The 103,940-nt window shown below is 46.5% G+C and overlaps 11 protein-coding genes across 16 annotated transcripts; 4 read left to right on the forward strand and 7 right to left on the reverse strand.

Annotated features, from left to right (window-relative positions):
• The first annotated feature begins 1,084 nt into the window (after window positions 1–1,084).
• On the forward strand, window positions 1,085–2,048 carry LOC111081689. Its single transcript, XM_022377825.2, has 3 exons — window positions 1,085–1,201; window positions 1,295–1,657; window positions 1,738–2,048. Exons 1-3 carry the CDS (start codon window positions 1,124–1,126, stop codon window positions 1,888–1,890), a joined length of 594 nt encoding a protein of 197 aa, XP_022233517.2. The 5' UTR covers window positions 1,085–1,123; the 3' UTR covers window positions 1,891–2,048.
• Window positions 2,049–20,967: 18,919 nt separating this feature from the next.
• On the forward strand, window positions 20,968–45,365 carry LOC111082360 (UNC93-like protein). Of its 2 annotated transcripts, none has more exons than XM_022378571.2 (6): window positions 20,968–22,227; window positions 37,992–38,128; window positions 42,727–42,861; window positions 42,954–43,359; window positions 43,427–44,280; window positions 44,398–45,365. In XM_022378571.2, exons 2-6 carry the CDS (start codon window positions 38,081–38,083, stop codon window positions 44,563–44,565), a joined length of 1,611 nt encoding a protein of 536 aa, XP_022234263.1. In that variant the 5' UTR covers window positions 20,968–22,227; window positions 37,992–38,080; the 3' UTR covers window positions 44,566–45,365. The 2 variants fall into 2 exon arrangements, with proteins under 2 accessions (XP_022234263.1, XP_022234264.1); XM_022378572.2 differs by lacking the exon at window positions 20,968–22,227 and adding an exon at window positions 32,987–33,114.
• On the reverse strand, window positions 35,246–36,544 carry LOC111082362 (bromodomain testis-specific protein-like). Its single transcript, XM_022378573.2, has 3 exons — window positions 36,416–36,544; window positions 35,814–36,353; window positions 35,246–35,739 (listed from the first exon to the last, which is right to left on the reverse strand). The coding sequence occupies exons 1-3, from the start codon at window positions 36,416–36,418 to the stop codon at window positions 35,290–35,292; spliced, it is 993 nt and encodes a 330-aa protein (XP_022234265.1). The 5' UTR covers window positions 36,419–36,544; the 3' UTR covers window positions 35,246–35,289.
• Window positions 45,366–45,929: 564 nt separating the features above from the next.
• LOC111082358 (dnaJ homolog subfamily C member 22) lies at window positions 45,930–48,019 on the reverse strand. 2 transcript variants are annotated; one of them, XM_022378568.2, is made up of 3 exons: window positions 47,885–48,018; window positions 47,653–47,810; window positions 45,931–47,575 (listed from the first exon to the last, which is right to left on the reverse strand). In XM_022378568.2, the coding sequence occupies exon 3, from the start codon at window positions 47,546–47,548 to the stop codon at window positions 46,286–46,288; it is 1,263 nt and encodes a 420-aa protein (XP_022234260.1). In that variant the 5' UTR covers window positions 47,549–47,575; window positions 47,653–47,810; window positions 47,885–48,018; the 3' UTR covers window positions 45,931–46,285. The 2 variants fall into 2 exon arrangements, with proteins under 2 accessions (XP_022234261.1, XP_022234260.1); XM_022378569.2 differs by having other exon boundaries at window positions 45,930–47,591; window positions 47,653–48,019.
• Window positions 48,020–48,180: 161 nt separating this feature from the next.
• On the reverse strand, window positions 48,181–49,905 carry LOC111082359 (zinc finger C4H2 domain-containing protein). The gene has a single exon (XM_022378570.2). It carries the CDS (start codon window positions 49,649–49,651, stop codon window positions 48,665–48,667), a length of 987 nt encoding a protein of 328 aa, XP_022234262.1. The 5' UTR covers window positions 49,652–49,905; the 3' UTR covers window positions 48,181–48,664.
• A 437-nt stretch (window positions 49,906–50,342) lies between these two features.
• LOC111081588 lies at window positions 50,343–62,859 on the forward strand. Its single transcript, XM_041595621.1, has 10 exons — window positions 50,343–50,914; window positions 55,660–56,407; window positions 58,045–59,651; window positions 59,718–60,505; window positions 60,579–60,705; window positions 60,767–61,407; window positions 61,484–61,579; window positions 61,659–61,793; window positions 61,860–62,383; window positions 62,461–62,859. The coding sequence occupies exons 2-10, from the start codon at window positions 55,671–55,673 to the stop codon at window positions 62,594–62,596; spliced, it is 4,791 nt and encodes a 1,596-aa protein (XP_041451555.1). The 5' UTR covers window positions 50,343–50,914; window positions 55,660–55,670; the 3' UTR covers window positions 62,597–62,859.
• Window positions 55,018–55,368, reverse strand: LOC111082351. Its single transcript, XM_022378560.1, has one exon. It carries the CDS (start codon window positions 55,366–55,368, stop codon window positions 55,018–55,020), a length of 351 nt encoding a protein of 116 aa, XP_022234252.1.
• Window positions 62,860–64,591: 1,732 nt separating the features above from the next.
• On the reverse strand, window positions 64,592–74,710 carry LOC111081573 (E3 ubiquitin-protein ligase UBR1). Its single transcript, XM_022377676.2, has 8 exons — window positions 74,540–74,710; window positions 73,015–73,578; window positions 70,279–70,613; window positions 67,996–70,178; window positions 67,790–67,901; window positions 67,578–67,706; window positions 66,074–67,502; window positions 64,592–66,003 (listed from the first exon to the last, which is right to left on the reverse strand). Exons 2-8 carry the CDS (start codon window positions 73,187–73,189, stop codon window positions 64,874–64,876), a joined length of 5,493 nt encoding a protein of 1,830 aa, XP_022233368.2. The 5' UTR covers window positions 73,190–73,578; window positions 74,540–74,710; the 3' UTR covers window positions 64,592–64,873.
• Window positions 74,711–75,401: 691 nt separating this feature from the next.
• Window positions 75,402–78,808, reverse strand: LOC111081611 (integrator complex subunit 4). The gene is made up of 2 exons (XM_022377721.2): window positions 76,635–78,808; window positions 75,402–76,563 (listed from the first exon to the last, which is right to left on the reverse strand). Exons 1-2 carry the CDS (start codon window positions 78,732–78,734, stop codon window positions 75,580–75,582), a joined length of 3,084 nt encoding a protein of 1,027 aa, XP_022233413.1. The 5' UTR covers window positions 78,735–78,808; the 3' UTR covers window positions 75,402–75,579.
• Window positions 78,809–81,378: 2,570 nt separating this feature from the next.
• Window positions 81,379–83,720, forward strand: LOC111081622 (transferrin). Its single transcript, XM_022377732.2, has 5 exons — window positions 81,379–81,510; window positions 81,590–81,832; window positions 81,924–83,019; window positions 83,092–83,476; window positions 83,541–83,720. The coding sequence occupies exons 1-5, from the start codon at window positions 81,408–81,410 to the stop codon at window positions 83,640–83,642; spliced, it is 1,929 nt and encodes a 642-aa protein (XP_022233424.2). The 5' UTR covers window positions 81,379–81,407; the 3' UTR covers window positions 83,643–83,720.
• An 841-nt stretch (window positions 83,721–84,561) lies between these two features.
• LOC111081631 (cytosolic purine 5'-nucleotidase) lies at window positions 84,562–102,530 on the reverse strand. Of its 4 annotated transcripts, XM_022377763.2 has the most exons (9): window positions 102,051–102,172; window positions 100,945–101,196; window positions 100,494–100,576; window positions 87,002–87,075; window positions 86,671–86,884; window positions 86,433–86,579; window positions 86,171–86,291; window positions 85,145–86,104; window positions 84,562–85,076 (listed from the first exon to the last, which is right to left on the reverse strand). In XM_022377763.2, exons 2-9 carry the CDS (start codon window positions 101,026–101,028, stop codon window positions 84,912–84,914), a joined length of 1,848 nt encoding a protein of 615 aa, XP_022233455.2. In that variant the 5' UTR covers window positions 101,029–101,196; window positions 102,051–102,172; the 3' UTR covers window positions 84,562–84,911. The 4 variants fall into 4 exon arrangements, with proteins under 4 accessions (XP_022233455.2, XP_022233446.2, XP_022233434.2 ...); XM_022377754.2 differs by lacking the exon at window positions 100,945–101,196 and having other exon boundaries at window positions 102,051–102,530; XM_022377742.2 differs by lacking the exon at window positions 102,051–102,172 and having other exon boundaries at window positions 100,945–101,247.
• Window positions 102,531–103,940: the final 1,410 nt, after the last annotated feature.

Below are 103,940 nucleotides of genomic sequence, written 5' to 3' on the forward strand. Positions count from 1 at the left end.
AAAAAGCCCCAAAAGTATGCTCAAATAATCAGCAACTTAATCGTAACTCCAATCACATTTCCATCTCAAAATTTTGGGGTCTTCTCCTCGGCTTCCGGCTTCTCCGGCTCTTGCTCAAACTTCCACCCCCCTTTGCTTGGAGTCTGCTTGGAGTCTGATTGTTTTTGTAAAGAGAATCTTTTGTGAATCTTGTTGTGATTGTTTCCGCTGTGCGATGATCCAGTGGAGATTGTTTATATACCTAAATATATAAAATTTAATTAATAAGCATTCAGATGCTTGGTATTCTTAGATATGCGTGATCGCAGGGATCGCAGATCGATCCAAAGGTCCACGAACAATGATAACAAGCAGAGGAGCTCCCATCACATCACATCACATCCAGGGAATCTTGCCCAGCGCTGCGGCGGCTGCTGGCCAAGCCGTATTCCGTTCTCGCATTGTGAAGAAGCTCCCCCCCTGTTATCGGGCGTCGTGTGTCTGCTCGATTTAATATTTTATAGTCGCCATGGCCTACAAAATAAAAACAAAACAAAACCACAGCCAACAAACCAGCAACAAGCATCCAGTCAGTCAGTCAGTCAGTCAGTTGTCCAGGGTCAAGTGCGTTGGCATTGCCGCCTGTCCCACAGGCGCACACGACACACGCGTGATATACTAACGTGTAGTTGTAGTTGTAGTTGTAGTTGTAGCTTTAGTTGTTGGTTGCATTGAGGTCCGAGCTCAGCCTACTTCCGGTCGAGTGGCGGGTGCCTCTGCTGACCTCACTGACGCCTACGTAGCATGAATGTTGATGCATCTTTATCAGACACCCTGTACCCTCTCGTCGAGCACAAGCTTACCTGCCCCCATTTTGAATGTTGAATTTGAATAGGTGCAGCTGGAGGTGGAGGCTCTTCCCTTCGTTCTGAACAATCCATGAAATTCTACTAAATCGTTTAACGATTGAAATAACTTTGTGTCTGTATCGGAAAGCATCTACACAAAAATAGGTGAACAATTAAAAAATGTACAAGTTAATTTGGCAATTAGTTAAACAATACAAAAGATGATTGCGGCTCCACGGATATATCTACATATAAAGTGTGGAAAGCGTAGCAGGTCTGCGAGTTCGTACTGCGAAATGGAGCAACCACCGCATCCAACGGCCAAGTGGTGCAGCATTTTGCTGGTGCTGATCCTGCGCATTGGAGGCTGCACAGTGAGTTCAAAAATTCTGCTGCAGGATGCAGGATGAGAGAAACCCGTCCGAACAGTTGCATTGCCTGGTGTTATTTATTTATTACGCTTCTAGCCAGTCAACTATGAGATCATTGGTGATGAAAAAACAATGGCCATCGAATGTGATGGTATGGATAACGAGGGTGACATTCAAGTCAGACAGATCTTGGACATGAGCGACGTGCGATTTGTGATTGCCGATGATCTGGAGACCCTCTACTACAGCGGCGATATCAAGGTGCTGATGGACATACCCCAATCGCCCATCACCCTGCAGATGGACGTTTTTCGCTGGGTGCGCAGCGAATGGCTGCCCACACCATTCTCGATAAAGAGGGACGACTTCTGTAAGGCCCTGCTGGATCCGTGGGAGTTTTGGCATCCAGTGGTCAGGGAACTCCCAAAAAGTCAGCTCAATTGTCCCCCAAATAAGTCAGTAAGTTAGCGGCACAAGCATCCTCATCCTGTGCAGGATCATGAATAACATGAAACCCAAAATAATTCCCATTGGCACAGCACGTCTACTCCCTGAGGAATATCAGCAACCATTTGTTCGTGAACAATATGCCTTCTGTGGACATTGCCGGCGACCTGAAGGCGGTGGTCCACTTGAGCACAGATCAGCACAAGACCTGTATGGTGGTCTTTGTCAAGGTGTATGCGAATTGATAACCGTGACACGATATCTGGCTGCGTCTCTTTTATGGCTTGGTCTGCCAGTTGCTGTTGCTGTTGCTGCTGCTGCTGCTGCTGCTGCTCGACTCTGTTTGCTCAGCTTCAATGGCACGGCGCGTTCTCCCTCCGTTTATGATTCTAACTAAATGATTTGCAAATAAAACAAAAATATTTCATATTCATGCACTCGAAAAAAATGCCAGAAATGATTACCTTTTATTATTTTCTGTTCTGTTTTGTTTTGTTTTTTTGTTATATTTCCTTCCCGCTTGTTGGTGGGTGATAAGCCACAACTGAAATGGGAACTTAGCCCAGTAATCCCCCCTGAGGTATTTGCCAGAAGCTCAAAAGCGGCGCCATGCACAGCCCAGCCACATGGACTGAACTCATTCTCCACAGCGCGTGATGGGGGCGTCCGTATCCGTATCCATACACCGCTGACTCCCCCAGCTCCCCAGCTCCGCTGCCTGCTCCGTGTTACCCCAGCCCAAGCTGCACCCTGAACTGCGGGAATTTACGATGTGTGTAGATTCGGGCACACACTCACTGCTTCTTTCACACAAATTATCTATTTATTTACTTTAGTTATTCGCTGCCACGTGGTTTGCCCCGCAGTATGTGTGTATTTTTCATGACTGAAAATAAGACAAATTATGTAGCTTACAAAAGTATTTATATATGTAATTACATTACAGGATGGTTAAAGGATTTGTTCCACTGAACTCAAACAATAAACAAAGATCATGAAAAGTGATTCTTTTTTTTTTGTTAAGATTGTGGTAAGACAGGCAACGCAAACCGCACTCCTCACTGCATTCCTATCTGCGTTAAAAAGTCCTGGCAAAAGAGAAATACTCGTACGAACACATACGATTACATTTTAGGAAAATTGTTGCACCGATTGTTAATATTCCGATATCATTGGGAGCAGCAGCAGCAGCAGCAGTTCTAACTACTTGTGTGTGTGTGTGTTCTGTTTCCGCTTGTGTGTGAATGCTTTATGGGTTCTATTCAAAATGTCTCTCTGTGCTACCTGTTTATTTGCTCGGGACTGTGTCACGATAAACAAACGATTAGCTGACGAAAGATCAGCCATAAAAAACGAAGCTAAAATATTATATTTAAATATTAACAGCAGTTGACCCGCACTTGACTTGACATGTAACAGATTACCTGAACGCATTCAAATGCATTTATTTATTTGGCCTATTAAATATTTATGACTCTGAGGGGGCACCTTAGGTTCAGAGAAAAATAAATATTAATGGGTAGGGGAAGTAAAAGCGCAGATATAATTTTCTTGGATCTGGCTGGGATGGATATAGTAGATATACATATATTTGATAATAGTCGCAAGTAATTTCTCAGAATAAAGTCAATCATGGAATATAATTATAATTGGCTTTTGCTTGGACACATTCTACGAATATATTAAAACTCCCGCCGAGTTCCGCTGTTCGAATGCAACTTCAGACAGAAACTCAAATACGAATCACATCGAATCGAATCGAATCGATATGAAAATGCATCAATAATAATGCACAATGTGCACACATATGCATTTAATAATGGTCACAGCTGATGTGAGCCGATCGACTGTGCATACATATGTACATATATATATTAGCTAACGGGCCGAAAGCGCTTTAAACTGGTAATGACTTGTAATTGTCGGTTTTGAGGTAGAAACTGTAGACTCCGGCTTAGATATAAGAGGGGCTCGTTCAGGGGAAAGATGCTGCAGCACGAGTTGCAGCAGGCAGGATCGCATTGTTCAATGGGTAGATGGATGGATGTTGCAACCGGGAGAAGAAGGGAAGCTTGCCTTGCCTTGCTCCGGGTTGGGTTCCATTTAGATAAAAGCAAATACAAATTAAATATATGAACCTGAGAAAAATATTACGAAATGCAAATGCAAATAAATAGAATGTCAGCTACGCGCTTAGGTAGCACTAAATGTCGTGCACGAATACACATCTACATAGAGATGTAGAAAAATATGCACTGAAGATGTATCAACAGATAAGCTTGCCGCCAGAGATACAGATACAGATACAGCTACAGCTACAGATATTGTTGCAAAACAAAAATAGAGAAATAGAGAGTGCCCCTTAGAAATCGAACTCATTAAGCTGAGAAGAAATTCCCAATATATCGCATCGGATATCCTATTTTTCCTACCGAATCTGTCACAGGAGCGCAGGAGAAAGTGAAAACACACAAAAGAGAGTGCTTGAACACCGTTAGAAAAAAGCCCTGAAATTGTAATATTTTCACTTAGTTTTTTATATTTATGCCATGGATTTTCATCCAAGAGTGGTTGCATTAAAATTGAATATTTTTCACTTACATATTGATATAAATATGAAAATATTTAAATTTAATATATTTTATATTTAAATTTAATGTTTTATTTTTAAAGTTAATTGCTTCATATTTAATTTAATATGTTTAATAGTTAAATCTAATATGTTTCATATTTTAAAACATTTTATGCTTAAATTTAATATTTTTCATATTTATATTGAGTATATTTCATTTTTAAACTAATTGGTTATTATTTTGCCTACGCGGACTACATTTCAAGTCCTCATGGTATGAATTGGTTAAAGTTTTCAACTAGAAATAATTGCAACATGAGTAGAACTGCATTGGTTGTGATTATGCGCCTGCGCAAAGATAATTTAATTGTGTATTCAAGGCGGCAGCAGCTTGAACCAGTTGGGAATTCGAGGGACATAAAAAAAATAATATAAAAATATTTAAAATAAATACAAAGAATATGTAATTTCATTTAATATGGAATATTTAAAATAAAAAGTTTTGATTTTGATTTGATTTTGATTTTAAAACAAAAATTTTGAAATCAAGTCATAATAATATTCAATTTAAACATGAAACATATTAAACAAAAAATTTAGTATATTATAGTTATTTTGAAATGTTTTGTATTTAGATTAAATATGACCGTACTAAAAAAGCATTTTCAATACATTTATATTTGAATCAAAGTGAAATCCATTTAATTTTACTATGTTAATATTGGCATGTTAAATTCAAATATGATTTTAGTTATTTTTACTATGCCTTTTTTCTATCAGTCAAGAGTTTTTCTAGAATTGAAGAAATAAATTCTTAGTGAATGTCATTTGAAGGATTATAAACTGTTCTACCCAAGGTGCGAAATTTGGAAACACACCTGTGGCAGTGTGATATCACATGAGTCTGGAAGCAAAATGTGCTAGAAGCCGGTCAGTATCTGTCACATCCAAGTTGGGAGCTAGCGAGCCCAAACCCACTTCAACAGCAGCTGATTGGATGATTGGGAATGGGAATTCCCGGCAACAATTTTTACAGGTTTGATATTGAAATTTTAATTTGTCTCATATCGTTCCACCACTTGACACCACTCCAAGTTACTTTCCGCATTTCGCGGCACCAAGACCAGACCATTGGCAGCCCACTGCATCCACAGGCAGCCCTGCCCGCCACAAGTCCCATTTGATTAAATAAAGGAACAGCATTTAATCAAAATGAGTAGAGCAAACACGAAGAATACACAAAGTATATATGTATGTACATATATGTATGTGCATATATGTACCATGTTTTGGCGTCTCGTCTCGCCACTCCGTTCGTATTTGCATCTTGGATAAATATGTGGATAATAAATAATTATTAAATTAATTAAATAAATACTATTTTCAGGAACAAAAAATAAATAACATATTTTATTGCGCAAAAAAGGCAAATAAGAAGACAGACAGCCAGAACGCAGAAGGTGGTGTAATAAAGTGAGGTGAACACGCAAATGGATGTTGCGATGGCCGAAAGATGATTTCTATCCACTCGACTCCACTCGACTCCACTCCACTCAACTCAACTCCCATACAATCCAATCAATCCCAATCCCATTCCCAGTCTCCCAATCTCCAAGTGAAAACTTTTCAAACAAGCCGGTGGGCACGTGACCGTGACTTTGACATGCATCGTTGAGCAGTGGGGCAGCCAGGGAGGCAGCCAGGGTGGCAGCGAGGGGAGCTGGAGGTGGAGGTGGAGGTGGATCAGTGTCTTTTTTATTTGCCTAAACCATTTTCAATTATTTGTATGCAATAATTGATAGAGATTAACTAAATATGGCAATCATGCAATCGCATTTTTCTGACGAAGGTTGTCAGTTAGCTGGATTGTCAGATGCCCCCTCCCTTTGGGTAATTTAGCAGATGCTAAATAATAATTTCAGCCATCTAATTGCCTATTATCATTGTGCAAACTGTACGAAATGTGACAGGGCTAGTCACTGGATATTCACTGTTGGGTGGGAATATCGCGGCAGGGCATGCAGCACTGAGAAGCACCTATGCAACACGATCTCCGGTCATTTGAGCGGGCCTTCTCCGGCCTTCTAATATACGGAAGCAGTCAGCAATCATTCATTTGGCTGCTTTAGCTGGCTAATTTGGTGCTCCAGGGCTCCAGGCCAGCCACCAAAATCAATTAAAGCTCAGAGAAAATTGCAAATATCTGAAAATATGTGCTATGGCTTACCCAAAGAAAAAGTATTATCTCATCGCCACGGAAGCTCAACTGAGTAATCATTTGCAGCAAATATTCCTCGGATTTTTAACTGAAATATTAATTTTGCTTTACAAGCGCGAACAAAAAGTTCTAGCAATTTCTTTTTCAGTGTAGGCGCGAGGTATCGAAAGCGCTAAGCCTTCTTTTATGTGCTTTGTGTCTCAAGGTGTTAAAGCAAACTGCAGCAGCCGACAGGCGTCATTCCTTAACCCCTGCCAGCCCCACCCCACCCACAGGCCACTGCCACAGGCCACCGCCAAAACCAAACGGACCGCGCGACAAATAACAAGAAAATATTGGAGAAAAAAACAAAACAAACCCCTCAAAAATGTCGCATTTGCCCAATTGATTAGCAGGGCGTTTACAGTCGCTCATAAAAAGTTGTAGACGTTGGGCGTTAAATTGATGTTTATGACAGATCAGATCAGATCAGATCAGAGCAGATCAAATGAGATCCGACCATCGCCCGACACTCTTAACTGGTTGTGTCCGGTAGCTCAATCGAATCTTCCTGGTGCTTCCTACCCTTCCCTTCCATTCCCTTCCCCTCACTTGCCTGTCATTGCCATGCCGCTTTCTGTACTCAATTTTTGCCCAATATTTTGAAAAGATTTTCTAACATTTGCTCGTGAATAGCAGCTCAGCTCAGCTCAGCTTGGCAAGCTCTCTTTTTGGGTGGAAAATTTTGATGTGGTCGCGGTTAATTAATATTCAATTAGAGGCTCAAATCGAATATCAATATGCGCAATGCAATAAAAAAAAAAATACAATACAATATATGAACCAATTTTTGCTATTTGTGTGAAAAGTTTTGAGGGTTTGCCAAATTTGCATTAGAAAAGTGCCTGCTAATTGGATACAAATTTCACTTAGATAATTATAAAGATTACAGTCTGTAGAATACACGAGAACATGAGGTACAGATCGCAGGCAGAGGCAGTGTATAAGCTGCAGAGGGTTTCCAGCATTTTCCCGTAACCCAAGCACACATTAAGAGTACATAAATATAAATAAATATGTAATAATAATAATAATAATAATAATAATAATAATATATAATAAATATAAATATATATAAATATACGCGACTGATTACAGTGACAAGAATCCAACTGGATTTAAGTAGATTTTTCTTTTCAAGGTTTCCCCCATTCGAAGACAGAAGTCAGTCTCCCTTCTGCCATTTCAACCCCTGGCTCTCGATCAGTCACGCTGATCCATTGATCATGAGCTGAGCTGAGCTGAGCTGAGGTAAGAGTCGGATATAGACATTTCAATTGAATTGAGCCAGTCATTAGCAATTAACACTATGAACATACACTTTAGCCAAGCCAAGCCAAGCCAAGTACAAGTACAAGTACATTTGCAAGTACAAGTACGAGTATTTAATTGACAGCAAAGCAAAGCAAAGCAAAGCAATCATCTCTTTTAATTGATCTCTTTCTCTCTCTTTCTCCCTAGTCATACTTATACGTACAAGCTTAGAGAATGGTAAGCCCCATACAAACAAACATACACATGTGCATATACTCGTGGGTATGTACATATGTACAACGGCCAACTAGAAAATGCCAACGAAAATGAAAGTACTGGGTGAAGGGTGTGGCTGTCCGCTTTGGAATGCTACGCGATCTAATAAACTCCGCTCCGTAACGGGTTCATTCAAACGACACCAAGGGAAGACACGTCTGGCAGGTGTAACAAGAAACGCTTCTAATTCAGATGTAATTCAGATGTGTGGGTAATGTTAGAAAACAATATGTACTGCATATATTTATTTGCAGGCTATCCTCATTCTGAAGAACAACTTTCTCCAAAAGGGAGAAGGCTCCAACTTACAGAGAGTTTCATCTACATACACAAATGAATGAATGCCTATTTTAGTGCTCATAAATTTGCATCAACAAAGGATCAGCTTTGATTCTCTATCAAGAGAGAGCCTGGGAGTCGGTTGTGCAACCCAAAAAGATGATAAAGAGCAAGGAAAAGCTTAGATAATAAACTCTGACAACTCAAAACATGGAACTATCTGCTGTATGAATCACCAATAGATAAGCCTGCCGCAAGGATCGAACACAAGCTATTCCCAGGTTTAGCTTGGGCTTGGAATCGAAGTCAGGCCAGCAGCAGATCCTTACCAGAGGTAGAGATGGTCCCGCTCTGACCCTCCCTCCCTCGCTTTGCCTCTGGCATTCTAATTAATTGGGTGCCACTTACAAGTGGTTGTGCCATGCTGTGGCATTTGGCAATAGAGGCAAATAAAACCAGCCCCGAAGTTAAAGCAGGAACTGCCAGAGGCTGCTGCTATGGTCGGGATCAAAAAACTGCCAACCCTGAGACAATCAAGCCATAAGCCAGACTCTTGTCAGCCGGTTCTACAAATAATTTCAGGTGTACGCATCCGAATACGACAATGTATTTCCCTACGCGTAGATAAACACACTCATGGATACGTACACGAGTATAAGTGAATTCTCGTAGCTCTTTTTTTTTTTAATCGCGAATCGGCATTCGTGCATGTGGAAGACACATTTTTTATTTCAAGACACATCTTATTATATGTTTTCTCGTATAAGTATTCATCGTATTCTTTTCCTTCCGCTGCTGTAGCTGCCCTGACTTCGACTTCGACTCCGTTTATATATTTTTTGTTGATTTTTTTTGTATTCTTGTTTGGAAGAAAACAAATCGGTCAACGGGCAACGGACTCGGGCACGTTTTATATATTTTACCGAAAGAACGCAAAAAAAAAAAAAAAGAAGAAATAAAACCGTTTAAATAAGGCTTCCGCAATGGCAAAAATGTTGGACCGACCTCTTCTCAGTCTGTTATCGTTCACCTGATGGCCGCAGAAGATTTTTGCCCTGTCGTTGAGGCTTGCTGGTTGGGCAATTTTTCATGAATTTCAAAAACCCCGCCGAGTTCGAAGAACTCCACACCCACAGATACAACAGCAACAGCAAAAGCAACAAAGCTCGAAAACGACATAAACAAACCACAACCAAAACCAAAACCAAAGAAAAAGAAAAAGGTAAAAAATTTGCAAACAAAATGGCCGGCAGATTTGACTTATATTAAACTATTAGAAGCGGTTCAGGGGGCCCTCTCCGCAGATATCTGTTGACGTTGGCCAACTTCCAGTCGGCCAGGCCAGGCCAGGCCAGGCCAGGCCAGGCCATTCGACTGCACGGCGCACGAACGAACAGCAGCGAAAAGCTCGGATCACTAGTATTTTTAGTATGAGTTTGTGGCGCTGATTTACAAGGTGAACCGGTAAGGTAGCCAAGACCAGTTCAAAACCCCAGCCTAAGTCGCCCCGCTTCACTCCACTCCACTCCACTCTAGCGACAGCTCCACTCCAGCCCCACCTGCTCCACCGCAACGATGAACAAACATTTTTGTTTTCAATTTTATGCGAGTATTTTTGGCAATGTTTCAGAAACATTGCAATTTGCAGCTCCAATCCAGAAATTCGCTCCAATTTCTGTTCCGCTCCATCAGCCTAGCCTCAACACAATTTCCATTCTTATAAAAAAAATATATAAGGCTTGATTTGTTAATTTTTTAAATAGGAGTTGGAATTCCAATAAACCCAAACCCAACCCAGTTCATAAGAATTAAACTTAAGCAAAGGTGAATTAGAATTCAAATAGATATTCCCTTTTGCAACTTTTTCCTATAATTCACAGCAGCGCACTTACAGCCTTGTCATTAATTTAAACTACTCAAAAACTAGCATATATGTACCAGATTAGAAGGATTGTAAATATATACCGTACATATCCGATGCATTTCCTCGAAAGTAACGTTTTGCGTCGATACATATATTTATTTTGACACATTTTATTTCAAAATCGTTTATAAAACTTAAACTCATATTTATCCTTGCACTGCTTTCAAGTAAAATTCAAAATAAAATGCATATTTTGAAAGGTCTAACAATTACTTAAATTAAAATCTATCTCGTACAATCACGAGCAGAGCAGAGCAGAGCAGAGTAGAGTAGAGTAGAGTAGAGGAACGCTACTCGTATTAATATTTTGATAACTGCTTAATTAATTTCTTGTTTTCTGTCGACGAATGACGCATGCATCCGAGTGTTTTTCTAAACGTTTTTGTGTTTAGCGAAGAGACAAACACAACAAAAGTGGAAAAGCAGACCAGAAAGGAGAATAAGTTAATTAATTACTTAATAAAAATGCAACTCGAAATGCTTATCGAACTTTTATTGATTTCTGTTCATTATCGAGTGACATAGGTGATAATTATTCATGAGAGAAGAGAGAAAATATCGCAGAGGGAATCACCCACCCATCCAGCCAAAGAAGACTGAAAGCCAGTTGGGTGAGGTGAGGGAGGGTCTTTGTATTAATCCAATTATCTGAAAAGATCTGAGCAATGAGCTCCCTTCTGGATATTGTATCCCTTGTACACATATTTCTGCTCGATAAGACAATGGCACTTATTTGGCAAGGCAATCAACTCCTCAGCTCCTGCGAATACTTGGAGAAACTGCATTTATATGTACATACATATGATGTGAAAGGGGGGTCGTGTACGCAAGGAATGTCAAGACGTCCTTGGCCTTCACATACATATTTTGTTGTTGTTGTTTTCGTTCCCTCTCTAGCTGCCTCCACCGCTACCTCTCTCCCTCTCTTTGCTGCTGCTTCTGTCCCTCATCTGCCATAGTCAAGTATTTTTCAGATTTCATTGGACATAGAGGCTTTTCAGCAGGGTTTGTCGTGCTGTTAAAAATTAAAAAACTTGAATACAAAATATTGAAAATCGAACTTTATCCAAACTTTCCTTCCTTGCCGCTCTCCGCTTCATTCGTAAGTCCTCAGTTAAAACCCTGCCGGAATGGAATCATATTTCCTTCGTATTCCAATTGGATATATGGGCATCCAGTCGTCGGGTATCTCCAATTTTTGGGGAGGTGGGTAACGTAACCTTCCGATTTCTTGTCTGGGTCTTTCGGGCAGACGTTTCATTGCTGCTCCCGTTGCTGTCGCTTCTGTGGCCGAACGTTGTCGAACGTGCCCGAACGGCCCGGCCCGGCCCGGCCACCAACGAAAAAATTCAATTGTGGAACTTTTATTCGCTTCACTTGTCGCTTCGCTGCTGTTGTTGTTGTTGCTGCTGTAATTTATTGACTCGGATGCTACGTGAGTGTTATTGAAAATGGTCATTTTGTGAATGTTATCCGCGCATTGTCAGTACCACCTCCACCTCCACCTCGAACAGCCACAACAGCCTGCCCGTACCTACTCCCCACCCATATACGATATCATACGATTATACGATTTTATTATATGCTGCCGCCATCTCTTTTTGCTTGATTTTTAAGTTTAATGTATTCAAACATTGAACTTTTACGAGTATTTACTGTGCAAGTGACCATACTCGTCGTTGAGGAAGGGGATGAGTACGGGTTACGGGGTACGGGGTATGGGAAAGGGGCAAATAGCGGAGGAGGGCCTGTGAATATACTGGGCGTGGCAGCAACGGTTCTTGATTCCACTGCCGATACGCAAAGGCCCGTACTATTTGCTTTATTGAATTCTAAACATCTCTGAAAATACATGCTCGTCGCATATTTATAAATCTTTTTTTATGGCTTTATGCAAACTTCCAAGGAAAATTTACAGGTACAATAAAATAACATAATACTAATAATTTACATGTGTTTACATGGTCCGTTCGAAGTGCATACATATACTTATATGTAGATACATATTTATATATACGTATATAAGTAAATCATTGAAATATTAATACGACTCACTGGTACAAACTGTAAGCTGATAAAATTTTTAACGATTCCACATAAATCTTAACTTCCCTTATGACTTATGACACATATGACATATGACTTAGTACGGGCATAAAAGTAGAGTCGCGGCCACAGAAGCTACTCACAACGCGCCTTCTCGTTTAGTTTTCCGATATGAATACTGAATCAATATCACCAGAAAATAGGGAATACCGATTTTTGATTGCTTATTTTTTTTGATAGACTTGTTAATTGATTTGGTTTTTTTGGGTTTCTTTTTTAATATTTTTTTTTTCAGATTTCACTTTGCAATTTTAACAAGCACACAGAAGAACTCTAACATCAAACAAGAAAGCGCATAAAATAAATATACATATGTACATTGTACATACATATGTATGCACACATTTACATTGGAAAATCTGAAAAGTATGCAATGGAAAGCATACTTTGGCTCGTGGCTGAACCGACACCGAAATATATCCTTTGCTCGAGGTGGTGGCTCATAATTACTATTTGTTGACTTGTATTTGTATTTCACCACAAAATAAAAAAAATTGTATCCAGTTTTCCAAATGACGCATTAACAGTTCCGTTTCACAGGCCAGCGGTAAAATGATCCAAATTACACGAACGACTATAAACTCACACCCGAAATATGTACATACATATGTACATATGTATGTATGTATGTACGTCTCAAATTATTTGGCACATTTTGATCGATGGCATGTCATTTGTCATAATGTTTAAAATAAAAAGCCACCAAATAAAACCATGAAAATAGAAACTGGTTTCGTCTCTCTAAGCAGAGGATGGGACAGGCCTCCTTCAGACAGACAAAAACAATTCCCATTCCCATTCCAATTTCAATTTTGATTCCGATTCCTAGATTGAAAGACAGCCAACAAAAAAGAAACATTTCGCAAGACAAGCCGCGACTTTTTCATTGATTAGCATTGATAATTATCAAGCGGGCAAGGGTTGAAGGGGCTCTGACCGGGCGGAGGATGGGACGAGCACTTAGCGTGCCAGTGTTAATGGTCCACTCTAATGTCGAACGGCAACGGCAGCGGCAGCGGCAACATTAATTGAAACATGCAAACAATGTTCAAATATTTTTCCCAATCTGACGACTTGCCACCACTCGAAGGGGAAGGCTAAGCAAAGTCTGGTCTGGATTGAGAATTGGCGATTGGGGGGACTGTGGCCTGTGAATTTCACCTGGGACACCTGCAGCAAATATGGAAGCTATCAATTAGATATATCAGCCCCATCTCCTCCTCTGCCTCGCAAATTGATGCTAATTGCAATGCGCGTCGAGTTAAATAAATATTGAGGAATTATATTGGAAAAATAAAATAGTTTTCTCGGCTTTCAGGGCCCCCTCCCCTGCTGGCATTTGTTTAATTTGTTGCAAAAATATTTATATTTGAATTTGTGTACTTTTCATGTACTTACTTCTACCGTTTAATAAATGGTGTTTTTTTTTTCAACGTTTTTTTTTTTTTTGATTATATTATTTTGCCTCTCATTTCGTTTTAAAGCAGCTGTGCTAATTTTTTCCCGCTATTGTTTGGAAAAACTTACCCTGAGAGCCTCGAACAACAAAAAAGCAAATAGCCGTTGAGTACATACATAAATGATATTTACCCCAGGTGGAAAGAATAAGTACTACGTCAATTTGTGTGGCGTGTGGAGCAGACATTGGCACACAGCAGCAGCACCAGCAGCAGCACCAGCAGCAGCAGTACCAGTACCAGTACCAGGCATTGGGAAGGTCGTGAACGCAACTTTAAAATGTATCTAAAAATGTATCTGATATGATAATCACAATACACAAAAATCTACCAAGAAGTTGTTCGTTCGGGGGCAACAGTTAAGACTTTGATATGTATAGTAGTTCGCATTGGATAGTCGTATTTACACTCCCATTGCCCACCTACATATTCTCTTTTAAATTCTGATCTCAATCAGGGAAAATAGGCTGTCAACAAAACTAGTCACAAAATTCTACTCTCCACAAACATAACTTGAATTTTGTTAGCCATTAGATTACATTTCAGAGGCGGGGTAAAAGAATATCGCAAGAAAGTTTTAAATTGTCTAGTAACTGGTATGGGTACGAATACACAGCTCGTTACCCCAACAAAATATCAGTATGCATGAAATCAATCTAAATCTGTGTTCTACTTGTTCAAGTACCAATACAAATTCTGAGAACAGCAGAAATTCTTTTTCTCTGCATTCGAGCAGCTGTCGGAGCGGAGCCATTCACCAATTGCTGGCAAATCTTCGAAAGTATTGCAGGTCCATTAACGGAATTCCAGTGCATTTTTAACGATCGATCCCCATGATTCAACGTAAATAAATCTTTTTTAGGGCCTGGTCCAAACACTTTCCAACGGGGATGGTGATGTGGCCAGAATGAGGCACAGGGAACACGCACGCAATGTTGAGGGATGGAGGACAGGGCAGGGCGAGGGACAAAAGCGGGCGAACCAAGGACGAAGAGAATTAACAAAATTAATGAGCCATTATTACAAAATAATAAACTCAATAAAATGCAATCAACTGGGACGGGCCCAGCCGGGCCGGGCCGGGCCTGGCCAAAAAGGCTCACGCAATCCACCCCAGATCGCAGCTTCGAGCCAAGCCTCAGACGGCCTTGCGATTTACAAAAAAAAAAAAAAACACAAAAGGCAGAAAAGAGAAGAGGAAAAAAACCAGCAGCTGCCATTGTTGGCGAATAAAATGTCGCATTAAAAGCTGGGTAACAAAATAAAAATTGCAATTGAAATGCATCTGGGGGAAAACGGACTGCGAACAGGTACTGGTACGGGTAAATTCTTGTTACTCACTCCTCACTGGTGGTGGCCAAAGAACATTGCGCATACGCCACAGCAACCGGACAAGCAAATGGCAAACTCAATAGGTGCAGAGACTGAAATTCTGTATACTCAAAACTATTTGCAACTCAAAATTGTATTTCTCCTGCTCCTATAGTCTCTCAGAGCTCTGAGGCGTCAAACGGAAAGGACAGGCAGATGGACAGACATCCATCTGGCACGTCTGTAAAGACAAAGTATCTCATCTCATGCATCAACATCGTATCTGCTTTGAGGAACAATACAGCAATAAAAAATTAATTAATTTGATCTCAGAATCAATTAAAAAACCAGTGGCAATTTATAATTTGCAGCTCTTCTTTGATAGCCCTTTAACCTCCTTCACTCTGTCTTGCTGACCCCACCATCAACCCACCCCTCCCCATACACCTAAGTGCTCGAGAAGCAACCAGCTGGGTGTATTTAATTTGTGGCCTTTCCTTTGTCTTCGTGTCGATTCTGGTTAATGCACGAGAACGTCCTTGACCATCGTGGATGCCAAAAAAAAATGCAACCAGCAAAGAAATGTTTTTCTGTCCAAATATATTTAAGTAGGCTTCAGTCTTTTGCCTCAGCTGTACGAACAACTGCAGCAACTGCAGAAGTTGCTCATATCAGATTGGATACAATCGAAGTGATGTCCAATGCCCAATGCCCATGCAGCCGAAGGCAAAGCTGCCGCTGCCGCTGCCGCTGCCGAGACCCAGACCCACCAGACCAGTTTTCGATTGCACTGTGGCAGCCGCAGCCCCAGCCGCAGCCTGGGCATGGGCCAAAGATTTATTTATAGACACTGAAACCTGCACTGCACCGACTGCATTGGCTTTTAACCTCCATTTCGAACACGCGGCGTATGAGTTATATCGATTGCGGTCCGCTGAAAATTATGCGACATGATTTTTTTTTTCATTGGGGTGGAGCTGAAGGTGTATACATACATATGTACATATGTATGTATGTATGTATGTATGTATGTATGTATGCATGCATGTATGTAAATGTATAAATCAATGAACTTTTATACATTTACACAGAACTTTTGATTCTGCAGGAAATTGCCGAATGTTCAAACTACTATTCCCCTTCCCCTACTTCCTGTTCGCACACATGCGAGCTGCGTGTATTTCTTAGTCCTCAGATCGGCAAATGTGAAAGTTCTTGCGCTGTGCCATCACTATAAATATACATACATGCATACATATGTACATATTTATTTATGTATGTACATATGGACTGGTAATAATCGTATTTAAGTCAACTAATGCGCTTCCCTGGTAAGTCTTTCAGTAAATTGGGTATTGGGTATTTTCTTTGTCAGGTGCAGCTGCTGGTGCAGGTCTGTAAATCAACGAATGTTGTCACATTGCGGCTGTTAGTTGGTTTGGCTCGTTTTCAATATTTAATACCCACAAATCGTCTTAAGACGATAACCACCAACTCAATTCAACTCGAGCCATGCCAAGCCAAGCCGAGCCGAGCCGAGCCGAGCCAACGACTACCCAACCCAGATCATACCAAGCCAACTTAACTCAACCCAACCGAACCGAACCGAACTGAACTCAGCCGGGACGGAACGGGACGGATCGAGCGAACGGTCCACCGATTCTAGTTTGAACCGGCCTCAAGCGGTTTCAGGCTGTTAGCACGCTGCCCGTCTCTGGCGCTGCCACTGGCACTGGCACTGGCACTGGTTCCAGCGCCGAAGTCTGGCCAGTTTCAATAATATTTATTTACATACTCTAACAGAGGGTGGGGTGCTTTCACTGCGACCATTCATACACACTCTGGGAAGTGGTTAAAGGTCCTTGAGCCATAACCCACACAGATGTACCACCAAACCGAAATTAATGATTTAAATCTTTGAGCTCTGGCAATTAAATGTTCTCAACTTCTCAGCATAGATCTATCATTTGATCATTTGAGTTTAGGTCTTCAGATCCGGTAGGTAGCGTGTAGAGTACGGCGGCATACCGAAAACAAATTTGTTTGTACTGGTTTGTCACTCATTTTCCGATTGGTATCGGAGGCGCAAAGACAACCGGGCTTAAGTGCTGCTGGCAGAGCTGTGGGTGAGCTGCTTCGCACAGATCTCCCCCTCATAGAGTTAAGACAAAAAAAAAAAAACAAAAAAATAGAGGATAAACGACAATTGAAAGATTGATGGCTTCGCTGCTGGCTAATGGCACAAAGCGGACCGGCGTAGCGGTATGGTACACGTATGTACATACATACATATTTCCCCAGTCCACAGACTGAGTCCATTCGATGCCGATACCATCCCGGCCCAGAAACGTACAGAGTACAGAGTAGTTCCCGGTATCAGTGCCACACTCCCTAGTCTAGACTGCTTTACCGTTGCTCTTGTCTTGACTTTATTGGCATCGGCGTGGTACCTGGTTACGTGGGTTGGGCAAGTGGCAATTGGCATGCTCCAGAGCTCTAAGGGTACAGAACCGGGCACGTGGACTATGACAGCGAAATCCAGGTGTAACAGGCAGGTAAATAGGCCAAACGGGCAGCTTGGCTGCAAATAATTTGCGTTAATTTGGTAAGAATCTATTTTATTTTATGCAACGAGTCAAAGGGATTAAAGGGTATTTAAGCACACACACAAACCGTGTAAAACTTTTCCATCGAGCTTAGCCTAACCAGAATATTATGCAATTCGAACTAATTTCCATGCAAACTAGCACTAGAAGTATTCCCTGCTCTAGATCTTTGCAACGCTCTCTCTAAAAGCTATGTAAATTTCTTGTACCATAGTCTGATGGTCTGAGTAGATCTATCCAAAATAAATTGAGTACGATGCCAACACAGAAATTTATTTGCAGGGACAGGGACACAGACACAGACACGGACAGCTGAGGCAGTGAACTTGAAGAGGTTATTAAAAATTCAAGTGCGGTAGCCGGGGGCGCTAAGGCAAATACACGTTGCCACTGACCCATATTAGTGTTAGTGGATCGCTCAGATATACATACGTTCGTGTATGTGCATTTATCCGGGTGTGGTGTGCGTGCTGACAAGGGTTTTGTCGCTTTCTTGGAAATAGATTTACTGTTTGGCGATCATAAAATGATTTGGCTAAATTTGCTAAAGCCCAACACAAACAGAACCCTGGCAAGAACAGCCACAAACTCTAACGCATTCTTATCGCCCGCCCAAGCAACATCCATCCATCCATCCATCCCATCCATCCGTCCATCCATCCCATCCCATCCGTCCGTCTGCGGGTTAGTCAGAGTGGGGAAGACACTGCGAAAAACGATCCAACCCGAATGCGATCTACATGTCCCAGTCATATCTGATGGAACGGATTCAAGTGGACGGGGGAAAACTCCAAGTGTAGATAGTCTTATCTTTGGGGTTAGTCAGAACCATAATACGGCAAGATTTGGGCAGCTTCATTGTTTTTCTGCTCATTTCTGTCATTTCGGGGTGCGGGTTTTTTTTTTTTTGTCATTGCCATTAGGCCACGTTGTGCAATTTCACATACATTTGATTAATCGGCAGCAAAAACTGTAAGTTTCGGACGGCAGGTGACTATACTTAGAACGGTGCATAATACAGGTAGATGTACGAGTACTTGAGGCGTGGCCTTAGCCTTAGCACGTGTCTCGCCATCAATTAGCACCCAACCACCCATCCATCATAGTTACAGCCATCGTGCGGCTGGTCTTCATTGAAATTTAATAAGATATTACATTAAATTGGTATCGCACTCCCCCTTCGTCCCCACTCACGAAATGCATCCGGGTGACGCATTCCAGAGGCCATCCAAATCAGTATACTCCAGATGTACGATACGATCTTGGCAGAATCAGCTTAGGGCAGATCAGTGCAGATTCTTTTTTTGTATGCTCAATTAAAACTGGAGCTGGAGGCAGCTGTCCCCTGGCTGGCGGGAATTGCAAATTGAATGGCGTTAACAGGCTAATAAATAAATTAACAATTAGCTGAGGGTCACGATAAATCGACACACAGATGGGGATATATGTACATACACTATACATATGTACTTACATATATGTACATATGTATACGAATAAGAAGCTGATTGCATACCGTTTGAGAGTACAGAATAAGACCTGGCTTTGGAGTAAGCAGAGAATTTCAATGGTTTTTTTAATGACAGTAGGCACGATCTAAATATATTCTGATACTTAAAATTCCAGGGTCCAAGGCCTCAAAGATTTTCTCAGCCCCCCCCAGTAGTACCCAGTAATATATAGAACGAATAAATAAACCCAAAATAAGTCACAGAGTCAAATTTCTAGCCAGATTTAAGCACGAAGAAGCCGAATCCACATAGCGGATACGCGATGTTGATAGCTCGATATTCATTTGCTTTCATACATGTACATATGTACATACATACAATGTGTGTGTATGTATTTATTTATATCAATATCGATGCCTGGCAGATCTCGTGACGTTTGGCGATGACGGCGATAAGACACAAATACAACAAATATGACGAAAGCTAGAACCAAAATTGAGACTCGAACGCAAGCTGAGGACGGAGCAGCGTATGGGGTTGGGGACGACAATAAACAACAGTGTCGTTCATTCAAGCAAGCAAATAAATAATTAATAAATTCAAAATGAGACGATAAAAATTGCTTGAGGGCTGTCGGTGGGTTGGGGGGCGATTGAGGCTGCCTCTTTGGATCGGCTTTTGTTGGATGTAGAAGGAGATGTTGGATGTGAATGTGGATGTAGATGGGAGCATTGTTTGTTTGTTTGTTTGTTTGTTGTTTTGCATTAAACAATTGACGCACTCACCCACCGTCGGCTGACACACTAAAGAAGATAGTGGGGGGAGAGCAGGGAATGGAATGGATTATATGTATATCAATGGCGCGTCGCCAAATGTTTTTCCATCTCTTCCATTAACAGTAATTATCGCAAATTATCGAATTTATATATGCTAACTGAGCGTCCCGCCGTCGCTGCTTACAAATCCAATTTTGATCCACACACACACACATACATACACACAGACACACACACACAGCCTGCTGAAGGAGGCGTGGCGTCGGAATTCAATAATTTCTAATGAAAGTTGAAAAGCGCCGCTTCAAGCGATTGGTTGGGAATAAGAATCCCCCACTGAGTGTCAGCCCGCGGATAGTATCGAACATGTTCGACGCCCGGTCGAACCGCGAGGCAGCGATGCTGCGCTGTTGACTTCACACGTACAGTGGGACAAAACAGGCTTCACATATTTTTGACAGCCAGTGTTCTTATAACTTTTCATCATCCACATGTTTGAAATAAATAAATAATAAATAAATTTAAAATGATTAAAATTCAGTTGCCCCGAAATACCATTAGGTAACCTTTAGGTTACCTTACCAACAAAGATTTCTAAGAACCTCAGATTGGGAGAACCATAAATTGACGAGACGGGGAAATGAAAAGAAAAAGTTGCACAAAAGAAAGGGAAAAAGTTATTCTGCAAGATGTTCTCCATTTGAATGAAACTCCAACTGTTTTCTACCCACCGTGCGATGCTGCGCAGTCGGGGAACACCCACACACACAGACACACACACACGCAAGCTAAGTCAGTTCGAAGCTCGAAGCTGAGCAGAAGAAAGAGCCGAAATCCAACACAAACGAATCGACAAGCAACCGCAACAGCAACGAAAAAGAAACCGAAAAAGCTCGTGATCAGTGCACCGCTCTCTTCTCAGCGCCTGCGCCAGCGCCAGCGGCAGCGCTCTTTGGCTGCCAGCGGTGAAGCCAACGCCAGCGTAAGCGCCAGCGACGACGCCGACGGCATGCAAACAGGATCTGAGCGTATATTACGTAGCGTTGGGCTTTAAGCCAACATCATTCCCCAGCCGAACGCCAACAACGCTAGCAGCAGATCCAGCGATCAGCGTTAAAAGAGCCACAATCCACGTTTAGCCAGCAGCCAGCAGCCAAGCACCAACCGCTAACCGCTAGCATCGATAACGAGCAGCTGTTTTGGGCCCAGTTTCAGACAGTTATCTGGCCGCATCTGCCAACAGCAGCAGCAGCGGCAGCACCGATCCCCCGCATCGTCAGCATCAACAGCAGCGGCAGCAGCAGCAGCAGAATTGTCAGCAGAAACAAGTGCAAAAGTGAAGTGAACTCCGCCGACAGCGACGCTCTCTCTGTCACCTCCACCTCCACCACCACCACCACCTGCTTTGGCAGCAGCTCCTCTCTCGCGCTCCGGCTGTGTTCGCCGCGGTTCGCTTTAGACTCGGACTCGGATTCGGACCCGAGATCGGGTTCGTGTGGCGCTCCGCTCGCGCTCCAAGTCGCGCCGTAAATTACTTGCAAAGTTAAATTTAGTCTCGGCTTTTAATACCGTTTTTGTGCGTTTTCGAGTTGGTCGTGTTTTTATTAACAACAAAATTCCAATCAACAATCAAAAAAACAAAAATCAGCTCGAACCAAAACCAAAAAAAAATAATTCCGAAGAGTAAAGCTCTTCCAGCTCTTCGGTGGGAAAGACTTTAATGTGCCTGCGAGAATCTTGAAATTGTGAAACACTTCCCGGATCGATATCCTGTTGGCCGATAATCCTGCTGAAATTTTTTTTCTTGGCCAACTACCCAAGTAAACTACATCATTTTTTTTCTGTTGAACAAACTTGAACGGAGATGTAAGCTACTCGCCCCCGCCGAGAACTGAGCCCCACTTCCTGCTGAACATTAAGAAGAACATTTTTTTTTCGACGCGGCCCACGACCCACCAGCTCCGAAACGTCCAGCGCCAGCAAGCCAGCCTTAAACAACAATATCCAATTTCATAACATTTAATTGCAAAGAGCAGCAATTTAATATCATAATTTACAAACAAACAAACAAAAAAAAAACGCGCTCACATACACACACACACACACATACACATACGGGCGCACTAATACGCACACACAGAGGACAGCGTATCAAAAAGACGGAAGTGGATTTTGTTCGTTCATCGGCAAAGCGGCGCATCCTGTTTTTGGATTTTCCACACAATCAAAAAAAAACAAACAAACAAACACACACGGGACTCTCTCGCGAACACGTCGAAGAGTTGCGATCACGTTTTCGCAACAGATATAACGGTAAGTGAAGCTGCCATGCTATTATTATATGTATTTGGAATATACTTAAGCATCAGTACTCGTATTTTAAAGTGGTGTAGCCCGAAAGGACTAGAACGATGAATGCTGGCGAAATAAGAGATTTTTTTTAATTTGATTTATTTAATGTTTTTTTTTGTCAACATAATATATAGATTGTGGTTTAGTACTACGTATAGCAATAAATTAGAACTATTCCTCTACCCGTAGAACAGTTTTACAACAGCTGCCATAGAGATGAATCACAGAATTCAATTAAATCAAAAGCAGCCCGTCAAAATAAGCTGCACAAATGGTGCCACAGCCGCAGCCGCAGCCACAGCAGGCTCTGAGTTGTTCCAATTCTATTACTCGTAGTGGAACCATTAGTTTCCGATAAATTCCGATAAAATTGACCAAAACCAAGCAGTGGTAAATTCGTCAAAATATTGATGGACGTGTCGAGGATGAATATCCCCACTATAAACATATACGAGTATGTACATATGTATGTATGTATGTAAATGTATGCATTAAATGTATTTGACTGCCAGAAGGGACAGAGAAACCCCAGCCAAATGTTAATAATAAACAAACAAATTGCATAAGCTTTTGCGGCATGTGCGAGGCCCACAGGCAAGCACCCGCAAACGAACAAAACGCAAGCGAATCCAAACAAAGGAAAACTCTTTTGAAGTCATTAGGCAATTCTTATAAATTCCGGGTCGGTGTTGTTTTCTCCCAGAATGAACAGAAAGCTGAGCTACCATTCTATTAAAACTATCGAGAGATTTTTACGTTCAGGAAAAAAGGGCTAGGAGTCGCCTGCAAAGCGCTTCCAAGTTAAATTTGGGAAGGCTGGTCCGCAGACACCCGCACCATAGAGAATAGAGAGAGAGACCCGGACAGAACAGCAACATCCACAGCTACCATGCGGTGTTTCCCAAAAATGGTCATGTGACGCCGCCTCGGATCGGCTGGATACGTTCGTGATTTTGGCATGCGCACTGCATGGGGGGTTATTTAAGCGCTCGTCGAACATGCGCCGCTTTTCAATGGCCCAAAGAGACTTATAAAGCAGGCAGCTCACATCCACATCCCCCAGAGCCACAGAGCCCCAGAGGGGCCAGCAATCAGCATAGAAAACTTTCACTGGCGGTCCAGCGGGACCGATTCCGAATGCGATTGCGAATCCGCCTCCGAAACTGCTTTCAGTCCGAGCTTAATTCGCATGAAGATGCGTTTCAGGCGGAAATCCGCACACAAATTGCCGACTTCCAATGGCAATTTGCATAAATGTTGTTACGATAACAAATCACCTAGAAAAAATAGCAGCGAGCGCAAACTATGACAAACAGACATACAGAAATACTAATACTTAGTTCTAATTAAAAGTGGTTGGAGGGAAAAAAAAACTAATTAACATTTTTTGAGCGCAGCGCAAAGCAAAAAAAAAAAACGCACACACAAAAAAAAAAGTTAAGTCAATAGAGGTGAGAAAATCAATTCACAACGACAGACACAGACACAGACAGTGGCGAAGGCAGCGGCTAGTCAAGTGCCCACTTGAGTGGAAAATCAATGCACTTCCGCAAAAATCGCCAAACAGACACAGACACAGATACAGATACAGATACATCCGCAGGCACACTAACTATTGTACAGATTCTCACACTTACAGATCGACAAATACTTACGCTCAGAAAGTGAGGCGGCTTCCTCAACCACCCTATTTGCATGTAATTATTAACAATTTATTGCAGCTGAGCTGAATCCGGAGCCGCTGCCAAAAAAAAAAGTCAAACAAAAATGTAAAAAAGCGCGCAGCGATTCTTTATGGGCTCTTATATAACATTTAAAGGCACAGTTTAGCTAGAATAATTAAGCAACACTTTCAGGCGATATTCAGCGGCGTCATAAAAATTAGCCCCGAAATCAATACACTAATTAAGTAGAAGCCAAAAATATTCTAGCAATTATCTCAACAGTTCGCTGGTGATTTTAATTTGTTGCCTTAAATTAGCCATTAATCCAAGCAATTATGTAACTAAATATTCGTACTTAATTTGAGTCAATCAAAGTGCGGCGCATTTATTTTGCAATTTGTCGGGAATCCACTTTGTTTTCAAAAATTGCTATGTATTAAATATACAAAGACAGGAACTAAAAAGAAAAAAAAACACACACACACAGAAATAAAGGATTTTTTATGGGACACTCAAAATAAGTACTAGAAAATTATATAGTCGTAAAAGTGCTTCTACCGTTCTACGGCTCTGTTCAACTGAGAAAGATGTAAGATATAAAATATATATAGATATAGATACGCAGTGTGTGACTCACGCAATGCATTTTGACTGCAGCAAATGACTTTGGGATAAAAGTTGCCTTTTCAGACGAATGAAACTTTCGCCCTTTTGCTGGGTTATTAAACAAAACATTATTGTTTTAATTATTGTTTGATTTGCTTTGCTTACTTATTTGTATTTTTATATTCGTTTTTATTTGTATGTACTGTATTTTACTGTACTTGTGAGACTGCCTTTAAGACTGCCAACTCCTTTCGACAAGTGCTCGAGGCTGTTGACGCTGCTGCTGCTGCTGCTGCTTGTTGCATCTACAAAAACAAATTTTGCTGTATGTCTGGCTGTGTGTCTGTTTGGGCTGGCTGGCTGGCTGTCTGTCTGTCTGTCTGTCTGACTTTTGCTCTTGCTACTGCTACTGCTGCTGCTGCTGTTTTTAATATCGTGTTGGGATCTTTGCACAACAATTTTGCGGCTGTTCTGCCGTGTGCCTGCCTGTGCCGTGCTCTTCTGCTCTGCTCTGCTTCTGATGATTATTATGATGATCGGGTTGGCAGGTTGACTTTATTAGTCATACGCCGTGTGTGGCTACTTGTCCCCAGTCGCCAGTCCCAAGCCACAGCCACAGCACCACCAGCAGCAGCAGCAGCACAGCCTTCTTGGCACGGACAGTGCCAAATAGCTGTGTAAATATTTGACCAACTCTTGTTAACACACTCTGCAAATAATTTATATAAACTTGAAATTAACATCAGACATCAGCAATCAGACAGCAGCCAGCAGCCAGCAGCCAGGCCCAACTGGAGCGGCTTCCGAGCGACAGCACCCAGCATGTCGAGTCTGTATGTCGAATTTTATCACTTCATTAGAGCGAACTCCCTGCCAACTTTGGGTGCAGCTCGTCAAGACCACAATCACGATGATATTGATGATCAAATCTGAACATATACGTGTAATTAGCTGCCTAGCTCTCGATTTGCATGGCAGGTGGCCAAAAGAACAGGGCGAAAAGAGCAAGAAACCTTTCCCAACTGATAAGAATAGAAGCAGGCCCAACTTTAAGATACAGTACAGTCAAAGAAATACTTATATATGTATATGGAAATGTTTTAAATTTTATAGGTACTGAAATGCATGCAATACTTGGCTCGTAATTGTGATCCACTGATTGTGTAGCCACTGATATTGGCAAGTACTGCTGCGGAGACAGCATCCATCCAATTCGAGCATTGCATAACCCCTCCCACCCTGTGTGTGTGTGTGTGTGTGTGTGTAAGCAGCAGCCATGATCATAAACTAAACTCGTTCGCATAAATATATGTACATATGTATATATGTACGAAACAGTCTGCGTACGTATTAATACACTCGTACACACACATTCATATTTCAGGCTCGTTTCTTTTGTTGCCACTATCGGATTTCTTTTGTGAATGAAATTAACATGAAAAACAAAACAAAAAAAATGTCTGTAACCTTTAGAATCGAAATTTCGAGGCGCTGGAAAAACTTCCACGATGACTATCTGACTATCTGACAAGCCATCTACGAGTATCTGGATGGAGCCATAAAAGCCATGAAAACTTTCCATGAACAGCGGCCCAGGCTCCAGCCAGTCTGATCTGACCGATATATATTTACTACATATATGTATGTATACATATACATGTATATATTTTATGTATTGTCTTTGGTGGGGCTTTCACCCAATTGCGGAACACGCACAACAATAACAACAACAACAAAAATAAATCCAATAGCAGTAGCTGTGTGGCAGTGGCAGGGGCAGTAGCTAACCTGCCTAACGAAACGATCATTATCGTGATAAGGCGCGAGGTTTATGATCAGGTTTTTATTGTTATTTATAGCCAAATAATTACCAGCTCCGACCAGGCCGATAAGAAGCAGAAGTCCCGGCCCTGGCACCAACAATGTACATACATATGACTATGACGAGCAGCAGCTACTTAGTCAGTGGCCACGTTGCTGATGAGCTCGAGAAGCATCCAAAAGCTCGTGCCCGATCCCACAATGCCCGATGCCCGATGCCCGATGAACGCCCAACCGCCCGCCCGTCCGTCCGTCCGTCCGCCTCTCCCAGATAAGATTTCGTATTTGTATTTCATAATATCATACGTAGGAGAGTGATATGATAGTGAATGACTGACTCGAAGCCTCCCGTACTACGCCCGTTCTGTTCCGCTTTCAATGGCAAACATTGAACTTTGATGTTGTTCTTATAAGCTTATATAATACGCTCATTATGCCCCATTATATCGTACATGTGTATAATTGAGATCCTATCCAGGTTTTTTTTTTTTTTGTTTCTGCTGGGTCTTTCCCACCGAATTCTGCGTCGCAGAACGGCCACAAAGCCAAACAAATAAGCCAGAGGCTAAGCCAGAGCCAGAGCCAGAGCCAGAGGCTGGGCAAAGCACTTAACAAACGACAGAAAATTCCAACAAAGGCTGGAGCAGATTCTTGATTTATTTGGCTAACAAATGAGGGATGTATGATGTATGAGTTCTCGTACTCGTACTCGTACTCCTACTCCTACTCGTTCTCTCGTGTATGGCGGACAGGCGACAGAGCACCAAAATGGCCCAAAGAATTCGCTACAATTCCCCTTCCCCAGATCACATGTACATATGTATCTTGCAGGGGCCATAGCCATAATCTTTTCACGCTAACGAGCATTCTGGCCCGAAATAAGTTCCGTTTATACGAGTACATACAATGTGGGTTAAGCAAAGAATATACTCCGTACATAGATATTTATGCCCGTATGTATAGCCACAGTATAGTCGTAGAAGCGGACACATGTACATATAGAGTACATCATATCACATCTCCCTCTAATTACGAGTATTCTTACGCTCATAAAGAAACAAAAGCAAATAAAAAAAATACAAAAAAAAACACAAGCGACACACAAATGAAAATGAAAAACACAGAAATTTATAGTTGACGCTGAAGCGGAAGTTATTATGACAGATATAAAAAAAAAAAACCGTCAAATGTAGGCGAGAACTCAAAACAAATCAAATCAAATCAAAACGAAACTAATGCTGGCCGGGCCGGCCCAGGCAGAAATACAAAAAAAAAAAAATAAAATTGAAACAAAATGAAGCTCAATGCACTGTTTTGTTAGAACTTTTTGTGGAGTTTATTTTGCTGCTATTGCTGCCTGCCACTAATTGCATTCTAATCGTAGACGAAGGTCTCGGTCTTGGCCATGTTTAGTTTTTGCTCTGCTCTGCTCTGCTGTGCTGTGCTGTGCTGTTCAGATACGAGTCGATACGCGTATGACGAGTACGAGAGTTTTGAGTACTGTGGGAAGCAGTTGACCAAGCCAACACTCGCCAAATGAGCATTAAATATACTTAATATAATGTACAATGTACAGTGCATGGAGGAATGCGGAGCATTCTGGCTTTGGGGTAAGGATGCCCCGATCTGCTCTCCTTCCCACTGCCACAGAATATACAGACAAGAGCAGTAAAGTGCTGCCTTAATTACAGAAATAAACTCATTTCCGAGAAGGCTTTTTATTGGCCTTTATTGCCGGACATTGTATAACTCCATTTATATCAATGTTTCTATGGGGCGACAAGAAGCGATAGGGATCGATGGTAATCTTTACGGCTGCAGCGAAATCAATCAATTTAAATTTGATTAGGCTGTGATTTCCACACGGACAGCAGGCACACAGCTACGATTACAGCCTGGTTATGCGGCTGGGCTGGGCTGGGGGTACGGGTACTCGTACCAATATTATATTTTATGGCCAAACAAATCACGCGAACTCAGTCAACGGAAATCGGTGAATGCCGCTCTGCGTCTGAGCCTCCGTTCATATAATATCAGAACAAAATACTGCCCAATACATACATATCAAAAAAAAATATATATACACGTATAAAATTCATATATGCACATGTCCGAGGGATGAGGAAAATCATTGTTATTAATACGATTATTGTGTGCACGGTTGCGTGTTAATTTTGCTGTGATTCCGCCTGGGAGTAGATTTTGTGTTTGCCGTTTTTGTTTCCCCCATTTTCAATTTGCAAAACACAATGCAAATGGCTTTGGGCTCTGGGCTCTGGGCTCTGGCTCTGGCCATTCTCCCTCTCCAGCCTCCAGCCTCCAGCGCCAGTCGCCTATCCATCCGGCCCGGCCCGGCCCGGCCCGGCCCGACCCGTCCTTTCGATAGAGATTAACTGTTATTAGGGCCATGTTATCATATCTGAAAATCAATTTTGATTTTTTGGTCTTTTATTTTGTTTTGTTTTGCTTTGTATTGGCCTTTTTGTTGCGGCTTCGACTGACTGTTCGACTGATCTCGTTGACATTCGGATTTGGGGGAACAATTAAAAAAGTTTGTCTCTTAGGTGGAACAAAACAAGATTGTAATTATATCACATACATATATGTAGATATATAATTGGAGATAGAAATAGAGATAGAGAGATAGAGGGAGAGGGAGAGAGAGTGAACATATTTATGGCCTAGTACGAGAGTATTGTTATTGAGTAATTGTCTCGCACAATCGCTTTGCCCAGTTCAATCAACTCGTCGGGCAACAAAGCGAGAAGTACGAGTACGAGTACGAGTACTCGTACGTATGAGTATTTTCATTTTCATTTTTGGGGCAGAGTCAGCGATCCAGCGATCCAGCGATGCGTTTAAGACACTTTAAAAAGGAAAATTCCTTTATATTTTTTTGCATACATATTTCTATTTCTTTTTTTTTCTATGCCCAAAACTATCCATTCAACTTCCTTATTGGAAGCAAAACAAAATTCTTTGCATTAAGCATACGCCCCAGACGAATATGGGCCCCAATCTATAATCCCTTAGACAAGTGGTCGCTCCCCCATTCATTTAAGCCATTTGCGTTGTTACTTTAATTAAAATATATGAAGAGGGGTGGGGGGAATATACACACACACACACACAGTCAGGCAACATCAAGTGGCTGAGACCCAGGTATATGATGATACTACTCTATAATGAAATGAAATCAGCAGCTAAAAATATTGGCTATAAATAGGCAAACAACGAAATAAATTACACACACACACACACACACATAAATATATGTATATGTCTGGAACACAACGGAGACAAAAAAAAAAAACCAGTTGAGGACACCGATCCGTAGAGTCGATGCCAAGTCAAAGTCTCTGTCTCCGTCTCCAGCCTTTGCCCACTCCACTCCACTCCACTCCAGATCCACAGACAAGAGACAAGAGACGTTCGCATTCACGTGACCAGCAACAAAATTGTCATTTATGTATATGTATACGTATCGTATCCGTATAGGAGTGAGTACATGCGAGTATATACATATTTACAATATAAGAGTAAGTACGCGTACGAATACGAGTATGTGCAGTTTTGGCATCGAATTTGGGAAAACCTGATTATTGGAATTCGTGTGGATGTACAATGTACATACATATATTTGTTTGTTGTGCCTGTGCCTTTGCCGGTGCCCCCCTTTGGACGGGGGAACGCTAGAATTTTTAATTAATCAATTGTTGGACTGATATGATATTGAATTGAATATGATAATGGAGGGCTCTCTCTCGATTGAGCAACAGCCATCCAGCCAGGTACGAGTGGCTAAAGATCCAATAATAGCCAACAGCTCATTGATCAATTCATCAGGTGCTATTTTCCGAGGAGGAGCTATCTGAGTTGGAAACAAGCCTGGAAATCGGTAGGTATTATCTTCGGTGTTGTGCTCGCTGGGATATTTTCCATGACTCATTTTAGTTAGAGTATTTCGTTTTTCCCAGTTTGTGTCGTTTATCAATTGTGCTTAGGGCTTAGCCTTCCAAATGCGAATCGAATTTTTTAGTTTTTATAGTTGTCCGGTTGTCGGTTGTCGGCTGTCGGCTGTCGGTTTGTCTGCTGTCGGCTTTCGGCTTGGCATGATAAGCTGTCTCTATCAATCAGCCATTGACTTATGTCTCTCCGATGGACTCTCGTGGCTCTAGGGCTTAAGTGCACATTGAATAGAAGATTAATTGACTTTAAACGATCCATTAACGAGTCCCACAATGTATTCGGGGCAGATAGCTGGATTACGTTAACACGAACTAACTACTCGTAGATGTATTATAAAATAAAAAAATTAGCCAAGTATATTAATCAGAAGAATCGAAAGCCCTTGCCTTGTTCTCCCGCTATCCACTACCAAAGCAATTGCTCAACACTGCCAAGCTGTGCTGTGCTGTGCTGCGCTCACAACACTGGCTGTGGCCTGGCCTGGCCTGGCCTGGCCTAGCTGTCATCTCTTGAGCTTTCTGAAATGCCATCCAATGCCAATCAAAATGTATGGTTTCTTTTTATGTTATTTATATTGGTTCGTATCGGTTCGTATAGGTATTGTTTTTTTTTATGTTTTCTTCTTTGAAAGTGGGTCAGCCAAAGGCAAAGCCAAAGCCAAAGCCAACTGGCAAACAGCAAATATTATGCTCTGAGGCTGTGAGGCTGCAAAGCTTTTAAGCGGAGAGCCAACAAATCGAGGCAGGCCGAACCGTACCGAACCGAACCCTTGATCTTCTGCTAAGCCAGACGCAGACCCATAGCTGGTTGGCTTTATTGTTGCCGATGATGTGTGAATAAACCCATAGATAAGTCAAGTGCACTACCCTTCAACTCGGGCATCGTATTATTGACACAACTGCTGTGTGTGGCATGACTGCTGTGTGGCTTTGTGGCTCTGTGGCTCTGAGACTGTGTGGCTCTGTGACTGTCACTGTAAACGTAACTGGAGCTATAACTCTGGTCTGGCAGGGACTGTGAGCATATTTTTTTTGTTTTTTAGCGCTGGAAATCCTAGAGGCAATTCCATTCGTCATTCTTCATTAGCGGCTGTCACTCGAGTCTCGAGTGGGCCGGGCAATAGCCAAATTTTAGTTGATACATCTTATCCCCCATATCGCATTTGGCCACTCAGAACTCGTTGCTGGTCGCTGGTCGCTCGCCGCCGCTTTAGTCATAGACACTAAATTACATTTTTATGTACGTATACCATGCCCATTGGGACATTCGAGTATTCCGGCAGGCATTTCCTGAGAAAACCCAAAATCTACCACAATTAAAAACCATAAAAGAAACAAAGAAGCAGGAGGGTAAAATCCCTCGTCTTTTCAGCGTAACTCAGCCTAATCATTGTCCAATATTTACGATCGGTAGCTCCGCCAAAAATCACAGTTCACATAATCACGCGCTAATAACTGCGATAAGATGGGGCCCGGCCATACGACTCACGCCGCCTCACTACGGCCCCGCACCGCACCGCACCCGGCAACGATCGCGCGCCCACCCCATCATCATCGATAGGATGAGCCACATGGAGCGAGCACTCCTCCGGCACCGCCACCGCCACCGCCTTCACACATCCGCCATACGCCATCTGCCCTTCGCCATTGCTTTCGATTGCCACGGACTACCGCGGCCCGTGCGCGGTTATTAATTAGAATTTATGGTCTGGCTATAGTCGGGCCCATATACAGACAATAAATAGCAATTGTATATGTTGTTGGGCCTGTCTAATCTAATCGCCGAGACACGAAACGCACAACTCTTCACGCTCGGCCAAGTCCAACCGCTTGACCGCTGAAGAGCCGCCGACGCGATCGCGTCAGGAGCCAGGAGCGGTCTAGCAACGATTCCATCGCCATGTAATGCCCATGCAATGTCCTGAGTCTCAAGCTATGATGGGATGGAATGTTCGCCTGTCCCTAAACAAATGTGGAGGGAAGCAAACAGAAATTTTAAATGGTAAATTTCGAAGCTCTTTGGGAAAATGCATTGCCTTCAACCGCTCCTGATGAAGCCGCCAAACGAGTGGACAGAAGCCACACGCCCCATAACCAATCGACAGTCGGCAATCACCAATCGGCAATCGGCAATTGGCAATCGACGATCGACGATCGCTCATCGATCATTGACAAACGGACATTCAAAAGCGAGCCGCACATTGAATCACATTAAATCGCATCCAGAGCCAGAGCTGCCAACGCAGCAACACCTGACATCAGGTGGCTGGCTGCTCTTCTGGCTATCTATCTCCGAATTGACCAGGCAAATCAAAAACAAAACCAAAAAAAAAAAAAAAAAAAATCAGCGTAACAGCAGAGCGCTGCTCTGCCTGTTCTGCCTGTGGTGCCTGCTCTGCCTGCTCCCTGTGTCGTCTCTCTATCTCTGTCCGATTATTTACAGTTAGCTCCGTCCAGGCGATAACCTTGCCCGCATATATCTTGGGGAGCTCTTGGACCGCCAACTACGATTACCACGACAAAGACAGCGACGCCCGCCGATGCCAGCGACAGCGACGTCGACGTCGACGCTGGCAGCGACGCCTGCCACTAATCACTCCAATTAGCTAGAAAGTGCTTTTCGTTTAAAATTCGCACGTTGTCGCATTTTCTTGGCATTGTACTACTAGGCTCTGAGAAAGCCACTTGGCCACTCCAGAAAAGTGATTTTTTTTTGTCATTCAATTGCGCTTAGTTTTTATTCTACAATTCCGTGTCCCAGAGGACACCCTTTTTTGCGAACCAACTATGTGAGTGACCAAGTGTAACAAACGATCCTATATCATAGCAGAATCAAACCAAAAAAAAACCTTAAAAAAAAACTACTCGTAAAACACACTCAAAACTCCCGCCAATTGGGAAGCTTCATTTGAACCCGTAAAAAGCAAAAGTGAAGCCAAGTACCGGGCCATCGAAAATAAGTATCAAAGAAACAACAACGAAATCCACTCAAATTCGAAGGCAAAGAAACTTCAATGTAGGCCCAACTGACCGAAAAAAAATCATAGACAATAAAATATACAAGCCACAAAAATACACAAAAATATGCAATAATAATACAAATCAAAAGACAAGAAGAGAAGAGAAAAATCAGCAGCAAAATTCAAAGAAGTTTCTTCTTCGTCTCCATATTCAATGAATACTTAAATTGTTGTGTAATTCTATTTGAAGTTGTGAAGTTTCAACACAAAAATCTGATCCACAATCCTTAATGGGCTGCGAAAGAGTATTCGCACAATGTGTGTGGCTGCCACACTTGGCTTAATCGTATAGCCAAGGAGGCAGCTTGGGTGAAGGGCCCAAGAAAAGAAACAAAAACGCAAGCAAGCGAAACAACCAACAAAATACAAAAAAAAAAAATAAATAAATAGCAACAGCTAAACAGAAAACAAAACTTTTGGCACAAGCCCATTTTGTAGGCCACTTAAGGCCCGATCTATACACAGAGAAGATAATACCGATTCAATCCGATTGTACATGCAGACATACAGGCATACCATAAGCAACTCATTTCGAAACGGACTTCAACAAAAAGAAAGGCAAATGTAGCAATGATGTTGCTGCTACAAAAATATACATACAAACATACATACGTATGTATGTATGTATGTATGTACTTTGCTTTAACACTGACGAACGCACTGACTGTCTGTGATGACTACTCTCCGCTCCACTGGGGGGGATATTTCGCTAGAATAATAATTGAAACTGAAATGGTTTTGCTATTGCTGTTGCTGTTGTATTTTTTTATTTTATTCTTAATGACGTTTGGCGCGTGTGGCGAGTGTTGCCTTTATAAAAAAAAAAAAGTCCACTCACACGCAGCAGCCATAAAAATCTTTGGCTCAAATGTAGAAAACTACCAATTGCTGACCAATTTCGGGGGAGACCAAATTCCTCTGATAATTGGCTAGTATCTAGTATCTACACACCATATAGATATTCATTGCAATACGAGTACGAATATATACATACATATATCTACAGTATTATTTATATAATGTTTGTCGGCACTTCTGGTTTGATGCCTGGCTCGTATCTGTCGTATCTGCTGCAATCAGGGAAAGTTTAAAAATATATTCAAAGAAATTAAATGCTCGCACGTGCTGCTCCAATACTATTTTGGCACTACAATAGGTTCTACTCCACTTGGAGGGGCTTGAGCTTGAGCTTGGACTTGGTATTGGTCTTGGGCTTGGTCTTGGGCCAGCTGTTGGCATTTGGATAATTAATTACTTAGCACTGGAAGCGTAGAAGTTTGTGGAAGTTTGTGGGGGCTGACGTCAGACTCAAACTTCGACTACGGCGGTAGCAAGTTCCTTATGTTTTACGGGTTACGGGTGTATTGGTTGGCCGTGATTTATGCTTACGGATCGTGGATGCTGGATTATTTATTAAAATCCCACCAAAACGACTGCGAACGACGTAAACTACGTCGCATTCCGACCCAATGTTCTATGGCCAATAATTTAGTCGCGTGTAGGCGGGCCCTGAGAGCCGAGTCTAACAGTTCCAGTCCCAGTCCCCCCACAGCTAAAGAGGAAGCGTAACAGATACAATCACACACTCACACGTTCGACTGTTGTTCGAGTTAGGAAGCGGCTAAGCAAAGTTAACTTCAGTTTAGTTAAGTAACCGCCCTGCTGAGGGTGCTCACGGTTACGGTTATGGAGCCGCCCGACTGCCCGCCCGCCGTTCGTGCTTATAATGTAACATTCACTCTGATATTTGACAGGCTGTGTCTGTGTCATTCATAACGGACAACGGACAACGTGTAACGGACAACGTGTAACGGACAACGGATAACGGGTAACTGGTAACTGATCAACTCGTAATGGCAATGATTCATAGGGTGACAGAATCCAGTCCGCATTTACTCAAATTCCACAATATTCAGACAATGTTTAGACAAAATTGTTGAGAATTCATCGTCCACTTGGAGTCTCTGGACCGGTGGGTATTAGCTGCAATTGCTTCCAGAAAAAATCATCCAACAACTGGCCATTCTTGTAGACATCATCGCCAGGCTGATTATACTTGAAGCAATTGTGAATGATCAGCATGAAGTCGGACACTGCCTCGCCCATATGGTGGTAGTAGCTGTTGCACATGCGTTGCCTCATGGTGCGTATGTCCATTGGCTTCGTGATGATCGTGTAGTATTGTGGCACACCAAGCAGCACCGTGTCCACTGGTTGCATGAACTCCGAGCAGAAATCCCTCCTGCACGCCTCTTCAAGTACGAATCTCTCAAAGAAATCCAACTTGTTTGTGTGCTTGCCCAAATTCATGGGCTCTGGCCCCACGTCCGGCTGCACAAGAGTCGGAGGATTCTCCCAGCTGGCCGGAAGCTCAGGCTGCAGCTGGAGCTGTGCCTAAGTGAGCGGACTCAACCGAGTGAAACATGTCAATGGGTCACTGTCAATGCCATGAATAGAATATATCTTACCGTCTGTCTCGTCATGATCCGTGAGCGTGGGGGGGGCGGGCCCATGGAGGGGGCCGGCACCGTGCGCGTCCTTCTCATCGTCTTGCTCACCTGACCGTACGGATACTCGATTCCCTTGGGAATGTCCATAATTCGCTTCATGAAATACTTCTCCAAGAACTGGCCACGCTCATGGACTATGCTCCCAGATCGATTGTACTGGAAGCAATTGTGAATGATCAGCATAAAGTCGGACACAGCCTCCCCCACATGATGGTAGAACTTATTGTTCAATCGCTGCATAATGGTGCCCAAGTCCATGGGCTTAGCCACGGTCTCGTAATATTCCTCTGCGTCAATCAATTCCAAGTCTACGGGGCCCAAAAAATCCACAGCGAAGTCCTTCTCGCACAACTCATTTAGAATATTTTTGCTTAAGAAATGCATCTTATTGGTGTACTGGCCGAAATTCGATGGTTGAGGATCCACCTCTGGCTGCACACATGTCTCCAGCTGTAGCTTGACCCAACCATTACCAGCAGCACGCCTGGAGGTAGAAGCCTGTGGATGGGCAGCTTGTAGAACGAAGCAGTACAGACTTGCCACATTAGTCTTAACATTACCATCGTTGTCCTAGTGCTGTTTGGTAGAGCTTTAGTAGAGAACAAACTAAGAGAGAGATATTTGCAAGAGATATTTGCTTTGAAAATTAATTTAATGTGAATTGAATGCTCTCTGATACTGACAGTTGACTTACTTACTGTCTGTACTGTCTGTACTGGCTTACTGCGATTTCCAGCTTTGATTTGAATAGTTTCATGATTTTTTTCCAACACTTCTTTCTTTTACGTGCACTGCTCCGATCAGTGTTAATTACTTAATTTATAAATTAATTCCATTAAAAAAATGCAAATTATGAACCAAAAATTATTAGGCAAGTAATAGCCTTTTCGCACTGGGCGCGTCTGCTATCGATATCGGAGTAGACGCAATGAAGCATTCCATGATACAGCTTACGTTGATCAACACTGGTGCGATACCCACCCAAGAAGAAGAATCAAAATCATCACAGTCACACTCACTAGTTTCTGCCCATGTCCATGTCTGCCCCATTTGCGCAGCTTCTATATCGTTTTCTCAATCTTCTTGATTGGATTGGGGGGGGGGCTGAGCTTTTCGATGATATGCATAAATGAATATTAATTTTTGTTTATTTTAAAAGAAACTCCGCTGATCACGATAGTCAACCATGGCACATTATAATATATACATACATATATACATATGTATGTGTGTATGTATTACATACATAAGTCATAAATGTTGCTGGCATATATTATGTATGTGGAATTCTTTTTTTTTCATTCTTTTTAGCAGCTATTATTAATATGTATAATCATTTTAAGAATCCCCGATGCCGATGCCAATGTCTGACAATAAAAAAAAAGTTTACCCAATTTTGTTGTTGGTTTTGTTGCCGGACACGAGGTTTCGGTTTGGTTTCCCCCTGGTGTGTTGTGTGCTGTGTGTGTTTCAGTCGCTTCAGTTGATGGGTCCGGATAATGGTCAGGTGTCCGTCTGCCTAATTTTCAATTAATTGGACATGAACTGGAACCACAGACAGTGTGGGTTTGGTAGGGGATTTGAGAGGGGCTATGGGTATCCCCCATGCTATTAAGAGACAATTAGACAATGGCAAGCGATGGGAACATAATCTCAGGAAAAAAACAGACACACACACACAGCCATAAGACTTCCCCCCCACCCAGAGCTGCTCAGGAAGAATGCTTCTGAATCTCAGTCTCAGTTTCAGTCGGACACGGCAAAACAGCAGATAGATAGATAATTCATTTGTTGCCAAATACTGTGTAGGTGTGTGAGTGTACGAGTGTGTCAGTCAGTCCGTCATTTGTTCAGTTCATCCAGTTCCATTTGTCTACGACAATTATGGCCTGGCAGGGTCCCGGGTCTGGGCAATTTCCCTAACGAAAACCTTTTTGTTGTTGGCTCCCTCGTATTATTATTATTATTATAATTATTATTATTGGTGCTGTTATTACCTCTGTGAAGCTTATATACGCACATGTATTTATGTATATTGTATATGTATATATATTATGTTCATGATCTGCAAATGGTTTTATAATCATCCAAATGCTTACATTTTTTTTTTTTATTCTTTTGTCTTTTGTCTTACAGCCGCACTCTTTCCTTTGGTTAATTGATTAACCAGCACACTCGAAAAAGGGAACGGAGAACGGAGAACACGGCAAGAGAAATCCAGCAAGATGACTGGTTTCACCAACGGCGGCTTCGAGAACGATGAGCCCGTCAAGGTGAGTTTTTTCGTACTAGTTTCTTGTTGTTTGTTATTTGTTACTTACTCTCGGACTGGTCCCAGACCCCCAAACATATGTACTTCTGAGTTCTTTTTTTTCGATGGCCAGCCAGCCAGCCAGCCAGCCATGAAATCATCGACTGAATCAAAGCCAAAATAAATCACACAGTTTAACTTAAACCAATTACTTTTGGCTGCAATTAAACTATACGCAATGGCCCATACCCTTCGCTGTTCACAAATATAAATATATAAATAGATCGAATAGATCGACATTTTGGCATATGAAAAGTCTTTCTGTCTTTAAATTTACACTGCAAATGTGCTAGGTATCCCAAGTACTTATCCTAGCGTTTTCTTAGACCAATTTTGTTCTTTAGAGGCCATTGAAAATGCCATAAAACTCTGCCATTTCAACATTTTTGTCACATTTTCTCATGGGTTTTTTTTTTAAGTTTTTGTTTTTGTTTTTTGGCTTCTTTTTTTGTCATTTATTCATGCATGGACAATGCCAGACCAGACCCAGACCGCTCTTATGTTGAATTTAGAAGGTATAATCGCGGCTTATTCTACTATATGTATGTATGTATGTATTTCTGTATGTAGATGGTGGTGCTTATGAGCTGGGATTACACTTATCCGAGTGTCTGCCTGGGTCGTATGCTTTGTGTGTTTGACTTTTTGAGTTTTGTATTGGATTGGGCCGTGTTAATGACTCTGTTTGCCTTCAGCAAAGAAATCATGTTTTATAATGAAACGCGTCGCATTATTCATTGTGGCCCAGATGAGGAGGAAGTACGGAGCATACGAGGCATCCAATAGGCCGGAGATGGAGATGGAGATGATGCTCGAGATGCTAATGATCATTGGCATGTTTGGCCAGTTGGCCAGTTGGACAGCTGGACAGTTGGCCACTCCTTGGATTTTAATAAGACGAAATAAATTTCACCTCAAGAAACCAAAAACCCAAAAACCGAAATCTGAAAACTGAATCAGCGCGAAAAGCAGAAAAAGAAATGTGACAGCAGAAAGAGCTTAACAAGCTCTCACACACGCACAGCAATACGTTAATATATACATACAAATGCTCATGTGTTTGGTGGTGTTCGTGTTTGTACAGAGCCGGCCAGTTCATCCGTGCGAGTGCTGCCAACTGATTCCTAAGATATTTGGCAATCAACGGCTCGAACAAAAACTAAATACCAACGAGAAGGAACGTGGCGAGTCGCTTCTGTGGCCGCGCCTTTACTTGTATACCCGGTTAGATCTCAGTCAGTATATAAAAATCTGTGAGCTTTTGATGGATTATGTTGGATGCCACAGAGTTTCATTCTTTGTGTGGTCAGAAGGGGGAAACAAAATTTAGTTGCTCTAGTCTCTTATAGTTTCTGAGAACTAGGTGTCAAACAAGACGGACGGACGGACAGACAGATATAGACTCGGCTTTTAATGCTGATCAAGAATATATTTATATACTTTATTGGGTCGGAAACTTTTCCTTCTGTGCGTTGCACACATTCACTTTTACCACAAATCAAATATGCCCCTTAACTCTTTTTTAGAGTACGGGTATAGAAACCAAAAAACCATTTGCACAAAACCGATTGCACAATTAAGCCACTGACAAGGTTTCATAATAAAATATTGCCAATTTAAAATTTACAATAATACCCTCCCCTCCACACCCCTCCGAGACCATGCCACGCACCTCCCTGCGCCAACCCAAGCCCAAACCCAACCCCACCCCCACTGACACTCACAGTAATCAGTTCTAAAAAACAGCAAACCCGTTTTCCTCGTTGTGGTCAAGAAACAGAACCACCACTGTTGCGGTTGTGGCTGTGGCTGTGGCTGGAGCTGTCAGAGAACGTCCAGCAGAGAGCGAATTTATGTACAAAAAAAAAAAAAAAAAAAAAAAAACCCACAACAAGAGACATGTAAAGACTTGCTGGGAGTGGCAGGAGCAAAAGTAGGTGCTGGGGCTGGGGCTGTGGCAGAGGCAGGGAAAGTGGCCAGAGACAAACACGAAACGTGCCGCGTTTAAAAATAAAACGTAAATCTCGTGCTCCAAACGCGCGTGCGCAACATGTTGCCGCGCACACACAGTAGGTCGCTGGCAACATGATGCCGATCACTGAGCGTAGACCGCCTCTAGGCGCATTCACACACACACACATACACAGATACACCACACAGCCACCCACAGTAAGCACCAACCACACCACTCACCTGGCAGCCAGCTGTAACTGGTTTTCAGCAGTTTTTGTTTGCTTTTCCCCAACTAGAGACGACGCAAGCCATCGACGCCACTGCCGCTGCCGCTGGCGTCGCGACGTCACGGCGCAGCCGCCACTCTCGCATATCATTATGAACCCTTTCCCCCCCCCCCCTGCCCACCACCCCACACACCTCTTTTGTACTAGCTCATCCATCTTATTATTTCGCAGCGTGCACTTGTGCTGTTGCTGTGGCTTTTTGCTTCGGGAAGCACCAGCTGTTGGCGATTAAATCTGCGCTCAACACACACAGCCAGAGACACATTTATGTACATAGCTAGGCAGACACCCCCAGAGACAAAGCCCAGTAGGCTTTATGCGTTGTCATGATCTGCTAAGGACCATTGCCGCATAACGGTTTCCCAGACACAGTTTCCAAAAGAGACACAGTGATAAATACCAACGAGAAGGAACGCTGCGAGTCGCTTCTGTTGCCGCGCCTTTACTTGTATACCCGTCCAGCAACGGTCCACGCACTAGCTGATTTAATTTCAGTTTATTTCTTAAACTGTTCAATTCCCCCTGTCTTGCCCTCTCTTGTGCCCCTTGTTTTTGCTACTACTATTAATTATATTCCAAATTTTGGTCAGTATCACTTGGTACCACTTGGGCGCACATGTCAGATGATTAATAGCCGTTCAAACTTATATGATATATGCATGAACATATCTCATTTGTGCAGCAGCAGTTCTGTGGCGCGTTGCTCGTAGCCCGGGACAACTTTCTGTTCTATACGATACAATACATATGTAGATGTATAGTCTGGTGTTTTTCCAATCACGATTCTCAGTACATTCGATTCACATTTAACGAGTAAATGCAACAATAAACAGGGCTACATAAGTATGTACATATGTATGAAAGTTCCAGGTACATTATACGTATAAGACTTATTCCCAATTGCTGTTGATATTTGCTGACGTTTTTGCTGCTGCGACGAGTATTACGTATTAAATGTTATTGATTTTAATGGATCCGTTTTATTTGGTTTCCTCCTTGCTCCCAATCTTTCCTTTCCGTACCCCTGTGGCTGTTTCACTTTTTTGTTTTTTTTTTTTTAAATCATTTAAATTAAATTTTATGATGCTGACAAGCTTTGGGGGACTTTTTTCGAATCCGACGAAAGACTGCCAGAAATTAGCATACAAACAAAACGGGCTTTACAGACGAGACACCACAGCCCCCAAGAGCCCCCCAAGAGCCCCCACCGCATCGTGTGAACAGCGCACTACCAACCACTAAAACGATATTGTTAGGCGAAAAAAAAATAACACTTAATCGAGTGAAACAAAGCTGTAATCGATTAGGTCTTGCATAACGACCACCACTACCGCCTACCCACCCACTCGGGTTTTATGATCATTTCCAGCCCATTGCCCCCATTGCCAGCATTGGTGTGCCGCCACCCTTCCCTTCCCGCCGCACTGCTCAATCACTTTGTCTTGGCCGATCGATGTAACCTTCTGGCCCTGTGCAGCGCATGCAAAATCAGCACATCGCGATGTGTTTCCTTTCGGCCAGTTCTCGGATCGATTTGAATTTTTGTGGGGCCTGGGGAGCATTTTTATGGCCATTTAAAGGCCGCATCACGCATGCGCCATGCGCCTGGCAAAAAGCGTCCGCGAAACGCGACCAAAACGCATGCGGCCTTTTCGAATTGGTTTTATTTTTTATTTTTTTTTTTGGATTTTTAGAAACTAAAAGCGTAAAATGCGCCAACACATAAATAATTAATTAATGTGTATTTTGTGTGCAGTCAGTCTGTGGAGTGGATGGAGTGGAGTGGAGACGACAAAATGAAAGCTAACGAAGAGAGTTTTGGTATTTTGGATACTCTTCAAAGATACAAGCTAGAAAAAAAATGCAAACAAACAAAACAAACAAAAAACATTATCAAAAATGGGAGTATAAATAATAATAAAAAAGGGTATAATAAATAAAAAGAGATTTCCAGTAGAATTTCCATATCCAAGAAATTTCCATAACAATAAAAGAGCGACAAAATGAACTGTATATATGTACATATATATGTATGTATGTATATGTACATATTTTGCTAAATGGCTTAAAAGCAATTCTGTATCGGGGTATCGGTGGATCGGGGGGAGCCATAATCGCATTAAGAAAGTTATGGCAACGAGCAAGAAAGAAAGTAGGATCATCCCCTCTCGCTTCTCGCTGCTTGCACTCTTTACTCCTTACCATGGACACAGTGGACCCACACACACACACACACACACACACACACAAACTGACGACAAATCCAATCCACAAATGCTGATCTTTTTTTTTTTTTTTTTTTTTTTTCGTTTATTTTTAGCCGAAAGCTGGTTTCGAGCCCGACACCGCCTCTCTGCGAGAGAAAGTTGTGCTGAATCCGGCCGAGAAATGGCGCATCTTAAAGAATATCTCGATCATCTCGATCGCCTTCATGGTGCAGTTCACCGCGTTTCAGGTGAGTCCCAACAACCATTTCCCGCCCCATCCCCATGCCCACTGACAGGTATGTTTCTGTTTCTGTTTCTGTTTCGGTTTCGGTTTCTGTAGGGCACAGCCAATCTGCAGTCGTCGATTAACTCAAAAGATGGCCTGGGCACTGTGTCGCTGAGCGCGATCTACGCGGCCCTGGTGGTGTCGTGCATTTTCCTGCCCACCCTCATCATCCGCAAGCTCACCGTCAAATGGACACTCGTCTTCAGCATGCTCTGCTATGCGCCCTACATTGCCTTCCAGCTCTTCCCGCGCTTCTACACCCTGGTGCCCGCCGGCATACTGGTGGGTATGGGCGCAGCGCCCATGTGGGCATCCAAGGCGACCTATCTGACCCAGGTGGGACAGGTGTATGCCAAGATCTCAGATCAGGCGGTCGATGCCATCATTGTGCGGTTCTTTGGCTTCTTCTTCCTGGCCTGGCAGTCCGCCGAGCTCTGGGGCAATCTGATCTCCAGCTTGGGTAAGCATCCATCGCACAGACACAGAGACAGAGACCCAAGCCTCTAACGCACTCTTCCCTTGCACAGTTCTCTCCAGCGGTGCTCATGGATCCAGCAGCAGCGCCAACTCAACGATCAGCGAGGAGGATCTGCAGTACTGCGGCGCCAACTTCTGCACCACCGGCGCCAACGGACACGGCAACCTGGAGCGTCCGCCAGAGGATGAGATCTTCGAGATCTCGATGATCTATCTGTCCTGCATCGTGGCAGCCGTCTGCATCATTGCCTTCTTCCTCGATCCCCTCAAGCGCTACGGAGAGAAGCGCAAGGGCTCCAACTCGGCCGCCGAGCTGTCGGGCCTCCAACTGCTCTCGGCCACGTTCCGTCAGATGAAGAAGCCGAATCTGCAGCTTCTCATCCCCATCACCATCTTCATTGGCATGGAGCAGGCCTTCATCGGTGCCGACTTCACCCAGGCCTATGTGGCCTGTGCCTTGGGCGTCAACAAGATCGGCTTCGTGATGATCTGCTTCGGCGTTGTCAACGCCCTCTGCTCCATCCTGTTCGGCTCTGTGATGAAATACATTGGCCGCACGCCCATCATTGTCCTCGGAGCCGTGGTGCACTTCACCCTCATTACGGTGGAGCTGTTCTGGCGGCCCAATCCCGACAACCCCATCATCTTTTACGCCATGTCCGGCCTATGGGGCGTCGGCGATGCCGTCTGGCAGACCCAGATCAACGGCCTCTACGGGCTGCTTTTCCGCCGCAACAAGGAGGCCGCTTTCTCCAACTACCGCCTGTGGGAGTCGGCTGGCTTCGTGATCGCCTACGCCTATGCCACAACGCTGTGCACCCGCATGAAGCTCTACATCCTGCTGGCGGTGCTCACGCTCGGCTGCATCGGCTACGTCATTGTCGAGATCCTCTACAGGAAGAAGGTGAGTGGTGCCCCCCCACAGCATCAACATCAACATCAGCCTCAGCCCAAAAGTAGGCACTCATTTACTGATACTAATTATCACCCTTTCTCCCCTTTCTCTGCGCCAACCCTTCAGCAACGCAAGGTCAAGAAGCAGGAGAAGCTGGAGGCTGCCGAGAAGGAGAAGGAGGCCGCGGCTGCCGCAGCCATTGCTGCTGCCGAGGCCAATGCGATCGACTGCGTCGAGGAGACCGACGACGAGCTGGATGATCTCGAAGAAGATATTGTAGTCACGCGCCTGTAATCGGAGCCATCGGTGCCGATAACTATGAACTGTTCGATCAATTGAATCGAGTGATCGATAATCGAAGATCGAAAGGAAATAAATCGTTGTATAGCCAATGGCGTACTTAGTGCATTGACCCCCTTCCCCCCACCATACCATATGCCTACCACCCCCCTCCCCCACTCCACCAAGCACTCGACACCACAGCCCCTCCTCCTCCAGAGAAAAAACCATTTAGCTCAAAGACCATCCCGAGACGCACACACACACATGCCACTCGATATGCATGCAGCCCCACCACCCCCCTCCCCACTCCAACGAATGTGTGTGTGTGTGTACTTGGGTAACTTTAATTTGTACATAAAAAGAGAGAACCGAAAGAGAGTGAGAGAGAGAGAGAGGAGAGAAAGAAAGAGGAGAATGACAGGCAAGAGCAGCCAGTCGAAGAGAGAGAATGAAATGAAAGCAAAATATGCGGAATACATTTGCATGTGTGTTAGTGTACGCACGATTCCACTCACACACATCACCACACACACGTACATATATGTACTGTACATTGCATATGTGTGTGTGTGCGGGCCCCTTAATGCCTAAACCAATTGTTATTTTATTTTAAATCGTATTTTAACTATAGTCTCTACCATAAAACACTTTTCATTGTAAATTGAGTTTTATATATACATATATATATATATTTTTTTTTGGTTCGTTGCCGCTGAGAAAACAGAAAGGAAAACGTGATATTCCGCAACACTCCCACACACACAACACACACGCACACACACACACGTACAGACATACAGTCACAACAAAAACTATGCAATCACATAGTGCAATTTTTGTAAACCTTAACTGGATCTACGAGTATAAATGAAATGAAATGAAATGATATGAAACGATAATGAGACGAAGCAGTGCAAAGTGCAAACCGTTAACCGTTAACCGTTAACCTAAACCGTAAATAATTATTATTATCTATAAAGAACGCAACAAATCCAGCAAGCAGAATGAAATATACACGATTTTTGCTCAGTATTATGTTTTAAACTAAATCTAAGTGAGTTATTGTTTCCTGTTTTTACCCATTTTTTTGTCGTGAACGATTATGACACTCTACTCTGGTGGTTTTTCCATTTCGCGTTGGCAGTTGGGGCCAGAGAACCTGCAAGGAACTCAATCGAAGGATCATCAAGAGATCCGATCGCCCCAGAGAAATCTACACACGCATATGAAAATACACACATATACATACATATATATATTTTTCCGTTTATTGAAACGCGTTTCAACTATATTTTAGTGCAAAAATATACACACACAAAAACATTGTTTACAACAAATTCAAAAAAAAAAAAAATAATTATTAATTTACACTAAATATTTTTTTTTTTTTTTTTTGCCTAGATTGTTAAGTAGTTCATTATATTATGTAAAATATATAAAATAAATAAATGAATATGAAACTAATTATTGAGAAAAACCTCATTGTCATTATCGTCGTGATTTAGCAATTCGAGTATGGAGCGGGGGGCCGGGGCGGGGGCTCGGTGAGCGGTGAGCCACGAACTGTGGCTGGAATAAGTCACGCTTTCAGCTGGCAGAACCGCCGCCTTATCTCGGATCCACGTAAGCGGTTGCTCCACCGCTAATTCGAAAGAAATATTTAAGTACGTAAGATGGGGGCTAACTTATGCTAAAGAGGCCTGGGGGCGGCACCTTTTCGTGCAGTTTTGTCCTAGAGGACAATTGCATCGTCCTCCTGGAACTGCTTGTTCTTCCGCCGGCGGTTCGACTTGATCTTGCTGAGCACGCTATAGGCCTGCTGGATCTCGATGAAGCGCTGGTGGGCCTCGGCGCGCAGTGCCTCGTCCTTGACCTTGTCTGGGTGATACTCCTTGGACAGCTTGCGGTAGGCCGCCGTGATTTCGGCCTGCGACGCGGTGGCACTAACGCCCAGCACTTTGTACGAGTTCCGCTCACCGTCCACATCCATGCTCTCGAATACCTCCTTCCAGGTCTCGTACCAGCCGTGATGCTGGGCGTAGTTGTAGGTGTCGTGCAGGGCCTGCTTGAGGTCCGTCCACCAGGCGGAGGCGAGAAAGTTGTGAAGGGCCTCGTGTATTGGCACCTCGCCGCCATCCTCGTCCGAAATGGTCCCGTTGAAGTAGACGAAGCTGCCCCAGAAGGTGCAGTAGATCAGAATGGCTCCCGTCAGCTTCAGGGATCGCACCACGGGTCGTCCCCGACGTGGCGGCGTTCGGCGCCATTGCTTTGAGATGCCGTCAAAGGTGAGGGCGGACACCAGCCCCGTCAGCAGCAGTGAGTAGGTCTCGTCGTAGATGAGGTACCGCGCTGGGTAGGCCAAATAGGCCGCCACGAGGCAGTGCCACCACACGCCCTGCTCGCGCCCAATGTTCCCAACCAGCCAGATGCCCAGGGAGACGAAGAGGGGAATAGCCCAGTGCAGGAAGGACAGGTCGAGGCCAGCCACAACTGTCTGCGGTATGGCCATCGCGAATAGCTGTCCAAACAAGTGGCCGATCATCACCTGGCCGACGAAGCGCTTGGAGGAGTACGGAGGCCGCTGAAAGGCCTGCAGCCTGGCCACGAACGCCTTGACGAATCGCGGGTCTTCGTTGGCATCCCGCACATACTCGGGTATCAGGAAGAGCTCACCCATCCAGCCAATGCCCATGTAGCCGCCCAGCGTGCAGCCCCAAATGAAGGCGTGACGATCGCGGTGCAAGTACAGATGATGCAGGCCGAAGATGCCGCCAAACAGCCAGAGAATGTACGCGACTACCACTGACTTCTGGGGAGGCAGGGCGTTGGCCTCCGCTGGGCATTCGCGTCCATTTGACTTGCTCTTGGTCAGCGATACCTCAGTGGGCGAGGGCGGGCGCGGTGGAGTGTCGTTTGTGTCCGATTTTGCCTTCGCTCTTGCCTTGGCATTGCCACCAGCAACCTGCTTCGGCGACACAGTCTGCTTGGTACCCATTTTCGGAGAAGAGATGCACTAGGAGCACTGGAAGGAATGATCACTTGATTTAAATACAAGTTCGAGTTAGAATTCGAGTACAAGAAAAACTCTGCTCAACTGACCCAATTTCCTCGTGAAGTGTGTCGTTGCGCACGCGCAGTTGGATGTGACTGTTCCAACGGTGCGGAGTGGAGTGGTGCGGATCGGGGAGCAACGGCAGCAGTCGGCGCCCAACTTTCTCTTTTCACAAATTCTACGCACGCAGCCAGCGCACCAAGAACTGACAGAGAACCGGTGGAGGAGGAAACAGTTACGGAGCCGCACTGATGCGTTTAATTTCTATTAGTTCCTTACGCCTTTTATGCACGCTGCGAATTGAACTTTGCCATTAAATGCAACACAGAGAATAAGCTGCACTTTTTGTTTGCTAAGGCCAGAACCACTCTGTTGTTGTGCTGACTGTTTTTAAATCGAAATCTCACTCTGCTGCGACGAAGGCAGAGGTTTAAAAATTGAAGCAGCCGCTCAAATGGGCTAACGCGTTTTCACAAATACCCTAGCCAGGGCTGCATACGCACAAATGGTAAACATTGGAACTCTGTTCCGTTCCATTCCATTCCTCTGTTTGATTGAACTGTTTTTTATTATTAATTCACTTTAGTTTTATTATCTTTATTTTTGTTCTCAAAGTGCCTATATGCACATGCATATTAAGTATATTAATGCTTACACGCTTACAAATTAATTTCATGAAATTTGACACGAGATTTGCTTTTGACCCTGGATGGGATGGTCATCCGTATTTGATGTACGTTTGATATACACGTGAAAAGTAGTCGTAGTAGGGTTAAAAGTCTTTAAATTAGATTTAACTTACAATCGAAAATTGAATTTGAGCAAAAACACTCTTCAAAAGCTCTTAGCAATTACAGTTTTTTGTTTGAGAATTTTTGCTGTTATTTTGCTGCTGTGGCATTTGCTTTGTAATAATACTTTGATTGGGTTAATAAATAGTTGACAAAAAAAACGTCTAGTCCTAAGGTTCCTGGACCTGTGCCGGGCCGGGAAATCATGACGAATAGATTGATGAGTGTAATTGTAGATGTTCCTGCCGGTGGACGTGGACCTGCACCTCTAGTTGTTCTTCTTCTTGGGCTTCTTGGGATTGCGGGAGCGCGACTTGGCCTTGCAGAGCGGGCAGATGGGGGCATTTCGATGGATTTGCTGATGGCACGACAGGCACGACTTCATCGGTGGCGGCTGCTGGCGGAGATTCACGTTGAAGTCCGAACGGAACGACGGATGGTGGCCGATTCCAATCGACGGTGTTTGCTGAAGACGATTTGTTGGCGGAGGTGGAGGTGGCGGAGCCGAGAAATCGCTTTTGCCCAGACGCACAGCGGCCGCGGCGGCAGCTGCTGCAGCCCCAGCGCTGCCTGCTCCAGGCGGGGCTGGTGGCATAAAGGCGTGCCCTGGTCCACCGCCACCACCACCGCCGCCTGCGTTCACCGAGCTGCTGCCGCCGCCACCAGACGATGCACTGGGGGGCATGGCGGTGACCGTGGCCTCGGGCATCAGGGGATGACGAGCGTGTGGGCGAGCCAGGGATGTTGGCTGCGCGACCGAAGCTGCTGCTGCTGCTGCGGCGGCAGCCGCCGACTGGGCGGCCACCTTGAGGAAGTTTGTCTGGAATCGATCCTTCGATATGGGGCTGCCCTCCTCCTCGTGCAGGTCGCGCAGCGGACTCAGGCCGAGATAGTCACGGCGCATGTGATCGATTTGGTACTTGAGGGCCAAGTACTCCTCGTAGACGCGATTGGCCATGTCGAAGGATCGCGTCTGGTTTTCCTTTGTCTGCTTGATGATGTTCTCCATGTCGTTGATGTCCGCGTGGATCTGGCGCAGCTCCTCCACGTGCGACATCTTCTCCTCGAGCAGGTGCTCCATTTCCTTGCGGTACTCCTCCAGACACTTCTCCTCGTCGTCGCTCAGCTTCACCTCCTTGATGATGCGCACCTTAAGTTTCTCAAGGGACAGCGTCTTGTCCCGTATGTCCTTGATGGCTTCTAGCTTGGCGTAGTAGTGTCGCTCGTTGGAGCTGGATATCTCGCTGGTGGCCATTTTGTGTCCGTGTGGGCCTTGTGTCTGCCGTGGCTTCCCCTTCTCCTGCCCCTTCCACTGAGCAAATGTTTATTCCGTTTGCTTTCTCGTGCCGCGCTGCGATTGGGATTTTCGCTGGAGCTGCGCTGCGGGCATCAACGTAGGCTGGTGTGACTTGCGAACTTGTTCAATTCCGAAACTTTTAAATTTAATTCTCTGTTAAAATCTCTGTTTATTTAGTTTTTTCGCTTTCTGTATGTGATAGAGGTGTCAAACCATCGAGGGCACTATCGTTAGTATCGATATTTTACTGCTAGCCTCTACTATCGACGGTTTTGCGACTATCATGATAGTATCGAGCTACAGTCGTTGCGCTTTTGATATGTTTGAATTGGCTGCTATAAAATACGAAGACACATTTGTGGACAAGTGGACAAGTTCCCAAAAGGTTTCAATGGTTTTTTAATAATTATTTGAGCCTGATACTATCACGATAGTATCGATTGTTTTTTTCAAAACATTCAAAACGTTCGATGGCTCAACTATCAATCGTTTGACAGCTCTAGGCGGCAGAGTGACCGCAGCCCTATCGAAAAAATATACCGTCTCTTTTTTTAAATATTTCGTAAATATAGGGAGAAAAAATTAACTTCGATATATCGATAGTGCTATCGATTGTTTTTACAGAAGTAGTGATAGCATAGCCCAACCGCGAAACAGTAGATTTTAAGACAAAGAACCGAGAAAAGCAAACTGATGGTTGCAGATCTGGTTTCCGACATTTTTCTGTTCTGTTCTGGTCATGATTTTCCAGCGTGAGGTGCGCGTTGCGGTTGTGTCAAGTGTTGTCGTTGTGCCAAATCCATTCCAGCGACCGCCGATCGGATCGCCAGTCGCAGATACAACAATGCGTTTGAGTGTGTGTGCGTAAGTGTATGCGTGTTCCTGTACGTGAGACATTCCGAAACTTATTCATAAATAAACGAAACGAAACGATCGGCGGAAGGTAATAGATGTACGCGTATTATGTGAAGAGCCGCCCCGCAAAAATGTGTCAACAGGAACTACTAGTGGTGTGGAATCAGCCCTAGCGTATCATATTTTGATCTTCCGACGAAAATATCCTCCAGATACCAGACTTGTTTCTCACTCGGGCCATTCCGTTGCGTTCCGCTTTGTTTTCATTTTTTTTTTTTTATTGTTGTATCATTTTTTTTTGTTTGTTTAATACGAAAAGCGCATAAAACGGATTCGGAACTTTGATTCGACGCCAACAAGCGAAAGGTAATGTTGTTGTATTATTTTCATCAAACCTGTAACACCCTCCATCGAGCACCACCCCCTTGCCTATGGGAGTGTTTACATATCTTTCACCTGCCCAATTCGTGGGCTCCTGAGATTTACATATGAATATGAATATCTATATATACAGCGCTCTATGCATGTCCCAAATAGACAAGAGGTAGAAGGAAATTCCCGTGCTGTATTAGAGTAAACTACCAGCAAATATGTACAGATGTACATCTATGTATGTATGTAGGTACCTCTCTGCGCCCGCATATTCCCATTTTGTGATATTTTTCGATACTTAATATTGGCAAATGGCCTGGAAATACTCTATATTGGAAAAGGGCCTGGAACTACTCCATTGTAAAAGCTTCTAGCTGCTTATCGCTACAGTTTTATTGCCAGAATCAGAGCCAGTGCCAGTGCCAGTGCCAGAGCCAGTGCCGGGCCAAAAAGATAGCAGTGGTCAGCGTCGTCACCTGGGTGACACAGAACGGTGGCCACAAGTGTCTCTTGGCGCGTCTCTCACACTCTCTCTCTCTCTCTGTATCCACTAACGTGGCACATTTCGCTGGTGCTGTCTGTCCGTCCGCGCCTCTTAATTGTTTGGCAATTTAACCAATTATAAACATATTAGGTTTTCTGGCACACATTCACCGAAGAAACAGAAACATTCCGAATACTTTTACTCATGCTCTCGTATCTGGCTTTTATACTATAACACTGATATCCGACCGTCATTCGAGTATTGTGGCTAGATACGGCCCACGACTAATAACTACATACATATAGCTACATATTTATGTCGACCCAATTGATTTGACCGGGTCCCCTGAACAAGTTCGCATCGCATTGGGGTTCATCGATTTGGATGATACTGTCTGCAGAACAGCAGTTAAAGATTTGTGCTTTGTCAGCTAATCACTGGTCAGCCCCCCTACCCTGGTCCTCCTCCCTCAAAACAGAACATTGGTCCCTTGGTCAGCGCCTGCGCGACATCCACATTTACATTTACATTTGCATGCATACATATGTATGTATGTATGTATATCCACAAGCAGCGCGACTGTGTTTGTGCGTGTGTCTGCGTGTAGATCAAATCACAAATCGATGGAGACTTACTTGCTACATACTGAATGCGACAAAAAATGCCGTCAAGCAACTTGGAAATCGAGTCGCTCTGGCTGGAGACTCTCCTCCGTCTTATATAATTGGGGCCATGGTAACGTTATGCCCACAGAGTGCCCGGCTGGCTCTGTGCCCATTTCCTCTGCAACTTGTCCGTCTTTTTGCACTGTGCTCAATGAATATGACCCTCGTCGGGAAGGGGGAACTGGTAAGGGGGAAGTGGGAAGGAGGAAGGAGAAAGAGGAGCTCAGACGACTCAGCTTTTTTTTTTAATGTGCTCTCTTATCGAATCGAAAAGCATAAACAAATAACTGTTTCCACTCTTGTTCAGTTCATCATTGCCACATACAAACATGCACGCAAACACAATGCAAGTGCATACACATGTATGCAAAGAGTATGTGTGTATGAATGTAGCTGTTGATCTATTGAGAGTAGAGTGCTGCAGGCATTACCACCGACGCTCCAAATACGATTATCAGCATTTACGAGTACTCCTATGGGTACACTACATTCACTCCCTCTGCTGCTACTGCCATAAAAGAGAAAGAAAGAACCAGACACTGTAAAAACAAACAAAACAACAAACAAAAACGTGAGAGTGCAAGTGATTCATCCAAATAAGTATGTATGTATGTATGTATGTAAGATCCAATTGCACATTCCCATTCCCCTGCATATAAAAATGCATATGAAGGCAGATTCATTTGACATTGTTTATGAGATTGACACACATACATACATATGTATGTATGTATATATGTATGTATTTTCATATTTTGTTTTGGCAAATGTTCTCTCACAACGGAACCAAGCTCAATTAGAGTTTTTAATGGTGCTCTGTGGGGAAACACACCAAAAACGAGAGCAAAGGTTCATGTATGTATATATATAATAGAACGGTGAATGTGCCATATACACATTGACAAATGTAACTCGTAATAGTATTCCCCATATTTGATAACTTTTATAACTTTTTGATATCCAAATCCCAAATCCTCAATCATAAACTTTTCTTTGCGCTGGTGCGGAAGTAGAAATGTTTATTTAATTTTAAAACAAAATATTTGTGAAACAAAAAAGAACATTGTGAGCCATAACATTTAATCTCGAAATCTCAGCCAATTACAAAATTTCTTCAACAGATTTTTCTTGGGAATGAATTTGGAAAATGTAATTGGACATTTGGCTGGAATTTCTGGTGTGTGGTGTGCTAATGAAAAGCTGATAAGCACGGGGCCTGGGTCCCACTTAAAGCTCTGCCATTAGTTCACTCAAAGCTCTGAGGAATTTACTCCACAATGGGAGTGCGAAAAAAAAGTTAAAACAGAGATCTGATTGCGAACTTGTGGCAGGCAGGGCAGGGCAGGGCCTCTGTCCTCAAAAGGTTTACATACTTACATACATACATATGTATATTTCTGTACATGCATACATCATCAATTGATGTATGATGATGAAGGAATGTATTTTTATTGTACATCAATTGCTGTGGATGACTGATGGGGGGGACAGTAGACAGAGAGTATAATTATTATTGTTGGTTGAGGCGATCGTCATTGTCATTGTTATCGCCAGCTCTGCCCAGCTAGCCCTGCCTCTTTGGCATTATAAATACACCAAACACATACACATACATACATGCGATATCGGTATAGCTGTATTTGCGCTTATATGTGCGACTATTAAGGTGCGAATCGTACTATCGCAGCGAGACTCCCCCCATGCATACCCCCAACAGAAGACACGAAAGGCGACACCAAAGGAATGCGCGTGGTGGGGCGGCCTGGTGGATGCAGCTGATCTGCCGGGGGAAAAAAATAGCAGGATGCCAGCTCATACATATGTACATATCTATGTACATGTATTATGTATATGCATACTTGTATGTATGTATGTATGTAGTGACCGATCTAACGTGACTCACCCGCACCCGCACTCACAATCACTGTGAACAAGTTTATTTATCCAAGTAATCCAATGGGAAGCGCAACACTCGCACGAGTACATGCAAAAAGGGAAAACAGAATGCGAATGCGAATGGGAATGGGAATGACTACAATGGGTCTACTTAAACATTTATAAACAAAATCATTGAGCACTGCAGAAAAGGGAAACGTCAAGCGAATCGGGCAATCAGACAGGGGCCAGTGGGAGGGGCCAGAGGAGCCTAGGGCGAAGAGAACTCTCATTTAAAGTGGAGAGCGACGACCACTTAAGCGACAACGACAACAAATTGAACGCCATCTGCCTGCTGGCTTTGATGAAAGTTGAAAAGTTCAGGGAACTGCAGCCACATCACCACCGGACAGCCAGAGAGAGAGAGAGAGAGAGAATTAGTAGTGGGTACATATGAGGGAATACCCCAACTCAATAGCAAGTACATAAATACATATGTACATGCATGTGTACATATGTAAATGGTGGATAAAATATCAGTCTTATTGAGCATAAACCAATTTTGGACTTTCCCTGATTTCCAGCTGCGGAAAATGCTCAGAAAGAAGTCCAGTCAGCAGGAGTCCAGTCAGGGGCTTCCGTGCGGCGCATCTTTGGTCCGCTCACAGCTCAAATAAATATTCAACAGAAATTGATAATAAAACAAAACAATAAAGAAAACGCTGACTTTCAGCGTTTGGTTTAGCGGAAAGTGAAAGTGATATGAGCGAAAATCGGCGAAAATATTTGATGACTGATCGAACCGAAGCGATTGTCGATCGTTGATCTAATTGAGTCAGAGAGCCAGAGAGCCAGTGAAGTGAAGGAAACACGTGTCTTTGATGTGTCTGCAGCCGTCACAGTAGATCATCGCTTTGTGCTTTATATTCATAACGAAAATTGTTGATAGTCCCCAATAAGCTTCACTTAAAATATGCAATGCAAAAGCAGGCCATCCCCCGTCCCCCTGAATATAAATAATCTAATCTGTAAATCTAAGTAAATGATAATGAGATAATCGTCGGGCAGAGTCGCTAATTGGAGAACTGCAGCCGCCGCCGCGCAAGGGCCAATCGCATCAGCCTGCGCTGCTGCAGCTCGTGCAGCTGCTGCCGGACGAGCAGGCGGTGCAGCAGCTCCACCTTGGCGTACTCCTCGGCCCTGCGCTCCAGCAGTCGCCGGTGCTCTGCAATCCGCGGATCGATGCCATTCGAATCCTCTTCTGGGGCGGTGATCTGCCTGCTGGTTCGCTCTGGTCTCTCTCTGGTCTGGTCGTCGCAATGGCCTTGATAGATGCTTCGCAGAAGGTGCATCAGTAGGCGGACGAGGGTGAGCCAAAAGGTGCGCGACTTTTGGACAAATTTATCAGAGCTCTTCTTGGTCATCCTGCTTGCTTGAGTTTATGCGATCGAGTGTGAGTGCCAACCATTCAGATGGAGATCTTTATACCACTCTACCACGGCTCTACCTTCTGCCTTCTTACCTGTATTAAATGGCCCTCTCTATCACACTCACTATTCTCCTTGAACCCTAGAAATTCCACACAGGTAATCCCTCAAGGGCCAAGGGGGTTACCTGTACCTACATATATCTATTTACCTGTACAATGTACGATATAGTGATATCCCCGCCGCAATAAAAACAAATAAAATCCCAAGCCTTTCTCTCACTTTCAGACGCCTCTGCCATGGAACAGGCGCGACCTGTGCCAGCTCCGCGGCGCCTCTGCTCCGAGCTGCGTCCCACCAACTATGAGAACATCGAGATCAAGCCCAACAACAACAACAGCAATGCCACCATCAGTTTCAAGAGACTGAATATCAACGCGGAGAACCTGCACGGCCACTGTGCGGAGAAGAAGCTGCCGGCAAGTGGCCAGAACAAGCTGCAAGTGCTGCAGGAGAACAACGCCGAGCAGCCGCAACCCATCTACGGGCCCGATGCCAACGAGAATGTCCCGACAGAACCAATCTATGCCGCGCCCCGACCAGCGCCAAGACAGCGACCCCCGCCGGAGGAGTCGCCGCCGGTCGAACTCGATGCAGATGTAGATGTGGACGCGGTTCCTTTGAGAGCGGTGCGAGCAGCACCCCAGGTGCCGCCCAAGCCGCCCAACCTGGAGCAGCGCTCATCGATCTGCAGCGAGGCGTCCACTGCTGGGCAGCTGGGGGGGAGCGCGTCTTTCTACGGCTCGAATGCCTCGCTGGACTGCAGCTCGCAGGGCTCGCAGAGCGGCAAGTTCAAGTCGCAGTCACCCGGGTACGTAGACGACGTTGATGGCGTTGATCAGCGGGGGCAGCCATTGCCGGATGATTCCTCCGCCCCGGGAACACCTCCGTCACCGCCACCACCTTCGACATCTTCATCGACGTCGCTCGATCAGTCCTCCAGCTGTGATCAAGATCAAGATCACGAAGATGACAAGTAAACTTTACCGAAATGTTCTCCTTATAAGACTATCTATCCCCCTTTCCTTTCTTCTTCTCTTTGGTGTTCCTCTAAACGGTTTCCCTCTAGTTGCACCCTCCCTCATCCCCCCTAGTTCTTGGGCCCTTCCCATCCTCCCTCCCTCCCTCCATAGTTTGACTAACCCAATTGAGATCAGGATTTTGGCTAATCCTTTAAATTTTCCAGGTTTCGGTTTCGGTTTGGTGGTTTTTCCCCCCATCTACGGTTGTGTGGTCCCTAGGGTAGACCATCTCAACGATCTCAGTTTTTAAAATTATTTTTGCATTATAAATAATTCTATTTTGATTTATGCATAGTACATACATATGTAGTACATGGGTAAAGAGTGTTCACTTTAGTGAACAACTCACTCACTTTGCTCAGTTGCTCACTTGCTCACTCAGTTGCTCACTTGCTCACTCAGTTGCTCACTTGTTCACTCAGTTGCTCACTTGTTCAGTTGTTCACTCACTTATTCAGTTTTTCCCTGTTCCCTAGCCTGCGATACACAAGACAAAATTACTTTGCAGATCTTACACTTGGCCGTCTTGGTCGTCCAAATGATCAAAATGATCCCAAATCGAACGTAATTTGCGTTTAAGAGACATATTTAGTGTTTTCTATTAAAATTTGCTAATTCAAAGCAAAGACGCGACGCGTCGCGACGCTATAAGAAAAGTTGCCACACAGTTGTTCATAGAAACAATGTTGCCACCGTGTTGACGATTAAGCCCCTTGTTCCAACAAAATTTAACCGTTAAACAAGTGAACCGAATTTGTATCTGAACAAGTAAACAACTGAGTGAACAATTGAGCAAGTGAGCAACTGAGTGAACAAGTGAGCAACTGAACAAAAATATAGTGAACATGTTTAGTTCACTCACTGAAGTGAACAGCTCTTTTTTGTTCACTCACTCATGAGCAACCCAACTCTAATATGTATGTACATATTTGTGTACATAGTTTAATATTTAATTTAATTAATGCACTCTTTTATTTTGCAATTTCCACCCTCGGAGCTCTCGTCTATTGTTAAACATTTTTAAATCTAAGCGTCCAAATTCGTAGTATTCAAATGGCAGGGCTTTTTTCTCTGGGTGTACAGGTACAGGTACAGGTACAGACCTGTTCTCTGAACCATGTTTCATTTATCGATATCTTTGAAACGAATGGAAAACAAAAAGGAACGACGTTGTGAGTCGAGTCGCTGCTGTGGCTCAGGCAGCATCTTGGTATTGTTTAGTCTTTGGTCTTTGATCTAATATACCCCTTCGACTAACTTCGACTTCGACTACGGGCATAATAAAGATGTAGAGTTCGAAAAAAGCGCGCATTGAGTGGTAGGCAGATTCATCTTAGGCGCCAGCGCATTCCATTCCCAGCATTCCCAACCAATCCCATTCCAATAATAATTATATTCCCGATGCTCGTATTCACACAGTCAGGCGCACACACACACACACCCACACACATTGCACTAGTATTAATTGGTTTTCATTTACTTACCAAACGGGAATGGGAATGGAACAAACCCCCTCTGGGACTCGCTCTCTCTCTCTCTCTCTGCCACAAACAAAACTAACTTTCTCTCTCTCTCTCTCTGTCTCTCTTAGGAATCTGCTGCGATCCTTGGGCACCACCTCGAAGCTGCTGGGCGAGGCCATTGGCGAACGGATCACGTTCAGGGCCAAGGGGGCCAAGAAGCGTCTGGACAGGAACCTGAAGAGCTCCACGGAGGCGATCAGCAATCTCAGCGCGGACGCCGGCAGCCGTTTGAAGAATGCCAGCAAGCGATTTGGCTCTAACTTCACCCTGGGGCCCAGAGGGGGCCGGGAGGACAGAGCGGAGGTTGGCGAGGGAGGAGGGTCCGTTGGGCAGTTGGACCTGGAGCGACGGCAGACCATGCCCAGCACGGAAGTCTTCAACACGATACAGTTCTCCAGTCCCCTGAGCCGCAATGTCGGAGGCGGAGGCTTCACCGACCTGCGGGATCAGGCAAAGGTCAAGGATGAAGGGTCGCCAGCTGGGGGGGATGGAGCCGGCGATGACGGCTGCTATGAGGTGCCCAAGGTGCAGGGGAAGCCCCCCAGCTACGATGAGGCACTGCGGGCACGTCCCTCCCCACCTCCTCCGCTGGCCAAGAATCTCTCCCAGGAGCTGCCTCCAGCCGCCCAGCAGACCCAACAGACCCAACAGGTCCAGCTGCGGTCGCAGCGTGCCCCGACCCGCGTAGATGACGCATCAACATCGTCTACGGCCACGTCCCTGCCGATGCCCGCGTTCCCCCCGCCACGACTCTCCCAGCAGCCGGAGCAGTTCCGGCTGGACGCACTGCAGCCGCCCGTGCGGCAGAAACGCCGCAAGAACTACGAGCACATCGAGCTGCGACGTCCCCCCGTGGACTCCGCCGATCTGAAGGAGCTGAATCGAGTAGCGGCGGCTGCGGAGCGGGAGGAGTCCCTGCTAGTGTCCGCCAAGATTGCCGCCGAGGAGGCGCGGGCACCCAAGCCAGAGCGCAGCGATTCCTGGCAATTCTACGGCGAGGATGGCCATTCGCTGCAGGGTGACGAGGAGAAGCCGCAGGACGGGGGAGACTCCTCCCCGGAGCCGGTCTATGCCAACCAGGAAGCCACCTACGGGAAGCTCTTCGAGATGGCCACCGCGGGCAGCAGTCGCAGCTGCAACTTGCTGATCCCCAACCAGCAACAGCAGAGCCAGCAGCAGGAGCTGTCCTGCATCAGCGAGGATGGGGAGCTGGACAGCAGCGACGGAGCCGTCGGTGGATGGTCGGCGCCCCAGGAGCTGATCGAGGAGTTCGATCCATTGATGAGCAGCAAGTGCTCGACGCTCTCGCGCTCCAACAAGAGCAACGAGCTGCTGCTGCTCGAGCACCTGCTGGAGGAGGACACCTACGGCACTGTCAAGCGGGAGAGGGAGCGCGAGGGCGAGCAGGACGATGTGAGCATGTGCACCTCCGAGGAGGAGCCGCCGCCGCCGGCAAGTGGATGTGGCACGGCAAGTCGACGCCAGCCCCAGATCGTGCACCAGAATGCCCAGTTGCTGAGCGACAGCATGGAGAATATGCTCGACCAGGAGCAGGAGCAGCTGGAAGCACGTGCCAGGCCCTTTCTCAGCAGGATACCCGAGGGGACCGGCAACAGATCCACGGTGGACTTGGCCAGCGTCTCCAGGAATCGCACCAATTGGTTTGTGGCAGACGGCGGCACACCCGCCACACCCACAGCTACAGCCACAGGCACAGACACAGCCACAGCTACAGCCACAGCCACCTTCTGCAGCAGCAGCAGCAGCAGTAACACAAAAGCGGCCCTGCCCATCGAAGGGGACAGCCCACCCACCTACCTGGAAGCCATTGGAGGAGGAGGAGGAACAGGCACACAGAACCCGCCAGTGAGCAGCGAGTCACGTTCGACGCTCAGCTCTCGTCTGCGTAAGACGATTACCACCTTCTCGAGCGTCAAGCTGCGCATGGATGTGATGAAGAGGCGCTCCAGCTTCAAGAGGCAGTCGGAGGTAAAGGTGGCCCTGCAAATGGTGCCCAGGCCGAGTCTGTCGCCGCTTCTGGTGCGCTACGAGGGGCCCCTGGTGCGATTCCCCACCGGCGTGGTCGAGGATATACTCAAGGAGATGCAGAACCGCAAGGCCATACTAAGGGACCGCCAGTTCCAGACGTTTCTCGACCAGGAGATGAAGACGCCAAGAGAGTCGATACCCCTGGACACCATAACGACGCTGCAGTGCGTCAGCAACAGTCGTGTCACGGACACGGCCACACACTTCTACTGCTTCGAGATCACGACATCGCAGCCGAAAAACGGTGGCAGCAACGCCAGCTGCAACGGAGCAAGCGACTGCATGTCCTCGAATCCGAATCTGGTAATGACCAGCAGCTCGTCGGGTAACGTCAAGCAGCAGCGGCTCTCCCATCTGTATGGCGTGGGCAAGGAGTCCGAGCGGGGCGTCTGGATGCAGAAGATCCTCGAGAGTCTCACCAACAGCATGCCCGTCAAGTACACCTGCCACTACTACCGTGCGGGCTGGTGTTACCTAAAGGTATGCATTATGCATTCCATTCTCATAATGCATTCCATTCTAATCTGTAACGTTGCGCTGCGTTCTATTTCAGAACTCCATTACATCAGAGTGGAGTGGCACATGGCTGGTGCTGCGCAAGAGCCAGCGTCGTCTCATCTTTGTGAGCGAGGCCACTGGGAATGTTGAGAAAATGGACCTGCGCAAAGCGCGATGCATAGGTAAGGATAAAGCCATAGAATATATAGAGCCCCCCCCCCATTGAATTCCCCTCTCGAATAGTGCTCAAGGAGAGCGATGAGTCCATTGACAACCTGCACGTGGGCAGCGGGCCAATGCTGATGATTGACTGTCCGCCGTATGCTGTCTACATGATCATGAGCTCGGCACGAGAGACAAAGATCTGGCGTCACATCATTCGGGAGGTGGCCCACAACAACGGCTTCTCGCTGGGGGATCAGCAGCTGACGCGCTACGATGTGCCAGTGATTGTGGACAAGTGCATCAACTTCGTGTACATACACGGGTCCATGTCGGAGGGGATCTACCGCAAGTCCGGGTCGGAGAACTCCATGCACAAGCTGATGAGCGCCTTCCGGGCGGATGCCTTCAATGTGGAGATCACCCGCAACGAGTACAACGAGCACGACGTGGCCAATGTCCTCAAGCGGTTCATGCGCGACCTGCCCGAGCGCCTGCTCGGCAAGCTAACCGACAGCTTCGTCTTCGTCACCGAGCTGGATGTGGCCGCCGAGAAGATTCCCATCTATCGCGAGCTACTCGCTCGCCTCTCGCCCATCGAGCACGAGACCTTGCGCCGTATCGTGGGCCACCTGGTGTTCATTAGCTCGCAGCAGACGAAGAACAAAATGAGCGTTCAAAATCTGACCATGATCTGGGGCCCAACGCTGCTGGCCAAGAAGGTGGGTGGTGGGTCTTCTAGCTACTCAATGGCTGGCATTAATATCTCTATCTGTCTGTTATCTGCTGCTCCCATAGAGCGATGAGCTGATCTACTCTCAGAAAGAGGCCGATGTTCTCAGCGATCTCATTCTTCTGTACAAGAACCTATTCCCCGTCAGTGCCGATGAAATTGTAAGTTGGAACGCGAACCCAAACGCGAACGCCAGAACCTTTTAATGTGACAACACTTTTTTATGTATACTCGATGCAGAAACGGGAGCAGGCCATGCTGGCATGCCTGCAAAAGTATTATGCCGCCGCCGAGACGCTCAAAGATGCGGTTAAGCAGTCGGGGGACATTAAGATCTGGATCAGCCTCAATCCGAATCCGGACAACATTACAGAGGTTTGGCATCCCTGCCATCCCATCAATTACGATTGACCAACTCTAATCGCTCTTCTATCTGTCCAGGAAAAGACGCAGGTGAACGCCACGATTTCGCCCACCAAGACCGCCTACGAGCTGTGTCGTGAATATGCTGCCAAAATGCAACTGCCAACCCATCAGCTAACGCTCTACGAGGTGATACTGAACGACAGCCTGGAGCGGCCCCTGCACCATGACACAAAAGTGTTCGACGTGATCCTTAACTGGTCGTACTGGCCGGAGGAGGATCGCAAGCACAACTATCTGATGGTGCGCCCCATTGAGATGCTGCGCGAAATTCAGCGGGCGGTCAAGAATTTGGCCACGGTGACGCCCGGCAAGGAGCTGCGCTTCGCCGACAATCGCACCAAGACATTCAAGACTCTGCAGTGCGAGCTGCGGGACGGCAAGATTGTTATATCGAAGAAGGACAAGAACGACAAGACCACGATTATCAGGGAGATATTTCTGCAGAGCTGTACGGCGTATGTGGGCTGTGAGCGCAAACGAGACTTTCCCTGGAGCTGGGCCATCACTTTTGTCGAGCGCACCCAGGCCCAAATAATGAGGTTTGCATTTGCACTTGCATTTAATATTGACTTGATACAGGCACACATACATCTCTCTCCTCTCCATTGCATTTCAGATCGCGAGATGCTCCCTACATTGGCCATGTACTGGCCGGCAGCGAGTGGGTGGATCGTACCATTTGGTATTCGAGTATCTGGTATTGCCTCTACGGTGACAATATTCTGCCCCCAGCTGAGATCATTCTCAAGTAGAGGAACTCTCTCTTTCTCTCTCTCTCTGTCTGTCTGTCTGTCTGTCTGTCACTTGCATTTCTTTAGTTATTTTATGTACAAACATAGGTAATATGAATTTATATCAAATACGACGGATTTACGATCACTGAACTTTTCCCATACATATATACATAAATACATACATACATATGTCGAACAGCTTGGCAAACATTATACATACATTGATTCCACATTATCTGTACATAATCATAATCATAATCACTCAAGACCCAATTTGTACATTACCATAAAAAAAACATTATTTTACATATGTATATATGTATGTATTTTCTTCAATGTATGAGTGTGTGTGTGTGTAGCTATCACATCAGACCAGACCAGCTAGTTCCCTCAAAGGCCCTGCGATACTTACACTATCTGACACTGACTCGAGGAACTAACTACTGACACTGTCGGTTGAGACAAAGTGCTTGGCCTTGGCCTTTGCCTTTGCTTGGCAATATTTTCATATTTTTAATATCTATGTATATTTTAATAAGTGTATTTTTAATGGGGCCTCCGATTTTATGCAATACATACAAACAAATTTTGTAGCCATTATATTTAGAATCTACATCTACACAATCCAGGACCGCAAATGTTCAATGGAAATAAAAAAAATAGTACTACGAAACAAAACTTGTTATCTCTTACTGGGCGCTCTTAGCTGGGTATCTCAATCAAGATCATAAATAAATATTTAATGGCTTCGAGGATGGCTTTATAAAATTGAAAATGTTCTCTTAATTTTAGGCTGTCTCTCCTGCGCTCTTCAGCAGCTGCGGCTGAGCCATCGTTCCAATTCCGCATTCCCCGTTACAGATTCACTCAAAATTTGTCAAACTGCATTTTATTTCAAATTTGTTTGTTTCTTCACGTTTCCATTTTGTAAGATTTTGTTTCGCATCAATGTTTTGCTTGAACTTTACATAAATCAATATTGATATTGTTGTTGTTGTTGATGTACAATATATAGATAGAAACATGCGTGTATGTTTTGCATATATAATATATATAGGTATATATATATATATATATCTGTATATGTGTCCATATATCTTATCTATCCGTGGATAGTTACCATTATGGAGGAGGTGTTAAATATATTCGTAAAGAAACATGATTTGACTAACTTTAGTATGTATGTTTGAAGCCATCTTCGTGTCACTAGGGGTGTAAGGGTGTAAGGATGGGGAGGGGATGAGTAGTATACATATTGTGTGGAAAGTTGAGTTTAAGGTGTACCAATATGTATGTCAACGTGTGTGTGTGTGTGTGTGTGCTTCAGCAAAGAAGTTCTTGGGATGGAAGCGAGTCCAGGCAAACCCACCCAATACCCACCCACACATACATATATATGTATCTGCGGGTTCTTCGTTACCGTTACCGCCAAGTGTCATTATGTGTGTGGGGATTTGGATTAGGATTCAGAGATTTCTATGTACATAGACTTTTGGGGAGTGGCTGGACATGGAAAAGCAGACTAGACTATCCTATCCAATCAGAAGCAAAGAAACACACAAAGTGCTTATTTTTTTAGGTTTTTTTTTTTCTTTCTTTCTTTTCTTTTTCTTTTCAGTTTCTTTTATCTGCTGTGTGTGGGGGGGGGGGGGGTCACATGTATAGTCTCGTGTATAGTCCTTGAAGGTGCTGGCAAAATCTAACCTAGTACTTTTTTCTTTTAAGTGTAGTATATGTATATTATATATATATATAACTAGAGAAGTTCCGCGAAATTCGGTCTACTACTCAAACTATCAACAAGTTTTCTAATGTTAGCTCAAAAAAAAATAATATATATATATATATAATCAAGTTTCATGTGTAATAGTGTTAGAAAACGCAAAACGATTTTACAAAGTTGAAGCCGGGCGTGTGTGTGTGTGTATGTGTGTGTGTTGATTAGAGTTTGAATACGAAATTATGTTTAGATTTCTTTTGGATTTTTGGTTGTGGTTTTCTTCGTTTTGGTACTCAACTGTGTGTGTGTGTGTGTGTGTGTGTGGGGGGAGGGGTATGTGTTTCCTTTCAAAAGGATAACTCGTAAAATGCTTAGACGTATAAATATGCTCTCCTAATGTTAGTACGTAATAATCACATTGACTGCCGCCATTGCCATCTCTCTTGCTCTCGATCTCCACCAGCCTTAGCTTCAGCTACAGCTCCAGCTCCAGCTCCAGCGTCCAGTGCTCTATCGTTCTTCCATCGTGTCGACTGCAGCTGGGCGAGCTACTTGGTTCGGGCCCTTCGTTCGGACTACATGTGATGCCATTGCGTTACAGCCACATTGGCATTATCGTTGAGGCGAGCAATCTCCTCGTGCAGCTTGTGGCCGAGCCACTGCATGAAGATGCGGCGATAGGCGTACTGGCTGAGGCGCAATGGATTGCCACGCCTTAGGCCCTGATCCGTCTCCCCGTACTCGTCCAGATACGGCGGCTGGACATAGCAGCCCTTGCCGCGGCCCAGATACACCACCTGGCAGTCCCGTATGCGCAAGAATATGCCAACCTCGGCGCCGCAGCTGTGGGCATGATGGGTGCAGGCACCCACCGACATCTTTCCCAGCTCTGGCTGGCAGCAGTACGACTGGCCACAGAGCACTTCGCCACAGATCAGGCACATCGTTGGGGTCTTCATTTCCTCGCGCTCGTTGTTGGGACAGAAAATGTCCGATACGCTGTTGATCAGATCGCTGTAATCCTCAAAGAGCGGCTTCAGCTCCGGCAGGGGGCGCAGGCATGGCAACACCTCCACGGGCTCGCCATAGCGTGAGCTGCACTGCTCGGCCTGGCGCAGGATGTGCGGATGAGAGGCAAAGTTGTGCATCATGGTGGCATAGACTGTCTCCATATCGAAATAGACGCCCATGTCGGCATCCAGACCCAGGTACTGGCACATCAGGTCGAATCTATCGGGCTGTTCTGTGGGGAACGTGTCGGGGAACTCCACATCGGTCAAGCAGCGGTAGAAGAGGCAGGCGCAGCGCAGGAAGGAGCCCATCTGATACTGGACGTGCTCCAGCATCAAGGCCAAGTGCTGCAGCTCGCACGGGATAACCACAGTCTGCTCTTGATTCTGACTCTGACTCTGGTTCTGTTTCTCCTCCGACTCCGCTTCCTTTTGCAGCACCAACTGGCGCACGCGGGCTGGCACATTGTAGCGACGATAGAACGCCACCATATTCTCCTGAATCTTCGAGGGCAGTTGCTCCACATACGCCAGCTGAGCGAGCTCCGTCCCCTCGCCGGCCTCCTCCTTGGCCCGCCGACTGGCCAGCTCCTTCTCAACGTCAAAGCAGATAACGGCCTTTGTGACATTGGCCAGGAACATGGTCTGCAACATGTAGAAATCGAACATGCTGCCGCTGGGCAGGACGGCGTAATCTGCAAATAAAAAGAAATCAAAATCAATAATCGATAAGGAGATGTAAGTGGCACTGGCACTGGCACTTACCATTCTCTTTCACCATGAGGTTGAGGACACCGAAATTTAGCTGGACTAGCATGCGGAAGCAGTCCCATTCGAGGACACTGGTTCCCTTCTGGTTGAATATGGTGTCCAGCAGCTTGGACGCCAGTTCGGGCCGGTGCGGGGCCCAGCTCGAGTAGAGGGCGCAGGCGCGCACCAGGTTCGTGGTGCACGTCTGATGGCGCATGGGCATCTCCACCTTGAGCGGCTTGCGCATGGTGAACATGTAGATCTCGAGGGACTCCAGGGTGTAGCTGCATGTGTCAAAGACCAGGTACGGGCTCTCGCTCTCGCTCTCGCCGCCTACGCCGCCCTCTGCGGCAGCGTTCGGCTGCTGGCTGATCATCGCATTCTGCAGCGCCTTGTTGAAGGAGGTCATCACTTCCATGCAGGTGGTGTGTAGTTGCGGCTTCTCGATCAGCTGCACAGTTCGTTCGAACTGGGCCAGATCGCCGATCACATTGGACTTGCGCAGCACGCTCGAATACTGCCACATGGTGTTGTCGGCGGCAGGAGCCGCTAGCTCCCCGCCAAGGGTCCGCATGATCTCCACGAAGCAGTCCAGGGGCAAGTAGTTCTCGGAGCCGCAGACAGCCGGCGGCACTCCGCTTTGGTCGGGTATGAGACCGGCCAGCGGCTCGCTGACGGGCAGCACAGTGTTGCTGAGGGCCCGGCAATACGGGCAGTGGAACTCCACGTTGTGGCCCTGGCTGAGGGCGAGGCGGTTCCGGTGGAGGCGACGCTGCTCCTTGGACTCCTCGTTGCTGTAGTACTCCTGCCAGCACTTGTAGTGCATCACATGGCCGCAGCAGCTCACGTGCATGCCACTCTTGCCCTTGTAGTGGCCCGGCGTGGTCAGGATCACGCGCGAGGTCTGCACAAAGGCGGAGCTAACGAGCGGCGGCCCGTCCGGGTTGATGCTGCAGTTCTCGAAGCACAGGATGCACTTGAAGCTGTTCTCCTGCGCCTGATAATGGGCCCGATTGGGTCCCAGGCAGGCCGGGTTCTGCTTGATCAGCAGAGCGGCCGCACCCTGCTCCTCTAGGCTCTCGCCCGGTATATCCTCCCAGTCCATTGCACTGCCGCCCATCGAGGCTGCCGCCCTGCTGCCCGAGGCTCCCGATCCAGCGGTATCCTGTTCCAGGTCGCTGTTGGCGAACATCTCGGCGTTCGACTTCATGAACGTGTTCTGGGCGCTCTGCATCTGGGCCATGATCTTGGCTCGACGCTCGGCGGCCAGCTTGGCGCGGGTCTCCTTCTCCTTTCGTGCCTGCTCCTCGGATGTCAGCGGCAGCTCCTCGGCCGACTTCTTCTGAGAGCCACTGGGGCCGGCCGCTGCTGCTGGCGCCTGCTTGGCCTGCATATCCTTGAAGCGCTTGATGGTCCACAACACAAAGTCGCGATGTGCCTCCAGCTGTGGCAAAATGAACCAAAATTAAATTAAAGTTTCCATTCAAAGGATTGGATTGGATTGGATTGGATTACTCACCCTTGGGCAGCGGGCCAGCTCGTCCAACTTGTCGAGGATTCCATACTGCTGTGCGCGCTCATAGAAACTGAGGAACGGGTAGTGCTCGCTCAGTTCCTCTTGGATGGCAAAGCCGAGCAAATGTAAAATCTGAAATCAAAATTCAAAAAGAAATGATTGTTAGCAGGGAACACAGGTGGTGGGGTAGAGCACAGGGAACACAGGAAACATACCTTCTGGACATGGGATTCTGAGAAGGAGCGACTGCGAATGTCCAGGGCCCGATCCATAGTCAAAGTGCAGATGCTGAGGAACACATTGCACTGCAATATGTTGGCCATGGACCTATAGCAATGGCAGCAAGAGAAGAAGGTGCAAGGTTAGCTTTAGCTTAAGCATTAGCATTAGCATCTACTGCCGCATGAGATGCGAGACTCACGTGAATGCTGGTGTCAACTGCGGCAGCATGGGCGGCGGACAGCACACGAGTTCCTTCTTGGCCTTGCGGCGCTCCCGCTGCAGCTCCTCGGCCTTCGATTTGTCCTCCTTGGTGTAGTGATAGAAGTACACGTTGAATTCCTCGTACAGTGACTCCTTCAGCACGTAGACGCCCTTGCGGTCGGCACCCACGGGCTTCTTGAACGTGGCCACCGTGTTGATGACGTCCTCGAAGACGCTGTCGCTGTTTCCGCCCGTGGTGTCGGGCAGGGCGCGACTCAGCTCCGAGTGGGAGTAGGACTTGATGCACAGCAGCTGGATGATCTCCTTGCGCAATCGATCCTCTTCGGTAACGAGCGACACTCCTGGCATCCAGCGCTCCCCTATGATGACGATGAGCAGCTCGAGGAACTCGTCGATCATCGACAGCTGCCGCATGAACTCTTCGTCGACGGGGGACTCGGCCAGCAGCGTCTCGTAGTTGGGCTGGGCCCAGCCGATCAGATTGAACTTGTTCAGGGCATGGATGAGGAACTCGTTGCTCTCCATCAGCGAGGCCCCGATTTGCAGGCACACAATGTCCCTGTCCAGCATCTCGACGCGGCACCGCACGTTTCTGTAGAAGTACAGCTGGTGGAGCAGCGAGTAGCCGTTGCGGCGCCACATTCCGGCGGCCACCTGGGCAATCATCGCATGGGTGCACAGCACCGGCTCGATGATCTCGCGCGGCGTCAGCTTGATGTTCAGCGCCTCGGTCTCGGCCACCAGGCAGTCGTAGCTCAGGTCGTGGGCACCCAGATGCAGGTAGATACCGGCATAGAAGCGAGTCAATGGCAGATGAATCGACACCGGCCGCACTGAGACATCGTAGACGAGGCAGCTGGCCACATGCCCGGCCACACTTCTGGCCTCCGCCTCCTCGCTGCCAGCTCCGCCGACAATGAAGTTGTTGCTGACCAGCGACCGCACCGTCATCTTGTAGAGCTTGTGCAGCAGCGTCTTGTCGGTGGACGCCCACTCGATCACCTGCGAAATGGTGGTGGCCAGCTTGATGTGCAGATTGAAGGCGCACTCCCACTCCGGCTCGTAGTCCATGTGCTGGCCCGTCTGGCGGGTAATCGACTCCATGCCCTGCATCACATTGAGGACGCGCATCAGGGCCTTGCAGCCCTCGAGGAATCCCGTGCGCAGCTCGTTGCTGAGGACATCTGGCTTGAGGCTGAGCAGATAGCGCAGATCGTATAGGATGTAGTTGGCGCGCTTGAAGAAGGACAGGCTGGCGATGTTCTTGCTGAAGTGCAGTGTGCGGTTGAGGATGAACTTCTCGATGGCCACGTAGTAGAAGGTGTGCAGCAGCTTGTCGAAGATTCCCTCCTTGGCGATGAGGCGATGGGCAATGCTGGGCACCGTGAACAGCTGCACGCTGAGGGAGACGATCGAGAAGGCGTGATCGTGGTCGTCGTTGATGAAGTCCTCCACGATGGTCGCGTAGCGGCGCGAGAACTCCTGGGCCAGCACCATCTTGTTCTCGTACTCCATGAGCATGCCCGAGATGAGGAGGCGGTGCCAGCAGGTGCGCGCCGTCTTCCACAGCTTCACGTCGTACTCGAGGATGTGGCGGATGCAGAAGGACTCCTGCTTGCGCTGCACCAGCTCGGAGAAGGTCTTGCGGAAGAGGTAGTGGCGGACGAGGAACTCCTGGAACCAGCTGAGCAGCTGCAAGGCAAACTGCTGGCAGGCCACAGAGTTGATGTGCAGCACGGTGGTGCGCAGCGACTGGTTGTTCCGGGGATTGGCTAGGAGACCGCTCGGCGGTATCATCTGGTTCTCTATGTCCGTCTTCAGGTCGTTGCACTCCTTGAACGTGTCGCACTTGACCACGGCCCTGCCCTCGCGGTCTATGGCCGCCACTATTTCCATGGCCTCCTTTTTGCGGCACTTGGCGATCTTTGTCAGCGTCTGGATGACCTGGTCGAACGTATGCGACTCGTCGTTGTACAGCACCGTGCAGAAGTTCGCCCCATCCAGCCCCAGGCCCTCCCCGTCCAGGCACTGCAGACTGGCGTTCGGCTCGATCTCCAGATAGTTGACGCAAAACGCCAGAATGGCACTGAAGCAGATCTCGCTGCGCTCCAGCACGGCCCCAGTGATGATCTTGCTCTCGAGCGGATTCTTACGATTATCCTGCATCAGATGGGAGGGAGGGGATTGGGTATGGTAAAGGGTGAAAATATAAGCGATCGCCTTTGTCCTCTTTGAAGCATTTGTGGCACTTTTTACTCACCAAATGCAGATGACAATAGTGATCCTTCTTCCAGGCCTCATTGTCCCCACAATCGCAGCAGCCACCGCCCCCAGAGGTGGACATTTTGTACTTGTGGAAGCGATGCGCCGACTGCTTAAAGCAGTTCACGCACAGCACACAGGTGGGATCCATGCCACACTCACGGCAGCTGTAGGTGGGCTCCCCATTCTTGAAGACCTTGCCGCAAACGGTGGCGGTATTGCCCTCGAGGAGCAGCTTCTCCAGCGCCGATTTTGGATTATCTCCTAACATGAACTCGACCAGAACATCGATTATCTCCTCTTTGGCCATGGACTCCTTGAACATGCATTTAACTGAGAAAAAAAGAGAGAGGAGAGGCATGAAGATTATTTAAAAGATTACAAGAACGAATCGAGAAGGATGGATGGATGGAGCAGCACACAGAAAGTGATCTGTGGTTACCGGTTACCGATTACCGTTAACCGGAAGGGATGTTAGCAAGGGGGTGTTGGGCTAACGGTAGTTATTAATCTGGGCCTAGTACGGAAGTGTGTGTGTGTGTGTGTGTGCGCTATGGCTGACAAATGTAAGGGGCCCAACACACACGTTCAGTATGAGGCAGTTCAGTATTAGGCATCGTCGTTGATTCAGTCATTGTTCGTTTAGCGGTGATGCTACATACATATGTGCAACATCATTGTCTGTCTAAAATATCACTTAGTTAGTTATTGGAAACAGGTTAAACAGCATGAATATATGTACATATGTATATCATGACAGTCTTGATAATCTCGTGATTATTATGATGATGATGATGTTGCGCGACCGCAAGAGAACGAGTTTTCCGAATTGAAATCAAAACCCCACAAATCGTCAAATACAACAAACACAAATACAGTTCAAGGTCGCGCCGTCATATGCAACACATATGCATGCATACATACATACATCCAAATGAACTCTGCATCGTAAAGAGCGAGAAAGATAGACAGTTAGATAGTGAGAAAGAGAGAAAAAGAAAGAGAATGAGAGAGTAAGTGAGAGTGGGAGGCGAAGAGAGAGAGAGTCAGATGTTCCCGTTAGCTGCTTTTTTATTTGTTTTGTTTTGTTTTTTTCTTGTTGGTTTTTTTTTTGGGCGATAAGCAAAAGGCGAGAACTTTTTCCATAATCGACAACGCATCTGAGAATCTGACGTCGCACCGTTTCTCGGGCTATCAACGAAAATAACAAATACAAAATCTGCAGTGCACATACATACATACATGTATGTAAATATTTACATATGTATTTACATACTGTAGGTATATATATATGAACATACATATCTATAGGTAATATTCTTTCTGCATGCAAAATGTTCCCCTGTAAACATACATATCTTTGCATGTACATGTGCAACAGTGTGCTGCTGCTGCTGCTGAGGCGTAGTAGACTGGAACAAAGAACGGAACGGGTGGGGGGAGGGTCTAGAACAGAACAGAGTAGAATAGAACAGCACGGAAATGAAATGAACTGAACTGAACGGAACTGAACGGAACAAAACGGAAAAGATCGCAAGTGAGGAAGCGGCAGTGTCTCATCCATGCCCATATTCCAGACTCTCCTGACGACAAGCAAACAAAAAAACTCAGCCAGACCAACACACGGAAATGTTCGGCCTACTACGACAGGAAGCCAGGAGGTGTTAGGATTAATCAGCTAGCCTTCCTTCGTTCAGATCTCAGCAAAGTATCTATTTATTTCGGGGGCATATGAGTTAAATCCTGTCAAAACACGAGAGCAAACAGGAGAGCTGCAAGTGAGGCCGAGGAGGCTCCCCACCTGAATACCCAAATACTCAAATGTAAACAACAAAAATTAAGCAGAAAAGAACCGATTATTTTAAGTTGAATATATGTGTATTAACAACACGAATTATTCCCCAATGGCAGTGGGCGATCGACCCCTTACATTCATATATAAATCATCATATGTATGTACATGTGTACGTATGTATGTATTTACATGACTATATATGCATGCGCGAAACACGAATGCATTCCACACAAGAAAATACAAATGTAAATACATATTTACATATGTATTTATGTCTAATTGTATCAGCCACAAAGAAACAAAACACACAAATTCGTAATCCAAGTATAAAGAAAGTTGCAGAAATCGGGGGACACGTCAGTGGACTGGAACCTGCGACCTGCGACTGAGGCTGTGCCTGGGTCTGTTCCGTTTTGGTCCGAACGAGGACCAGATAAAAGCAAGTTGAATAAACCGAATCTACATATGTATGTATGCATTTAACAATCTGTTTTATCAGTCATCGTCGTCACAACAATCGTGGCCCAATCGTCTGTCCTCGCAATCTCAGCGTGTTCTGTTCTTTTCTGTTCTGGACGCGTTGTCTACTCTATTACCAATTGGACAACAGCAAATATTAGCCACTGTTTGAACTGATTTGGCAGATTCCTCTGATGGAAGAAAGCAAGAAGGGCAGTCCTACTGATTCTACATAAAGTTTAGCTTTTCCTGCACCAATGTTCCCATAGTTATCCGATCCTGCAATCCCCCTGCACGGGCTCTACAAGAAGTTTTGTGAACAAACACACAAATATAATAACAGATAAATAATATGATTTGTTGCTAGGAAGAGATTCGGAGAGATTTGGGCATCGGGTGCCGGTGGACGGGGGGGAGCGTGAGGGAATTTTGCGGATATTCTCTTTTAGCTGATGAACCCTAAGTATGCAGTTGCCTCACCTGTATCCAGCTCGTTCTGATAGTCAAAGTACTTGGGCGACTCCTTCTTGAAGAACTCGATGAAGTCGTTGCGTTTCAGTGTGCCAGCCTGGAGTTTTAGCCGCCACTCCTTCAGCGGGGTGCTGCACTCGTCCGGGGGGCCCACTACAACGTCGTCCATATCGAAAAGATCCATCTTCTTCCTCCCAGTGTCAGTGTGTGTGTGTGTGTCGCTCCCGATGCTCAATGCCCGATGCTATGTTTTCGATGTTCTTTGCTCGATGCTCGTTGCGGTGCTCGTTGCGGTGTGTGTGATGTGCCTGCCTGCAGTTTTTATGCTTTTGGTGGTGTTGGTGTGCTTTTAGAGCTTTTCAGTTTCTTGCTTCTCCTCGCTGTCTCTTTCTGGCACTCAGCTGTGATTTAAGCGTGGGTGGCGGGTGGCTTGTCCTTCGCCGTTATTGCAACTATTGGGGCTGCGTTTAGACCAATTTGAATCAAGGTTTAGCGTAGGTGCCTCTGTGCCTATTTCCGCGCTGAGGAGGTACTAGCGTTCTCGTGGTTACTCGAAAATTTAATTATCAAAAACTGAATGGGAAACGAGAAAATAAAACACATTTTTAATTTATAGCGAAGTTTCACGCAAAGTTTTCGATCCCAAAGGAAGGATTGGTTTGAATCAATATCCCGTACAGAACACACTAGGCACACTTCGTCGTATTCATACATATGCATATGTATATGTGTGTGTACATGTATATGTACATATATGAGTGTTGCTGCGATTTGCGAATTTAGAATTTTTGTGTGTGGATAACAATGCGTTCTCGCACAGCACAAACGAACGAACCTTGCCTTTCCTAGCCACCTACCTACCACCCTACCCTACCACTACATCTACTGTGTTTGGAGGCAGAATTTTCAGTTCCGTCAGTTTCTTTCCGATACGTTCAGTTCTGCGCTTTTCGTCGCGTCGCCGTGGACAACAGGGAAAAATGCAAGTCGCAGTTTGCAACTGTTGCTTGGCAGACTTTTTCGTCTCTTCTGTATCCAATTTTTTGTTGTTTTTGTTTTTGCATTAGTTTTGGCAGCAAAACAAAACCAAAACGCACGCGAGCTATTCTATTGCCACGAACCGAAATGTAAGTGTGTGAGCGAGAGAGAACGAGAGGGTGGGCGAGAAAGAGAGCGCGCATGACATAAAAAAACACAACAAAAAAAGAGACAACACACGAGGCGTCGGGTCCTCCTTATATGTATAGTATATTATTTTGGTTATATTTATGATAATAATTTTGTTTAGTAATCTTTTGTTTTGTTGCGTTTTATTGTAGTAAACACTCTCAGCTCTCTCGCTTTTTTTTTATTCATCACCGCGCAGGGTTGGGTTCGAACCTCGCTTGGAACCTGATCCTACACACACACACACACACATGCAGGCACGTACATATGGTACATACATGTGTGTGATAAAGAGGCAATCGGGCAGCTGACGAAAGAGAATTAAGCAACACATCGCACACACACAAACACACAATTGGACACATACCGTACTTCGTTTCGTTTTCTACAAATCTATCAACTATTATCCACTTTCTATTAGCTTTTATTTAACTTCGCACACAAGCAGACAACCCGACGTCGTGGGACACAACGTCTGCTGCAATTTTAAAATTTCGCTTTCAGTTTTTGCTTTTCAGCTTTGCTTTTCACCAGTGTGACCGCGGACTTACCGAAAAAATATACATTATCATTTTCCAAATATACCATAAATATACCGAAGAAGAAAAAGTACTTAACCCACTTAACCCCCTCTCTATTTAAACAGTGAAAACCCTTCAATAAGCCGCGGAAAATAATACTGCTTGTATATTCTTCTTGTAGATCCATCCTTCCTCTTTGATTACAAGCAAATATTACAACGATATGTTTCACCTGAAATGCGTACAAAATGTTTCAAATTTCATAATATTCTTGCGTAATTCGAAATACCCACTGGTCGACAATGGGTTAGACGGTCTGTCCACGATGGAAATCATATTCCTCGAATTCCTCGATTTTGAAATTCTGTTTCATATTACCAGCCAGCTAGGTCTCCTAGCACTAAATATATAATTTTATCCAATTTATGAATCAATTTTCCACAATATTGGTTAGTTTTGAGGACTCTCTTGTATTGCATTGCTTACAAAATACAATTAAAACTAAGGAAGTCAAATCATATAACTTAAGTATTTGCTGAATTTCTGGTAAACCCGACATTAGCTATGAGTATGGACATTTGTATACCCTTAATCCTTAAATTAATGTTAAGGGCCGAGAAGCAAAGAAAATTGCATAGAAACGAGACTGATATGTGGTTAAATCTTTCTCTGCCGTTGACCTCGACATGCGACCAAAATTTTGTACGACACGGATAGCGAAAAAATATTATTTTATTGAATTGGATATTAGATATTTTACAATGTTACGTCTCTAACAACTAGCTTATACATGAGCAGCTTCGTCGCTTTGTCCGCTCGCTGTCTGCTTCCTGTGCTGCCTCCTTCTTGATTTTACAGATTCTTTAGCATAATCGCTCTTTTCCCGCTAAATTCCTCGCCGCACCGGCTTGGGAGCAAACAAGACCTTCGCCGGCTTGCAGAGCTCCAGCTCGCTTCCGGGGCGCACAGCCAGGCAGAGCTGAATCTCCACGAGGGATGCCTCCGTCCAGACACTGTGGGACAGCAGAATCGTCGTTCTTAGCCGCACATTCGTTTCGTGCTCCCCTTGCTCTGTCATGATGGGCTTGAAATCCGTCATTTTGGGCACCACTGTGTGCATGTGCTGGTCGGGGTACTTGATCTTGATGCGCATGTCAGCCTTCTGCGACTCCTGCAGATTGTCAATCTCTGCCACAAACGGAACGGCAGCAATCAGCCCAGCAGTCACCTTGATCACATTGTCCTGCGACTGCAGCGGGCACGGCTCGATTATGCTGGCCATACAGCGACGGATCTTCTCATTGGCGGGCGGCAGTGCCAAGGGCGGGGCATTCTGCACCAGGGGTAGAATCTCGCGGAAGACTCGACCGGGCCTTGGGTCCGTGATCGCGTCCAGTTTGGACAGCAGCTGGCGTGTGAAGCTATCCGGTTGGGCGTTGTTGGTCGATGCTTTAATGGACTTCTCCTCCTCCTCACCGGTAGTGCCAATGCTTGGGATCGGCAGCTGCTGCTCCTCATCCTTCGTGTTGGCCTTTATGTACTCACTGATGTCGCCAGCCGTCTGGAGCAGCATCTGACAGGGACCCAGGGCGCTCTGGGAGCGATCCTTCACCACCAGGACCAGATGCAGGGCGCTGGCACGCAGCCGCAGCTGCTTCACCTGCAGAATGTCCCAGTAGCTGAGCCCCGAAAACGTGTGCTGCAGCTTGAGACACTTGGTGATCAGGGCGGCCAGCGATTCCTTCAGAGGGACACGACTTCTGTGCGCCTTTGCGCAGCGCTGCATCTGCTCAATTTGTATCTGAGCGGACAGGAAAGTCTCCAGAAAGTTTGACGTCCCATATAGGCCCGAGTCGATGTCCCCAAGGCGCTGCAGAGAACATTTTGAACATTTTGTCATTCATTGGTTTGATTCAAGGTTTGGTTTACAGCGGAACTTACCTGGAGATTGGACTGGGCGGTTTTGAGCAGCTCCACGCGACCGTCGGACATGGTGACGATCTCGTCGATGTGGCTGAGAATCATTTTCAGGTATCCAGCGGAGCTGCCCGCCTTCTTGACGGCATCGTCGATCCGATGATTTGTGCACGAGGATGATGCGCCCTCTATGGGCAGCTGGGGGACCAGTCGCGGCATGCTGTCCCTCAAGTACGCATAGTGGCGGTGGGTGGCCGTTGGCAGAAGGCTGATGATGGGCATCAGATGCTCGGCGGCATTGAAGACGAGAATGAGCACGCACAGGTAGGTGGGATCCTCCACGTCTCGCTCGGGGGTCTCGAAGAACGGATGCACGTACAGCAGGTGAACGGCCACAGCCATGACGAGGTGCGGATGCTTCTGTCCAATCTTACGCATGCAGGCGTAGGTGGAATGCCGATCCTGCGGATACTTGGCCAGCACATCGAGCAGCTTCTGGACCACCATCAGCAGGCAGGTTTGTGTGGAGACGCGGCAGGCGCCCAGCATCAGATGCAGGCCCTCCCGCACGTCCACCGAGTAGTCTTCGAGCGAGCTCAGCATGGTCTCCAGCTGATCCTCCCGCAGCACTATGTGGCGAGCGATGGCCGTCAGACTGTAGATGGCCTTCAGCCGGACATCCTCGATCTCGTCGTTGAACATGTCCACCAGAAAGTCCAGACTGGTGAGAGCAAAGTCCGACCGCGAAAGCGCCAGCTTGCACATGGAGGTGACAGCAGCCGTCCTCACCTCCAGAAACTCATCCTCCAGGCCGTGAATGAGGGCTCCGCAGGCCCCACTGGCGATTATCGATATGCTCCTGGCATCCAGGTGCTCTTGGGGAGCGTCGTCCGCCCATCGCTTGCCCGACGACCACTCGCCGCTAGCCACCAGACGCGCCCCACGCTCGTGGGCCGTGCGCTTTCTGCGCAGATTGCTCATCAGTTTCTTGTCGAGCGTCTGATGGAGGAACTCTCGACTGACGTGGGTCATGCCACCCAACAGCTCGGCGGCCAGCACTCGAATCTGCAGCGAGAGATCACAGAGGGACTCGCACACCTTGCTGAACGCGGCATCGATCATTCGGATGTCCTCCTGCTGGCGCTCCGAGGCAATAATGAAGTCCGGATGACTGTTGCCCAGCATGTACACCAGTCTCAAGGCCTCCTTGCGCACGCACTCGTAGTCGTCCTTCATGGCATCCACGGCCCGCTTGTAGAGCACCGCTGGCAGATTGGATCCCCGCTCGCCGAGCGTCAGCAGAGCATGCAGAGCCTGCGCCCGCACCCCCGAATCCTGCGAGTCGATGTAGAAGGCCAATTTCCACGCGTAGTGCCGTTCGCCCTCCATTCGCGTTGCGAATCGGCCAATCACCAGCATCGCGTTCTTCTGCGTATGCGTGGAGCCGGAGCGCAGCGCCTCCTTGGCCAGATGAGCCACCTGTGTGTTGTAGGCCATCGGGACAAGATGTCGCCTGCGATCACCGATCCGGTAGAGGCACATCATTCCCTGTGCCAGCACCTTCTGCGAGGTCTCCTTGCGCAGCAAGTAGATCAGGTGGTCTATGATGAGTATCACGCCCGCCTCTGTGGTGCACTCGCAGCCGAGGCCGGAGAGCAGCTCCAGCAACTTCACTCGCACTGAAGTGTCGCTCTCCCGGTCCTGCAGCTGGAACAATTGGTATATCTTTGCGGAGGCCTCCTTCAGTTCGACCATATCCACATCTTCGTAGCAGATCTCATCCGTGATCTTGACGAGCACTTCCAGCAGCTCCTTGGTACTGCTTGGGCCAATGGCAGCGGTGGGGGCAGAGCCACTTGTTGCTGTCGTCCCTGCATTACTCATTGGCAGGGGTACTGCTAGGGGCACAGCTGCCGGTGTTTTCGTTGCTCCGCCAACTGCACCGGCGCCTGCCACTGCAGTGGCTGCTCCCAAATAGGGATCGAGCTGTGCCAACACCTGCAGTTTCCTCTCCACTGGCTTTGCTTTGGCGGTCAGTGTTTGAAGGCGTAGTTTCTTGAGTGGCGGCGCTCCATCGATGGTCTCAACTAAGGACCCGTGAGCCTTTTTAAAGGCCAGTGCCATGATTTTACTATATTTTTGGATGCAATTGCAACTTTTAATTAATTACAATATGAAACAAATAGAGATGACAAACCATCGATGGCACTATTGATAATATCGATAGTTGCGATGGTTTTTTGCGGTATATTTATGGGTTTTCTCGACCAACGATATATTGTTTGAGAGTGAAAAAGGATTTCGCCTAGAAAATGAACAATAAGTATTATAAAATTATAATATATATAATATATTAATTATTATATAATGTCAAAGACAGTAGCATTCCATAAAGTTAGCGGTATTTTATTAATTGTGGTTGATAATAATAATAAAATGCGAATTAAACCTTAATAAAAAAAATACACATGACAACCTCCATCTGTTTCACTGAACTGCCCTAAATTCCTTCAAGGTTAATAATTTTCTTCCCTGGTCGACAATGGGCTAACGTTCTTCTTGTTGATCGGAAATCATATTATACGATTTTGATATTCGGCTTAATATTACTAGCTAGCTAGGACCCCCAGCACTGAACACATAATTTCATTCAATAGATGAATGAATTCCCTAAAAGATTTGCTAACTTTAAACACCAATTTTTCATTGGTTTATTTATAAAATAAGTTTTAAGCAATAAAGATCTATGAATAAAACGTAATTTGATTTGAAACTCACAAAGTTTGCAACGTACTTAAATGTACTTAAATAAAGATGCTGGCGAGATGCGCCCTCCTACCTGGCTGCAGATAGCCTTTGAGGGCAAAATTCTGATAAGAGAATAATTATTCTGGTAGAAAAAAAAACCCATTGGGGAGATTCCCGGCGGACTTGATGGCTTTTCGACCTTGCCTGCGACTTGCGGTTGCTGAGACAACTGGTGTACATACATAAGTAGGCATAATCAATTTTTGCTATGGTGGCACGTATGTATTAGGAATAATAAACAATCTAATTGACTTCGATCCACTTCTACACGGATAATCCGTAAGAGGGCATCTGAAAAGATCCCCGGACCAAGCCAAGACTTCTTCACTCCATCACACTCACGTGCGCCCGCCACCGCCCGCGGAACACGCAGTGTGGCCTTTGTGATCTCGTTGAGCAGTCAATTCTATTAAGGCTTATTTATTATCCAACCAACGAAGCCAAGCCTTTGCCTCCCACGGATTCCCCTTTTATTGAGGCGCACGGCTTGCATTTTAAGCAACCGCAAATTAAAGTTTGTTTTCAGTTCAGTTGTGGGGGCTGTCTCAGTCTCCCCCTTGATTGCACTCAGCCGGTGTGGCGTTGTGCCGGTGCCGTTGCCGGTGCCGGGTGGTGATCCTATCCCGACACATCCCATAGAACAGGTTTCGTGCCTGTGGAAACAAATTGTTTGACATCGAAATTAACACACAACAACAGAGGAAAATGAAGCCAAGCTTTGGGCTTTGGCGAGTCGGGGAATGCTCTTTCTTGGCTAATGGAAAACCGAATTTTAGACTAAAATTTCTAGATGTATGCATGCCATTTCAGTATTCTCTAGCCGTAGGGCGATTTGTGAATTGGGGTAAATTTTAGATAGTTATCATGAACCTCCTCCGCCTACATCTACACCTCCACAGGTCTCCTTAGCAAAGTAACATGCCCCGATGTGAGGTGAGGAAGGTTGCGCTTGATTTATGGTTTTTGGAAGGAATGGGAGAGGGAAACAGGTGGGGCTTGAAACCACTGGTGCACTGATTTGCATGGGGAGGGGCCAGAAGGCAGACAATGAGCTTTCATCAGTGGCAGAACCACCACAGCCAGAGGAACCCCCCTGTGACAGCTAGGGAGGGGGCGGGTGCTCTGCGGCTCTACAATTCAATCAGGCAAATGGATTCCTGGAAATTTGAGGACCACATACAATGCATGTGGCAAGCAAACAAATCTCAGTTATCCGTTATATAATTACGAGTATTTACGAGTATAATTACATATATGGTGCACACCGCGTGATACTCGCTAAAAAGGCCTAGGAAATATCCAGAAGTACACACATACATATATGTGACTCATGTACTCGTACTATATAGGGAGCTATATATTGAGCAATCGATTGAGAGGGGAAAATAAGGAAAAGACAATTAATTGATGTGGAATTGTGGGAGTGAAATGAGCACTAAATATGCATTAAGCTCTATTGATCGTTAGTTCATTGGAAGATCATGAAGTGCACTCAGATACTGGGGAACAGCCTATATAACATGGCAGGGACAATTACGAGTATGTTTAGATATCTACATACGTACTCATGTACATATACTCGTATGTACATATATCGATCGATCATTGGCACAAACCCGTTTGGCTTGTCGCCTATATCCAGAGGATAAGTCTCTGATGGTTTCCAGGCCCCGCCGTTCAGAGCTCTGTCAACCCACACAACCCACACAGCCGACTCCCCCTTTGGCCTGGGCACAACCGGTCTGAATGGGTGTCTTTCGTCGCTTCCTCGGCGCTCCCACTCGAGAAGGCTCCCCCAGAGGAGAGGAGGAGCAAAGTAGATCAGAATAAACAATAAAAGGGGGAGGGCAAAAACAAAAAAAAAAACAAAAAAAAAACACGAGCATGAGCCGGACAAAGAGAGAGAGGCTATGGCGGCGCTATGGCTGATCGTGTGGTGTGTATAAAAGCGCCGGCCGGCCAGAGATTCGCCACAGTCGAGCTTTGACGATGACTTCGATGACGCGTGAGACTCGGATGCTGCTGCTGCTGCTGGTGGCCCAGCTGCTGTTGGTGTTCGGCCCCCAGGGCGGCCGGGCAGAGGAGCCCATATGTGAGTCGATCGATCCCCTGCAGTCGAGTGCCCGAGTGCCCGAGTCCCCAGTCCCCAAGCTAATTTCTCTGTGCTGCAGATCGGCTGTGCGTGCCGAGGATCTATCTGAAGGAGTGCCAGCAGCTGCTGGCCGATCCCTCGGAGGCGGGCATCCGCATGGAGTGCGTGTCCGGGCGGGATCGGGTGGACTGCCTGGAGCAGATCGAGCAGCGGAAAGCGGATGTGCTGGCCACGGAGCCGGAGGACATGTATATCGCCTACCACCGCAAGAACGAGGACTATCGCGTGATCTCCGAGATCCGCACGCAGCAGGACAAGGACGGTATGTCCATTGGCCATACCTTAAGGATCAGCCTTATAATCTCAGATCGCTTCATTCCCACCTTCCACCTCCCACTCCCACTTACCCATAGCTGAGTTCCGGTACGAGGGCGTCATCCTGGTGAAGAAGACATCGCCCATCACGACCCTCCAGCAGCTGCGCGGCGCCAAGTCCTGCCACACGGGCTTCGGCCGCAATGTCGGCTACAAGATCCCCATCACGAAGCTGAAGAACACCCATGTGCTGAAGGTGTCCGCCGATCCGCAGATCTCCGCCACCGAGCGGGAGCTCAAGTCCCTCTCCGAGTTCTTCTCGCAGTCCTGCCTCGTGGGCAACTACTCCGCCCACCCGGAGACGGACCGCCTACTCAAGAAGAAGTACCCGAACCTGTGCGCCCTGTGCGAGAAGCCAGCCCAGTGCAACTATCCGGACAAGTTTAGCGGCTACGACGGCGCCATCCGCTGCCTGGACAAGGGCCAGGGCGAGGTGGCATTCACCAAGGTGCAGTACATCAAGAAGTACTTCGGCTTGCCGGGCGCAGCGCCCGACTCGCCGCCCGCTGAGGGCAATGCCGAGGAGTTCGAGTACCTGTGCGAGGACGGCACCCGCCGATCTGTCACAGGACCCGCCTGCTCCTGGGCCCAGCGCCCCTGGAGCGGCTACATCTCCAACGAGCACGCTGTCCACAGCACCGACCAGCTGCACCAGCTGCAGACCCGCCTGGAGCGCTTCTTCGCCAACGGGCTGCACGCGCAGAACAAGGAGGCCGCCGCCCACCTGCTCATCCAGCCGAATGCCGTGTACCACAGCAAGCCAGCGGCCATCGATCCGAAGGTCTACCTGGAGCGGGCCGGCTACAAGGATGTGATCGAGCGGGACGGCAGTGCCATCCGCAAGATCCGACTGTGCGTCCAGCAGGAGGCCGAGTTTTCCAAGTGCGAGGCGCTCCACAGGGCAGCCTATGCGCGCGATGCCCGCCCCGAGCTGGAGTGTGTCCAGGCAACGGACTGCGTCGACGCGCTGGGCAAGGACCAGGCTGATCTGGTGATCCTGCCCGCCTCCGGCTATGCCGATGCCCGCCAGCACAAGCTGCAGCCGCTCGTCTACGAGCAGCTCGCCGACGACGATATCCTGGTGGCCGTGGCCCCGCCCACCCTGAACCGAGAGGCACTCCAGAAGGCAGCCATGTAAGATTATGCCTCTCCTGACCGCCCCGCCCCGCCCCCCGCACATACTGGACTAACCATCTCTTGCCACAGAAACTACGATGCGGAGAACGAGCGGTCCCGCCTTGCGGCCGCCTTCCTCAACAAGCGACGCGGCCAGGACGGCTGCCGCATCGCGCCCAGCGCCGCGCAGGACCTGCTCATCGTTCCCGCCTCGAAGCTGGAGGAGCACAAGGACTGGCAGCTGGTCTGCCCCGGACTGACGCGCAGCCCCGTTACCGACTACCGCTCGTGCAACGTGGAGGTGCAGCTGCCACGCGCCGTCTTCGTGCACTCCGACAGCACCGCCGTGGAGCAGGAGACAGTCAAGCATCTGTTCGCCCTGATCTCGGACAAGTTCGGGGCCAGAGGCAAGCTGGTTGACGTCTTCGCCTTGTTCGGCGAGTTCCAGGCGGGCCACAAGAACGTTCTCTTCGATGTGAGTGCCGCCTCGGTTGCATTTTAACCCCCTCTCTCATCCTTCTGTGTCCGTCTCCCTGCAGGACAATGCCGTCGAACTGGCCACGCAGCTGAAGAACGACATTCAGGACGAGCAGATCTACAGTGAGCTGCAGTGCGAGGGCAACAAGATCATCAAGCAGTGATCTCCATTCAGCTGGAGTGCTGCTCATCTCCAATCTCCCCTAAGCATAAATAAAATCCTTTTTTTTTTCTATTTTGAATACTCTTTTGGGTTTTAAATTATTGAAAGTGCTCCAAAGGGAGTTCCCATGAACTATTTCATTGGAATAGAGTGTTCCCGGGGCTCAGGAACAGTCCTGAGTCCATATAAAAAAAACTGTGACAGAAATGGAGTGTGTATCCAGCAACACGAGCGGGATCCACAGATTTATATCGATAGTTGCCTATCGGGACCGTGTGTGGACTGAGAGAACAGCTGATACCCAGCTCAGGAATATATACTTTACAATTCTTCCTGAAGTGAATGGTGCGAGATGTAGGCAAAAACTGTCCGCAAAACCAAAAAGAGAGATGAAAATTGTTCTTTTTTGTGTAGCAACCAACACAATCCACTTCATCATCAGAGTGCATTTTTTTCCTTTTTTAATTTTAGCTGAATTTTACAGTTGCCTCTGTAACAAAACACAGCTGATTCATCAACCCTGTTTTAGCTATGTTCCACACCCTCACGGAATAACTAGCAAATTCCTTGGCGCAATTTTCGGCGGTGCTGGAGACAGGCCTTAATGCAATTCAAGCGCTGAAGGAGAAGTGAGTCCAAGAAAGTTCTTTAAACGATGCCAAAGTGTTCTTTGGACGTGCTATCGATAGGTACTTCCGCATTCATGGCACTCATCCCACTCAATGCTGCTCCTGCAGAACAAACGAGCAGCTCGCACAGCTGCCAAGCACCAACCTTCTGCCTCCTTTTCAGGGCATCCTCTACAACATTGATTTGCAGTTTCAAAGGTTTAATCCTGCATGTAACAGGGCTGCCCTGGATCTCCGATCTCTCTCTCTCTCTCTGCCTATGAGATTTTAATCACAGAAAACGACAGGAAATGCCCTTCAATTACAGCAATTTTGTTGTTTAATTAATTAAAAAAAAAAGACACATTATATGTATTAATGGAACCAGCTAATGTATAATGTATATCATATATCATATCATATCATATATATATATATATCATATCTGTATGGTATATAGTTTCACATATCTGTGCTCGCGGTAAAATCGCCAGGGAAAATCGTACGTTTCGCAATAATTGCTTCTGCTTTAGTTTTGGATTGGGGGGGGATTGGGGACTTGGAGGGGATATTATGGGGATAATGGAGAACTTTTGAGAAGAAAATTCGTTGATCTACAAACTGCAGTTGGGTTCAGAGGAGCGGTAGGAGGCGCCCTCATCCTAGTTATCGGCGACGTCGCGTAGCTGCTGGGGCTGCTGCTGCTGCTGCTGCTCCGTGGACGATGATTCGCCGCCGCTGGGGATCTCCTCCTCCTCGGAGTAGTCCTCGTCGTGGGTGTGAGTCACCACAGTGGGTGTCGAGGGGCGTGTGTGGACAATGGAGCTCTAAGGGATACACAGATGCAATAAGAGAATTGTTCATGCGGCAAAAGGGGGTTGCTCCAGCCACTTACAGCACGATGCAGATCCTTGGCATCCTTGGCATCCTTGGCGGCTTGATCCTTGATGGCTTCCCTGATGACGTCACTGCCGGAGGCGCAGCGCGGTGCCTCCTCAATGGATGGAGCTGAGGGCGGCGGCTGGTGGGCCTGGTCGTGGGCCACCGTCGACTCGTGGGGCAGCAGCATGGCGGGGGCGCGGAACATGTACGAGAACGGGTAGTAGATGAGGTTGAGCAGGGTGGCGGCATAGACATCGGCGTACCGCACCACCTGGCTGGAGAAGAAGGTCTGGCGGGAGCCAGAGCGGAAGAGCGACCCCATCATGCCGTACGACATGTCCATCTTGTGGGTCACGTCCCGTATGCACGTGCGCAGCTGCGAGATGTCCGGCTTCTCTTTGGCACTCGAGTCGAGGTCGCGATAGAGGTCGCCCAGCTTGATGTCCAAGTTCTGCAGCTCCGCGAACAGCTGGCACTCGTCCGTCCACACGTGCAGCTCCCGCACCAGCTCCGGCACAATGAGGAAGGTGCGCCAGCCGCGGATCTTCTTCGACTTGAGTATGTCCCCGAAGATGTGATCGCCCACGTAGAGCACGTCCTTGCCCTTGGCGTTGATGAACTTGGTGAACAGCTCGCACGATCCGCCCGAGTACACCTGCCCCGGCTGCAGCGGCCCAATGTGTGTGCCGATCTTGAGGCCCCCCGTCTTCGTGTCCACCTGCCGCAGCACGGTGCCCTCGTCGAAGAAGAGCGGCTTGCGGGCATCCACCACGATCACATCGAAGTAGCTCTTCCAGTCCCTGTGCGGCTCCGCCGGAGTGGCGCCGTGCGGGAAGTCGAACAGGTACGACATGATCTCGTTGGTGTACGTGTAGTCGCTGTTGGTGAGCATGAAGAGCTTCGCTCCGGACTCCCGAATGCGTGAGAGGACCGTTGGCAGCCGTTCGTCCTTCTTCACATAGTGAGCCATGTTCTGCCAGATGGATGCCAGTCAATACTAGTAGTAGATCAATGAGTGGGTCGCTGAGGGGTAGCTCACCTGAGTGGTTCGACGCTTGAGGTCACCATCGGAATGCACCCAGTCGACGGCACGACGCACGTCCTGGAAAATGGACTTGTACGTGAAAAGGAAATCACCAGCTTTGATGCCGCGCTCAACGCTGAGAAGAGAGAATGAACAAATGGAACAGAGAGAGAGAGAATATAGAGAGAGAGAGTGAGCAGGGCATAGAAGAGGCAAGTGGAGTGTGGAGTTTGGAGGATGGTTGGAGGGTGGCTGGAGGGAGTATCTTGTATCTTACCGCACAAATTCGTTGCTGTTGTTAAAGAAGTCGGTGAGACAGGCGAGCAGATAGGTCTCCGGCAGATTGAAGAGTGTGTTCAGCACATAGACACGCGACTCGTCCAGTTTGAGAAACTTGTTCGGATACAGCTCGTACACCTGGTGGCTGTTCGGGCAGATAGATATATAGATATATAGATTTATAGATATAGATTATTGATTAAAAATGTAATCCGAACTGCGCTGGTTCCACTTACTGCTTGATGAACTCAAAGCCATGCACACAGACCAAGATGTTGCCGTAGGCATCGACCTTCAGCAGATTGCCGTAGAGCGTGTCAAACCAGAGGCCGCGCACGGGGAACGTGGGATCGTACTCAAACTGCAGTATCTCCTTGGGATATCCCATCGAAACGAGCCGCTCTTTGACCAGATTGAAGCCCAGCTGCTCGTACTGCGGCGACTTGTACTCTACAAAATGGCAAGGCAAATGGGTATAGAAAATAGAGAGAGGAAGTTGCATCAGTCAGTCAGTCAGTCAGTCAGTCGGTCAGTCAGTCATGTGGCAAGGGTATAGTTATAGCTTACCCGCCAGTGTGTAGTCCATGTCAAAGCCATAGTACTTGATGTTCTCCAGATGCAGGGATCTGTTCACGAATACTCTGCGGATAGAGGTAAAAAATATTCCGAATTTGAGTAAATTGTTGATGCAGATGCCAATCCCAGCCGAGAGCAGAGAGCAGCAGCCTTAATTTGTTGCATACTCTCTGGCGCTGAATGCGAAATTATTTTGCTCAAAAATTAAACTCAAAAAGTTGAAAAATTTTAAAAATAGAGAACTGAGAGGCGGCTTAGCTCTGCGAATCTAGCAATCGATCATTGATCATTGATCATTGATCAGTAGTTCCGAGAGTCAGGGGCTTACCAGCCTCCCACCCCCTGCGTTGCCCCACACATGGGCAAATCGCTTGGGAAATGGCGTGTAAAAACGAACTTCAGCTGTGGCAAAAAGGGGAAATGGGGGAAACGGACGAAAGAAAGTAGCGTGAAACGCGTGCGACATTCAATTTGCAACTTTGTCGTTGCTCTTTGATGGTTCCATACTCCCTTAGCCCCTTAGCCCCTTGGCCCCTTGGCCCCACGTTTCCGAGCAGCGCCTGAGGCGCACTCAAGCCCAATTCGCTGCGGCGCCTGCGGTCAGCAATTAGTGTAGAAAAAAAACTTGTTGTGGGCAGCCGCAGCAGCGACACGCCCCTTTTGGCTATGGCTGCTGACAGGCCCGCCGTTGCCTCTGCCCTCTGCCCTCTGCCACGCCTAGTCCAGCACGCCCGACTGGCCGACCGCAACCCCTTTTTGCGGAAAAACTCATTAGCAGCGGGCACGAGCCTAGGATATGGGCAAAGATATGTTTTCCGATACTCTCTCTCGCGCTCTCTCGCGCTCTCTCGCGCTCTCTCTTGCTCCTACGTCTATCGTGTGGGTAAGTGATAATCGGGAATTCGATGAATCGATTAATTCACAATTCATTCGTTCCCTGGGGATGGGAAGGTGAGTCCCTCCTCATTCAATCCATAGATGCATATGCATATCCCCCTTTTCGCATGTCTCTTCGCTGCCAAGGGAGGGCATGCAAATGTCGGTGCTTCATCGTAGCCCCGCAATTCGCCCTCTCCGCCTCTGGTCGCTGCTGTGCGTTTGTTTACTCCCCTGCCAAGTCCCCCTGCCTCTTGGCAGTTGTGTTCTGCAGTTCCCTTGAACATTTGCCAAATTTACCCTCCAGAGTGTTGGCAGGCCCGTGGACCGAAGCCTGATCTTATGAGTCCCCATCTCCGTATCGGTCTCCATCTCCGCTTTGTTACGGGTGCGCCTGCCCGCCTTTTTTTTTAACCCAAATTCGAACAAGCGAAATAGAGAGAGAGAGAGAGAGAGGGAGAAAGGGAGTGGTTGGTAGGGGGGCAAGGGTCATCGCAGCAATAATTAATTTTTTGTCAGCCGCAGCAGCAGCAGCAGCATCAGCGTTGCCAATTTTCACACACGCCAGGCGGCTGAAGCAGAAGCAGAATCAGAACCACGGAGCATGGAGCTCGGACCAGGCATCATACAACAGGCAGCAGGCAGCAGGCACCAGAAGAAAACGAGGAGCGGAGGGCTCCTTGAAACTTTTCTGAAATGCCACACGTGCCGGCGACAGGCAAAGCGGAACCGGCACCAGCAACCAGCACCCAGCACCCAGCACCCAGAACCGGATACAAGCGCCCACAGCCAGCGCGAGAGGAAAAGAGTACGCTGCGCTTCCGCCCGAAACGGGAATAGAGAAGGAGGTTTTTCAGGACAGCATTTGGAGCCCATTTCGAATGGGCTGAAAACTTTTACGTGGCAGCTAAACGACTCACAATTACTTCGTATGCACCTGCACCTGAAGAGCGACGCCAAATGGCAGGCATTCAGAGAGACAATTGCTTTCGTCTATATATATGTATATATATATATGTATATATGTAGAAAAGCAGACTCGTAGTCGTAGTCGTAGTCGTGTGTACTCGCACGAATCTAAATGTGCGATGCATTAAAATAAGATTATTAATAAGAGATCGCGGTTGGCTATAAGAGGCTATAAATAGAGCGACGCGTCGTTAATAAATGAAATGCAGCAAAAGCAGATCCAAATCGGATGCTCCGATGCTTTGGGCCAATTGTCGCCACAAATCGAATCGAATCGCATCGCAGCATCGCAGCATCGCCGCATCGCAGTCACAATTAAGGCGTGCCCAAAAATAGACGATGCCCCAATGTCAAGGCCATCTCTCGTTCTTTGGCGCCTCTTCGTTCCCTGGGACAAATGTTAGAAATAAATGTTGCACAGCTGTGTGTGTGCCCCCTCCCCACACACTCATTAATGATGGCGAAATTAAATCCTCGGAGGAGTGCCCGCAACGTACACACTGCGTATGTGCAACATTCATCATTCCGATGCAGCAATGAAGCAATGAAGCATTAGCTGGTTGGCTGACCCTTGTTTTTCCCATTCCGTTTCATTGATAACCGCATGGGGTGTGGGGTGTGGGGTGTGGGGGGGAGGGGGAAATCGAGTGCGTCAAAAGTGCTGCTGAAATGCTGATTGCATTTTTCACTCAGCGATCAACGATCGACAATCGTCGCGACGATCAATATTTGCGATGTGATCCGAACCAGAGGTCATCATTCATCATTTCATCATGTCTATCGCGTGGATCGTTGCAGCGACGTTGCATTGACGGCACTTTGAATGCTGATATGCACTGCACTCCTATGCACTGCTGCTGCACTGTACAGTGAGTATACGATCAGAGGAACACTCTGGAGGCAATCTAGCCCCTCACTTACGCATTCAGTGGCTGCTGCTGCTGCTGCTGCTGTTGCATGCCACTTGCTGATGCTGATGCTGTAGTTGCTGCTAACAAGGCCGTTTCCGTTTCAGTGTCGGTGTCAGCTGTCTTGGCCGTTACTGCCACTGCCACTGCCACTGCCAGTGACATCTGTGGCATGTTGCTGCTGCTGCTGCTGCTGCTGCTGCTGCTCCGTCTGGTCATTCTGCTGCCTTAAGCTGCTCTCTCCCTCCGTTTTTGTTGCATGCCAACTTCTTTCGCCGCAACAGCAGCCGCAGCAGCAGCATCCACTGAGGCTGCAGCAACTGTACTCCAGATGACGCCTGTGGCTGCTGCTGCTGCTGCTGCTGCTGCTGTTGTTGTTGTTGTTTATGTTATGCATTGCAGAGGATCCTGGACAAGTGACAATCACAATGAATAGAGGATGCGGGGAATTGGGTGGGGGTGGGAGCGGGGGCTGTACTGGTGGTTTTCTATGCAAAGTGTGTGCGATTTTCTCTCCTCTTTCTGCACAGCTTTCATCTTCATTTCATCTGTTGTGCTGCTGCTGTGCTGCTGCTGCTGCCGAAAATGGAAATTTATGGCTGAATGCTTATCGCTTTCGACCCTTTTCTGTGCTGAAGAAGAAACGAGCAGGGTGGGTCCTGCCCAGCCCTCAAGGCTGTCAAGGTGCTGCTGCTGCTGCTGCTGCTGCTAGTGGCTTTGGCTATCCTTGCCACAAATAGTGTCTGCTGTGAAACTGCAGCTGACATTGCAATGACAACAACAACAACAACAACAATAGCAATAGCAATGGCATTATTTTTGATTAGATTTACGCAATTGCTTGCCCAACCCGCAGCCACCCCCAACAGAAGGAGCAGAAGCAGCAGGAGCATTGGCTGCAGGAGCAGCAGGAGCCAGTGGAAGCAGCAGTGGCGGAAGGAGCATCACATAATGGTCATAAATCGCTGTCATCCCCCCCCCCCACCACATCCCACTCCATCCCACTCCATCCCTAAGGCAATTTCTCAGGGCCAATTTCTTCGCTTGTAAAATCAAAATTCATATCATGCCAATGACAAAATCTAAGAGTTTATCAATTGCTTTTACCATTTCCCGCGATTCTCCCATTTGCCCCACTTTATTTTCCCCCATTTCCCGCAGCAGCAGTACGACTTTAGTTTCCCCCCCTCAGACACGTGGGCGCCACTGGCCAACGTATGCGTCCCCCCAACCCCAAACCCGTCCATTGTTGCCGTTTCTATTTGCAACACAGTCCCCCCGCATCATTGTCATCGTGCAGCTGTAGCTGTTCCCCAATTGAGACCTTAAGCATCACACACTCACTGCTGACGTTGCCACTGCCACTGCCACTGCCCCACATGCCCCACATGCCCCACATGCCCCTCCCTCAAAGGGAATGCCAGCAGCTGGTCAAAGAGTTGAAGCATCCTTCTGCATGGGTTCTCAAGTACAACACAGCATTCGATTCCAAGCGAATGAAGGAGCCTGCTCGGGGTTAGTTTAGATCCATAGGATCCCCAGCGAAATGCACTCATCCATCAGGAAATTAGGGGGAAATCTTTCCCATCTAACAATTTAATTGGTCCCACAACTGATTCGATGGAAATGCCCAGCATCCGCCGGCTGATGATCCATTAATCGGGTTTTATCAGAGAGCGGTCAAGGTCATGGCTGGACAGGCCAGGCCAGGCCAGGCCAGGATCTCTGCTTTGGAGCAGTCTCTGGAGCTTGGAGCACTGCCTCAATGCCAATTAAAATCAAAACAAATGCGCTGAGGGGCCCCCAGCATCCAATCATCAAAGCCTCCGTCGCCGACATTCTCCAGCGGTCACCTACGACGCCGCCTTAGTGGCAAAGGTAGGGGTAGGGGTAGGGGTTGGGGTAGGGGGAGAGGGAGCAGTCACGATTGTGGCACAATTGTGGCGATAATTGAGTTAATAAGCATAACCACAAAACCAAATAGTCGTCGAGGAACCCACGCACATGCGGAGGGTCAGTGGCAGAGGCAGAGACAGATGCAGAGGGAGAGGCAGAGGGAGAGGGGACACACACACATGAGAGACCGTGGCACACAGCAGCAGATGCGGGCAGAGCGTAACAAGAGCAGCAGCTGCTTACACTGGACAACAGGGACAACTCAGGGACAGGACTGTGATCTCTGCTTCTCCTCCTTCTGGCTTTCTTTGCCACATTGGCCAGGAGTTGAGCTTGTGGCTTGTGGTTCAAGGGCCCTTCAAAGTTACGTGCCCAAGTTCTGTGGTGAGTAGTGTACGCCAATGAGCTGTTTAGCGGAGGCATTCTGTTGGGGGGCAACCTCCAGTTCACTTCCGACACGGGTCCACGTCTAATTAAAGCCTTAATTGCCACACAAACACTTGCAAATTCAGCAGCAACAGCAGCAGCAGCAGCAACAGCAGCAACAGCAACAGCAGCAACATGTGCCCCAAGCATCCGAAAGTTTCAGGAGTAAGGGGATGAGGTTTACACGGATATTGGAGTTACGGGAGCAGGATCCTTTTTGGGGGGAGGAACAGTATGAGCGAATGAGCGCCACGTCACGGAGAAACACCAGCCCGAACAGCACTCGAAGCGAACACAAACTGAGGGGCAGCCGCCACCATCTGTGGCAGTCCACCATCAAAAACGGAACACTAAAACGAAACCGCCACTAACGACCCATTCAGCGACCCATCCTCTCCACCCCTCACTGCTCCGCGTCGTTCCATCTACTATTCTATCGGTAATATTTGTACCCATAATGGGGGGGGGGGGCTCTGTGTTATGCGTGTGACAATTTTTGGGCTTTCGTTTTCCCTAGTTTTTGGGGATACAAAAAAAAATATTAATAGTAATTCAATTTTCGCGTGCGGCCTTGCAAGAAGGGAAGGGTACGTGCCAGGGGGGGATGCCGAGGCGAGGTCTCAATTGATTAAAGGCAAAGGCACTTTGGCATGTGAATGGCGCTGGCTTAATTAAGCAGCAGCGCGGGTGCAGCAAGCACCCTCCCCCGTTCATTGTGCAGCTGATTTCAGACCCACACTTCCATGGGGGGGGGGCATATCCTTATTCCCCAATTGAATTTATTTCCATCTTCAGATCACAGTTTAGAGTTCAAAACTTCATAGGGAGATCCTCCATTCATATCGGCACTTCCTCCAGAATTTTCCCCTTTTTTTCAGGTATCTCCCAGGACTCGTGGCTGATTGATTCAGCGTAAAAAACTAACTTGCTCTCGATCATTTCGCCCTTGAAGGAATGAAGTTTCCACTCAAATAAAAGTCACGACTCAACGCTCCTCCCGTTTGTCTGCTCCTGCTCCTGCCTCCAGGATGCAATTGTGGCTGGCACACGCGTCACCATCGCTTAGGAGAGCAGAGCAGAGCAGAGGAGAATGTCATTTACATTTTAATGATGCAATGCCAAGGCGAGACACGCATTGAGAGAGAGAGTCAAGGCCAAAGGCAAAGCCAAAGCCAGTGCCACACGCCACGCCCACCAATCCTGGGCCTGCCAATTTGCATAAATGTCATAAACAAAAGACGGCAACGGCAACAGCAATGGGCGACATAATCAAGAACGAATTGCCGAATTAAATATTACATTGACCACGAAATCGCCACCCTCCCTGCCACATCTGCCTCTGCCTCTGCCGCCGCACATCTGCAATCTAAATATATATACGATGATAAATCAGGTGAATATATTCCGAATATATGTACATATACAAGTACATATGCAGATTTACGTGTGGCAAGTGGAAATTGTGTGCGTGGGCTGTACACTTTCCAATCTGCAGTTGCGACACATGCAACAAATTAGCTTATTTCCGAAGCATTTTCTTCATTAATCAAATGGCTTTGCCTCAAAATCAAAACATGATAATAATTATCAGGCTTTTGGGCGTGGCACAGCCCACACACACACACACAGAATGACTGAGCGAAGAGTGAGCCAAGGAAATATTCAGAGATAAATATTCCCCCATTTGAATTACAATTTTAGGAAGAAATTTCATCGGCAACCTATAACGAGATTCCGTTCAGTTTTCTTTGTTTTCTCAGTTCTGGGACTTAATTTTCTTTGTTGTTTTCATATTTTGCCACTCAGTGGAAAATGTTTATTTGTGTCCCCACAATAACATCTGGAAATGTGAGCTCTTCGGGCAAGGGGGGGGGGGGAGTTTTGTAAATAATATTTTCCATAAGTTTCCATTTATCGTCTATTCACGATACTCGTATTTAATACTCTTCCAACCCACCCCCCTTTGGATTGTTTTCAATTTCAATCCCAACTCCAATTCCAACTTTGTCGATCTGCCCGCAAAGAGGAGCGGCCTCTCCCCCCCCTTCCCTTTCATGTGCAGGGGCATTGAAAATTTCGCATAAATTTCCCATTGAATAAACAGCAGTCGCCACGCAGTGGCCACAAATAATACAGGAATACACGGGGGGAGGGGGTGGGGGTGGTCACAAGTAGTAGTAATAGCAGAATAATAAGTTGGGGCTCATGCAGCAAAAAAAAATAATATAAATGAAAAAGTTGCCGCAATTAAAGAGGAAACTGCATAAAACATAAATAAATACATATACATATGTATGTATATGTATGTACATATGTACATATATATATATGTATACCCATGGGGCACGGAGGATGAACGTTGGAACGGGGGCACGTTGCACCCGAGGCAGACAAAAACATATTAAAATATATTTTTCTCATGTGAATTTCAATGGAATGCAAATTGCATTTAAGTTTTTCTGCTGCTGCTGCTGCTGCTGATGCTGCAGTTGGTCCTGCCCCCAGGTCCTGCTCCTGCTCCTGCGCTCCATGTACAGCTCCTGTCGCCGTTCGCGGCGTTTCCGTTTCCGGCTACGCAATAAAAGTTGCCAACTACGTGACCTCCCCCTCCAATCCCAGAGGGCTGCAACAGGGGGAGGTGGATATTTCTGATTTAAGACAATCCTGATCCTAGGAGGCCATCCCAAAGGTGAAGTTTCCACAGACAGGTGCACACAGGACGGAAGGAAGGAAGGAGGGAGGGAGGGAGGGAGAACATTGTTTGCATTCGAAAGCGCCAGAGGGAGGTGGAGAAAATTGAGAGAGCAAAAGCTGCAGGTCACGTCTTGTGCCTGAATTAAATCGTTATGTGAGGGGACCAGGGGGGGGGGGTTTCCTGGCTGTGGCATAAATATGTCAATTCAATCTATCAATGATTGAAATGATTGAGGGGTTGCCGAGGCGCCGGAGGCTGGGGGATGGCAGGCGTCAGGGGGAAGCCAATCGTTTTGATTGGAGGCAAAGATTAGCGGGCAGCGCCACATTAATGCAAATGTCACGTTGACAGACCCACAAATTTGAATTAATTGACAGAAAAAACACGAGGGAAACCCTCCCAAGAGGCGAAGGGTGGGGATGGGTGAAAGGATGTAAACAGCGGCAGCAATTAGGCAGAATGCCAGACAGCTTTCGGGGCGATTATCTCTATCTGTGCATCTGCATCTGTGGTATCTGTAGCCAAGGGCATGCTCATAACTATGTAAACAGCAGACGCGGCTGTCAACAGGCACCCCCCGGAATCTACCCCAGGGGCCTCCTTGCTGCCCCTCGTGGCACTTTCTGCACGCTCAAAAGTATGCAACGAGAAATTGCCAAACGACAGGAAGCGGAGGGTTTTCCTTCCGCCTTCGATAAGAAATATCTGTATCTGCAGTATCTGTATCTGTATCTGATCTGTGTCTGTCTCTCAGCACCGCTGAGAATCTGAACCGAAATGGCGATGACACTGAATGGAATAGATATATAAAAGAACAGATATACATACATATGTATGTAGGTATGATACAGGGTATCATTATATTAGATCCTATAATCATTGCCCTAAAGTGACTCAGGGAGAGATAATTAAATCCGAAAGAGAGAGGGAGTGAGAGAGAGAGTGAATGCTCACCTGTGACCCAGCTCACGCTTGTGGCCATGGAAACTGGCGACCCCATCGAGGCTCATCGTCGCCAGTCCATTCAACACCGACTGATCCATGTCCGTCTCCCCGATGGTCTGTGTCCGCTCCCGCTCCCGTTCCCGTGTGGAAATTGTGGAGCTGGAATGTTTCTGCTGCTTTGGTAGATTCGGCTGCTTCGGCTGCGGCATTTTCCGACGGAGGAGCAGGAAGTGCTCAAGAAGAATGCCAAAAATGCGGCGCGGCGTCGCTGCTTCTGCTGCTGATACGAGAGCAGGAGAGCGTGTGGGTGGAGAGTCCGCGAATACAGACGGCAGGCAGACGTGATAAAGAGCGATAAAGCGATCTTATCAGGTGGTGGACGTCGCGACGACACAAACGGAAAAGTGAGTGAGAGAGAGAGAGAGAGAGCAAGAGCAAGAGCAAGAGGAGAAGAGAGGCTTGGAATGATCTCGTGCGTAGCAGAGTTTTCCCCACTGTCCGGCGTCCGGCGTCGGCTTATCACAGACCGAACCACGATCGGAGCAATTCCAGTAATAACAGAAACAAAAAAAGGAAAAACAATATCTCGATCTCTTTATGGGGCGTTTCGGCAAAGCGAACAATTTCGGTCAACGTTCGAATTTCAACTGAAAGTGCAATATAGAAATGGAGGAAGGAAGCAGTGGAAGAGGCCCCACCAGCCCCAAGCAACAGCAACAGCAACAGCACCAGCCACCAGTACCAGCTGAGCGAGTGCGAGAGAGCACCACACATAAGCCAAGGTGTATGTCATTCAAGGTGTGGCCTACCCACTCTGTCACACTCTCTGTGTCGCACACATACTAGGCATGCAACTTTAAGCAGACGGGAAGAGCCTAGAAGAGCCAATTGGAGAGAGCGCTCTTTGGGAATGCCTCACCATATACAACATACACCTTGGCTCGGGCAAAGCAACTGACGCATACGCTCTCCGTACGACTCTCTCTAACTCTCCCTTTTAGCAGCAGCAGCAGCAGAAGCAGCGCCGAAAGCTTTGCACGAGAGAGTGAGAGAGAGAGAGAGAGAGAGAGCGCTGCCGCTCTAGCCACTGACTGTCTAGGTATCGTATTCGCCGCTCTGCCTCCCTGTCCCGCTCTTGCTGACGGTGTCAACGTCGACGACTGTCTTGTCTTGTTTTTGTTGTTTCTGTCCCGTTGTTTTGATGCCTTTTATGCAATAAACAAAAAATACGTATTTTGCTACCCTACCCCATTTGAGGCGCACATTGCAGCGGGCATGCTCTACCGGGGCCTACATATTGTGGATAGTCACAGTCACACGGAGCTAATGGCATAATGCCACGAGAAAGCAAACCCTTGTGTAGGGTATGTATTCGCTGTGACGCAGATCTCACCTCACTGTACCTGTTACCCACTGTATCTTACGAGTAGATCGTTTTGCAAGGGTTCTATCTTGTCGCCACGCTTGCACTCGAACACCCACTTGGGACTGGGACTGGGACTGGGACGACTGGCATACATACATACATGCGAGTAAAAGTACGAGTACGAGTACGAGTACGAGGTACTACTCCATGGAAAATTTAGTGTGTCAGGCAGAAAACGCTTGGCAAGAGCCGAAAGTGACGAAGAAATGGAATGGTAATGTGTATTTATGAACATATGTATGTACATATGTACGTGTATCTGTGTGTGTGCATATATACGGTAATGCTGCCCACACGACTCCCTCCGCAACCCAATCATGAAATACAACAAGTTTCATAGATATATGTATGTACATACATATGTACATAGATGCGTGGGATGGTTCGCGACTTGGCTAAGTGGAATTTTTGGAGTGAAACGAGATTCGATTCTACAGATATTCCGCGCAGCTACAGCTACAGCTACAGTGCTTTTCAATAGGAGGCCATAAATCCACGCACGCTCACTGGGGTTTTCTGTGTGTTTTGATATGCAAATCGGATTGACACCTTTTTACGTCCAGCCACACAGCCACACACAGGCATTCAGTCGAAACAGTATAAGCTCTTTGTGGCAGACCAGAACCCATCCCACACCATCCCATACCATATACCATACCTCGGCAGCTGTCCGTCATGCCAACTCTTACTGTATAGAGAGATACTCGCATAGATTTATGAATATTAATTATGCGCCCAATTATAATATTGATGTGCGAGGCGTGTCCGAGTCTGTTCATAAATATTTCATCAGAAATTTGCATATTTCCCTTCACTGTCCCCCAGTGCTGATAGAGCGCGGAGTGCGGGGAATGGAGTGCTCTATAAGCAGCTTCGGTTCGTTTACCAAGTATATATAGACAGAGCTGAGGCTTCTCTCTTGCTCTTCTGCTCTCTTCTGCTCTTCTCTGCTCTTCCCATTCACTTACTTAACACCTTCGATCGAGACAAACTTAAAAGCGTTCTTCCAAATAACAAGTACAACTCAATTACGTGTACAAAATAAGGGCGGGAATCAGAATTCAGACCAACATGTTAGGAAAATGTGTGATCCTTTTTTTGTAATACCTAAAATTCCTTTAAATACTAAAAAATACTGCAGCCTGAAATTTGAATGCTTATCAGCGGGGGAGCTAGGAATTGATTTTGTCTAAAACATAGTTTCTTGGTTAAAGATTCTTCGAAATCTTTGTAGATTCCGATTCTGGTGAACGCTTATCACGTTATTTGATTTTCCCATACATATTGACCCGCCCTACGTGTACATGCGGGTACATACATACATATGTATATGTATGTCTCAGCCCCAAAAGACCTCTCTCTTTCGCTCTTTTGCTCTGCTTTGCATCGTGTCAAAGTCACACACACACACAGAGACACACTGAGAAAGAGATACAGATACAGATACAGACACAAATACACAGGCACCTGTATGCAGTTGCAGTTAACTCTCGAACGGCTCAAGTGCGCCCCACTTAAAACTGCATCGACGCCTAACAAGCCCCATTCAAGCTGCTGCCCCTCAACCCCACCCCACCCCCCCAACTAGACAGCTCTCTTTTCCGCTCTGTTGTTGTCGACCCCTCTCGGAAAACCGGGTGATAATGGGATACAGCGTCACAAAATATTGTAATCAGCTAAAACAAAAAATGGCAAAGACAGGCCCATCAGTGATATGGAAGCACTGAATACCCTACAGGAAATGCACAGCATGAAATACTCTATACAGAGTATACACGTGTACAATGTTCTAATACTTTCCAGTCAAAGGCATTTTCCAGATTAAACCCACAACAACAAACTCTGACAGCACACACACAGAGCAGACTTGCTAAACTGTGATTGCCGCCGACTCAAAGCTGTAGCCCAACAGGATGGGTGGCCTTGTCTGGTATACCCTCTGGCATAGCCATAGCCAGAGCCCACACTAGTGCGCATCTCTATCAACAGCAGGTTGTTAAGTGAACGTACTACGAATATTCGTACTCATACGTCCCCGGCCTCCTGCTACATACATATGTATGTACGTATTTATGTATGTACATTAGAGTGGGCTGAAAGTCCAAAACTTTGTAAATCTTAAGCCTTAAGGCCCGCTAATAGAAAGTTGTGTTAAAAGATTCTAAGAAAAGGGCAAACAAAATGTTTGAATACGGTACTCAAAATCTGCTTAACTTGGCCAAAAGCGAATATTTTGACCTCGATGCAACATGGTCAAACGTTAGCCGCTTTACAAAATTTTGTTTGCCCTCGCTTTAGAATCCCAGATTAAAAAGTTTTTGATTTTCAGCCCACTCTAATGTATTTATGTATGTACATATGTGCTGTGTATGGATTAGCTTGCTCCGTCCGTCTGCCTTTGTTGTCACGTAGAGTAGAGCGCTGTGGTTTTTGTTGTTGCCCATTGGAGATAAGCTGATAAGGCAATAGAAAACCGCTCGCTACGGCATTGACCATGGAAGATAGGGCTCTCTCTCTCTCTCTCTCTGCTGTCTCTATTTGTGTTGCACTCCCTTCGCATCTTTGCAGAAATCTCACATACACTGACAGGAATGATTGTCGTTGGCGAAGGTACTAAAGTTGAGAACATTTTGGGAGGACATAGCTATAAAATATATGTATATGGCTATGGCTATACTGGTTATGGTATTCCATCCATTCATTCATCCACCATTCATCGAAATAAATAATTATACCCGTACTCAAAAAGAGTTGAGGGGTATATTAGATTTGTGATAAAAGTGGATGTGTGCAACGCCCAAAAGGAAACGTTTCCGACCCCATAAAGTATATATGTATATTCTTGATCAGCATCAATAGCCGAGTCGATATAGCCATGTCCGTCTGTCCGTCTTGATGAGCGCTTAGATCTCACAGACTATAAGAGCTAGAGCAACCAAATTTGGTTTCCAGACTTATGTGATATCACACTGCCACAAGTGTATATCAAAATTTCGCCCCGCTCAAAAATGTATATGCTGACTGAGTACGGGTATCAGTAGAGTCGCGTCCCCAGAAGCGACTCACACGTTCCTTCTCGTTTTTTTTGTTTTTTGTAATCTAAAAACTTGTTTCATGTTTTGGCTGTATTATTAAGGATATATAAATAAATAAATATATAAATTTAAGTGCATACGCTTATTGTTTCAGAGAAAGCTCTAGACCATATGCACATGACCCCAAAATTAATTTCTAGGCACTCGTATACATATTTGTAAGTCCTATTCCTGCTCTGCAGCAAACCCTGGAGGATTGAGTGGGTGTTGCCCCCAAATAGGGTTTTCAAGTGGGGGTGGGACTTACCTATGGGCTGCATGGCGGTAATACTTCTTGGGCAGAGCCGAGCTGGGGCCGGGCGTATTGGGAGCCGAGTCGCTCATGTCGCACTGAAATTAAAGTCGGAAGGAATTAGTAATCAATTCAAACACCCACCACACACACACATGGATTTCGGGGAAAAGGAAGAAGGCGTGGGAGAGTGGGAGAGGAGAAGGAAGGCAGCAAAGCAGCAAAGGAAATCCAGAACAAAACGACACGAGGGTAAAGAAACAAAAACAGGCAGTGCACAGACAGACCTGACTGACTGACTGACAGACACAATTGGCACAAGTTTAATGAGTTTTTGCTGCAGCTGATTGATATGTTCGTTCTCTTTCCCTCCTTGTTGCATACATATGTATGTGTGTGTGTGTGTGTGTGTGTGTCGTGTCACTCTGTCTCTATCTGTCTCTGTCTGTTGTGTACTTGTACTTACTTGGTAGGGCAGATCGCAGTACTCCCGGTCGAACGCCTTGAAGGGGGCCGCCGGGCCACAATCTTCGGGTGACATCCCCTGCATCCTGCCTAAGCTGGCATAGGCGCCGCCGCGGCCACTACTCCGGTTGCAATTTGGGGCGCTTCTATCAGTGCTGATGTGACTGTGACACAGCAGCAGGTTGCCGTAATGAGAATTTTCGACTGAAGGAGCTGTGCTTTTTGTTTTTCGGCTGCTTGTTAGTTGGCGGAACTGCAAAGTGTTTGTTATACGGCGTAAGTTTCTCATTTTCCGGCGTAAGCATGAGTGGGTGGATTGGAGTGGAGTGGATCGGGTATATATAATGTGTATTTCTTTTGTCTGTAGTTTGCGTGCGGGTGTGTGAGAAACAAACTAAAACAAATGCAGGAAGATGTTGTTGTTGTGTTTGTGTGTGTGTGTGTGTATGTGTGGGATCAATCTCTCTATCTCCCTCCTACAAGGATAGAGCAAGCGGAAAAACGAAAGGGGAAAAGCGTAAGAGCAGGATGAACGATTTACATGCACAGCCTGAAAGTAGGCACGCTTTCTGCATGGCATGCTCCCGCCGCCGCAGCAGCAGCAGCCGCCGCAGCAGCAGCATCAGCGACAGCAGCAGCAGCGACAGCGGCTAATAAGTTAATTTATCGTGTTTTTGCCGCCGTCGCTGCTGCTGCTGCTGCTACGTCTGACGCCTCTGCTCTTGGCGCTGCTATTGTTGCTATTGCTATCGCTGTCATTTCGCTGCGTAATTGCACAGAAACAGGTTCACCATAATACCATTGAGTGTATGGAGGGGGAGGTCGGCAAACAAATCACATGACGTCGCCCGCCGTCTCGTCTCCCTCCTCCCACGCTTAGGCGTGTGCCGAGTGTATCGATCTGACGGCAGCGCCAGAGGGGCGAATGGAAGAAGTAACGGGACGTGCGGCGGCAGAGCTCTAAAAATATGCCCCCGTGTCCATGAAACAGCAGCAGCAGCAACAACAACAACAACAGCAACAGAGACTGCATGAGTCATCTACTTCACACCACTGCTTGCGGCGGGGGCGGGCGGACGGGTGTGCTAGAGGAGTCTCAAACGATACCTGGAGGGACAGCACACACTTGGAGGCTGCTGCCAGAACAAATCTGTTCCGAGTTCTTCTTTCACTGAATGTTTGATTTGATGATTCCGCTATTATGTAGTCTGATGGTTCCAGCACTTTCGCACTTGCACTCACTCACGCACGTAGCACACTGGGAAAACTAGAGGAAAGTTTTCACGGACCGACCGAGCGTCTACCACAACTTTTCCAAAATTGCCAACGGCCGCGAGAAAATGCGTGTATGGGTCCCGGTCCGTCCGCTCTTCGGCGTCTTTTTTGCTTGCTCTGCTTATTTGTCTGCTTTCTGTGTGTGGGAGGGTGGGGATCGGCAGGGAGCGAGAGAGTCCGTCCGTCCGCTGCTTTGTTTTATCTATTTTCGTTGCGCTTTTGCTGGTCGTTGAAGTCGGACGGCGTTTTTTTTTTCAGCTTTGCGGCCTGCCTTTTGACGGAGCATTTGTTTCCTTAATTTAGCTTTCACTTAAATTTCGTTTACATTTTGGATTGCAATTCTGACATTTGCAGCGCAGGCGCCGACACTAGCTTCGCTCTCTCTCTCTCTCTCTCTCTCGCTCTTTCTCCCTCTCGCTTTTTCCTTTGCTGCTCTCTTTCTTGTGCTCACACACGAAAGCACACAAGATAACGGAATGGAATGACTGAGAAGGAGAAGAGAAGGAGTAATTATTGCCGGCAAAAAAGCTCTCTGTTGTTTGTAAACAATGACCGCGTCCGATTCGCAGCTGGCAGTGCCGTCTCCCAGCCCTTTTCGCGCCATCGCGAGAATTCAAAATATTGGAAACAACAAATTATGGAACTCTATGTTGTTGGTGTTTGGTTAAAGCCTAGTTATCAGGTAATGTGTCTGACTATCAGCAGCAGCAGATGGCGATGCCTCCCGTGCCGACCACCGTGAAGAAAAAATGTTTTGAAAAAAATAATTGTTTTATATTTATGAAAATAATAAATTATAATATCCATATAATTGTCATTCATATAATACTGCATTAATTAGATTCTATTTGTCTTCATTATTAAAATATTTCATTTGATTTTTTGTTCTCTTATTGCAATGTTTGCTGGCAAAATATATCAAACTGATATAACTTTCTAGGTGGGTCGAAACATACCAGCAATAAAAGCAAATACTTCGGATACTTTTCTAGTATATACCGGCCTTTTTGTTTGTTGATCTGAGTACTGCCTTCCGTAAAGAGCCTAGAAAACAGTTTTTGCCGTAAAAAATTTCTTGTCGGTTTCATACGAATATCAACCCTGATTCCGTTCGCGAGGTGTTTCTTTCGATCTGAGTACTAGACTTAAAGGAAAAATCTCACTGTTTTATTGTTTATTTGTTAGATTATTTTAATTTTAGTGTTTTTATATAGAGTAGATATATTTTCAGGTTAGATAAGTTGAGATTAATAGATTAATGAACTTGCCTTCGTCACCTTCCATGGGTGATGGTTGGTGATGACATGTCAGGGTGCTGGGTTGCTGCTCTGCTAAGCAGGGTTGCCAGCCTATTCCCATATCAATCCATCTATCTATGTCTATATATAAAAATGAATCCCTATTTCCCGGCATCACGCGTGAACGGCAGGAGTGATTTTGCTAATTTGGAGAAGGCTCTTATGAAAGAAAAATTAAAAAAATTCCGCGGAAAAATATAAACTTTAATAATACTCGGAAAATGTTAGTATTGTCGTACATACATATGTATAAAGTAGGCTTTTCCAGGGCTGTCAAACGTTTGTTTGATTTTTTCTACGGAAAGTTTTACATAAATCAAAAAAATAAATTCAGCCGGTTTAGAGTGCTTATATAGAGGAGGTTCAACTAAATATTAATATATCAAATTTTGTATTTCCTAATAGTCGTGTTCTTAAACGCAAT

The sequence above is a fragment of the Drosophila obscura genome, unplaced genomic scaffold, assembly GCF_018151105.1.
Source record: "Drosophila obscura isolate BZ-5 IFL unplaced genomic scaffold, ASM1815110v1 contig_73, whole genome shotgun sequence".
Taxonomy (NCBI): domain Eukaryota; kingdom Metazoa; phylum Arthropoda; class Insecta; order Diptera; family Drosophilidae; genus Drosophila; species Drosophila obscura.

What these genes read in the sequence shown, in the direction of transcription:
- LOC111081689 (XM_022377825.2), top strand. Translation starts at nt 1,124, where the DNA reads ATGGAGCAACCACCGCATCCAACGGCCAAGTGGTGCAGCATTTTGCTG. An exon ending in TGCGCATTGGAGGCTGCACA is followed by an intron (nt 1,202 to 1,294) that starts GTGAGTTCAAAA and finishes TTACGCTTCTAG; the next exon opens with CCAGTCAACTATGAGATCAT. An exon ending in ATTGTCCCCCAAATAAGTCA is followed by an intron (nt 1,658 to 1,737) that starts GTAAGTTAGCGG and finishes CCATTGGCACAG; the next exon opens with CACGTCTACTCCCTGAGGAA.
- LOC111082362 (XM_022378573.2), bottom strand. An exon ending in GGATCATGACGAGACAGACG is followed by an intron (nt 35,740 to 35,813) that starts GTAAGATATATT and finishes CCGCTCACTTAG; the next exon opens with GCACAGCTCCAGCTGCAGCC.
- LOC111082360 (XM_022378571.2), top strand. Translation starts at nt 38,081, where the DNA reads ATGACTGGTTTCACCAACGGCGGCTTCGAGAACGATGAGCCCGTCAAG. An exon ending in AGAACGATGAGCCCGTCAAG is followed by an intron (nt 38,129 to 42,726) that starts GTGAGTTTTTTC and finishes GTTTATTTTTAG; the next exon opens with CCGAAAGCTGGTTTCGAGCC. An exon ending in CAATCTGATCTCCAGCTTGG is followed by an intron (nt 43,360 to 43,426) that starts GTAAGCATCCAT and finishes TCCCTTGCACAG; the next exon opens with TTCTCTCCAGCGGTGCTCAT.
- LOC111082358 (XM_022378569.2), bottom strand. Translation starts at nt 47,548, where the DNA reads ATGGGTACCAAGCAGACTGTGTCGCCGAAGCAGGTTGCTGGTGGCAAT.
- LOC111082359 (XM_022378570.2), bottom strand. Translation starts at nt 49,651, where the DNA reads ATGGCCACCAGCGAGATATCCAGCTCCAACGAGCGACACTACTACGCC.
- LOC111082351 (XM_022378560.1), bottom strand. Translation starts at nt 55,368, where the DNA reads ATGACCAAGAAGAGCTCTGATAAATTTGTCCAAAAGTCGCGCACCTTT.
- LOC111081588 (XM_041595621.1), top strand. Translation starts at nt 55,671, where the DNA reads ATGGAACAGGCGCGACCTGTGCCAGCTCCGCGGCGCCTCTGCTCCGAG. An exon ending in CGGGCTGGTGTTACCTAAAG is followed by an intron (nt 60,506 to 60,578) that starts GTATGCATTATG and finishes GTTCTATTTCAG; the next exon opens with AACTCCATTACATCAGAGTG. An exon ending in GCGCAAAGCGCGATGCATAG is followed by an intron (nt 60,706 to 60,766) that starts GTAAGGATAAAG and finishes CCTCTCGAATAG; the next exon opens with TGCTCAAGGAGAGCGATGAG.
- LOC111081573 (XM_022377676.2), bottom strand. Translation starts at nt 73,189, where the DNA reads ATGGATCTTTTCGATATGGACGACGTTGTAGTGGGCCCCCCGGACGAG. An exon ending in AGCTGGCCCGCTGCCCAAGG is followed by an intron (nt 67,503 to 67,577) that starts GTGAGTAATCCA and finishes ATTTTGCCACAG; the next exon opens with CTGGAGGCACATCGCGACTT. An exon ending in CCTCATGGTGAAAGAGAATG is followed by an intron (nt 66,004 to 66,073) that starts GTAAGTGCCAGT and finishes TTTTATTTGCAG; the next exon opens with ATTACGCCGTCCTGCCCAGC.
- LOC111081611 (XM_022377721.2), bottom strand. Translation starts at nt 78,734, where the DNA reads ATGGCACTGGCCTTTAAAAAGGCTCACGGGTCCTTAGTTGAGACCATC. An exon ending in CCGCCCAGTCCAATCTCCAG is followed by an intron (nt 76,564 to 76,634) that starts GTAAGTTCCGCT and finishes TGTTCTCTGCAG; the next exon opens with CGCCTTGGGGACATCGACTC.
- LOC111081622 (XM_022377732.2), top strand. Translation starts at nt 81,408, where the DNA reads ATGACTTCGATGACGCGTGAGACTCGGATGCTGCTGCTGCTGCTGGTG. An exon ending in CACGCAGCAGGACAAGGACG is followed by an intron (nt 81,833 to 81,923) that starts GTATGTCCATTG and finishes ACTTACCCATAG; the next exon opens with CTGAGTTCCGGTACGAGGGC. An exon ending in ACAAGAACGTTCTCTTCGAT is followed by an intron (nt 83,477 to 83,540) that starts GTGAGTGCCGCC and finishes GTCTCCCTGCAG; the next exon opens with GACAATGCCGTCGAACTGGC.
- LOC111081631 (XM_022377742.2), bottom strand. Translation starts at nt 101,232, where the DNA reads ATGAGAAACTTACGCCGTATAACAAACACTTTGCAGTTCCGCCAACTA. An exon ending in CATGGACTACACACTGGCGG is followed by an intron (nt 86,885 to 87,001) that starts GTAAGCTATAAC and finishes GCCATTTTGTAG; the next exon opens with AGTACAAGTCGCCGCAGTAC. An exon ending in AACAGCAACGAATTTGTGCG is followed by an intron (nt 86,292 to 86,432) that starts GTAAGATACAAG and finishes CTCTCTTCTCAG; the next exon opens with CGTTGAGCGCGGCATCAAAG.